Source organism: Phodopus roborovskii, unplaced genomic scaffold (genome assembly GCF_943737965.1).
Source record: "Phodopus roborovskii unplaced genomic scaffold, PHOROB, whole genome shotgun sequence".
Taxonomy (NCBI): Eukaryota; Metazoa; Chordata; class Mammalia; order Rodentia; family Cricetidae; genus Phodopus; species Phodopus roborovskii.
Window position 1 is genome coordinate 14,949,912 of NW_026126540.1, and position 144,179 is coordinate 15,094,090.

At 37.0% G+C, this 144,179-nt stretch overlaps 1 protein-coding gene across 1 annotated transcript; it reads right to left on the minus strand.

Annotated features, from left to right (window-relative positions):
• Positions 1-25,957: 25,957 nt before the first annotated feature.
• Glrb (glycine receptor beta) lies at positions 25,958-111,330 on the minus strand. Its single transcript, XM_051199203.1, has 10 exons — positions 111,169-111,330; positions 109,628-109,777; positions 75,040-75,146; positions 73,417-73,484; positions 52,195-52,424; positions 52,025-52,107; positions 50,283-50,423; positions 37,126-37,278; positions 33,583-33,875; positions 25,958-26,463 (listed from the first exon to the last, which is right to left on the minus strand). The coding sequence occupies exons 2-10, from the start codon at positions 109,747-109,749 to the stop codon at positions 26,167-26,169; spliced, it is 1,494 nt and encodes a 497-aa protein (XP_051055160.1). The 5' UTR covers positions 109,750-109,777; positions 111,169-111,330; the 3' UTR covers positions 25,958-26,166.
• Positions 111,331-144,179: the final 32,849 nt, after the last annotated feature.

Below are 144,179 nucleotides of genomic sequence, written 5' to 3' on the forward strand. Positions count from 1 at the left end.
TCTACCTTTGAACCAGGTTCTCTCATCTCACCAAGAACTGGCAGATTCATCTAGACTGGCTGGCCCAAGAAGTCTCCTGTCTCCACCACCTACACTTCAGGACTGCAGAGATACACAACCACATCCAGATTTGTACTCTACGAGATACATTTATTTAGTGTTATGTTCATTTTAACATTTCCTTTCTGGGAATCATATTTGTGTGACAAGCATTTCACTGGCTGAGCCATCTTCCTGGGCCTGGTTTTGTTGGTTTTTTGTTTGTTTGTTTAGTTTCAGGGTTTTTTGTTTGTTTGTTTTATGTAGTTCATTATATATTTAAAACAATAATATTTTTAGATGCCGGTAAAGATTTTCTTCCATTCTCTAGAATATATCTCCATTCAATTGTTTCCTTTTACTGTGCAGAATTTTTTATTTTACTCAATCCCATTGTCAATTCTTGATATTATGTCCTGTGCTATCAAATTCCCTTTCAGAAAATCTCTTCATATACTTGAATTTTAGAGTGTTTTCAGTATATGTCCATACAGTTTAGGAGTTTTGGTTTTAAAATTAAGGTATTTGATTAATTTTAAATCAGTCTTTATACAGAAAAAGGGTCAGATATCTAGATTCATTCTTCTTAGACTAGCCAGTTTTCTGAGCACCATTTGTTGAACAGGCTGTCATTTCTTTGGTATGTGTTTTTGGCATCTTTGTCATAAATCAGGTGGCTAACAAGTTTTTGTGTTACAGAATTCACAATGAGATCTAGCTGGAAGCCTCACCCCTGCTGAGCAGCTTGTTGTGAAGACAATTATTAAGTGTGTTGGGGTGTAGGAATCAACAGCGTCATTAGTCTTACCCTGCTATGAAACTTAGGAACTACAATACCAACCTTGAGGAAAGTATGTACACTTGTTAATAGTGGTATGACTGTTACAAAGATACCTAACTACCTTCTGATTGGATTTGAAGCTATTCCATATTGTGTTGGGGATGTAGTGATACTGCAAACCTGCTTAATAGTCCAGGATAGAGGAGTTTATAGGCCTGAGAGCAGAACTTAATTATATTTGTTACCCAAATAACTTAGTGGTAAACTACCTCTTCAAATACATGTGTGAATGTATCTCTCTCTCTCTCTCTCTCTCTCTATCTATCTATCTATCTATCTCTCTTTCTTTGTGTGTGTGTGTGTGTTTTGAATGTATATGTGTATATATGAGTTCTGTTGGCTAGCCAAATGGACATAGTGGTTAACAGCCACCTCAAAAAATATATGTTTATGTCTATACACAATTACCACTCTCAGCTATAATTAGAGAAGTCTCTCTTTCTAGTGAACTGCTATAAGTGCAGATGCTGACTGTAAAAAGTGCTGTGGATAAATAGTATTTGAGTGCTCAGCCTTGGCCTAAACATGACATCAAAAGCCTGCCTGCCAAGAGTCAGAGAACATTGTTAAATACAAGATGGAAAATATACAGGATCCCCCAAAATAGGGAGAAGGACAGTAGAGAAAGATAGCTGTGGGTGACAGAGCTGATTATGTATAACAACAGATCAATCATCATTGAGGCAGAACTAAAGGAAAGAGGTCAAGGATCCTATTTTTCCCTGCTGAACTATTTGCTACTGATAGATACATGGAAAGAAGGAATTATTACCTCCAGTTTTGTGATGACTCCCTCAGGTTCCTGTGGATAACCCCAATTCAACACTCATGCAAATAGCCCTGATTGAACTACATCATTACAGACCAATTCCAAACATAGAAATCTGGAGAGAGAATAGGTAGGCAGAAGAGTTTATAAAAGTAGGAGAGAGATAAGCAACAGTGGAAGATGCTAGTGGTTAAAATACATCATATTAATGTATGAAATTACCAGAGATTACCTAATTCAAATACCTATAGCCATGTGTGTTCACTTTTAGGTCATGTATTCTAGTCTATTGACTCGTAAGGTTTTTATGATACTACCTGACTTTCTATTTGTTTGGCTGATTATTTCTTACTTTGTTTTGGTTTGTCCTTATCATGGCTGTGTAGAATAACTGAAAACTATGTATTGTTACACCTCTCACATTTTGCCTTGGGTATCTAGAGTAATTTGTGCTTCCATATGAATTTTTGGATTCTTTGTGGAATGTCTATAAAAAGTTATTTATTAAAATTTTTATGAATATTATGCTGTATTGGTGTATTGCTTGTGATAGGATGACTATTTTTATAATATTAATCCTGCTGATCCATAATCATTATTGGTCTATCTGTTTTAATATTTTGAAATTTTCACTGTAGAGGTCTTTCACTAATTTGCTTACAATTACTCTGAGGTAATTTTTTAAAACTATTGTAAATGGGAATATTTTCCAATCTTTTACCTCTCATAATAAAGCCAAGATTTCATTATTCAGTTAACATTTTGTGCTCACATTAAGAAGTAAAATTAAAAATACCCATGGAGGTATCAAGTATTTGACTGCCTTTATCCTTATGATATATAAAATAAAACCAGAGTGTACAGCACATTCAAAAAGTAACTGTTTAGTTAAATGTTTACTGTGCTTCAAACAGTAGATACTTGAATATTTTACATAATTTTTAACTCAGAGTAGGTCTATTAAGCATAAAATTGTAGCTACTAACAAGGCTATATTATTTTCAACAATTCTAAACTAGTAAGTGTTAGACAAAAATATATGTAATTCATATCTAGCTCCTAAAATCACATGTAATCCAGTGTTCATCATGCTTTTAGCATAATAAATGTACAATAAAAATGTAGAGATAAAATACAAGTCGTGGTTCATATTCTCTAAAACACTTGTATATAATCTTGTAGGTCAACTTCTTCACTGTTATCCCTCCATACAAATTCATTCATCATTCATATTATAATTGCTTAATTCCTCTGCAGGCACAACAATGGACCATGGGAAATACAGCAATAAATAACTTAAACGTGGTCCCTGTTCTTATGACAATTTTGTTTAGTGTTTTCTTAAATTAGAAGATAACCAATAAGATATTAGTACAAAAGCGAAAGTTTTATGTCTTGCAATAAGGAACAAGAAAAAAAATAAACAGAGATACTGTCATAAGGAAAGAGAATTGCTATTTAGAATACTTAACATTTTTTAAATTCATTTTCTCCGATGACATTTTCCTTCTCTTTTGTTATATTATCTTTCTCATCCCCTCTTTTACTCTCTTAAAAGCTTTTTATTTTATCCAGACACATAAGTCCTTTCTAAGTTTCCTGACCTTTATTAATATTTACTCCCACCTAGATATGCATATTTAACTGTTAGAAGGTAGGGTCCACACAGAATATGAAAGAGAAAATGTAGTATTTGTCTTTCTGAGCCTAGGTTATTATTTTTATGTGCTTTCTATTTCTATATATCCTTATACAAATTTACAATTTCATTTTTTATTTACAGATAAATAAAATATTATATATATATATATGTATATATGCTTCGTGACCCAATCATCATGTCTTTTAGATTTGTTTTATTTTGTGTATATGAATGCTTTAACTGCATGTCAGTTTGTAAATTACATTTGGCCTAATGCCCATAGAGGTCAGAAGAGAGAGTTTTTTTTCCAGTTTAACTAATTACAATATTATAAACCATCATGTGGGTTCTGAGTGCTGAACTCAATTTCTCTGCAAGATAAACAAGTGCACTTAACTACTGACCCATCTCTCTAGCACTTATCAGGTGTTTAAAAAGGAAGTTATTGACTGTGGGTGTCTGCTTCTATTTCCAGCAGTTACTAGATGAGGGCTCTATGATGGTAGATAAGTTAGTCATCAATCTCCTTACCAGGAAAGGTCATATATGGTAGCCCTTCCACTGTTGCTCAAATTGTTAGTTGGGGTCAGTTTTGTAGGTCTCTGGACATTTCTCTAGAGTCAGTTTTCTCTTCAAACCTATAGTGGCTCCCTCTTTTATGGATCTCTCTATATATATATCTATATCTATATCTATCTATCTATCTATCTATCTATCTATCTATCTATCTATCTATCTATCTTTCTCTCTCTTTTTTCTCCAAATGCAGAGAGGTAGGACAAGACCAGGCTATAGAAATCCACAGAGACAGCTGACCTGAACAAGGAGGAGCTATCCCAGACTGATAGCTGGGAAACCAGCATTGGACCGACTTAGACCCCCTGAACATGGGTCTCAGTTAGAAGGCCTGGGAAGTTTAAGGGACCTCTGACAGTGCAACCAGGACATATCCCTGGTACACAAAAGGACTTTTGGGAGTACATTTCCCAGAGAGGGATACTCTTTTAACCTAGAGGCAAGAAGGAGGGCCTAGTCCCTACTCCAAATGACTTGACAGATTTTAGTTGAACCCTTTTGGAAGGCATCACACTCCCTGTGGAGTAGGGGAGGGAGTAGTATAGGAGGGTGGAAGGGCATGGGAGGGAGGGGGAGAAGGAAGGAGAGGGGAAGGAGAGGAAACTGGGATCAATATGTAAAATAAGAAAAAATAAATAATTTTTTAAAAAGTAGTTATTGAGAAGACAATTTGAAATTTTCTGAAAGTACAAGGGTCACATCCAATACTCTTACCTCCAATTCAACTACAATGATCATTAAATTGAGCAGGGAGAAATTCATACAAAATAGGTGCTAAACATACCAAGGCACCCTAGTGATAATCCATATGACAAAATAGTCTGTTCATTCACTTTGACCTAAGAGCTATAGGATCTCTTTATTCATCCTTAACTGAAACTGTGAAGCATCGTAAGCATCAGGGCTTTAATATCATTTATAATTCTCTAGCCTTGTTAGGATGAGAGGTTGTGGGCTGTAAATGACCAGTATCTGTTGTTACTGATTTTATATTGAATTTAAAATATTTCAGAATTATCAATATTCTTCTGGCACATGTAATAGAAAGTGACCATATCTGTGCCCTGTAGAAAAAGAATCAATTATTGTATAATGGGGTGATATGTCAGCACTGGAAATAGGAAGGATGGCCAGTAGCCAAGGCTATCCATTTATTATTCCTTCTCTAAAACAAGGAAGTTTCTAAAGATCAAGAGGAAAATTGCATATAATTCAGTGTTTTAGATCACCTTAGAAACAGAATCTGACCAAGAGTTTGAATTTCAAAGAACCTCCTGAAACAGGAAAACTATGGGAGAAGACTAATTGAAAAGAGGATGTAAGTTCAGGAGAAATCCTAGATTCTGAAAGTGTCATGAAAATATTAGTACTGAAGGATACTAACTACTGAAAGATAGTATCAAAATGCTGATAGAAAGATCTGTGAGAACCCAGGAACTGTACACAAAGCATGTGTAATACCTCCTATCAAATCATGCCATCAACATATGCAACCAAGGAAAATTGCTCATACTGTAATGTGGGGAAGAGTGTGACGATGCATAAATGCTTCTATATTGTTTCTCTCTCAAGTACATACCCTGAATTCAATGTGGCCACAGGACTGTGGAAAACTAAAGAAATGAGATTAGTCCTAGCAATAATATCCTCCATGGCAATACCAGATCACAACAACAAGGAAGTGCTTAAGTAGGAGCTTCCTTAAAGGGATCAAAGATGCTGTTTGCGTTGCTCAAGTCCTGTTTGTATTGCTATATATAAGCAATATTTGAAAAGATAAAAATTGTTTATTTCAAGAGTTTAAAAAAAATCAAAGATGTGTCTGCATTGTAAAAGGCATGCTGACAAGACTCAAATCTTTGAGAGTAAGTAGCAGCTCTGACACTCCCAATCTTGAAACAGGGTATGGGCAATGTTGAATACAGAAACCAGGGTAGAATGATATCACACTAGACATTATGACAGCTCTGTAGGTTAGTTCAAAACTTGATTGTCTTTACTAAAATACTTAATTGGAGTAGATGTTTTATGTGGATGAAATAAAAATAAAGTTTTAGAAGGGATAATACTGTTTTCTTTTAAAGTGCTATGCAGTGTGGGGACTTCAAAACTGCCAGGACACTTCCCAGTAGTAAACTTCAAAAACCACAAAATTCAAACTATATGGAGCCATTTCTTGTTAGGTGATTTCTTTCTGCCTGTCATCCTGACTACATCAGATATGCTCAATGAGAAGAAAAGATGCATCCATTAGGGACTGCAGAGGATATCCAAGAAAAATAAGCTGTTTAAGGCAGGTCTGTTAAGAGTTCAAGAGGTAGCAGAGTCCTCTCATCCTATGACTGCATTGGTCTTTGAGTGTATGGGTAATGGAGCATAGTGAAACAAATATTGAAGAAACAGCTTCCAAGATGGCTCCATGTGAGCAGCATACCTTGAAAGTGCTCTCAACTCTGTGGACAGCCTTCTACACGGTTTACTCTTCAGGAGCACTGATGTGTGGGCTTTGCAAATTCCTCAGACATCCTCAAGGTTTTTCCCCATTATCCCAGAAAGTACTTGACCATCTTTAAATGGCAAATATCCATTCCAAAAGTATCACTTCCTTAGTCCCAACTTTAAAATATTTCCTCTTCAAAGGATACACATTTCAAATCTTTCTGCTACATATTTGCTTCACGGTGTCCAGAATAAACATGTCATGCCCTGCATGATGAACTGGTTTAAATTTTTTTCCCACTAGATCAATTAGTTTGTCACTTTTAACCTAGTAATCATACAAGTCTCAGATTGCAGAAAAATTCAGACCAGTTTTTTGCCAGAATGTAACAAAAAAAAAATATCTTATACTCCATTTCTCAGTATAGCCCTTACTTCCATCTGACACCACATGCATATTCTGTTCTGAGCTCACACCAGAATTGTCAGTAAGAGGAGCATCCAGTACTCTAGGGTTTTCTGTAGCTCACATTTCAAAATTCTTCCAATTATCTCCCACAAATGACTTCCAAAGGTTACAGGGCCATGTGATCATGTTTATCATCAGTAACAAACCCATTACTCTGGTACCTATTTCCAATTGTTTGTATTATGTAACTTTCTATAGTTATGCTAAATATAAAGTACTAATTACAGGAAAGAATTGCTGATTTTGGCTCATAGTTTCAGAGGTATCAATCCATAGATTTCTGGTTTTATCACGCTGGTCCTGAGATAAGGGTGGAATCCCTGTTTTTGAGAACACATGTTAACAAAGTGTAGAGAGAGAAAGAGGCAAATAGACAGATACACACACACACACACACACACACACACACAGAACAAGAGACAGACAGACAGAGATACAGAGACAGAGACAAAGTGACAGAAAAAGAGATAGAGACCTACAGGTCAAAGTCTAGTCTCCAAGCACAAATTCAACCTATTTCCCACTTGAAACACCACCTTCTAAAGATTTCATTGCATCCTGCAACAGCAGTACCATCTACTTTCAATACCCAAACCTGAAATAAGTCAAACTTCATATTTGAAATGAGCCCTTATTTCCTTTGTTTTGTAGGCAAAAGCCAATTCTCCTTCAGTTAAAGAAAACTTAGTTCTCTGGTCACTGGTGAGAATTCTCAATACTAGTCGCTTAATGAAATTAGGGATCTGTCACAAAGTACCCTGAAGATGGCAAAATTACTGAAAATGGACAAGTACATTCAGGAGACAAAGCTGAGAGGTGTTTAATTTAAAATAAAACAGGAACTAGATTTCAGACCCTCTAAAGAGTTTTGGAATAGACTTGGGCTCTACCAAAGTCTTATGATATAGCCAGACAAATGAACTCTGGAGAAGCCCACAGAAAATGAGCCTGTATATTGAGTATTCAGATATGATATTCTTTATGAGAATTTAGAGGGAAAAATAAATATTATCCTTTGGGAGCTATTCTCACTCAAAGCATCAGAACTAACTTTACCAATAAATGTGACTATGATAACAATAGGCAATATTAATATTAGTAAATCTGAGAGTATGTATTTATAAAGATTCATCCATATGAGTCACAATTATCAGGAAAACTTAGTGTAGGTATGAATGTGTCACAAATTACCTAATTACCACATGGGATAGACAATTCTTGGATTTTTTTTTTATATGTTATAGCCTAACACATCTACTTGGCAGTAGTATGAAGAAGAAATCAGCAGACTTGCTGTTATTGCCAGCCCTCTCACTCGCTAGGAAAATTAAGATAGACAAGGCTATTATGATGGAACTAAATGGATAAGAGCAAGTAATTCCTAAACTGCTGGCATTTGTAGGGGGGGGAAATGCAATTATGCTCTCTGCAAGAGGTATTTCCCTAACAGGGTTTAAGAAGGAGAGAAGAGCACTGTTCCCAAGTTCTTTCATACCTGGTACTGAGTGCCTTGTGTTGGGAAAGAAACCTTGAGTTTCTGTTGATACACAAGCTCTCCTTGATTCTAGCATGATGTCAACAAAAGGTGGGATAAAGAGCTACTGTGGGACACTTTGTCAAGTTATAATATTTGTAGTCAAATCTAACTAGTATTCCATTTAAATTGCTCAGTAATTGCTCTTATGGAACTTTGTGCTCATCAACAGTGATAACAGGATACTGACATCCTCAAATACAAAAGATATTTTTGATTTATAATATTTATATAATGTGATATATTAAACATTATCTTCTGGAATACCAGATGGCAAAGGTAACAGGGACATTTATTGAAACATAGTGGTAAGTCTAAGTTAAATATTGTAAGATGTTATAGGTCTGTAATGGGCTAGTACCATGAATTAAAAAAAGAGATATTGCAATTTTAATAGTAACTATTATGTTTCTAATAGTATGGGTTATAAAAACAACATTGCAATATTACCGCAGGGAGAGATCAGCAAATTTACAGTGTGTTGCATTGACACAGCCTTGTAGGACACTCAATTATAATTTATAGGACATAGTTTTGTCACAGGGCAGATATAACCTATAACCCATAATTTACTGTGCAATAACATTGAGTCACTACCATAATTGTTCCAAATCTATGTGTATTATAGAACATGGTTTCTGCTAAGAAAGAATGGAAAATGGTACTGTCATTTTCTGGTATATAAAAGTGTGATATTCAAAAATATTTTTATGTGTTATAGCTCTACCTCTCTGCACTCTGACTGCTGATATAGTGATCGTGAAGGAATGCATTCTCAAGGTATGAACCAAAACAAACCCTTCCTTCCTTGAGTTGCTTTTTTATGACAGGTAACAAAAGATTCACAGACTAATAAGCAGGAAAAAAAATCACACTAATTATGGATAATGGTCTCCATTTGGGGAAAATATTTTGAGAGGTAAACAAAATACACAAATGATCTTCAACCACTTCCATAAGGAATTTTCCAGTTAAAAAAAAAAAAAAAAAAAAAAAAAAAGAACATTTCTCCCGGAACTACTAAAAATGCCTTAGTCAACACATGTTGTTTTTAAGAAGTTCAAATAGCTACACATGGTGGAGCTAATACAGCTAGTAAAAAAAAAAAATCAAAGAAAAGAAAGGGAATATGGACTCAGTCAACATGCTTTATAGAAAGAATTCTTTCGATACATGCAAGGGTTCATGTCCCAGAAGAGAAATGGTTTGGGAGCCATACTTTTACTGTAAAATAGAAAATGAAACACAAAAGTTAATTAGTAGTTTGAAACAAATATCCATCAAGGTGACTTTAGTTGAAGTGAAGGGGTGAACTACAAACCTGAACTTTAGCAGAAGATACAGGTAGATTCTCTCCCCTTGTGGGGAATGTGCAGACAAGCCTAGAAATGGTATTTTTTGGAAAAATGCTAACTCACAAGCTACCTGGCAAACACTTTGGAGTTCTTACCTTTGGAATGTTCTGCAGAGGGTAGTAAAACTAGTCTACCTAGGAAAACTTGAAGGTTTTTAGTATAAAAAGAAAATGTTTCATGGCTGTAATGGCCCACCCTTACTGTCAACTAGATGGGATTTAGGATTACACAGGAGACACTCATCTGGGAATGTCTATGAGTGTGTTTCCTGAGAGGCTAAACTGAAGATTCACCCTGAATCCAAGCAGTACCATTGCATGGGCTACGATTCCAGACTAATAAAAAGGATAAAGTGAATGGAGAACTAGTAATCACCTTTCTGTACTCTGACTGCTGGCATAGCCATCATGAAAAAAAAAATGTACCCTCAAAGTATGAATTGAAACCAGTGTTTCCCTTCTTAGTTGCTTTTCTATCATATTTTTCTAAGCAATGAGAAAAACAACTAACATGAATATTGAATAAACTTTCTTCAGCAGGTATTCATGTATTAAGATCAAATATGTCATCTGGAGAACATGTCTATAAAGATCTTCCTCAGTGTCTATCCTACTGTATCAAGAAAGGGTTGGTATTGGCATACCTGCTCCTCTGTGAATTCTAATCACTTGCAAAAAAATTAAATCAAAGACCAATATTCCACATGTACATAGATGCAAAAATCCTTAAAGAACTACTTGCTAAGTAAATCCAAGAACAAATAAAAACTTCTACCAAAATCAAGTAGGATTCATGAATGAGATTCAGGGATAATTAAATATACACAAATTGATAAATATAATTCAGCACATAAACAAACTAAAAGACAAAAGCCACACAATCATCTCAATTTATGAATAAAAGTCCTTGACAAAAATGACCCTTTCATGATAAAATTCTTGGGAGATTAGGGATACAAGGGACATACCTCAACATAATAAAGGTAAATTACAATAAGTCCATAGCCAACATCAACATAAATGGAGAGAAATTCAAACATTTCCACAAAATTCAGGAACAAGACAAGGTAGTCTCCTCCATAGGTATTTGATACATTACTTGAAGTTTTAGCTAGAACAATTAAAAAAAAAAACCCTAAAGGAAATCAAGGGGATACAGTAGGAAAGGAAGATGAAAGTATTTTTAAATGCAGATGATATGACCTTACAAATGAAAGGCATTAAAATCTCCCATAGAAAACTCCTATAACTGGCAGATACTTTCAGCAAAGGAGCTGGGTGTAGCATTAACACACACACATACAAAATGATAGCCTTCCTGTATACTAATGACAACAACTGAGAAACAAATCAGAGAAACATGACCTTCACAATAGATTAAGAAGAATAATATGTTGTGATAACTCTAGCCAAGCAAGTGGATGACTTGTATAATAAAAAAACTTCAAGGCTTTGAGGAGGAAACTGAAGAAGACTTCAGAAGATGAAAAGATTTCCCGGACTTATGAAAAAGCAATTTACAGATTCAGCACAATTCCAAGCACAAGTTTTCACAGAAATTAAAACAATCATCTGCTTCATACGGGAGCACACACACACACACACACACACACACACACACACACACACACACACACAAACTGCTGGAGTTGTCCCCATCCCAGAAATCAAGTTGTATTACAGAGCTATCATAATAAAAACATTATGTTTGCATCATAAAAGCAGGCACAAAATCCAGTCACTATTAGAGATAGATGACTAAATAAAAAATGTATTTAGTCAAAATTTAGAATATCAAGGAAAATAATATCATATTATAAAACAAAGCAATTGGCCTGTACAAACAAGAATTACATTGACATCCTACACCTACATTTCATCAGAAGCATGGTGCCACAAAACACAGTACTTCTTTAGAAAACACAGCTAAGACAAATTAAAAAGAAAAAACATCTGAGCCAGAGCAATTAGGCAAGAGAAATAACGTAAAGGAATGAAATATGAAAGAAGTTAAATTTACCTTATTTGATCATGAATTGTTCTAATATAGAGAAAAAAATCCCCCAAAAGATTGCTAGAATATAAAATAATCAATACAATTTCTGGGGAAAAATTAAATCAGCACATAAACGCTAACATTTTATTAACCATGAAGTAGCCACAAATAAAAGATATAAACATTCTCACTTGGTGTAGACACTACTTTTTGTCTTTTTAGTTATCGTTTGGAATTTTAGTACATTTTTTTGGTTTTGCAATTACATTCACTGCTCTCCTCTAACTACTCCCATATCAGTCCCTTTCTCTTCTCACCCAACAGTGTGTCCTTAAAAAAAAGCAAAAAAACAAAACAAAACAAACAAACAAACAAAAACGACACCCATTAAGTACAGTTGTACTGCCTATATACTCTTGGTGTTCTCCAAGAGCATAATTGAGCTACCAGGGACCACACAGTGAAGAATGACTCTCCTCTTCCCAGCAGCTATCAGTTGTCAATATTTCCTTAGCTAATGATAAGCATTTGTGCCCACCTCCCTTTTCCATGCTAGGATTTTTGTCTGGTCTGAGCCTACACAGGTCTTGTGCATCTATCACAACTGCTAGGCATTCAAATTGGCAACTGCTTGCTGTATCCATAAAAGACTGTATCCTTGTAGTCATATACCACCTGTTGCTCTTGTGCTTGTTCCATCCCATTTTATGGAATGATTCCTGAACTTTAAAAGAACAGAGATAATATAGATATTCAAATTATGGCTGAGTACATTGCAATCTTCATTCTCTGTACCTTCACCAGCTGTGGATTTCTGTGTTAGTCCTGAAAAACCAGCCTACCTCCATTTTAGGCTTAAAAGCCTTCTTATAGTGAAGACAAACTATATTCATTCCTGTTTATGTTTAAACATCTGTTTCTCAAGGATTTGGCTATATCTCACCTATAACATTAAATACAAATTGTTCTTTACTGTCTGTTCCAGGAATGGCAATCATGTCATTGTCTCAAAAAGTTATTAAGCATCTTGCAACCATACATTCCTTTCAAATGGGTAGTTATGGCTACGTTGTTCTGACTACCTATGGGTACAAGCACCTTGCAATCGTGTTTTTGTTTCAGGAGGTCATTGTGACTAATTGTTATGCTTATGTTTTGTTCTTGTAACCTTCAAATTTCCCATTTGGAAACTCCCTACCCCTGAGCTATAAAAACATTGTCTTACTCACATCCAGTTCTGACCTCTCAATCCATACATTAAGTGGAGGCAGGTAGGCTGTGTACTAAAATTAAAAAAAAAAAATGTTGAAATTAATTACATCCTTTAATTAATTAGATCATGATGATTTGAGTCAGTGACCTTTCTCATCCCCTTGTGGTATTAATAGTCCCTCATATAGTGCAGAGAGATGCTTCTCTGAGGAAGGTTGAGAGATGATTTCTCTATGTACATAACAATTCATTTGGAGTTGCTTTAATATTATGCCCATTTCACAAAAATAACAACAAAATGGTAGTTGATTCTTCCCTAGGTCCTGTGACTTGTCTATTCGTAGGTTCATACACCGAACAACACTTCCAAATACAAGTTTCAACTTGTAGAGCTGGTTTCAAGTCCAATCAGTTAGTAGCTAGCTATTCCCACTACATTTGTGTCATTATTGCACCTGTCGACATGTCTTGCCACAGTTGTTAGTGTAGCCCTCAAGATACACAAGACTGATGATCTCTTTATCTCCTCCTACAGCAGGTAAAGCACTTCCAGCACCCTGACAACTAGCCATTATGAATGAGGCATCCAGGAATTCAAATTGATTTCAATATGTTCTTTGACTCAAATATGTGATTTCATCAGTAATAGCATCTCAATGTCAAATTCTGGAGGATAACCAAGACCACAAGCAACAGCTAATAATGTTTGGAGGGTTAGTGGAAATTCCATCAACTCAAAGGAGGTCATCAGGAATGCCTGGCACTGAGTTTTTGTTGGTTGTCCTGTGGTGTCTGTATACATGCATATATATATGTGTGGTATGTATGATATATTTTATGGAGCTTCTATAGTAGTATGTTCCTACAGGACAGTTTTGGAGTATCTTTGATGTTAATTATCCTTCTTTGTATTTTCTCCTATACCTTTTCCTTCCATACTTTAACTACATGATAATTAAAATAAATAAATAAATAAATAAAACCTTACATAGTTGGAAAGTTGGCTTAGTAGTTAAGAATATATGACACTCTTGCGGAGGACTAGAGTTTGGTTCCCAGCACCTTCATTAGACAGTTTATAACAGTATGTAAGTCAAGTTCCAGGTGATCTGACATCCTCATCTTGTTTCTGTGGGCACCTTCATGCAGGTACACATACCCTCCCCACACATATGTAACTAAAAATAAAATAAATCTTTAAGAATTAATTAAGAAACAAATTAATTAATTAAAATCGTATAGAATGAAACATATGTACACTAAAATCTATGAGGCATGAACAAAGGGCAATTTAATATCATTTATAAAAAGAAACACATATTAAAGGAGACAAAAATAATGGAACTGTTTTGTGTGTGCATGAATTCCAATAATTTATATTATTAAATATTCACACTACCCTATTTTGATCATTCAGTAACATACCTATCACAGTACCAATGGTATTTTTATGAAAACAAAAATGAGGACAAGCCATAAAAACCTCTGAAGAGAAAATTCAATTTTAAGAATAAGAAATAGGCTATAAGAGCCATACTTCTTTATTTTCAAAACACACTAAAAAGATGCAATAACTATCTTCAAACCTATAATGGCTCCCTCTATTATGGTATCTCTTTACTGACGAGGCTACAGAAACCCACAGAGACAGCTGACCTGAACAAGGGGAAGCACATGGACCCCAGACTGATAGCTGGGAAACCAACATTAGACAGACCCAGATCCCCTGATGGTGGGCCTCAGTTAGAAGGCCTGGGCAGTCTACGGAACCCTTGACAGTGGAACCAGGATATATCCCTGGTGCACAAAAGGACTTTGGGAGCACATTCCCCATGGAGGGATACTCCCTTAGCCTAGAGACAGGAGAGAGGGCCTAGTCACTACTCCAAATGACTTGACAGATTTTGATGATCCCTCCTGGAAGGTATCACCCTCCTTGTGGAGTGGGTGGGAAATAGGATGGTAGGGGGGTTGGGGATCATGGAAGGATGGGAAGTAGAGGGAAATGAGATCAATATGAAAAATATTAAAAAAAAAAAAACAGAAAAAAGATGCAAAAAAAAAAAAAAAAAACAGATGCATCTACTGAAATGAATACAGACTAAAATGAACAGAAGAGGGAGCCCAAAATTGAATCCTTGAGTATATCACTGATTGGTTTCTGACAATGACACCAAGAAGGAAAACAAAACAAAACCCAAAACACAAAGAGGAAATGAAAGAGCAATCTCTTCACTAGATAGTACCATAAAATTTGAATATGTGCAGCAAAAAGTCTGAAATTAGGTCCTTATTTTATAGTATATATAAAAATTGACTACAAATGTTTTGAAATAAGAATGGGAACTGTGAAAGTCCTCAAAGCAAACATAAAGAAAATTCGTTAAGGCCTTTTTTTCAGGGTAATGAAATTTCAGATATGACCCCCCAAAGTATAGGAAACAAAAATGAAAATGGAAAAGTGGAGTTAAGTCAAACCAAAGTTTCTGGACAGCAAGAAAAACAATCATACAGGAAAAGAAAGCATACAGAAGAAAGCACCTATTTGCACTCAATACATATATGTAAGTGGTTGCCATTCCAAACCCATAAAAAATGAGTAGAAAGAAAACAAATAGCCTCATTTTAAAACTTGCAAAGAGTTTGATTATACATTTCTCAAAAGAAGGTATATAAATGACTAAGACACTTATGAAAAGTTTACTAAACATCTTCAGCCATCAAGCAAACACCAATGGAAACCAAGAATTTCAAAATGAACTCAGAATCATAAATGTCCTCCCTTCTACCTTCTGTGACATAAAAATTCTAGGAAATCAAAGAACTATTAATTCCAGGCTTTCTTCTCCAAATGGCTAAGACACAGGAAGTAGCACAAGCCATGAGTCTAGTGCGACTCCTGCATACATTCTGAACTAGGTGGCATAAAAAATACAGCTTGCTTATCACATTTCTAGGAAATAAAATAAATTTCTCTCTGTGGCTATACTAAATATAAAAGGATTATGCCAAGGTAAAACTTGAAAACATACCTCTTAGCATTAGCCCCCGTGTTGGCCACTCCTTCCTCATTTCTTCCCTTTTTCTCTCATACACACACTCAGTGTCTGGAGGCATAGCATAATGCCATCCTCAAAAGAAAACAGGTTTGTATAGGTGGAGAAGGAATCCAGGAACATTATTAGGAATCACAAAACAAAACAAAACAAAAAACAAAAAAAAACAAAACAAAAAAAAAAAAAAAAAAAAAAACCCTTCAAGTCCAACAGGCTAGTCCACAGTGAAAGAGGTAGAGCCAGTTTGAATTCAACACCTGTGATGTCTATCCCTTGGAAAGTTGTGACTATGCACAAATGAGGCAGAAGGGACACTGGAATACATTCGAGTTGGGCATGTAGAACCCAGTGCAGACACAGTATTTAAGAGGGTAGTAAGGAAAACAAATAGGAAGAGGGAGCTAAAACATTTGATTCCGGAAATTAGAAGGAATACACACTATAATAGGGCAACCTAGAAAATACCACCAGGTCCCCAAGACCCTGGAGGACAGGGGTGACATGGCCTATGTGGAAGGGGTTAAATTTATTGGAATTCTGTGCAAGTCTAAAAGAGCTAGACTAGGGGTCTGGAGAAGAAAATGAGCTGGATTCCTCCCAGAACCATGTGGTATATAGGAAATGGCAGTTGTTTTGGTGTATAGAAGAAGGTGAGGGTACACTTCATTTTATGAGGTGCAGAAGAATGAGCCTGGGGTACATTCAAGAATGGCAGCTTTTTAAAATGAATAAACATACAAATAAGTAAACGGAACAATCTGTTGAGACTAAGTCTTTTCTTTGTGGGCCATCTGGTTTGTATCAATTAGCACACACTTATTTTATTTGATCTTTTAATAGGCAAGCTGGCAAAAGGCTCCTAATGCAACTATAATGTGAAACTGTTATGGAACATACATAAAATGTATACCATGTAGAACTTTAAAAAGGAAGAATTATAGCACACACTTGTGAGTACAACACTAATTAATGTATTCATATATGTGTGTGTATACCTCTACAAAGGTATGCAGCACATCTAGCAAATCTATAAGTATCTGGAATGTATTACATACAAATGTATACTTCTATAAAAATATGTGTGTCTGTGTGTTGGAGGACAATATCCAAATGGTGTCATGGGTAAGTCAGGAGAATACAATGGATGACCTATCACTCAAAAAGTATATACCATAGTTTATGCTTACATGTTTTTAAGAGCTGAAAACACAGTGGTCAAATTTCAAGGGTACTTAGTACTAAAGAAAAATGATCTATGTTTTCTGTTTTTAAAAATCCCTCATTTGAAATGGTTAACTTCCATCTACCATGTATATACTTCATCCCATATTCTATTAATAATTCTTTCCTATTTAGAGCTTCACCAGTTTTTCTTAGTTGTTTTAGGCATTTAATCTCAAAACATTTTCACCTAACTTTAACTTTGGTATAAAAAAAATACTGTAGTCTTTGAAAGATTTTTTGTAAATGGAGTTTTGTAAATGGTCTAGATAATAAAAACCTGGAGTCAGAGATAGAGGAAAATGCTGAGAGATCAGGGAGAAGGAGCAAGCCATAGCCACACTTTACCTCCTTCGCATCTCGCCAGGCAAGACAGTGAGTTCCTATTTCTCCCTGCTTATATCCTGTTTTCTCTCAGCTACCTCACTCCCTATCTGTCTGTACAAAACAGACCTCCATGGTTTGCTAGTGGAAAGCTCCATTCTCTGATCTTCAGACAGGCTTTATTTGTACAAGCAAGTTATCACCACAATATCGTTTTCAGAACCAGTATGTAATGCATGGCCGGATTTTCAGACTACTCCTTTCCTTGGAGTGGTGACACCCTCTTCTAATGCTCATTCTGTGGGCATCCAGAGCTAACACTAAGTCAGGCACATTAATTGACTTCTGCTTGTACTCAGTCATATACTTCCATCTGCCAAGAATAAGTTCTTCAGGAAATGGATAGATATGGTTGTCATAATATAGCATATTGGGTTAAGAGGAGTCCAATGTGATTTTAGAAATTGGAAGTTTGCCTCATACACTTTTAAAGTCCAATTCAGAACATAAAACATTATCATTTGCTCAGAATTGTGTTAATTTCATGTATTGATTGATTGAGAATTACTGTTCTATTTGGTAGTATAATTATCTTAGTTCAAAGCACTGGAAATAATAAAATATATTAACATTACTATTCTATGGAACATAATTTAAAATTCTTTTTATGTTTCAGAAATTAATTCGGAATCACAGTATTCCAGGATAATCATTATAAGAACTAGTTATAGTTCTTATAATGTGTGTGTGTGTGTGTGTGTGTGTGTGTGTGTGTGTGTGATACAAGAAAGTGAGCTCCATTTGTACAGCTTGTTTAATAGATCTGGGAAATGTGTCACATTCTTTAATTCTTTGTAATGTTCAGAAGGTTTCTCATTTCCTCATATCTTCCATTTAATGGAGTGGAAAGTGTATACACTCTGAAGTCCTGGCATTAGGATATTGTTTTATCATACATGCAACCTGATTCATAATTGTGGTCTCTAGACTAAAACTCCAGTATTCAAGAAGATCTAATTGTGTAATTTATAGTTCCTTCTACTACACATATCCTTAAATTGTAATAGTATACTCTGATTTGGATGATTGTAATACTAACCTCCCTTAGGAGCAGAATTTACCTGAAAATTTTGTCAAAATGACCATGTAGGTTTTATTTAGCAAAACAATGAATTTTGAAAAGATTTTTTAAAGTAAGTTGTAGCCTTGGCTATTTCCAAATATTTGTTTTTAAGCACTAAAAAGGAGGAATGTACTTATTATTAGAGATTCATAGATAATTATTTATTCTTCTTTAAAAGTACAGTAACTATAGAAGAGGTTCTGTGACAAAAAATGACAAATTTGACAGCAAGCCCACTGCCAGCATTTCAGGTCAAAGCTTTGTTTTATCACTTTCTCCTCTTCTCTGGTATGTTATACTGGACACTGAAATTAATTCACCTAAAAATTTCAAAACTTCCAAGACTCCAGAACCCTGAGAGGAAACTCGTGATATTCGAATGAAAGAGCTTTTGAGCCTAGGAATGAATGAACAGGAAAAGTGCAGCTGTGTTTAGAAAGAGGCTTTATATTAGGCCAAAGCAGAATTTATTAGGTTATTCCCTCTTAATGAGTCCCATATAATATGGTTTCAGTTAATAAACTAAAGATATCTTTGCAGCTGTCAAGTTGGCTGATTCTGATTCGGACTGATGATAAACACTGGAGTACCTGAGTCAAGTTAGCAGATATGTTGTAGGAGGAAATTTCCATAAATTGTGCAGCAAGCAGTTGTAGTCTTCAAAGAGCAAGCATATTTGTCGAAGGATGTCAGTTTTCTCCTGCAAAGCGACATTTACAACTTTAACTTAGCAGAGGGTCTCTTCGGACCATAGTGGAGTATTTCAAAGCTAAAGCATTCGGCCTCTTCATCTTGCCATCCATTTAATGCAAGGTGTTTTGTGCCTGTGGTTTGGGTGAGGCAATAGTAATTAACCAATAACATTTCCATTTGGTGGTAATTAACAGAGAATCTGCAGATACACCTAGAGTCTTAGTAAGCCATTCCACTGGTGGATGCTCTACTACCATGCTCCTCCTTCCCCAAGGAGGACTGACTGAACTGTAATTGCCTCCCACTGAAAACTGAGAATTACTGAAAATCATTCCAAGTTATGGGATTAAGAGCATATGGTGGTTTTAGTTAAGAAATACACATTAGGTAGAGAGACTTGAGAGACTTACACCATTAACTAAAAAAAAAAAAAAAAAAAAAACTCACCTGCTGCTGCTGACCTCCCCACAGTTCTTGATGGGTTTTTTGTTTTGGTTTGGTTTGGTTTGGTTTTTGGTTTGGGGTTTTTTGTTTGTTTGTTTGATGGTTTTTGTTTTGTTTCGTTTTCAAGACAGGGTTTCTCTGTTGTCTTGGAAGCTGTCCTGGAACTAGCTCTTATAGACCAGGCTGGCCTCTAACACCTGCCTCTACCTCCTGAGTGCTGGGTTTAAAGGCATGCGCTGCCACCACCACCTGGCCTCTTGATGGCTTTTCTGACTGAACTGTTACTACATATTCCAATTTGTAATTATTCTTTGGGTTAGCTTCTAGCTTAAAAATTCTATAATACATTATTAAAAAATCTTTAGTTAGCCACATTAATTCTTTTTTCTTCTAATTATTTTTATTGGGGGTGTCTGCCATGATATGTGTGTGGAGATCAGAGAACAACGTGTGGTAGTCTGTTCTCTTTCTACTGTGTGGGTCTCAGAGAGCCAGCTAAGAACCCCTGGATGCACTAAATCAGCTGAGCCACTTTACTCAGTATCTTCTTTATTCCAAAAAGCTCCCTTTTTCTTGCAAAAATGACTTCAATCTTCCTAATGCTTTTTTGTTAATAGAATTTATATTTTAATGTATTACAATGATTAAGATATGGAGCATATAAAATTCACACACTGTTGCTTTATTCAACTCACCAGTTTTGGACTCACACAATCTCTTAGCAAAATAGAGTATCTACACATTTATTAATTTAAAACTTACTTGCAGTGTAGCATGTGAGATGTAAGAAACACAAAAATAATGACTTTAGAAAAATGAAAGTCAGACTGAATTTATGAACTTCTTCAATATTCTTGCTGGTGAAAGACACAATAAAATGGTAGATGTACATGTGGTATACACATAAATATCTGCAGAGAAAATGTAAAATGTATCAAAATATAAGGATCTAGTTTGTGTATGCATGAATAGGAGGAATATAACTAACCTTAAATGTGATTTGCATAGGGTTTTCATTATTGTTAATCCCACAGATGCCTTTAAAATGTTCTTATTCCTTTGGTGATGTGGCTGACATTTTTCAAGAGCTTGTTTTTATCCCCTAGAATGTTAAGACTAACTTTTATTGTAAAACAAAGTAAAGGAGTAAATGCTAAGTCATTGTTATACTGCATAAATAAATAATTTGATAAAGTGATTTGAATAACCCTTACTTTCTAAAGCAAGGTAGCACTCAACATGAACTTATTTATTAAAGGTTATAGAAAAGATGGCAAACTATTTTCCATTTTAAGTCTGGTTGTTTAAATTTCACATCCACTGTTCACATGAACAGAAATTATAAATAATGATGAATTGAGTGGATTTCAGAGACACTTAATTTGAGCACTGCACCTCCAGAGGAAAATATTTTAACTTCATTTATTACCAGAGAGGAAATTGTATGACTGGAAAACACTTATGTGTGAATGAAATACATATGACTTAAAAGGAGCATTTGCAGACAAGGCATCCAAAGCTGGTTTACTTAAAAGAAACAAGAAAACATTAAAGTAACCACTTACCTAAGAGTAGATTCCTGAATTTGGCACTTCAATTAGATATAAATATGATAATTTTATATGAGAATGTTTTGTTTACTGAGGTCTAACACAAGGCATTAAGTACATTTATATGGGGATTGGCATGATCACTTTTTTTTTTTTTTTTTTTTTTTTTGTTTTTTTTTTTGTTTTTTTTTTTTTTTTTTGCATATAGAGTATTTTTTATTTAATTTTATATAACAAAGTCCAATTAAATGAAAACAAACATTTATACACAATATTTGGGAATTTGGGCGTCTTTCTTTCCAAACTACTTCCTGCTGGTAAGGGGCGCTGTCTTGGGGGATTCGAAGAAGATTCAGATATCCTAGCTGTAGTCTGTAGGGCTGTTTTGTCCAGCTGTTTGGAATGTAGGATCAGCTTGTACTCTGTTTCAGGCGGTCTGGTGTGATCAAACCACATTAGTCTGGAAGGAATCCACATCTTTTCATTTTCTGTGGAAACAAAAATAGAAATACTTTTCCCCAGTAACTTGTTCTTCAACTTAAATTTTGGAGTCAAAGCGTTTTTTTTTTTTTTTTTTTTATTATTATTTTACATGTCGATCCCAGTTCCCTCTCCCTCCCTCCATCCCTCCCCCCAAGCCCTCCCTCCCTCCTTCCCTCCCTTTTGCCCTCTCTACCCTCTCCCATGCACTCTAAACACCCTCCCCTCCCAACCCCCCACCACAATACAATATGTAGGGGAATGCCATCCAGTTGGGGTCATGTAGATCTGACAGGTCCTGTGAAGTAGGGACTAGGGCTTCTCTCCTATCTCTAGAATAAGGCAGTTATCCCTCCATGGGGGATATGTTTGCAAAGTCCTTTTGTGCACCAGGGATACATCCTGGTTCCACTGTCTGAGGTCTCTTAGACTGCTCAGACCTTCTGGCTGAGACCCATATTCAGGGGAGTCCGAGTCAGACCCCTGTTGGCTTCCCAGCTATCAGTCTAGTGGCCCTTAGCTCCTCCTTGTTCAGGTAAGCTGTCTCTATGTACTTCTACCGCATGGTCTTGTCCTCTCCATCTGCTTCTGGGTTCTAGTTTGACTCAGTGTTTATGTATGGGTGTTTGCTCCTGTTTTCAACAGGCATTAGTTGAGGACTCCATGGAGAAGTTAGTTGTTGATCTCACTCTCCGGGAAGGGCATTTATGATAGCCTTTCCACGGAAGCTGAGATTGTTAGTTGGGAGCAGTCTTGTAGTTCCTTCGACCTTTCTTTGTGTTCAACTTTATCTTCAAACCAATATTGGCTCCCTCTTTTATGTTCTCTCTCTCTGTCTCTGTCTCTCTCTCTCTTTCCTATTTTCCATTCCTAACCAGGCTCAATCCTCCTAGTCGCACATGCCTTCCTCTCCTCCCTCTCATTTTCTCCTACTTCTCTCTCCATTAGCTGTCCTCCCCCACTATACCTGAGGTCTGGGGGACTTGTCCCTTCCCAGTTCTGTGAGGGACTTTATATGAATCTCTTAGAATACAACTTGTATCCTAGTTCCTCTGGTGATGTGAATTATAGGCTGGTGATCATTTGATCTAGGTCTAAAATCCATATATGAGTGAGTACATACTGTGTTCCTCTTTTTGTGACTGGGTTACCTCATTCAGGATGGTTTCTTCAAGTGCCATCCACTTGCCTGCGAATTTCAAGATACCATTATTTTTTTCTGCAGAGTAGTATTCCATTGTGTAGATGTGCCACATCTTCATTAACCATTCTTCAATTGAAGGGCATCTAGGTTGCTTCCAGGTTCTTGCTATTACAAATAGTGCTGCTATGAACATAGTTGAACAGATGTCTTTGTTGCATTGATGTGAATCCTTTGGGTATGGCATGATCACTTTTTAAAAATATTTTTATTTATGTGTATGTGAACATGAACTCCACAATGAGCAGTCACCAGAGGCCAGAAGAGGATGGCATTCTCTGGAAAGTGAGTTACAAGCAACTAGGAGCTGCTGCACATGGATGCAAGACCTGAGCTAGGGTCCTCTTGCAAAGACCAGAAACCATTCTTAAACACTAATCCTCTCTCCAGTCCCCAATAATGTTAAAGAAATTGATGTCACGGTAATAAAATGAAACACTTGATATTGGATTGGCTCATGAAAGAGAGTAACAGGAAATAGAGAGGCAGCTTTAAGGTTGAATTTTATCAGTGTTCATTTCCTGGTGTGGACTCATTTTTATCACTGTGGTCATGAAAGGAAAGTTCATTGCAATTTGAGAAACACAAGTTGCATAGGTAAAAGGATATCCTATCTGCCCTTTAAAATTTACAAAAGTGGTATCTTACACACACATAATGGTGGGAGGTTATTAAAGCATGTTTGAGAAAAGAGTTTGAGAAAAGATCATGGGTACACAGAAATTCTTGTAACTTTTCAAGTTCTTTGGAACATTCTGAGACAATGTCAAGTGAAAAAAGATTTAAAAGAAATAGGTCAATAGCATCAAATTGGGTAGCAACTGACTCTCTAAGAATGTGAGACTGTTAAGATGAAAATATCCATTATCATCTTTGAGCAGAAACAAAACAAAGTTTTACATATCTGTTTTCCAAGTCAGAAACTTCACTTTGGGCATCCATCTTTCATAAGCAGTCACCTCCATACACAAACAACTATTATAAAACTGTGTTGTATTAGAAAGGAACAACTTCATTTCCACATTGAAAAAAAAATTCATCCTGATAGTAAGAGGAGGCAGAATTTAGACTATAAGTACATCTTTACATGGAAAGAATAATTACTACTTATTTTGTATGCTCTTATGCAAAATTACTTTCTATATTCAAGTTAGAGCTTGGGAGCACTTAACATAAGGTCTGGGTTGGGATACCACCATATTAACCTCTGAGAAGAGCAAATAGAGGGGAAAAAAGCAAGGCAGCAATCCCATATGCCTATTTTAAACAAATGTGTATGATTTCTAAAAAAAAAATCAGCATATTTAGCTCAAAAAATAAGCAGTGGAGAGAGACTGTAGATTGAAAATATGATCTAACATTAGGAGGATATTAGATTGTATTACCTGAAGAAAAGCAATTCCCACTACTTTCACCAATACATTTCTATATAATGACACTGACTTCACTATAAGACATCATTTTCTAAAACCCTAAATCAAAGGCCCTAAGAAAACAAACATAAAAACAAATTTAAGAAAATATCTTTACAGATTTTTTAAAAATGATACATGTTCAAGATATTTTTTTCCCATTTCCATACCATTAAAATAATATTCCTCTAGGTCTTGGTAGAATCCCAAAGCTCATTAGCAATTTTACTTATGACATCTTAAAATTATTCACATGGTCATGCTTTTATAACTAGATTATACAAAAAAACTACAGAGGATAAGCCTATACACCATTAAAAGAAGTTTATAACTATAGAGGATATTTTAATTTAAAAATATTCAATGAATCAAATCAAAGTGAATTGCATATGGTAATTTCACAAATAACATTTTTAATGCATTACATTATGACTTGGCCATACAAACCACCAACAAGAACAAAAGTACTCCAAATAATGTAAAATACTTTCATGGTCATATGTTTACATTACATTAGTTATTAGTAGCTCCAATTTTAGCTGAGACAGAAATAACAGTTACACTGTGACACTGTTAGAGAACGGGATCTTAGAAGACAAGGAGTAGGGGTTGTTTTCAGGTGAACAAGGTAAAGTCAGTCAGCTCCCAATGCCTAGATATTTATTTATCAAGAAGAGAAGGTGAACTCTAAAATTTAAATAAAAGTCACTATTTACTAAATAATTGTTTTGTAACATATCCAAATACATTCAAATAAATTTTAAAAAAAAACAAGTCCCTAAAACAGTTGTCTATTACTTGAAATGTAGAAGCGTCTTAATAAAACAAACAAGCTAAGTCCTTCAATGACTACAATTTTTCCAGTTCAAGTTAATGTTAGCAGTTCCTCTTGAAGTGTGACAGTGATGTGGAACCACATGTCACCACTCCATTTAGGTTGAAAATATGTGAAACTCTTCTTAAGGCTTACGTTTAATGCTGTCCATGTCAACAAATAAAAGGCATGAAAATAGATTTAGATCTTAAGGTGGATTAAATAGTTTATTTTATTCAAAATATTTAATTAATACATCTATCATTTATTTGTTTGTATTTTGTCAGATGCCAGAATATAATATGTATTTATACTAACCCATATTTCTTTCTTCTTAAAAAAAAAGCTTACTGTTCTATTACCTGGCATTTTGACACCACAAACACTTAAAAATAAGCTGATTTTATAAATGTATTATTTTTATTTTATTTCTCAGTGAGCCTGTATGATTGTCACTGGTCTACCTCTCTTTAACACATTAAACAGGATGGATGACATACAATCTTGCTTAATCTGTGATAATACTATTGAAAATTATTTAAGAATAAAATGGCTTTCTTTGAAAGTTACCAGAAAGGGAATGCAAGATACTACATACATTAGAATGGGTCACCATAACAGGAGTCAGCGTGCACATCATGTTTTTATGAGGGTTATCTGAAGTATTTGCATTTACAGAATTACAGTAGCTGAAGAGCACATTATGTAGATTACATACTATGCTTTTTTAAATTGATTCCTAAACCACTATGCTCAATATACATACATCTATCTATTTATCTATCTCATATTGGAGCAGAGACATTACAGGATCATGCTGCCATTCAAAAGTAAGGTGCTGTATTTTATTATAATTAAGTGGCATCCAGAATGCAATATATTGCTATGAAAATGCAAATTTTTCACAGATCAGCAATTATGAATTGCATTGGTCACAATGAAATGGTATTCTATTTCATACAAATGGAAATGGTTTATCATAAATATATAGACCAATATATGACATTGAAGAACAAGAAACAGAAAGGAAATAGTGCTCTTGCATAGAGGTCAATGCGCTTGGCTGCTGTTGGAATGACAGGCTTGGCAGGCGGAGGCTTCTTGTTGTTCTTAGCCTGTGATTTCCCAAGTCCATTGTTGACTTCAATAGGTTTTCCATAACAGTCATAATTGGATAATTCAAAATCTCTTGGTAAGCTTCCAACAATGCTGAAGTCATTGGATCTCAGATCAGACTTGGAAGTACAAACTTTTTTGCATCTGGTCTCACCAACCTAAGCATAAAAGTGAAAGATGATGTAATAATTTTTTCCATTTAAAAATTTTTCATTCCACTTTATGTTCCAACCACAGTTATCCCACTCTGCAGCTCCAGACAAGCTAAGTAACAAGGAAGACCCTAAGAGGGTCATGTGGATCATCCAGGAAGGGAAAGTAGATGAGATCTAAGGGGCAAATTGGAGGTGGGGTGATGGCAAGGGGGATAGAAGGGCAGATGACAACAGGAGGGAATGAGATGGCCTAGACTGGGAATGATGCAATGAAGAGCAATGAAAGAGATATCTTAATAGAGAGAGCCACTATGGGCTTAGGGAGAAACCTGGTGTTAAGGTAACTACCAAGAATCCACAAGAAGGACAACAGTAGAGAGGATGCCCAAACTGGCCTACCCCTGTAATCAGATTGATGAATACCCCAAACTATCATCATAAAGCCCTCATCCAGTAATAAAATTTTTACAGTTATAAGTACCACATCTCTTCAAAAAGATATTTTACAATTAAAAAGAATAAAAGTCAACTGGGCGATGGTGCCTTATGCCTTTAGTCCTAGCACATGGGAGGCAGAGGCAGGTGGATCTCTGTGAGTCCAGCCTAGTCTAGTAAGTGAGTTCTAGGCCAACCTACAAAGCTACAGGAGACCCTGTCTCTACAAACAAACAAACAACAACAACAACAAAAAGTCAACTGATTAATCTACCAGATCAATTAAACATTAAACATTTCAGAAATCACTAAACAATTCAGAAAGCTCTGACAGTTTGCCCAAATAACAAGGCTCATACTATTGAATTAACTTTTTACATATATTATACTTAGAAATAAAGCATGAGTCAAGACTAATTCAGGTTACAATTAAGATTGTAAGACTTCCCACAATTTAAATACTAAAAAATAAAAAAATCTTTCTTTGGTCCAATATGGGGTGTTAATTCAGAACCTTTGTCTTTACTTTCCTGTTTCTAAACAGAATTGCTGATTAATCAATGGTGGAGGCTTTTGTCCTGAGTTATTGTCAGCCTCTGAATCATAGCCACAGTAAGTTCGGATGACTTTAATATCTAATCTCATCAGTAAAGAAAATAGAACTTCAATATCATAACAATTGCATAAAAAAAGGATTCCCAGAAGCTGCTGCTTTTCCCACACTTAATTCATTAAAAACTCTCTGCAACATTCTGCATGGCTCCCATGTTCATGACAAATGTGCTCTAGAAGAGGCATTCATGATGACACAATTGGAGAAGGAGTATGACTAGGTTCCCTCTTATGAAGACTCCTCAAATTTCCTTCAATAAGTCATGACTCATACACTAGTTGGGAGGGTGTCTTTTTGTTTCATTAATCAGATCTTTTACGAACATTGTTTGTTGCTTGAACACATAATTAACTAAAATACATATATAACAAGACAAAAACTTTTATAATAAAATGTCATCTGCGGCAGTTACAATTTCATAAGTAAGGAAATGAACCACCTAAGTAGGATTGCAATCCTACTTAACACATTCCTAATTCAGCTGTTTGAAACCAAAATTTATTTTTCTATTGTTTCTTTCCAAAATCCCTATTTACTCGCATTGCACATACTGTCACTTCTGCAAAGTGATGATAACAGAAATGAGGCAGTATAAAGATAAAGCTGACAGAAACAGCAATAAATCCTGTTGATAAAACTGCAGTGATTGGAGAGGGAGCTAGGAGAAAGAGAAGGGGAGGAGAGGAAAGCATGTGGAACTAGGAAGATTGAGTCAGGGGAGGAATACACAAGAGGAGAGAGAGAGAGAGAGAGAGAGAGAGAGAGAGAGAGAGAGAGAGAGGGAGAGAGGGAGAGAGGGAGAGAGGGAGAGAGGGAGAGAGAGAGATGCCATAAAAGAGGGAGCCATGATAGGTTTGAAGAGAAAACTGACTCTAGAGAAATGTCCAGAGAAATGGCTACAAACCTACAAGGATGACCCCAACTAACAATCTGATCAACAGTAAAAAAGCTACCTTAAATGCCTTTCCCTGATAATGAGACTGATGACTAACTTATTTACCATCATAGAGCCCTCATCTAGTAGCTAATGGAAACAGAAGCAGACACCCAGAGCTAAACATTGAGCCGAACTAGAATTAAAATGTAGAGAGGCAGGAGTGATAAGAAAATGGGGACAAGACCAGGCTATAGAAACCCACAAAGACAGCTGATATGAACAAGGAGAAGCTAATGGGCTCCCAGACTGATAGCTGGGAACCCGCATTAGGCCGACTCAAACTCCCTGAACATGGGTCTCAGAAGGCTGGGGAAGTCTAAGAGACCTCTGACAGTGGAACCAGGATGTATCCCTGGTGCACAAAAGGACATTGGGAGCACATTCCCCATGAAGGGAGACTCCCTTAACCTAGAGGCAGGAGGGAGTGCCTAGTCCCTACTCCAAATGATTTGACAGGTTTTGGTGATCCCTCCTAGAAGGCATCACCCTCCCTGTGGCGGGGTGGGGGGGCTGGCCGGTGGGCATGATAGGGAATGAGAGAGAGGGAGGCAGAAGGAACTGGGATTGATATGTAAAACAATAAAAATAAATAAATATAAATTAAAAATGTAGAAAAAGAAAGTATAAATTTAATTCCATTAAAAATACTGTAATATTTTAAAATTCACACTCTTAAGATTTTGTTTGTGCTTCATTGAAAGCAAATAATTTTGTATAAATTTCTAGAACCTATAATAAGATATCATCAACTAATGATAAAAAAAAGATATTTAGAGGAAACAATTTGGACAGATTTTATTAAATCAAAATCAATGCAATTTTTAAAGGTACAACTTTTCCATAAAGAAATGGCTCCCATGATCTGTCATCAGACTGTATTCATTAAATTATTGAAAATTGTGAGCATGAGGTTTGTTTTGTCCTTTATTCATAAAACCATTGTGTATGACAAGTGCTAAGTGTTAAGAAATCGATTGTAGCAATAGAGTATATGCAGCTGTTCAATGAGTGAAAAGAAAAACATATAAATGAACAGATACATTAGTTACCAAAATATTGAAACTTACAAAGACAGCACAATCTTTTTGTATTTATGGACAGGAGCCTAAAGCCAGATATGTAGATGAAAGCATAATTTTGCATAAATACTTTCATACAGAAATCTGGACTATAGTTTTTTTGTGATTTTAGTTATACTTTTCCTGCCAAGCACACTATTATTTTTGAAATTAACCTTTAGGTTATTATAATTCAAATTTTATAATGTTTCTATTGCTAGACTAAAAATTAGTGACATATCACCTGATTGAAATTACTTGGAAATTTGTTGTGCTTTGAAAAGCAAAATTCATTGAAACCAGTGGACTGTGAATCTACAGCCATGATTACACGAATATTTTTTCATAGATGTACTGAGCTCAAAAGGTAAGAGTTAATGTTTTTCTATTTTCATTTTATTCCATGTGTTAATATGTACCAAATTTCTGAACTTACCATGTTATAAATTATTGTAAACTTGATGAGAATATTAATAGTAACTTACATTGGACCACATTGAATTGACAAAGCAATGACAATGGAATGGCATAATGTTCAACATAGACAGAGGGATGACAATGGCAAGAGGTTTAACACTGACAGAAAGCTGACAACTGAAAGGCAGCTGCAGGTTCAGAATGCTATGTGACTATTTTCCCACATTGTAGGATGCCCAGTGCTCCTGTTTGTATTTCTGGAAGAGAGAAATAAATACATGCTGTAGGAGCAAAGGAGCTTTTAGTCTTCCTGATGAAAATCTCCTTATGGAAATCTCTGGGTGTGATAGCATATCCTACACTCTCCTAACTATGCTCAGTGCCAGGAGCTTTCCCAGACATTGATGGCCATGGCAGCAAAGACTAAGGTAAAATGCTGGGAAAAGGAACTGCAATTTCTCTGAAAAAAAGAAAAAAGTTTTCTTGGTGTATAACAAAAGTAAGGTATGGCATCCTAAACCTATAAAGACAGCTCTCAGCAGGCTAATGTCAGAGACACACTGGGAAATGTAGACCAAAGGGGAACAAATAAAAAGTGAAGAAAGAGAAGGAAAGTAAAACAGTAGTGCATTGATGTATATCTTTAATAATTTCAGTCAGGTGAGGTGCAGGAAAAGGAAAAGCAGAGACTCTGATGGTTTGAAAAACACAATGAATTTCTGCTTCCAGGAAGAGAGCAGACTTCTTTTTCTTTTCCTCCCACACAGTTCCATGAAAACCCTGGGTTTTATATTCACAAGACTTTAAGAGAATCAACATCAGGAGGCATAGAAAGGAATAGTACCTTCAATTATATTCTACAGTTGACCAGAACTAGAGAGTGCACATGGATTATGGACTGACAGCTCGAGAACCTGCAGGGAATGGAACTAGACCCTCTGAATGTGTATGACAGGTATATGACTTGATCTGTTGGTGGGAGGCTGGCAATGGCACCGGGACCTATCCCAGGGGTGTGATCTGGCTTTTCTCAGCCCACTTCCTATGGTGGGATGCTTTGATCAGCTTTGATACAGGAGGGAGGGGCTTGGTCTTGCCTCAACTTGGTATGCCATACTTTGTTGACTTGCCAAGGAAGGACTTACCAGCTATGAGGACTGAATAGGAGATGAGAAAGGAGGGAAGAGTTTGGCAAGAGATGGAGGGAGAACTGGGGTTGATATGTAAAATGAAAAATAATTTTTTTAATTAAAAAGTAGGAATTAGTAGTGGTCTGGAAAGGATCACTATTTAAAGAAGGAAGTGCTAATAGGGGAGGAGGAAGGACAAAGAAGGAAGAAGGGAGGAGCAGGAGGAGCAAAAGAGGAAAAGGAGGAACACTATCTTGATGAGGACCACTGCAAAGTTCCAGGGCAGGGGCTAGACCCTGAGCCTCTAAACCCAAGGAGTCACACTATAAGGAAATCTTTCATGTTCTTTTGCCTTACATTTTCTGATTTGGAGTTAAAGATGATGGTATCTATAAATACTAACAGAAAAATACAAAAAGCCTCCAAAGGAGCTTGCTCTTTCTAAACAAATGACAAAGAAGGGACAACCCAATAATGCATACATAATATGGCTTTTATAAATTGTATCTGGAAAGGAATCAAAAAATCATAATTCTGCTATCCAAGTGAATGTTGAAGAACTGTTTAGGACAAGTGTGGATTTGTGAATACAAGTAAATAGAGGGATGAAAAGGAACCTATTGTTTTCTTATATCACACAGCCAGTAAGATGATGTCACCTTTGGATCATAATAAGTTGTATCTTCATACTATAATATCTAAAGCAGCCATTAAAGTCATAATATAATACTTAGAGACATTATAAAAGGATACACATATAATATAGAAAGTTCAAGATGAAATTCTATAACATTTCAAGTATCCCATGTGAATATAAGAAGCAGAAAACACAACAAAAATCATAACATGAACTAAAAATAAAAGAATACATAGATCTACACAGGCATCAAAGCATCAACAATTATAAAAATATTACATCTTGGGCTGGACCGGTGGTGGCACATGCTTTTATTACCAATACTTGGAGGCAGACGTAGGCAGATCTCTGTGAGTTCAAGGCCAACCTGGGCTGCAGAGTGAGTTCCAGGATGGACTCCAAAACTATACAGAGAAACTCTGGAAACTATATATATATGTGTGTGTGTGTGTGTGTGTGTGTGTGTGTGTGTGTGTGTGTGTATGTATGTATGTATTGTGTGTGTATATGTGTGAATATATATAAACATATATATGTATATATATATATATTCTCAATATAACCAATTAAAACATGAGATTGGTGAAGTAAAATCTGTACAACAATTATGCCATCTATAAGAAACTTGCTTCATGTATGTAATAGACGTGATTGATAGAGAAGAGGAAGTTATAGCAAAGGATACTTAAGTCACAAAACTACATTAATGAAGCACTTCTTCAGGAGCAGTAATACAGTATAAAAAGGTCACGTGGCATAAATAAGCTTCTCTCAATGTGGAGGCTATAGATAGGCAGAAGGTTGGGGCTTCAAGCTTGAAAATTAATGTACTGATTGAAAAATACAAAAAAAAAGGCAAAACAAAAAGTCATATATTCAATTAGAAAAAATAGTTTACTTTTCTGCCCCCAAATTCCAAGTGTAGCATGTTTTCTAGAATTCAAGGGAGGGCAATGGGGGTGAACACATAGAGTACCATGGGGCCAGAATGTGAGCAGAGTAGGCACAGTGTTCACAGCTGTGAGATGGCAAGATTTATTGGTCTCCTGTAGAGTCTATAGCCTTTTGCTCCACATAAATGGTCTCCTGGCTGACTTCTAAAGAGTGAGCAGCAAGCAGAACTCCTTGGCCAAGTATACAGTTAATTCGTCAATCAGGCAGTTGCTCTGGGGATGAGTCTTCAGCCCATGATATATGACAAGGCAGGGCTAAGGGGAGAAAGCCTTACTAGCCATGATGACTAGGCTAGACAGACCCTTAACAGTGTATAGAGCCTGGCTGTGGTGACACTTAGGAGGCAGAGGCAGGTGGATATCTGTGAGTTTCAGACCAGGCTGGTCTACAAGAGCTAGTTCCAGGACAGCCTCCAAAGCCACAGAGAAACCCTGTCTGCAAAAACAAACAACAAGAACAACAACAAAACATTGTATAGAGATTCCCTGAGGGCCAGCCATCTAGCCTGTAGGAGAGTTGCTGACCAATTATGGGAAGCTGCCTAATTCAGTAGGAAAATGAGAGTGACAGCATTGCTCTTCAAGTCTCAGAGCTGGGCCCGTGTAACCCCTGTGTAATTCCATTAGCTTCTTACTAAAGATTAATAAATGAGAATCAACAGGGAACCATACATTCTGGATGAGGTGATAAGCATCAAAATAAAGCTGAGATTTTAAACTCATTGGAAAGTTTTCAAAATTTTAAGATAATAAAATTTTCCAGGTAGTCTTTGACATGTTTTATGTGTTTTCCCAAAAGTACTTCCAAAAAAATGCATGTCAAACTCAGTTCCTTTCCATCTACAGAAAATAAACGGCAGTCTCATCACTCCTTTCACCTAGTATCTCCTTCGTGGCACACGAGAATGGCCGACCCACTTCCATTGTCCACTCCAGTCTTACCTGCAGAGTGCTGATATGGACAGGAGTTCCCGTGCCATTCACAGTATTCTTCTTTACTGCATTTCCACCTTTCCCATCTGCTTGTTCAGCCTTGGCAATTCTGGCTTTTTCAGCTTCAACCCTTTTGGGATTGTTCAACATCACCTGAACAACAGCATACTCCACCAGAGAAGCAAACCCAAAGAGCAGACAGGCAATGAGCCACACATCCAGTGCCTTTACATAAGACACTTTGGGAAGCTCTGCAGCAAGGGTGGTACACTCTGAGGCCAAACTGAGCACCGAGAAGATGCCTAGCAACGGAAAGAGAATAAGATGGGTTTATATCTGTGACATACTTTACAACCACTGGCCTTTCACTAAAATTACTCTCTGATGACTGTCAACAGACAACAAACAATTCTTATGTGCCTTCCACAAGCAATCCTTAGGTGACTTTAATGATCGAAGACTGGAAGAAATATATGGTACTATGTGAAGTGTAATTGTGGTTGGAAAATATATGTAAATGAGCTTCATTTTTACGTAAATTTAAACCAAGGTCTGGAAGCACAAAGTAGATCTGATTTGAGGATCAATGATGTCAAGAAACATTCAACAGTGACTGAGGGAATGACAAAGCTTTATAATTAGACTAGTTGTTTATTTTCTCAACTTTTTTTAAAGAGATATTTTACTTGTAGGAGGAGTTTTCATCCATGAACATGACTAGAGCACATAAATTTTGATAAGCTTTTTGTTTGTTGTTTGGTTACTTTTGTTGTTATTGTTGTGTTAACAATATGATATCTAAAAGAGAATGTAAAGTACAGAACATTTCTATTCATTTCAGAAAGAAAAATCTCAGAAAAGTAATACTAAAGAAATTCTATAGGCAATACAAAATTTAGATGGAAAACCAGCATTATATATAAACTTACATGTAATCAGTATAAGGTAGTTAAGTTTATGTAACATATAACAACTTAAGTAATCATAGAACACAAAAGATGAATTGTTGCAATTATAGGTGTCTTTCTCATCTCCTCCTCCTTCCTCTTTTCCTACCTCTCTTTCTATCATCAGGAGGGACATGGTAAATATGATTTACTGGCATAGACACATTATACCCTATGACTAAAGAAACCATCAAAATGTCCACAGACAGATGCTGTCAGCCAAGACACTGAGCCTCAGCCTCATTGGACACGTGTGTCCTCTTATTGGTTGTATTTTGATTTACATTTTAATTTTTTTATTAGATCCTCACCACATTTTGAAATAATGATTTGATTGGTATCTAACTTACTATTAAAGGGAAAATATTTATCAGTTATACATTTTGCAGTCAGCATGTGTCTCAAGGTTCTTAATCTTTAAGTAGAATATTAACACAAAAGTCTAGAATACTATCAATCATTGGCCGAAATGACTGTCAGTTGTCCCCATCAGCTATCTCTTAACCGCTCTCCTTGCTTCTACCTTTCCCTCATCAGTCAGTCCCCAATAAATCAGGCAATGGTTAAAGTTATAACTAATCAAAATTGGAGTCTGATCATCAGAAGGTTTCAAGGTACTTCCTGTCTGACTTGTATAAAACCATTAATAACATAGTACACTAAGAGGTGTCCAGGGGTCCAGACCTCACTCTTACTAATGATCAAGACTCAAGTCTATGTTTTACTCTTTCCTAGATAAGACTAGGACTTGCTTTTATTTCTTTACTTTCTTTCTTTAGACATAATTTTCGCTTCTTAAAGCTATTTTCTGACAGGCATGTTGTTCTCCCTCATATCATTGTCCTATGTATTATAAGTCATACTTATTGGTGTCAGCTTCTTTGCAAAGAAATATAAATACATTAAAGCTAAGATGTCTTAATCTCTCATATTAACAATCTCTATTCATTTTTATGACTACCTTGCCATATTCTTGATTAGTACCCAAAACAGTTACTACAAAACAAAATATATGCTGAATGAACTTAAATACCCAAAAGTATCTTGTCAGCTATATAACAATATATAGACAGTATAGTTAGTAATTGTAGTGCATATATGTAATACTATACATAAAATGCAACACTAATATTGATACTAATATAACATTAAATGTAATAAATATATTATACACATTGTAATATTACATATATGCATGCATATATAACCTTTAGATTTTATGTACACATTTATATAGGTGTTTGAAAGAAAGAACATGCACAGGCATGCATATATGTGTGTGTGTGTATGTATATTTTATTCATTCCCTTCAACAATTTCAGAAAGAGATACACACAAAAGCTTTTTGAAGGAAAAACAGAACCCAAAAGTAGCAGGCTATCATTTGCTGGGAGGCCACATATACCACAATTTTTCCACTGGTGAGATTCAGAAAGCACAGAAAATGACAAATTCCCAAATATGCCTATTGAAACTCTGATGGCACAAATGTTTACACTTTGACATTTCCCTGCTTTCTCTACAGAAAGAGTTCTTGCTTATTTTCTCATGAAATACTGTCTCATGAAGGGGAGGCAGAGCTTATTGGGGATGGAACCCAGGACTTCATATGTACATGAGTGTTCTTTACCACTGAGCTTTATCGCTACCTGAAGCAAATACTTACGAATCATTAAACACATACATATTTAAAACGACTGGCTAATGGTGTTTCTTTGCACCAGTCTTAAAATTATTAAGTTACAGAATATGAGCAGTAAAAGGAAAGAGAATGGTACTATGTATTTTTTTAAGAATAGATCATATTATGACACTCACATGCCATTTAAAGATGAAATCATGTATCATTAAATGACCTTGTTATTATGTGAACATCAGAGTGTACCCACACAAATCTGTATGGGAACACCTCCAATACAGGTAGGTTGTGTGGTACCCACTATCATGCATGGAGCCATTACTGATGAAATATCAAGTAAGTAATGCAGATTTCATCTCCTCTGAGCCTGAGATGCATATTATTTACAATAATTTCCACCAAAGTGATTATTTGTTTTGAACTTTGGCATTACTGAAGATTTTATATTTTAGTGGTACATTAATACATCCTGCAAAATTCTCAGAATAGGAAAAGAAAAACTTAATTACCAACTGCATAAGCACTGAGAAAATACAGAACAGTGTGTGTCAAATACTGAAGAAAGCCTCCCTCAAAATAACAGCCATCTCTTCTAATTCCCTGCTTCAAAGAAGTTTGTAATGCACTTAGCACATAAGGGCATAGTTTAGTTTTCCTTTCTTGAAATGACCATAAGTGCTTCCAATTCAGAGTTTTACTTTGAAATATTTGTATATGTTTTATAGATGTCTTAAAAATAGGACCCAAGTCCAAAAAATATTCATTAATATTTCATATACACGTACACCATAAACACAAAGCCTTTACACATTTTTAATACACGGTGTCTTTATTGTGCTTGCCCAGGAAGTAAAAGTGTGTAATTTTCTATTTGTTGCACTTGGAATATTTGGAGCCTCACCTTTTCAGGATAGGATACTCAACCAGACCCCACTGTCATGGTGGCAGAGAAGCAGGGACACTTACCCAGGGGCACCCTGGCAGCACTAGCATCAGGGTTGATCCAGAAGGAGAGCCAGGAGAGGACCACAATCAGCAGGGTTGGTGCATAAACACCCATCATGTAGAACCCAACCTGTCTTCTCAGGGTGAAGATGACCTCCACACAAGTGTAGTAGCCTGCCAAAGCCAGAGAAGCGACAGGTGTAAGGAAGGGTCATACCCACACAAAATCAGAAGTCAGAAGGACCTGCAACGCACAGGGCACTTCTCCTCCTGGCAGTTTCACAAAGTCAACATTGCAAAGTGTTTTCCTTTAGTTGGTGACATTTTATAAAGAGTATGGGACATGCTTTCCCTGACCTCTACCACCACACCATGATACTAAAGAGCAGAGCTCATGTGTTGCTCTGTGGAAGGTCTAGGCATTAAATCTGTGTAAGAGTCTGAAACTCTTCAATTCCATGCCCTCCCCTCTGCAGTGGTGGTAGCATATAAGATTAAACAGCGAGACCATGAGCCCTGAATCAAAGCAGCAGGTTGATTCTAAGGAGAAATGCTCTTGGACTGAGTCTTGTCCTCCTAACTTTCATCCATGTGAAGGATATCTGCTGGAGATTGGATGCAAGTCTCCAAGAACTTACAAGCATAGTTAACCTGAAAACTTTAGGCAAGCATTCATGTAAGCAGCAGGAAGAGAAAGGACAAAAACTTGCAGTGACTGAAAAAGTACTGTGAAGTGGGAAGACAGGACATGATTCTTCACGCCCTTCCCTCCACAGCCCATGGTTCACAAACTTCCACCCAGGGAAAGGACTTTCAGTTCCTCCTGCTGGGACAAATGCAGAAACTGCTCTAGAATATCATTCTATAACTTCAAACACCAGCTAGTTCCAAAATTTACTAATGAGTACTGGCATCCTGGCATTATATCTTTTGTTGTCTTGAGAGGAAAAGAGAAGGGAAGATTGAGATAGACATATATATATAGATATAGATATACAGACAGACAGACACAGGCAAAAGGAATTTTCTGACAATACTCTATTTGAAAAGAAGACATACTTCCAAGTGGGGGATTGTTTTTGAAATAATTTGGTCCTTTTAGTTAATTTATATATAATGCTTATTTCTTAATAGGTTTAATTGTTTTCAGTTAGTCACTTTATATAACCCAGGCTAACCTCAAACTTGTGATCCTTTTGCTTGACTGTTCTGGAATTACAAGCAGGCATCTCCAATAAAAACACATTATTTAGATAAAAACTGGCATTTACCATTTAATAAATGTAAGATTATGTATAAATACCAAAGATTAAGGATCTTCAGTTATTTTTAGTTGGCACTGTGCATAATTATTTTAAAGTGTTGACATAAACACACAAACAAACAATCCATAAGTAAAATAATTATAGATAGAAGGATAAGGTTATGTCACTGCCTTATAGTTACAAAGTAATATTTAATTAGTTACCCTAACTGGGAAAAGCAAACATATTTTACACACTAGTGTAATCTTCCTATCTATTTGGCAGGATTTTCATACAGTAAAATGTCTTAAATTTTTATTTAAAAAGGATATTCACAATCATTTTAAGTTACATGAGAAAGATCTGCTCATATTATGAGTTATACCCAATGCTGTCTCAGGGACATTGGAAAGGTGATAACATCAATATGGAACAAGAGCAATTAGTGGTGAGGCATGGGAGCAAATGCTAACTAATGCATCAGAAACAAGATGTTCAGCTTGCTAATTTTAGTTTCATTAAATAAAAGCAATATAGTATATATTATTCACAGATTTTATAAGATGAGGGAAAAATAAAAAGCACCCATTTGAAGTCCCTCTCTGATAACAAAAACATATGCATGACATATACATGTAGCCAACAATCATTTTCAGTATTTCAAAAGTATAACCTTTCATAAACAGGCTCACAGTGCTTCCTAAAATACAGTTTGCAAAGTACCTTGCTTTGAAATAGTGTCACTTATGCAGGTAATTCATTCACCTACTGCATATGAAATGAAGAACAATGCATATGTTCCTCTAAGCAAATTATATACGTGAATCTTCTCCAGTCACTATGTAGGTACACATACTATATTAGTATCTATACTATATATAGTAGTGTATAGTTACTATAAAGTAGTATAATTTAATATGAAAATTTATAAGCATATTTCCACCATGTACTTTCATAAAGGCACTCACTAGGGGACTTCATGAGCTGTCTGTGCATCTAGCAATAAAATGCATATTGGATATTACATTGATTTGCTTCATAAACTTTTATAAGAAACATTTCTTCATCTTTTTTGATCTTCCTCTAGTCTGTTATGTTTATGAGAGGCAGGTGGGCAGTTAATTGATATTAATGTGCATTGAGAAATTTCAATTTACTCTCTATTTTCAGTGTCATTTTCCTTCATTATTCATTTAGGCACCCAACTTAACTGTTTTCATTTTGTGTTTCCCTATTCTTTACTTTCACTATCTGTTATTCATGGAACAATAGAGTTTCATTAAAGTTAATGCCAAGTCAGAATTTCTTTACACTACTGTGTGTGTGTGTGTGTGTGTGTGAAGTCTATATATTCTATATAAGTATGCATGTTTAGTATTACATACATTTTGAGCTAAATTTACAATTCACCAACATTATCTAAATACTAATGTTTTACTTCTGATTCATATAAATATTTATAAAGAATCAGAAACATAGTAAATGCCCAAAGTATGTTAGCTACAATCTCATGCTATCTTCTGTATCTAATAGGATTGTAAGGTTTCATTCATGATTAATCAAATAAAAAAAGAAATTCTCAAAGAACTCCACAGAACCTCTAGAGGAAACTTCTAAATCTCTAAATCAGTAATTCTCAACCTGTGGGCTGTGACCCCTTTGGTGGACAAACAACCCTTTTACAGAGATCACCTAAGACTGTCAACACACACACACACACACACACACACACACACACACACACATATATATATATATATATATATATATATATATATATATTATGATTGGGGGTAACTGAACCCAAGTCAAAGCATTAGGAAGGTTAAGAACAACTACTCTAAATTGTTTCTTTGCAGCACATTCTTTTATTTCCTTCTAAGAAAGAACTTTCAATTTTTTATATTTAATTTCAGCAACTATTTACTATCACATTTATGATGTATCTTATAATCTACTTTAAGTTCTGCCCATAACAATATATAATCTTACCAATGGGGGCAAGATCCTTGACCCCCAAATCCTGGCCTCTGCCAAAAAACGAGGTCTCAGCTGGAAAGCTCCAGTTTCCAGTGAGATCCGACTACCCTGCAAAACCTTCTCAAATTCCAGCTCAGCCCTCTTCCTCTTCCACTGGCTATTGGCCAGAAGTGAGTCTGGGCCCAATCAGGGCTGCCTGTCCCCTACAACCTCTTTTCCCCCCTCCCCGGCCTGAACTCCCTGGGTTGGCCCCTGATCCTGCTGCTCCTGTCTCCAGGCCCCATGGAGAGCACCCTTGGAGCTCTGATACACCCCCACCCATCCCCACCACCAGCCTACCCCCCATACCCTGTGCCCTACTCCACCCAGGGTCCTGCCGCTCTGGTTGTGCACTGGGACAGAGGGTGGAGCCAACAGTCCACCCTACTTCGGAGACTTCTCCGAGCAACTCTGAACAAAGGAGACCTGACTATCCACGCGGGACCACCCATAATTTCCAACGGCTTGGTCTCTGACCCCACCTCCAGTCCTCTGCTGGAGTCCTGGGCACATCCCAGAGATCCGCCTATCTCTGAGGGTCCACTCAGAGTTCCTGTGGGCAAGATCCTTGACCCCCAAATCCTGGCCTCTGCCAAAGAACAAGGTCTTAGCTGGAGAGCGCCAGTTTCCAGTGAGATCCAACTACCCTGAAAAACCTTCTCAAGTTCCAGCTCAGCCCTCATCCTCTTCAGCCAGCTATTGGCCAGAGCTATTGGCCAGAGCTATTGGCCAGAGGTCCACTGTGAATACCTGCTGGCATCTTCTTCTGGATCCTCATCCTTGACACCATCCCTGGATCCCTGTCTGCAGAGAAACCTCCTAGAGAGCTTGGACCACACAGAGCTACAGATATTGAATCTCAGACCCACATAAACCCATCGGGGAAGTACCATAGAGAGAGGGGGGAGACACTACCAACACCTACTGGAAGAAGCTATGGGAAGAAGGCAGTACAAGCTAACACCTAACAACAGAAAGACAAACATGACACCAACAGAATCTAGGGAATCTACACCAACTAGAATGGAACACAACAACAAAGCAGAGGAAGCAGAAGGGTACGACTTAAAAATTACCATCATAAAATTGATAGAGGCCCTCAAAGAAGATGTGAGAAAATCCCTTAAAGAAATGGAGGAAAAAACAAACAAAAAAGTGGAAGAAATGAACAAATTCCTTAAGGAAAGTACAGAAAGCCAAGAAAAAACAATTAACCAGGTGAAAGAAACGGTTCAAGACTTGAAAACTGAAATTGAGAAAATAAAGGCAACACAAACGGAAGGAATGCTGGAAATTGAAAAGCTGGGCAAAAAATCGAAAACGATGGACACAAGCATAACCAATAGAATTCAAGACATGGAAGAGAGAATCTCAGGCACAGAAGATAAACTAGAAGAAATAGATTCATCGACCAAAGAAAATCATAAATCCAACAAATCCTTAACACAAAACATCCAGGAAATGTGGGACACCATGAAAAGGCCACACCTAAGAATAATAGGCATAGACGAAGGTGAGGAAGCCCAGCTCAAAGGTGCCGAAAACATATTCAACAAAATCATCGAGGAAAACTTTCCAAATCTGAAGAAGGACATGCCCATGAAAGTAAAAGAAGCATACCAAACACCAAATAGGTTGAACCAAAGAAAAAGGACCCCTCAACATATAATAATCAAAACACCTAGCATACAGAATAAAGAAAGAATATTAAGAGCAGCACAGGAAAAAGGACAGGTAACATATAAAGGCAGACCCATCAAAATTACACCTGACTTCTCCATGGAAACCCTCAAGGCCAGAAGGTCCTGGATAGATGTTCTAAAAGTATTAAGAGAACACGGATGCCAGCCCAGGTTACTATATCCAGCAAAACTCTCAATCAATATAGACGGAGAGAATAAGATATTTAATGACAAAACCAGATTTTCCCAATATGTATCTACAAATCCAGCCCTACAGAAAGTATTAGAAGGAAAACTCCAACCCAAGGAAGGTAACTATGGCCACAAAAATGTAGGCAATAGATAATCCAACTACACCAGAAACCAAGGGTGAAGCAGAACTAATATATTCACAATACCACTGCCAACAACAATCCTAAATCAAACAAGCATCAACAATCAATGGTCCTTACTCACCCTCAACATTAATGGTCTTAACTCACCTATAAACAGACACAGGCAAACAGAATGGATACGAAGACAGAATCCATCCTTCTGCTGCATACAAGAAACACATCTTAGCTTCAAAGATAGACATTACCTCAGGGTAAAGGGTTGGGAAAAGATTTTCCAATCAAATGGAAATAAGAAGCAAGCAGGCGTAGCTATCCTAATATCTAACAAGTTAGACTTCAAACAAAAATTAGTCAAAAGAGATGAAGACAGTCATTTCATATTCATATCAGGAGAAATCCATCAACACAAAGTCTCAGTTCTGAACATCTAAGCCCCTAATACAAAGTCACCCACAGTCATAAAAGAAACACTACTAAAACTCAAAGCTGATATAAACCTAACACACTTATAGTGGGAGACTTCAATACACCACTCTCAACACTAGACAGGACCACAAATCAGAAACTCAACAAAGAAACAAAAGAATTAACAGAAGTTATGTCTCAACTGGGGTTAACAGACATCTATAGAACATTCCATCCAAAGACAAAAGAATATACCTTCTTCTCTGCTCCACATGGAACCTTCTCTAAAATCGACCACATACTAGGTGACATAACAAACCTCAACAGATACAAGAGAATAGGAATAGTCCCCTGTATCTTATCGGACCACCATGCTTTAAAATTGGAATTCAACAACAACACAAATAGCAGAAAACCTGCAAACTCATGAAAACTGAACAATGTGCAATTACAGCACTCCTGGGACAAAGAAGAAATAAAGAAAGAAATTAAAGACTTTCTAATATTCAACGAGAATGAGGATACAACATACCCGAACTTATGGGACACCTTGAAAGCAGTGCTACGAGGGAAGTTCATTGCACTAAGTGCCCATATGAAGAAAACAAAGGATAGTCACATAAAAGAATTAACAGCCCAACTGAAAATCTTAGAACTGAGAGAAGCGAATTCACCCCGCAGGAGCAGACGCCAGGAAATAATCAACTTGAGGGCTGAAATCAACAAAATAGAAACCAGGAAAACAATACATAAAATCAATACAACAAAGAGTTGGTTTTTTGAGAAAATCAACAAGATAGACAAACCTTTATCCAAATTAACGAAAAAGCAGAGACAGAACTTGCAAATTAACAAAATCAGAAACGAAATGGGGAACATCACAACAGACACAGAGGAAATCCAGACAATTTTCAGGTCATACTTTGAAAATCTGTATTCCACAAAAATTGGAAATTCAAAGGAAATGGACAAATTTCTGCATAACTATCACTTACCAAAATTAAATCAAGAACAGACAAACAACTTAAATAGACCTATAACCTGAAATGAAATAGAAGCAGTCATTGAAAGCCTTCCAACCAAAAAAAGTCCAGGGCCAGATGGATTCAGTGCAGAATTCTACCAGACATTCAAGGAAGAACTAATGCCACTACTCATCAAACTGTTCCACAAGATAGAAACAGAAGGTTCATTGCCAAACTCTTTTTATGAGGCCACAATAACTTTGGTACCCAAACCTTACAAAGACACAACTAAGAAAGAAAACTACAGACCAATATCCCTGATGAACATCGATGCAAAAATACTCACTAAAATACTGGCAAACCGAATTCAAGAATACATCAGAGAAATCATCCACCATGACCAAGTAGGCTTCATATCTGGAATGCAGGGATGGTTTAACACACGAAAATCTATCAACGTGATCCACAATATAAACAAACAGAAAAAGAAAAACCATATGATTATCTCCCTAGATGCAGAAAAAGCCTTCGACAATATTCAACACCCTTTCATGATAAAGGTCTTGGAGAGGTCAGGGATAACAGGAAGATACCTAAACATAATAAGGGCAACATACAGCAAACCAACTGCCAACATCAAACTGAATGGAGAGAAACTTAAGCCAATTCCTCTAAATTCAGGAACAAGACAAGGCTGTCCTCTCTCTCCATATCTCTTCAATATCATACTAGAAGTTCTAGCTAATGCTATAAGACAACAAAAGGAGATCAAGGGCATCCAAATTGGAAAGGAAGAAGTCAAACTGTCTCTATTTGCAGATGATATGATAGTTTACATAAGCGACCCAATAAACTCTACCAGGGAACTTCTACAGCTGATAAACACCTTCAGCAATCTAGCAGGATACAAGATAAACTCAAAAAAATCAGTAGCCCTAATTTTTTCAGATGACAAAGAGGCAGCAAAAGAAATTAGAGAAACATCACCCTTTACAATAGCCACAAGCAACATAAAGTATCTTGGTATAACACTTACCAAACAAGTAAAAGACCTATATAATAAGAATTTTGTGACTCTAAGGAAAGAAATTAAAGAAGATACCAGAAAATGGAAAGATCTCCCATGCTCTTGGTTAGGATTAACATAGTAAAAATGGCAATCTTACCAAAAGCAATCTACAGACTCAATGCAATCCCCATTAAAATCTCACCACAATTCTTCACCGACCTTGAAAGGATAATAATCAACTTTGTATGGAAAAACAAAAGACCCAGGATAGCCAAAACAACCCTATACAATAAAAGAACTTCAGGAGGCATCACCATTCCTGACTTTAAGCTCTACTACAGAGATATAGTTCTGAAAACAGCCTGGTATTGGCATAAAAATAGACAGGTAGACCAATGGAATCAAATTGAAAATCCTGATATTAATCCACGCACCTATGAACACCTGATTTTCAACAAAACAGCTAAAATTATACAATGGGGCAAGGACAGCATCTTCAATGAACGGTGCTGGCACAATTGGATGAGGGTGTGTAGAAGACTGCAGATAGAACCATGTCTGTCGCCATGCACAAAACTCAAGTCCAAATGGATCAAAGACCTCAACATCAATCCAGCCACATTGAACCTCTTAGAAGAGAAAGTAGGAGGTGCCCTTGAACAAATTGGTATAGGAGACCACTTCTTGAATATAACTCCAGGGGAACTGACACTGAAAGAAACCATTAATAAATGGGATCTCTTCAAACTTAGAAGCTTCTGTAAGGCAAAGGACACAGTCGACAAGACCAAACAGCAGCCCACAGACTGGGAAAAGACTTTCACCAATCCTATATCCGACAAAGGGCTGATCTCCAAAATATACAAAGAACTCAACAAACTAGTCAACAAAACATCAAATAACCCTATTTAAAAATGGGGTACAGAACTGAAGAAAGAATTCTCAATGGAGGAAATCAAAAAGACTGAAAGACACTTAAGAAAATGCTCCACATCCTTAGCTATCAGGGAAATGCAAATCAAAACAACTTTGAGATACCATCTTACTCCTGCCAGAATGGCTAAAATTAGAAACACCAGTGATGACTTATGATGTGGAGAAAGTGGAACACTCCTCCACTGCTGGTGGGAGTGCAAACTCATACAGCCATTTTGGAGATCAGTATGGCGGTTCCTCAGGAAAATGGGAATTAGTTTACCACAGGACCCAGCAATCCCCCTCTTAGGCATATACCCAAAGAATTCACATCCATGCAACAAAGACATCTGTTCAACTATGTTCATAGCAGCACTATTTGTAATAGCAAGAACCTGGAAGCAACCTAGATGCCCCTCAATTGAAGAATGGATAAAGAAGATGTAGCACATCTACACAATGGAATACTACTCTGCAGAAAAAAATAATGGTATCTTGAAATTCGCAGGCAAGTGGATGGCACTTGAAGAAACCATCCTGAATGAGGTAACCCAGTCACAAAAAGAGGAACACAGTATGTACTCACTCATATATGGATTTTAGACCTAGATCAAATGATCACCAGCCTATAATTCACATTACCAGATGAACTAGGATACAAGGTGTATTCTAAGAGATTCATATAAAGTCATACCACAGAACTGGGAAGGGACAAGTCCCCCAGAGATCAGGTGAAGTGGGGGAGGACAGCGAATGGAGAGAGAAGTAGAAGAAAATGAGGGGGAGGAAAGGAAAACATGTGCGACCAGGAATATTGAGCCTGGTTAGGAATAGAAGACAGGAAAGAGGGAGAGAGAGAGACAGAGACAGAGAGAGAGAACATAAAAGAGGGAGCCAATATTGTTTTGAAGATAAAATTGAACACAAAGAAAGGTCGAGAAAACTATAAGACTGCTCTCAACTAACAAGTTGAGCTTACGTGGAAAGGCTATCATAAATGCCCTTCCCGGAGAGTGAGATCAACAACTAACTTCTCCATGGAGCCCTCAACTAATGCCTGTTGAAAACAGGATCAAACACCCATACATAAACACTGAGTCGAACTAGAACCCAGATGCAGATGGAGAGGACAAGACCATGCTGCAGAAACACATAGAGACAGCTTACCTAAACAAGGAGGAGCTAACGGCCACTAGACTGATAGCTGGGAAGCCAGCATGGGACTGACTCAGGCCCCCCTTATTATGGGTGTCAGCCAGAAGGACTGAGCAGTCAAAGAGACCTCAGACAGTGGAGCCAGGATGTATCCCTGGTTCACAAAAGAACTTTGCGAAAATATTCCCACATGGAGGGATAACTGCCTTATTCTAGAGATAGGAGAGAAGCCCTAGTCCCTACTTCACAGGACCTGTCAGATCTACATGACCCCAACTGGATGGCACTCCCATACATATGGAATTGTGGTGGGGGGATGGGAGGGGAGGGTGGTTAGGGTGCATGTGAGAGGGCAGAGAGGGTAAAAGGGAGGAAGGGAGAGAGGGAGGGTGAGGGAACTGGGATCGACATGTAAAATAATATATTAAACTAAAAAAAAAAAAAAATGCTTTGACTCCAAAATTTAAGTTGAAGGACAAGTTACTGGGGAAAAGGATTTCTATTTTTGTTTCCACAGAAAATGAAAAGATGTGGATTCCTTCCAGACTAATGTGGTTTGATCACGCCAGACCTCCTGAAACAGAGTACAAGCTTATCCTACATTCAAAACAGCTGGACAAAACAGCCCTACAGACTACAGCCAGGATATCTGAATCTTCTTCGAATCCCCCAAGACAGCGCCCCTTACCAGCAGGAAGTAGTTTGGAAAGAAAGACGCCCAAATTCCCAAATATTGTGTATAAATGTTTGTTTTCATTTAATTGAACTGTTATATAAAATTAAATAAAATTAAAAAATAAATGTAATGTATAATTTAGTACAGATTTTAGATAGCTACCTATAATAGTCAAAACTTATAGTTAAGTTAGTTAGGATTTCTAGATATACAGACATGTATTTAAGATGAATAGGCATTCTTCAAACCTTTCAAAGACCTACAGAATATGGCTTTTAAAATGGTTTAGGGTTTTACTTGACAATGAGGCACAATTGCTCCTGGCAACACCACCTGCGTCAGAAAGGAAGATAGACATCGAACAAACACATTATGAAGTTTACTTCTAATATGGCAAGACTAGCCGTTTGGGCAAGATACTGTTTGACTTTATGCTGTATAAACTGGACATGCAGGACCCAGAGAAAAGTGACTGCTGATTCAAGATGGACATTGCTACAGAGTTCCTGCTTCATGGAAGAGTCTGCCAGACAGTCTGCAGGACACAAAGAAAAGTGATTGACAAACTGCCAATACAGGCGGACAGTTTAAAGTTTCCTGCTTTGCTGAAGACTCTGCCAGACACACTATGGCCTATGGACTGAAGATGGAAGATTACAGAACTACAGGTGACTGACAAGGCAAGATGCCTCTGTCATTTGTAGAGTTTATATACTATCCTTCTGTGGTCTTTGAAGGAGTTGAAGACAGTTATGGTTATAGTTTTCCTCAGTTAGGCTTAATGATAATTTACATATAGGACTTCAGACTCACAAAGATAGGGTAGATGATGGAATATTGTCTTTAAATCTTGATAAATGTTAATGGACTAAATAGTGTTAACTGTGATTCTTATTTGATAACTGTTATGTGATATATTTTGCTATGTTAAGGTTAAAACCCTTCTTTTTATTTAGACAGAAAAGAGGAGATGATGGGAGATGCCATTATGTATATATGTTTCTCATACTGGTTAATGAATAAAGCACTGGTGGCCAATAGAAAAGGAAGATAGGAGGGCATAGGAGACAAGGAGGAAAGAAGAAGTAGGAAGGAGAGCCAAGATGGAGAGTCAGAAGAAAGCAGAATGCCGGCAGGCTCCTTGGTAAGAGAAATACATAGATCAGCAGAAATGGGTTAATACTTAAGACAGAGCTAGCCGATAAGAAACTACTACCGGGCCAACAGAATTATATCTTAAAAAAAAAAATAATCTTACCAATGTATTTGATAGTCAACAACAGACGTAGTAAATACCAACAAAAATTAATTATTACCACCAAATTTCCCAGTCTTGTATGTATATATTTATTTTAGGACTGTATAAATGCAACTTGTTATATTTAGTCTCATTTTAATGTATTTTGCCATGATGATCTCATAACAGTTGGCTTTTACATAGTATGAATGCTTCCAAAAATGTAAACTTAGCTCCTATCTGCTTCTGAATACCTTTTTCATCACTTGCTTTCTAAAACAGAATTGTAGGCAACTTACAAGTTGAACTGATCATTGCAATTATGTCACAATTAAGTTTCTTTATTGTTTAATTTTGTATTATTAAATGACATGTATTAATACTACCAAACCTCTTTAGTGACTAAAGCTGACAATGCAGACACCCAGGCTGACTACTATACATTATGAGAGTGGAGTGGATTTTTGTACTTTGTCAGGGTCCATAGAGGTGGCTCTGTTCCATATTGACTTAAGATCAGAGAGTTCAAAACCATCCTTGCTCTTTCATGGTTAAAGACCTAAGACCTAAAGGTCTAAGGTGTGGTTACTAGATGTCTTAATCATCAAGGTCAGATAACAAAAGGTTTGATCTAAGGTGTGGTTACTAAATGTTTAAAGAATTAAGGAAGTAATTAAGTCTTTTCCTTGTATCATGGTAAAGAAGTTTTTTGCCTTTTCCACCATTTTTGCTTAGGGTGCATAAGAAATTTGAGGAATAAACTTAAAGTGGATCCCAGTATTCTCTGGGATGTCTTCCAGACACTGTATTCTGTCCCTATCTGTTTCATTTTTCAATCTACACTCCCCCTCTCTGGTACAGACTGAACAAGTCTGCAATACCCAACAGATGCCCACTCAACATGGGGCACTGACAGGACTTTCTTCAAATGTTCAATGTAATTTAGTGGCTGTGGTTAATTTGTTCTGCTTTTCAAAACTGGTTATTGTATGACCTAGACAAACAACACTATATAGAAAATAGTCAGAGAAGTTCAATTATCTCACATTTTTTATTGTTCTCATGTACACAAAGTTCAGTGATTTCAAAGTTAACAAGACAGGCAAACTGCCATATAAATAAAACTGCTCACAAAACAAAAGATTAACACACAGAGATTATATTGAGCTATATTAAATGCTTAATGCTAAAGATAATCTTGTCAAAACATGGCAACATCTAAGGAAGCCATTACCTGGAGGGGATTGTTTTACTAATATATTCATCCCAATATTGTATTACTATAATGAAATACTGACAACTTCTTACTATGGAATTACATGGAGAAAAACTGATCTATTCCATAATTATAAGGTCAAACATCTGAAGTGAATGTGGTTGTGGAAAAGGATTTAACACATGGTTATAAGGATACATTTCTCACAATTATCTTATTTTAAAGCACCTCTCCTCTATTTGTTCCTTAGTCTATCTACATTAAAGCTAAAACAAAACTTTGAAACTTTGGTTAGTTTTATTTTCTAAAATATCACTTACCAGTGCCTTTATAGTATTTTGTACAGTTGCCATATTCGATATCTTCCTTTTTAATATCAAATTGAGGTAAAGCAATTTTTTCCAACTGAACAGGATCTCCTGACTGCCAGATGAATCTCAAATCATCGGTTGTATAACCAACTATAATAAATACATGAACATGTTAGACTGAAATATATTTTTCAATGCTCTCTTATTATTCTAGTAATCCATACTAAACATAGTAAAGGTTTTAAAGGGCATGGCATAATGTTATAGAATTGTATTTCAAAATTCACAGCTATTGAATCTATGGCCAAGCACAAAAATAACACATCATCATTATGGAGAAGAAATAGGGTTAAATAATCATCAAAATCAGATATTATCCTAGGTCATCATGTATAGAAAATCTCCTGTCTGTGTTAGCATTCATAACCACTATCAATTAAAAGGTAACAAAATAAGATAGAAGTTCTCTGCATATGTCCACTTATAATCATTCACTATGTATCTAACTTTTTTACTTTAAACTTTGCTTTTAACTTTTATTGATTCCTTGTATTCCATGAATTCAAATCCCTCTTTTCTCCCACTTGCCTCACATCCACCCTCTGCCCTTGTAACCTCCCACTAAAACAAAATAAAAATTTAAAGAAAAAGCCCAAACAAAACAAAGCAAAACAAACAAACTAAAATTAAAAATAGAATGATTTTAAATAAATCACTGAGATGTTCCTTGAAGAAATTGCACCATGACAAAAAAAAAAAAAAAAAAAAAAAAAAAAAAGCAGTAAGACTACTCCAAGTGAACATCATTATAGCTTCAGTAAAGTAACCAAGAGTTCATGGCCTGCATTTAGTATGTGGCTACAATTCAGGACTACATCCTAGAATAACCTACCACTGGATCTCAAAGACCATCAGTCTCTAAAATCCTATACAGTGTATCAAAGGAGTACATTGAGAATATGGACTTACTTAAATTTGTATTAAATATTTTCTGATATGTATGCATATGTATGGTACTGAAACACTGCATAGACTTAAAAAAAAATCTCGTTGGTAGGAAGAAAGAAATACAATTAAAAGTTAGGATTCATTTTAGTGCATTAAAAAAACAACAAATAACCACTAAATAAATAACATGTAATCTAACATACACAGTATATTTTACAAAGCTATGATTATTCATAGAAATAGCTTGATCTTTAAGCAATTATGCTGAATATTACTTTTGACATCAGTATTCATTTTTCAAGTATTTTCTAGATACAATTATCATAGGAAATTAATGTTTCATAGAAAATCAGTTTATAACATTTAATATATCTTTTATAAACTGAAAAATACAATCATAGGAACAGCAAACAAACAATTTGTAAAAATTAACTGATCTGTACTTTCATAAGAAATGCAGTTAGTTGGGCTTACATGTATTTCTATTTTCTCATATTTTTACTATGATAGTACTAAATTCAGAGAAATTATTTTGTCAGAAGACCATAATTTTGTATATATATTTTCTGTAATACTAATCCAAATAAACCTAATCTTCAGAATAAGAAACACACCAATGTCAACTCTCTAAAAGGCCAACTACAACAGAAAGATTTCTCTTCTCCAAGATTATCTTAATTGGTATGGTATTCGTATCACCAAAAGCATTATGGTTTCCCCAGTTATATAACACAATAATAGAATATATTGTGTAGATATAAGCATTGTATTTTCCCAAATCATTTATGGCCTCATTTACATACAGCTCTCAAGTTGCATCTTGCAGCGTTGTGTATCCATGGGAAACAGAGTTAAGTCCAAAGGGCATGAAAGAGTAATAGACAACCTGAAGTCAGAAGCAGAGAGATTGGAATCATTGAATATATGTTTCTGTGGTACCCTGATTACACATGAATTAAATACAAAAGTATACCTCATGCTCACAAGGACGTCTCCATCACGAAAAATAAATAATAAGATGTTTTCTTGGGTTACATCATGAAAATTGGCACTTTTTTCATTTGCAAAGAATAAGTCAGGCTTCCACAAGCACTTGTACATTGTGGGATCTACTGTCAGTGCATCTGAACCTCTGAAGTCACTAGGGAGCTTGAGCCTGGGGTCGTTCCATTTCTGTCTCAAGAAAATGTTAACTCTATAGTCCTGGGGGGAGAAAAGTACATTTCATGTTGATATATTTAGTTGCTTAAAAATAAAACAAATGCATGCATGACATGTGTGTGTATATAGCTCTTTTTTTAACAACAAACATGTTTTTACTTTCACTAGCAAACAAATATTTTCCACTTGGCTGGGTGATAGTATTATCTCAACATGAGACCTTCTAAAGGTTCCAACCAAACTCCCTGCTCCCAAAGTATGGTAAAATTAGGAATAGATAAGAAATGGGAGAAAAAAGTTTCTATTTGTCTTTTGTTAAATAGAGAAGCAAACAATAAATTGGTGAATGTATGTGAGTACATGTATATACACAATAACTCTACATATACCATTGGGCCTTGATACAAGTAATTGGTTCCAGTACTTCATATGTGTGTCAAAATCTGTATATGAAATGGCTTAGAATTTGCATAGACACTATACAATCCTATATACATTTAAACCATTAGTTCTAACAGTTAACTCCATGTAAATGTCACATGAATAGTTGTTATAAAGTATAGTTTATGGAGTAGTAAAAAGAAACAAAAGGCTGTATATGTCCAGATCTGAACATGTCCAGTGTAATGTGCATTTATGGTCAAAAATCCATTTGCACAGGAATGAACATATATACAGAACTCAGATTCAAATGTCTGATATGTGTTCTGGTGATGGTTCAAGGAAATCTATTCATAACTACTCATACATGTGAGTTATAATAGAGACTAGGGAATACAGTGAAATGAGATTTGGATTGTGTGAAACATATCAAAATGGATACAAAATTCATAATGTCATACTTCATTTATGCAAATATTAAAATATTTTAGTCAGTTATTAGTTCATGTTCAGAAACTGTAATTCCACAAAATTGTAAGAACAAAATTTTGTTGGCATTTGGTACTAAAATACATGAAGAAACCATGTTTGATTGCCTAAAGTATTTTATATTTGCCAATGAGTAGGGATCTCTGATCAGACATGGCGGTATGTACTTGGGAGGCAGAGGCAAGATGACATTTACATAATGAGTTCCAGGTTCACCAGTGCTATTTCAAAGATGAGAGAGAGAAAGAGGTGGGGGAGATAAAGTTCTGACACAAACTGGATCATCAGTGCACACTAAAATTCATTATTAGTGACTTTTACTTCATCCACTATACTCAGAATGTGTAAGAAAGTATTCAAGGCATAAATTACATTGGGTTTCAAGACCTTCTTCACAGTCTATAATCTAAAGTTCATATTTTATCCCTCCAAGGCCTTTTGGACAATAAATTGAATAGTAAACATAAATTCTAGATCCAACTAAATAAATATAAAGAAGTGGCAGATCACTTTTACTAAAGAGTAAAGACAATACTTCTCTATGAGGCATAAATATATATATTTTAAAGCATAGGCTGTAAGCATAGACTCCAGAAAAAAAAAGAAAGAAAATTTCCTCTTCTAATCAGTTTGTTTTTGTGTTCAGCTTCTGTTTACTATTTGAAGAAGGGCAAGACATCCACTAACTGCACTTACCTAGCTGAAGCTCAGAAATCTCTATCACCAACTTGCACTGGATGTTTGTAAAAACTGCAACACATTAGGTATGTCAACTTCACATAAGTGGCCACTGTGTATTCTACAAACATACTATAATGTCCCACTGTTCATGTCAATATGAATGTCAATTAAAAATATAAAGTGATTTTAAAATTCAACATATGAATTAAGTCTCAAAAATCACATGCTGTTTGTCTAGAAGTTCCATGTCAAGCCAGCTAAGATTATATCAACATGTCTGCATGTGTCTGAACACCTGACCTTACTGGGGCTGCACTGAAAAGAGAAGACTCTTTTAACCAAATGAACTTGGACCCAAATGGAGTAAAAGAGCCCTGTCATTCAGAATACAAAGACTGGCAGTACAATGTGCAACATTACTACATTAGCACACAGGCTCACATGCACATGTGAGCACATACATACACTTGCTTAGGCTCTCTCTCTCTCACACACACACATACACACACACACATGCACACCCTGCACCTACACAAATTTATAATTCTAATGAAGATAAACGATTATTTATCAAAACAACTATGACAATTCCAAGCTTCCAAGAGACACAATGATGCTCCTGACAAACCTCTGTGTCTGCTCCACACAACCATTTATGACTCCCGCTTCAGGACTAATATACATCATGCTAAGTCAATTTCTTATAAAGTTTTGATCATTGTATTTTACCTAAGCCCAGGAGGGGATTCAACTTGAGATCATATTCATTCAAAGATATTTCATTTCAAATTGTTTACTGTCTCTGACATGATCTGCACACCACATCAGTATATATTTAAACACATAAACTTAAATATGTATTAACTGTATTATTATAGACAATGCATTTTTTATTGTTTTTTTTTTTCTTTTATTGTATATCAATCCCAGGTCCCTCTTCCTCCCATCCTCCCATGCCCCCGGACCCCCTCCCATCCCATTCCCCACCCACTCCACAGGGAGAGTGAGGCCTTTCAGGAGGGATCATCAAAATCTGTCAAATCATTTGGAGCATGTCTGTCTCTAGGTTAAGGGAGTATTGCTCTATGGACAATGTGCTCCCAAAGTTCTTTCATGCACCAGGGATACCTCCTGCTCCCAATGTCAAAGAGGTCCCATAGACTGCCCAGGCCTTCTAACTGAGACCCATGTTCAGGGGGTCTGAGTCTGTCTAATGCTGGTTTCCCAGCTATCAGTCTGGGCTTCATAAGCTCCCCCTTATTCAGATCAGCTAGATAATTCAATCTTAACCAGGATTAATATAGAAAATACTATAGGACTCTGAGTTCCCACCAGCAAGATCCCTGACCCCCAAAGCAGGGCCTCTGCTAAAGAAAAGAGGCCTCAGCTGGAGAGTGCCAGTTTCCAGTGAGATCTTACTATCCTGCAAAAACTTCCCAAGTTTCAGCTCAGCCTTTGTCCTCTTCCCCCAGCCATTGGCTAGAGGTGAGTCTGGGCTCAATTGGGGTGGCCTCTCCCCTACAACCTCTCCCCCTCTCCCCAGAACTCTCTGGGTTGGCCCCTGATCCCACTGCTCCTGTGTCCTGTCCCCATCGAGAGCACCCTTGGAGCTCTGATACACGCCCAACCATCCCCACCATGAGCCTGCCCCCCCTTATGCTGTGCCCTACCCCACCCACTGTCCTGCCTCTCTGGTTGAGCACTGGGACAGAGGGTGGAGCCAACAGTTCACCCTATTTCTGAGACTTCTCAGAGCAACTCTGAACAAAGAACACCTGCCTATCAATGCAGGACCACTCAAAATTTCCACCTGCTTGGTCTCTGAACCCACCTCCAGTCCTCTGCTGGAGTCCCAGGCCCCTCCCAGAGATCCACCTTTTTCTGCGGGTCCACTCTGAGTTCTTGCCAGCAAGATCCTTGACCCCCAAAGCAGGGCCTCTGCTAAAGAAAGAGGCATCAGCTTGAGAGTGCCAGTTTCCAGTGAGATCCGATTAACGTGCAGAAACTTCCCAAGTTTCAGCTCAGACTTCGTCTACTTCCACCAGCTGTTGGATAGAGACATTGTCTAGAGGCATCTTCTAATGGATCCTCATCCTGACCCCATCCCTGGGTCCCTGTTTGCAGAGAAACATCCTATAGAGCTTGGACCACCCAGAACTACAGATACTGAATCTCTGACCTACATAAGCCCACCAGGGAAGTACCATAGAGAGAGGGGGAGACCCCACCAACACCTACTGGAAGAAGCTATGGGAAGATGGCAATAGAAGAAAACACCTAACAACAGAAAGACAAGCATGACACCACCATAATCTAGGGAATCTACACCAACTAGAATGGAACACAACAACAAAGCAGAGGAAGAAGAAGGGAATGACTTAAAAATTACCATCATAAAAAGGATAGAGGCCCTCAAAGAAGATGTGAGAAAATTCCTTAAAGAAATGGAGGAAAAAACAAACAAAAAGTGGAAGAAATGAACAATTTCCTTAAGGAAAGTAAAGAAAGTACAGAAAGCCAAGGGGGAAAAAAAAAAAAAACCATTAAGCAGGTGAAGGAAACAGTTCAAGACTTGAAAACACAAATAGACAAAATAAAGGCAACACAAACCGAAGGATGCTGGAAATAGAAAAATTGGGCAAACAATTGGGAACTGTAGAAGCAAGCATAACCAACAGAAATCAACAGATGGAAGAGAGAATCTCAGGTGTAGAAGATAAACTAGAAGAAATAGATTCATCGACCAAAGAAAATCATAAATCCAACAAATCCTTAACACAAAACATCCAGGAAATGTGGGACACCATGAAAAGGCCACACCTAAAAATAATAGGCATAGATGAAGGTGAGGAAGCCCAGCTCGAAGGTGCCGAAAACATATTCAACAAAATCATCAAGGAAAACTTTCCCAATCTGAAGAAGGACATGCCCATGAAAGTAAAAGAAGCATACCAAACACCAAATAGGTTGAACCAAAGAAAGAGGACCCCTCGACATATAATAATCAAAACACCTAGCATACAGAATAAAGAAAGAATATTAAGAGCAGCGAAGGAAAAAGGACAGGTAACATATAAAGGCAGACCTATCAAAATTACACCTGACTTCTCCATGGAAACCCTCAAGGCCAGAAGGTCCTGGACAGATGCCAGCCCAGGTTACTATATCCAGCAAAACTCTCACTCACTAGAGATGGAGAAAACAAGATATTTAATGACAAAATCAGATTTTCCCAATACATATCTACAATTCCCGCCCTACAGAAAGTATTGGAAGGAAAACTCCAACCCAAGGAAGGTAACTACACCCACCAAAATGTAGGCAACATATAATCCAACTACTCCAGAAACCAAGGGTAAAACAGAAAAAAATATATTCACAATACCACTGCCAACAACAAACCTAAAACAAACAAGAATTAACAATCAATGGTCCTTACTCACCCTCAACATTAATGGTCTTAACTCACCTATAAACAGACACAGGCAAACAGAATGGATACGAAGACAGAATCCATCCTTCTGCTGCATACAAGAAACACATCTAAGCTTCAAAGATAGACATTACCTCAGGGTAAAGGGTTGGGTAAAAGATTGGTGCTGGCACAATTGGATGAGGGTGTGTAGAAGACTGCAGATAGAACCATGTCTGTCGCCATGCACAAAACTCAAGTCCAAATGGATCAAAGACCTCAACATTAATCCAGCCATATTGAACCTCTTAGAAGAGAAAGTAAGAGGTACCCTTGAACAAATTGGTATAGGAGACCGCTTCCTGAACATAACTCCAGGGGCACAGACACTGAGAGCAACAATTAATAATTGGGACCTCTTCAAACTTAGAAGCTTCTGTAAGGCAAAGGACACAGTCGACAAGACCAAACAGCAGCCCACAGACTGGGAAAAGACTTTCACCAATCCTATATCCAACAAAGGGCTGTTCTCCAAAATATACAAAGAACTCAACAAACTAGTCAACAAAACACCAAATAACCCTATTAAAAGATGGGGTACAGAACTGAAGAAAGAATTCTCAACAGAGGAAATCAAAAAGGCTGAAAGACACTTAAGGAAGTGCTCCACATCCTTAGCTATCAGGGAAATGCAAATCAAAACAACTTTGAGATACCATCTTACTCCTGCCAGAATGGCTAAAATTAGAAACACCAGTGATGACTTATGATGTGGAGAAAGTGGAACACTCCTCCACTGCTGGTGGGAGTGCAAACTCATACAGCCATTTTGGAGATCAGTATGGCGGTTCCTCAGGAAAATGGGAATTAGTTTACCACAGGACCCGGCAATCCCCCTCTTAGGCATATACCGAAATGATCCACATCCATGCAACAAAGACATCTGTTCAACTATGTTCATAGCAGCACTATTTGTAATAGCAAGAAGCTGGAAGCAACCTAGATGCCCCTCAACTGAAGAATGGTTAATGAAGATGTGGCACATCTACACAATGGAATACTACTCTGCAGAAAAAAAAACATCCTGAATGAGGTAACCCAGTCACAAAAAGAGGAACATAGTATCTACTCACTCATATATGGGTTTTAGACCTAGATCAAAGTATCACCAGCCTATAATTCACACCACCAGAGGAACTAGGATACAAGGTGTATTCTAAGAGATTCATATAAAGTCCCTCACAGAAGGGGGAAGAGACAAGTACCCCAGAGCACAGGGGAAGTAGGGCAGGGTAGCGAATGGAGAGAGAAGTAGAGGAAAACGAGGGGGAGGAAAGGAAAGCATGTGCGGCCAGGAAGATTTAGCCAGGTTAGGAATAGAAGACAGGAGAGATAGAGAGAAAGAGAGAGAGAGAGAGAGAGAGAGAGAGAGAGAGAGAGAACATAAAAGAGGGAGCCAATATTGGTTTGAAGAGAAAATTGAACACAAAGAAAGGTCTAGAGATCTACAAGTCTGCTGCCAACTAACAATTTGAGCTTCCGTGGAAAGGCTACCATAAATGCCCTTCCCGAATAGTGAGATCAACTAGTAACTTATCCATGGAGCCCTTATCTAATGCCTGTTGGAAACAGGAGCAAACATCCTTACATAAACACTGAGTCGAACTAGAACACAGATGCAGATGGAGAGGACAAGACCATGTGGCAGAAACACATACAGACAGCTTACCTGAACAAGGAGGAGCTAATGGGCCACCAGACTGATAGTTGGGAAGACAGCGTGGGACTGACTCAGGACCCCCTGAATATGGGTCTCAGTCTAAGGGACCTCAGACAGTGGAGCCAGGATGTATCCCTGGTGCACAAAAGGACCTTGCTATCACATCCCCCATGGAGGGATAACTGCCTTAACCTAGAGACAGGAGAGAAGCCCTAGTCCCTACTTCACATGACCTGTCAGATCCACATGACCCCAAATGGATGGCATTCCCCTACATATGGAATCGGGGTGGAGGGGATGGGAGGGTGGTTAGTGTGCAAGTGAGAGGGCAGAGAGGGTAAAAGGGAGGGAGTGAGGGAAGGAGAGAGGGATGGAGGGAGAAGGAACTGGGATTGACATGTAAAATAATAAATTAAATTAAATTTAAAAAAATGCTTTGACTCCAAAATTTAAGTCAAGGACAAATTACTGGGGAAAAGGATTTCTATTTTTGTTTCCACAGAAAATGAAAAGCTGTGGATTCCTTCCAGACTAATGTGGTTTGATTAAGCCAGACCTCCTGAAACAGAGTACCAGGTGATCCTACATTCCAAACAGCTGGACAAAGCAGCCTTAGAGACTACAGCCAGGATTTCTGCATCTTCTTAGAATTCCCCATGACAGCGCCTTTAGCAGCAGGAAGTAGTTTGGAAACAAGGACGCCCAAATTCCCAAATATTGTCTATAAATGTTTGTTTTCATTTAAATGGACTTGGTTATATAAAATAAATAAAATAAATCTAAAAAAAGAAAAAAGAAAAAGAAAAACAGACAGACAGACAGATAGATGGTATGATTTGTATGGCAGATATCAGTTTCTATCTATATGTTTATATACATCTTTATAAATAAAATCTTCAACATCTGCAAAAAAAATACAGCATTTATTGAAGTTCTCTCAAAAAAAAAAAAAAAAAAAGAAAATACTATAGTCCCATGTTAATTAGATGACACTTTGAAACTACCCCAGATTGAGTCTTCTCTTTGTGATTTAGGGATTTATTTTTCTATTGGTATACTACTGTCACATCATTTTATAGTTTATAGTTTTTTCATGAGCAGGATGCATATGTAGTGAAGGCACATTACAAAAAAAAAACTACACCTAACCATGAGAGATCTTAAAAGTTTCCTTTTACTGGAAAGGAATGCTTAAGTGTCTCATTTTGTTTTGCCTTTGTCTGCAGGAAAGGAACTGAGAGTTAACCATGTAACCACCAGCATTCACATCTCCTCTCTCATATTCCTCATAACTCAGTACAATTACCATGTTGTGACATATGCATACTCAATCTGAAATCAATTATTCTCCTCTATTTTTATTACTATTTTACACCTCAAATCAAATAGAGAGTCTTCTATCATCTTTTGTATATAGTTTCATGAACTTCCACAGCACATTTCTAGAGTAAGTAAGCTATAGTTTATTTTAATATTAGATTTTCCTTTTTTTAGGAGGCCAGCACATACAGATAAAGAGATGGCAATTCTAAAAACTCATTAGCATTCTTTACACAAAAATAATTACCTTGTGGAATGTGTCTGCCAATTTGCTTACTGTTAATTAATTTTATGGATACTCTATCAATATTTCATGATAACATGCAAGATAATATCTGGGAGTGATTAAAGCAATGCTAACCTTTAATTAACTTCAGCATACTTTGCATAATTACAGAATAAGCTGTCTCTAATATTTTGGGTTGAAGTTCAGGAATTTATTATGTATTATACTGAAATTTCCACACACTACAACTGGTACTTCTGGAAGCATAGTTTTATTTTGTACCATTTTCCAAAATTGTAGGGATAACTTACACAAAATTAACCTTTTAAGGAATGATTGCAAGTTTTAAAAGTGTTTCTCCTTCTTTTTTCTTTAATTCTTTTCAAAAGTCTAATCAACAATTCTATTCAATTCAAGCATTTTCATCAGCTGACACTGCCAGAGTACATCCCGACAAAACATCAGGAACCTTGAAAAAACACAATCCTTTTGTAGAAAAAATGAGGTATCATGTAATGCTTGTTTTCCACAAATGACTTCTCAAAAAAATTACACTAATCTTGAAGCAGAAAGTGGCAAGTGACACCAGACACTGACTGATAGTATCTCTGTGGAATAAGCTGGGGACAGTTGGAGAGCAACGGGCATGTGAGGTGAATGATGGGGACAAAGGATCTTTTCCATATTAAAGAAAGACAGGAATCTTTGAACAGTAGGAAAGCAAGAGCCTTAAGGCTCTATAGCCTGCAACACGGAAATAGACAAAGTTCAAATGCAGAGGGTTGCAAGCACAACTTAAAACAGAGAAGAGCCTCAGAAAATTTAATCCTGACAATTCATAGAGAAGAGTGTTGGAGGCTAGTGCAAGGACAAACTCCCATGGCAGCCACAAGGAGAGGAGGAGAGACCAAAGGAAATTGAAGAGTCTTCCAGGTTCGGTCGATACCCCAAGAACTCAATGTCCAGTCCAGTTGCTACAAAAGGCAAGAGGCTTTAATGAACAGGAAACGTTTGTGCAAACGGGCTCCTCCAGCATGCAGGCTAGAGAGAAGCCCCCTCCCCTGGGCCCAGGTGTTTTTAAAGGCAAACCCACAAGCTTAGGGAGGGGGTGGGACCCTCTGTCCATTGAGTATGTGACCCTTGGAGGCCGGATGGTCTCGCTATTAGGGTCAGCAGACTTTAGGGCTTCAGGTGTGCTAATTAATCTTATCTGGGCAAACCAGAGTTACAGCTATCTCTTGACCCTATTTACCACCTGTTGACTCACAGGAAAGGAGGGGCAATGTGAATTCTTATCTCAGGGCCTTGTGAGAGGAAGCTAGCAAATTCCAAGGAACAGATATTGGTTTCTAGGTTAGTCCATCATTAACATTACTTTTTAGGTCTTTCAAAATAAAGACTCAGAAGAATCACCAACACCTTCACTAAGCAGTGCTGTGCTCAGGCAGGAATCTTGAGGACTACACCCAACGTGTCAGAAAAATCTCTCTTCTCAATATTTGATCAGAGGAAAGGAAAGAAGAAGTTTTATAAAGACCCTCCCTAAGTCTGCAGCTGGGTGGCTGTAGGAGAAAAGGTCCCTTTCTTCCCTGCTGGGCCCACTGTGGGACTACTCTGAGGGTGACCTACAGAATCCATTTATCATAAATAGAAATAAAATTGATTCAGTACTGTTCAGAATTCCACACAGTGGAAATCTCATCTTAACCACAGACTGGAGGGTGACTAACCATCTTTCTTTAAGAAAAATGAACAATGGAAAAATGCTTAAATGTAAAAGCATCAATGACATACAAATGAAAAGCTTGGCACAGGCCTTTCTATTATCTACAGACTGAAAGATATAGCATCCACTGCCCATCCCAAGACCTGAACTGTCCAGGTGCAACACAAACAACACAAAGACAGGAAGGGTAACACCAAAAAGCTGTTGATCTTATTGGAAGACACCATCCCAAATTCACTCATAACTAAAACAAAGGTGACATAGAAATAGAATGCACATCTGCCTTGGGTAGTCACCAAGTAGAAAAGAGTCCCTGCTTGCTAGCTAAGTGAATTTATAGAGACATTGTACATCTATGACTATGCCTGAACCATAAAATCAGCACCATTGATCAGACAGGTAACCACAAAGATTCTACACCAACCAATAACCAATAAAGTTACTTCATAAGAAACATTCTACACCTGTGTTCAGCAAGGACCCACATATAGACAGTAGTATTTGTAAGATGAAGAATAACAACAGAGACTGACTGTAACATCAGAACTCTAGTCCAAGTGGATCAAATATCTCAGCATAAAACCAGATAAACTGAACTTGATAGAAGAGAAAGTAGGTAATAGCTTTGAACTCATTGGACCAGGAGACAACTTTCTGAACTGAGCACCTTATAGCACAGGCACTAAGAGTAACAATTGATTAATGGGGCCTCATGAGACTGAAAAGCTCTTGTAAGTCAAAGGACACCATCAATAGGACAAAGTGAAAACCTATGGAATGGGTTACCAATTCCACATCTAATAGAGGACCAATATCCAAAACATGCAAAAACAAACAAACAAACAAAAAAACTAGATATCAAGAAAATAATAGAGCTAAACAGTGAATTCTTAATAGAGGAAACTATTACATTGAGAAACTCTCAAATAGCTGAGAAACACTTAAAGAAATGTTTAACATCCTTAGCCATAAGGGAAAGGCAAATCAAAGCTACTTTCAGATTCCATCTTACGACCATTACAGCAGCTAATTTTGACACAAGTGATGGCTCATGCTAACAAGTATGAGGAGCAAGAGGGGGTGCTCCTCCATTGCTCCTGAAAGTGCAAACTTGTATAGTCCATTACAGCAGCTAATTTTGACACAAGTGATGGCTCATGCTGACAAGTATGAGGAGCAAGAGGGGGTGCTCCTCCATTGCTCCTGAAAGTGCAAACTTCTATAGTCACTCTAGAAATCAATATGATAGTTCCTCAGGAAGTTGGGATTTGATCTACCTCAAGATCCATTTATATCATTCTTAGGCACATACCAAAAGGACAACCCACTCTACCACAAAGACACTTTTTCAACCATGTTCATTGCAGCTTCTTTACTAATAGCCAGAAACTGGAAACAATCTAGATGTCTTTCAATAGAAGAGCAGATAAACAAAATGTGGTACATTTACACATCAGAAAATTACTCAGTTGTTAAAGAAAACCAGACGTCATGAAATGTGCAGGAAAAATGAATGAAACTTAAAAAAAATAAAAAAATAAAAAAGACCCAAACTTTCCAAGGCAGGTAACCCAGACTCAGAAAGATAAATTATAATTTCACTTACAAGTGGATATTAGCCATTAAGCACATGATAATCAAGCTACAATTCATAGACCCAGAGAGGTTAGATGAAGAGAAGGGGTCTAAGGAGGTTGCATGGATCTCCCTAAAAACAACAAATAGAATAGATTTTACAGGTAGAGTGAGGGCAGGTAGCGATGGAAGGGGAGATCAGGAATGGGGGAGATGAAGTTGAGGAAGAGAGTGTGGGGAGAGACAAGTAGAATTGGGGGTCCTTTGGGGAGGGGTTGGAAAACTAGTGCAGTGAAAATTTCCTGGAATATATGAAGGTAATCCTAATGAAGATTCCTAGTAATGGGGAGTAATGGGGATACAAGTCTCATCTGACCATCTCTTATCTCCAGACAAAGGTTCTAATGCAGGACTGGGTTTTATTCAATTGAGTTGTTGGCCAAGGGAGTACAATAAAAATTCCCCCAAAATCCAGCTAAGACAAAAGGTTATGTTCTCTAAACTGAACAGGGGCCCCATTGCTGAGGACAACATCCACACAACTCATTGAACATGGAAAAGTCAAGTTGGTACCTACATTGGGCCTCCCCCCCACCCCCATGTTCTAGCTTCTTTGGTGCTGAAAGTTACTCTACAGTCTTCCAAAAGAAAAACATGGACACAAGCCCAGCCACAAAACCTTTGACATATAACCTATCCTGTCATAAAAATATTCTGGGCAATTGTTACAAACACTTTCCTATCAGCCTGGTCCCACAGCTTCATCAGAGCCCCCAAATAACACATGAGACACTGTAGTAACTATAACGCTACTAGCCAATGTCTAGAGCTTCTTATTGTCTAGCTCTGTCTTAATTATTTACCCATAATTACTACATGGTCTTATCTTACCAAGAACTCCAGACACATATGTCCTTTCCTCCTGAGATCACATCACCAATCCCCCACCTCTCCTAATTCCACCTATCTTGTCCCTATTGGCCAACAGGGCTTGCTTTATTCACTGACTAATAAGAGAAACATTTACAGAATGCCATCTCCCATCAGGCAGTTGTGGCACAGACTTGTAGGAGTAGCCAACCAATATCTGATTTGACTTTAATTCCACTCCATGAGATATAACCCATACCTGACATTGTTTATGTAACCAAGAACCAGACACTAGCTAGCCCAGAGACCTAGGGTAAAACCACAAAGACTACTGGTCAAAAAATCTGTATTAATAAAATGATCCCTAATGATATTATGCTATAATCATGTATCAGTGCCTTATTCAGCCATCATAAGACAGTCTTCCTCTAGTAGCAGATGGAAACAGATGAAGAGACCCACAGGGAGACATTATATTCAGGGAGACATTATATTCAGAGAGAGTCTAAATTGGAAGTCTCTGTTAAATCCTTTCCCTCAGGGCACAGGAAAACCCAAAGAAGAAGAAGAGGTGAGGAGGTTTTAAGAGTCAGAGGGGAGGGAGGACACCAGGAGAACACGGCCCTGTGAATCAAGTAAGCAAGATATATATATATATATATATATATATATATATATATATATACACACACACACACACACACACACACACACACACACACATAAGCTCACAGAGACTGAAGCAGCAGGGCTTACATGTGTCTGTACCAGGTCCTCAGTGTATTATTAGCTTAGTATTCTTATGGAACTCCAGGTGTGAGAATGAGTGTGTCTCTCATTCTTGTGTCTTCTCTTGGGATTCTTTTCCTCCTGTTGGGTTGCCTTGCCCAGACTGCATACGATGATTTTGCTTAATCTTACTTTATTTTGTCATGTTTGGTTATCTCTTATTGAAAGACTTAAACTAGCAAAGAAATGAAATGAAGCCCAAATAATTGGAATGCCTGGCAGTCTGACCCAGAAAGCTGCCCAAGGCCACTGTGACTTAGTTCCTGGAATTTGCTAACCACCTGCAACCTCTGCCTTACAAGGCCCTAAGATAGCCAGATACCAAGAAGGTCACTCTCCCCCAGGGAACTCAAGGGGGAACTGCCCCTCCAGTCAATGTGTCAGCAGGGTCCTAGAGAAACAAAGAGATAGCTGCAACACCTGTTTGCTTAGGCAAGACTGATTAGCACATCCTAAATAGTGAGACCATCTAAAACAATAAAGAACATGCTAGAACCCATGACTCTGGTCATGTATTCAATGGTCAGAGGGTCATGACCCCTCCTTAAGCTTGTGGGTTTTGCCTTTAAAAACACCTGTGCCCGGAGAAATACACTTCTCTCTAGCCTTCATGCTAAGGGGGCCCGTTTGTGTAAACATTGTTGCATCAACTGGACTGGACATTGAGTTCTTGGGGGAACTGACCAAAACGGGGAGACTCCTCATTCTGAGGGTCTTACATTAGAAGCTTGTTATTTTCTAATGAAAGACATAAAGGGATGCTCTCTTGAGAGCATAGGGGAACTGGTGAGAAACTGGGAGGTAAAACTATATTCAGGATATATTGTATGAGAAAAGAATCTATTTTCAATTTTTAAAAAGAATTTAATTTAATTTTATAGATGGCTTTTCTGGTCATGCTTTGTCTCCTACTTTTTATTAATAAGCTTTTCAACTGAGAGCAAAAGAATAGAAATAAGAATGTTGGGAGAAGAAAGAAGCTAAAAGGAGGGATGATATGGGTAGAAATGGAGGTGAATATAGTCAAACACATGATACATTTGAATGAAAACACCTTTATGAAACTTCCATCAAAACAATGAAGATGCACCAATAAATATGTTACTCTAATTAATAAGCCCAGGGACTACGGAATCATAAATTTGTAAATGGTGAGGTCCTGATTCAAATCACCATCCTGTCCCTTAAATACTGTTACCATGAGCTAGTTTCTTAGCCTTCTAAGCTTGGTCCCTTTGCTTCAGAAAACCTTCTGTGTCCAGTGTAACTAGCTCATTTTGTGCTAGAGTATTTTCACTGATCTAAATTTCTTAATGATACCTTACTTCTAAGTGACAAATGTAACATGTTGCTCACACATTTTCTTAGCACTTCCTGTATCCTTATTTCCTAAAGATCAACTATCATAAGTTCAATATACTACATAAACTTTAGATTTCTTTGGTAATCTTTTTTTTTTTTTTTTTGTATGTGTATATGTATGTAGTTGTGAGTGTGGGTACATGTGTATCTGTGTGCATGAAGTAATCAAAGGTTAGCCACAAGTATTAATCCTCAGAGCCATTGCCCTCTTAGAATTTATCTTTTTGTTTTTTGTTTTGGACTGCTTTGTTTAGGTCTGAAGCTTATAAAGTGGCTGTCTAGCAAGTCCCAGGGATTCTTCTGTCTCCACCTCCCAAAACTGAGATGTTGGGACCCATAAACTGGCTCCACATCATCTTGCCTCAAAGTCAGAGAGTTCAAAACTGTCCTTATAAGTCAAAAAACTTAAAGGTCTAATGTTTGTTTTGGCCTTGGTAGTAGATTTCGTATCTAAATAACAACGGACTTGGGCTCAGGTGTGTTTACTCTTGACCCTGAAGATCAGATAACAGGTGTGGTTACAAGATGCTTGGAGGATTAAGGAAGAAAGCTTGTTTGCTCCTTACATATGATAATAGAAGTCTTCTGCCACATCTGCCTTTTGGATTGGTACTTAAGAATGATGAAGAATAAACTTAGGAGGTTCATTATTCACCAGATTGCTCTCCTGACTCTATTCTGTGTTGGAATCTTTTTCTCAGCATCTTTACCTGCCCTTTTTCAATCCACACTCCCCCTCACAGGTACTAACTGGGCAAGTCAACTGGATCTGACTGAAGATCCACAAAGACAGGTTCCCACACTGGGATTACAAATAAATGCAATTATGTCCATCTGTTTTAATTCTGGGTTTTGCAGACAAAAATCAGGTTCTCACGCTTCTCTGGAAAGCATTTCACCAACTAAAACTGTCCTGGCTACTTTATTGTATTTAACAGATATCCAATAAACAATATCCCAATGAACAAATCCTCAAACTGTCTCACCAATTTATCATTTGTTATTATTATGTTTTATTGTATTATTGTGAAAGAACTTCAAAGATACTTCCTATTAATTATGTAACTATATATTATTTGGTTTCAGTTTAAGCTACAGCAAGATCATATATCTTAAGAACTTTTAAATTTCATTACTCAATAGTTTGGTTCAACACTCATTAAAAGGTAAGAATTCATTAATTGGTAGCGTTTGGTTAATGTTTAATGCAAACTAAATAATTACTAGTTATTGACATTTCAAATGCTCTATATTAAAACAACTATCTTTGAAATCTATTATTTTTCCTTTTGAGATGTTCAACCACAATAATCATAGTGCTATCACTTATTTTTGTAATAAACAAATTTCCATCAGAAATAGACCACTTGATCAGTGAGGAATGACTTAATTGTTTAGAAAATACTTGGTGACAAATAATACTCATTGTTCATTCTAAATAACTCACGATTATTCATTATTTGGAGGATGGATGCTCTCCAAATTTTCAGTACCAATTAACATTCAAATTAAACTGTTTCTCTAAGGCAATACATTTCACAATGAGACACTAAAACAAATTATGTTTCATTAATTTTACTTTAGTAGTAAGAACTATTTATCTTTATTTCATAAAATTATTAAGCAAATTCTTCTGTGATTCACTTTACCTGGTTCCTATATAAGTAATTAACTCATTTTCTTTCTTTACATTCTGATAAAAAAATTAAAATTAGTATGTAAGGGAATAAAAAGACCAACTCTTGTAGCATCTGGCAGCACTATAATTAAGGTTCTGTCAATAATTGCTTAGAAACATGGCCCACAAAAATGCCAAATATAGATTTTTGTGAGGCTAGAAATTTCCCATGAGAGTTATTGGGTTATGAAAATACTAATTAAAAGCTCTTAATTCATATTTCAGTGATTTTTAAGTTTTTAATAAGTTATATTGAACACTATTTTATTGGCATTTATAATTTTCCAGACCTACACCAATTGCCTATTTGTATTTGTAATTCTTCACTAAAACTAAGTGACATCAGACTATTAATCCAATGAGATTAGCATCTTCATCCATTCCTACTGTAAGAACATGACACTTTATGCGATTTCTAAACAATAGAAGCTCACAGTTCTGAGCTTGGAAGTCAGATGCAGGTCTGTTCCTCAAAGGAACTTCTTGATTTGTCCAATTCATAAACTGGAATGGGAAAACAAGCTCCCTCTGGTACTCTTCACTGGGCATGAATTCCATTATTGAGCTCTCCACTTTATGTTCCTTTCAACTCCCAAAAGCCCCACCTCGTGATGCTATTACACTGGTGTTTAGTTTATACCTATGAGTTTTGGATGGAACCAAAGAGCAGGAAGATGGCAAGCAGAAATCTGGTGGGACTGTGTGAAGCCTGTGATTGTCTGACAGGTTCTACATTTAACATGTTCTAAGTGTCAAACTTTAATTTCCATCCTATGCATTGACAATGATGAGTTACTAGAAAGAGAAAACCAAACTTAAATGTTCTCCTTCTTCCTAAACCATTCAGTGCCATGGCCTATGGAGTTTAATCAGTAATGATAAATGGTATAGTTGTGAAGAAAAGGCAAAGAAGAAAGTACCCATAAAAACCAAATTTATTCTTTCAACCTTTTTATACTAAAAGAGTAACTTTGCCAAAGAGATACTATAATTTCAAAGATTTATCTTTAAATAGATCCCCTTTCAACTTCTTAGTAGGATTTACTTTAAAGAGATATTTTAGAAATTACTCAGTATAAATCAAGTGAGATACTTGGCACATAGAAAGTCAGACATCATTGGACATCTAGCAGGACAAGGAATAAGTTTCATTTAAACACGTATTCCTCCAGAGAATTTGGGCCTATGAAAGTATTATTTACAAACATACAGAAACATACATGTAAGTGTCCTATTTGCTGTCATAACAAAATGATCAAATATAGTGGAACAAAATATTATAAGTTCAATATCTTAGAAGACCAAAATAACCAGAGGGAAACTCTAGTTTTTGTCTACAGAGCTTGTTCATTCAGAGGAGCTGGGGTCATAATTCCTTCCCCCTTCATTAACCTTCTTGTAGTTCCCTGTATTTCTTAAGTCATGGCTCTCCTATATGGCATTCTAATCCATGTTTCCTCTATTACACTTCTGATTAATATCTCTGATCTTCCTGTCTCTCATTAGGTCTCTCATGGGTTCCAGTGGACCACAACAATGAACCTGCCCACTCATTTTAAGATCATGAATTTAACATTATCTGCAATAACTCCTTTTCCATGATCAGCATCATATTCTCTTTTTTGTGAATAGGATATGGGCAGCATTAGTTTGCCAAGGGAAAACTTTGAAGATTCAGAATATGAAAAGAAACAAGGGGCTGGAGATATAGTTCAGCAGACAAAGTCACTTGCTGCTTGCTAAGTCTGTTGACCTAAGTTTGATCCCCAGAAACCACAAGGTCAAAGAAAAAAGCCAATTGCCTCACAATTTCCTCTGGCCTCCAAAGACATTCTGTAGTATACACACACTTACACACACACACACACACACACACACACACACACACACATACACATGAACATACAGAGAGAGAGAGAGAGAGAGAGAAAATGAGAGGAGGGGAGAGACAGCTTTGCTTTAAAAAGAAAGAAATAGGAAAACTATTTTTATCACTTCTGACTTTATACCTAAGGTGAAACATAGAATTGATCAAGATGAACATTAAAGAAAAATCGAAACAACTGTGTCTAATAATTTTAAAAAATAAAACTATGCTGGAAAAGCAATAGCAAAATGAATAGTAGAGTGAAATGGATTTTAAAGAATGGACTTAAAATAGATTTAAAATCTATATATACAAGAAAAGATAAAATCAAATAACAAAGATGAGCAGTTGGAAGGAATTAGAAATAAGCTCTTTAAGCCGATCCCAAACATGATTTTCCCTTTCTTGACAAGCACAGCTGTGTTGCCCAGGATGATTTGAAGTCTATTATTAAAGCAACGGAAAGTCATGCAGCAGAATGGCATAGAAAGCTTGACAGGATCATGATTTGTAGCAGCATAGCAATAATTCAATATAATTACAAAGAAGGCCCAAAGAAAGAAAATGGATTGCATAAACAGACTTTTATTTCCATGTTGGAGCTCTTGTATGTTTCCGATGAGACAAGAGTGCTCATGTGTAGACTATTACAATCAACTGTGATACTCAATTTTCCACAGTAAGCAATGGTTCACTTTTCATTTAAGAAAACCCACTGTTTTAAGCAAACAGTAGGGAACAAACAGAAAAATCAATAACTATTAGGAGTGTAACTATAGAGCCGATGTTCCCTAGACAATCTTCTCATTGCTTTGAGTGCTCTTACTTTTTTTTCCCACAAAAAGTACTACAGAAATTAGTCAGAGCAGAACCGTTCCTTCTTGACATAATAGAAAAAAGCCACTTGATAAATGTGGCTCAGAGTCAAACATTTGGGTTATGTCATTTATTGAGTGATGGCACATAAAAAAATGAATGATGAAGAAAAAAATCATTTAATTATCTCCTCCCAGACATTATAGACCTGTTTTTGGAGACAAGATAAGCAACATGAAGAGTCAGGATATTTCCAAGAGAAGGTAAACTCTTGAGAGCAGTATTTTAGAATTAGCTCCAGAGGCCAAGAACACTAAAGTACAGCAGTGGAGTGCAGAGACTAAATAGATTAAAAGGAATCCTCAAATTTTCATTTCCAAAAACCATCTCTTACTCTTACAAAATGAAGAGCTTGTGTAGGTGAAACATCTTTTAAATGAAGGAGCATTTCACCTTTCACCTAAATGACAAATGACAGTATATTTCAGAGCAGGATAAAACATTGCTTTAGTGATCTACAATGTGTATCTATGCCATTTAAGTGTGAGACATGGATTGAATCCTGAATTTTTTAAGTAGTTCTCTCTCTCTCTCATTGTAGATAGTCATGACCACGACTACCAACTTCTCAGGAGCTTATATATGCTAAAATATACACTTAATACGACAACAAAAATCCATCACAATTGTTACTATAACTGACAGAAAGTATGCACAGCACACGGTTTTTCTACTATACAAAAATAAAATAGCTCTGCAGCTAAAAATAGGAGTGACTACTTTATATCATTCTTTTTGTAGCCTGAGATATTCTGGAAGATGATACAATATTGTAGTAGTTCTAATACTATTACAATCAAACCTGGTAGCATCACTTAAAGAAATGGATATATCAAAAAATAAAACAATAATACAAAACAAAGGAAAATGTTTATTTTCTCCCATTTATATTTCAGTAGTTTGGTTTTCAAGAAGGGAAGATGCCACTTGATTATCTGCTCATCTAAAACTATAAACACATAGCAGATTTTTTTGAAGGACTTTTGAAGACATGTACATGGGTCATCAATTATAATGTTCATAGTTCAAATAATCTACAAATTTCTGTTTTCTTGAAGATCACAGGCACTGTTCCCTCTTTATCCTTCTCTACACTTGTTACTCTGCCAGGAATTTCAGGTATGTTTTGTGAAAATCAATTCTGCCCTATTATCATTCTAATACCCTCAAAATTATCATAAAGAGAAAACAAGTATCCCAGAAACTTAAAACATTATCTGAAAATTCATACATCTAAAAACTAAAAGGGAAGAATGTTTCCTAAGAGTTTTCATTACTTCATATAGACTTGAGAATGGCTCAATGTGGTCTTTTTTGAATAGCTTCTTGGGGATTAGGGAGATGGCTATGAAGTGTTTGCCATGAAAGCAAGAGCTTGAATTCAGATCCTGGAAAACCCACATAAAAAGCCAGACACAGTGGTCCATATCTGTAATCACAGTGCTGGGAGGTGGACATAGAAGGATGAGTGGGGCTTGCTGGGCAGCCAATAGAGCTGAATCAGTGGGCTTCAGGTTCAGTAGAAAGCCTGTCTCAAAAAATAAGGGGAAGAATAACTGAGAAGTCCACAGGCAAATGCATGTGCACACCCAGAGAGGGACAGGAGAAGTGAAAGGAACGGGGGGGGGGGGGGGGGGGGGGGAGGAAGGAAAAAGTAGAGAAGAGGGAGGAAGAAGAGAAGAGGGAGGAAGAGGGAGGGAAGAGGCAGAGGGAGCAATAGGGGGAGAGGAGAGGGAAAGAAAGGGGGAGGGGAAAGAAAAGGAAGGGATAAAGGGAGTGGGAGGGGAGAGGAGTGTTTAGGTACAAAATCCTTTCCCCAGAGAGCATACAATCTTTAGAATGATTACATATTCCCTAGGCCTGAAAGTTTCAAGGCTGAATTTGAATTGCAAAATCACATAGGTGTTGAAAGCTCTTGCTTAGCACAACTTGGGAATTTGTAATTTTCCATGCTACATGGCATGCAGTTTTCTTCACAGTCCCTTCTTATTTTCCAATTTTAATGGTTTACACTGTCCTGTGTCTGGGTTTTGGAATTATAAATGTGAAATTATCATCTTACCATGGTTGTTTCTTGAATGGATCCAAAACTATTAATAAAAATGTTGACTACTACATCAACAGGAATGCCTATGAATAAAAATTAAAGAAAAATTTAGCAGCTGCAAAAGCCTTGATGGGAGATGTTATAATATGGTATACATATTTAATGTTCATATTTTGAACTGCACATTCACATGCAAAGATCTTTATTCTTAATGTATGTTACAATGTTCACAATTGCTATTGATTTCATTTTCTGAATATAAATTATTATAAAAAACAATTTCAGTTATATTTATTGCTATGCATTATTCAAAATATTTTTCTTTTAAGTTGCATAAACTATGGAATATACATTCTAACTGTGAACTGCATAATTTAATTGGTCTACTTACTAAACTGTTCTGTAAAATTCACTTTTAAAGTAGATATTTTACATTTTCTAATCATTTCAAATCTTTAATTACTGTAACAGTATTCAAGAATTTTACTAATAATTACTATATTTCAATTTTATTTCACAAAAGCACAAAGCTAATCAGACTTATAATGGAGTCATTATAAAGATTTCTGTGTGACCTGTTAGAAAATAATTTGAAAGTTCATGGAGTGAGAACCAAGGTATAATGTTGCAATTTTCTTTCTTTTTCTACCTCATTGTACCTATCAAAGGGAACATGTGAATTTAGCCTTTAGCCTCATAAGCACTGCTGATGAGAAACAGGTGTGAATCAATTCATGGTAGGCATGTGACAACCCAGACTGTGGCTGCTATGGAGAATGACTGAATAGGCCCCGGTAATGAACAAAATCCCTGTTTTTACAACATAACTGTAGAATGCTAGTTGACTAGAAGCAGCTGCAGACATTTTTTTTTCCTGCAAAGGGGGAAAAATATCAAGCCTTATAATGCTAATCTGATGTGCATTAATGTCTAGCCTTTCCCAGTAAGGATTACCGTCTTCCAGAGGACATGTTTCACGCAGAGTTTCTGAATTTATCAAGATGATATATATATTTTTTTTGAAAAAAGCTTTTTAACAAAATGCAATAGGATCATGAAGCTTTTTCATTTTAAGCACATTTTTTTCCCTTACAAACTGTGAGAAGTTGTAATATCTTGCTGAAATAATAAATTTTGTTCTAGAAAACTTTACTCATAAAGTTAATATTTTTATAAAAACAAGTTGTCCATCTTACAGCAAAATAAGTCCTTTTAATAAATATGATATACTGGTAAAGATCTTACAATCAGAACTGTTCATTTTCCCTGAGTAAGTGGTTGTTGTACGAATTATTAACTGTTATGTCTATTAACGAACACCACATCAATGTCCAGAACCTAAACTCTAAATCACTAAGATTAGGGACACACAGTACTTAAGAAATCCATCTCAGGGATCAGGCTATTAATTCACAGAATATGCTTTTTCACTTTTTTAACTGGTAACTATATAAAACTATTAGAATGAATATTTTTCTTAATAACAAAGATTATTTTAAGCATTAAATATCTCTGAACAGCTAAATGTTAACTTGAAATCCTATTCTTCTGTACATTAGAAACCCAGTATTACATAGGTAGAATTAAGTTTTAAACTATAAAGACTGAAGGGGGTAGGGGGGTGCAGAGATAACAAACCTTTGAAGTTTGGTCTTATCCTGGGATCATAGCTGACCAGCAGCCTGTTCAAGATGTTGCTGGTGGAGTTGGGGGGCACACGTGCAAGGTCCTCTGGTGACTGCTGACTAAATGAAGGAAGACAGAGAAGAGGCTGGTAAGTATTAATAAGTAGCAACAGAAAGAGGCATTTTTCCTCAGGAGAACTGGCTTGGCTTCCTTGAGACAAATATGCAATTCCACCAAGACTTTTCCAAGGAGAAATAAATAAAAAGTTACAAACACTGTCCAAGCCCCAGCTTTCTATATAATAACAATAATAATAAAACAAAACAAAACAAAACCAAAACAAATATTTTAGAATTAATTTTACTAACTGCATGAAGCAGTAGCATAAGATTACTATACAAGTTATCTCATAGTCAGAAGATTTCTCACTTGTCCTTAAGCAACACAGTCTTCAAGCAAATGTGCACAAGTCAGTGAAAAAGCAAAGAACAGTTTTTTGAACAGTGTATACCATTAGCTTGTACAGAAGCAAAGGGGGTGTAAATGTTGTGAGCTAATGTGGCCAGAGAAACAGTTAAGAATCCCCAAGAATAATACTGTTATTTAGAAAATGTTATTCCCAAGAAACAATAACATTTCTCCTTTCAAAATGAAATGATGGTTGCCCAGGGTAGAAATGGGTTAAAAATAGTCTCTCTACTATTCAATCAATGAAACAAAGAAGTCACCGACACAAAAATCTGACATATTTTTTATATGTATTAGTCATCTGCTCTTTATTTAGAAGAGAATAGGCAGCCGTATTTTTCTATTTTACTGTTAACTAATTACTAACTATATGACATTTTGCTATTATTTCTAAATAATGAATCATGACTAAATTGACAGTTTAAGGGACTTCTTTGGTAGCCAAGGGGAAATACATTGTTTCTGTTTGTTTTGTTGTGCTGCCCATGAAGTTTTATCATACAATCACTTAAACCCAATAACAAAAACAAAACAAAGCTCCATAATGATCACAAGATAGATTAAAAGGAGACAACATCTGGTATTGTCTAATGTGTACTGATGTGGTAATAAATGACTAAATTATGTGAAGCAAACTTTGATGCAATTTGTTTGACTTTTTATCATAACTTAAACACTTACTAGTCATTTCTGCTCTGACACAAGGAGGCCACCAGAGATTAACTATAAGACAACACAAATTTATGAAAGAGCTAAAATGGCTATGACATACTATAGAAAATTCTTTCAGTTAGAAATCATCCTCAGTGAAACATATTAAGCAACAGATGAAAACCAATTAGTTAAATTTCCCAAAGTGCAAGAGATTGCATAGATTTTTTTAAAAATTGTTTCTCATGGCCTTATCAACTCCAGTATCATACCTCCAGGGATCTGAGCCTTGGTAATGAGATTTTCTATTTCACTGCAACTAAAATTGTTACCTGCTTAGAGCCAATTGTCATCTCTTATCAAAAGATCAGACCCTCTAAGGAGAATGAGGGCATGAAGAGAAATTGAATATTAGAATGCAAATTAGTGTTCAATCCTATCTATGGATTTTCTCATTCAAAGAAGGAAATGGAATTAATTATGAAATATACCTTTATTGGATCAATTAAGGACTGCTATTATTGTGTCTCTTGATATAAAATCCTTTACAATTACATTCCTTCAGTGCAAACAAAAGGTATAAAGACAATTAACTCTAATTGTATAGTTTGGAACTTTCAGGACATTTTGTTTTTCCTTTCTCATAAACTGGGTCAATCAAACCCAAATTCCAGCCCTTTCACTATCAGGCAGTACCCTTTCTCTATCCACACAAACAGACTCAATCCCATCATTCCACACTGTAACTCCTCTTTCTAATTGTACCAATTTAAACCTACATTGTCTTTAAAACTGCCTGACACTTCCTCCCTTTTTTCATAAATTGTTTCAACTATGCAGTCATATTCCAGGTAATACAAACTGATAAATGCTTCATTTTGTAGCATTCCTCCATATCTACTTTTAGAGCACCAACTAGATACAAAACAGAAACCATGATTAATAAGACACTAGCAGCTTGTTCCCTGTACTCACAGTAAACAAACAGGACTTAACACTTTCCACCTGCCCTGACTGGCTGAGTTCAGTGTTCCAATATGGAATGGGTAGTGGAGAACTGACATGTGTGTTCATTTCAATCTATCAAATGACTAACATATTATTGCTTAATTAAACAGAAAAAAATATTTATCCAAGCAGAGGGGTATTTTTCAGTTGAGAGAGGGGGAAAAAAGATTTGTGATGAGTAGGTATATTTGACAGGTTAAACAAATTTGATGACAGTTTATCAACAGCTCCAGAAAATAATAATGAAAACAGTAGTATAATATATAAAGCAATACTTAAAAATATAAAGCTTGGTCACATCTACTAGCTGACTTCTCATCCCTTGGAAAGCCTGACTTGATGTAGGCAGACTATCACCTACCTTCTCATTACCATTCTGCAAGCCAAATGGCAACATTTGACTTTACTAATTGTAAACACTCTCACTTTCAATTTGCAACCAGTTCATACAAGAAGTTAGTTAGTTAGTTAGGTTGTTTGTTTCTCTCTCTTTATTTTATTTATTTATTTATTTTTATTTTTGCTTAAGACAGGGTTTCTTTCTGTAATAGTTCTGGATGTCCTGGAACTCAGTCTGTAAGGCAGGCTTGTCTCCAATGCAGTGAAGGAGGTTGGCAATGACTTCTCTAATCTTGGTTTCTTCGAAGGCAAAACATGCCTCAGACCTTTGGCTTTGCAGTATGGGCTTAGTTCCTATGGCATTACTCTGATATTGGCACTGTTGCAAAGAAACCCCCTGCTACAGTTTCTGTGAGCACCAGCTATACTTCAGGGTACATATGCTACATCTATGGTTCTATTGCTCTTAGGAAACATTGTTTTAAATCCTTACTAAAAATAATACTTAGCCTCTTCTGAACTTCATTAATGTCACACTGTAGCTATTCCCAAGTGCTTTCATTTCTCCTTACAATTAAAGTAAATTATTGTATTTTAACACATGAAATCAATATCAGTGGAAAAAATCCAGTAAACACATACTGAGGGATACGAGGAGGGATATACCAAATCTTTTTCAGCCCTGTTTTTTTCCTTATATGTGTAAATATAACTTGACCTGAATATTTAATAAGGAGTTCAACTTTCCTATTTTAAACATTCAAAAACCTTTTAAAATGTAAAGAAATCACAAGTAGTTTATATTTGCAGACATGAATTCAAGGGATTTCCCCCACATGTAAAATACTAATCATATGTTTCAGCTTACCAATATTAATACTCTATACAGGAGGGGGTCAACAAAATCTGTCAAGTCATTTGGAGTATGAACTAGGCCCTCCCTCCTGCCCCTAGATTAAGGGAGTATCCCTCCATGGAGAATGTGCTCCCAGAGTCCTATTGTGGAGGGAGGGAGCTGGGTTGACTGTACCCTAGATCCAAACAGCATCTCACACCACTAAGGCTTTAGTGAGAGAAGGTAAGTCAACAACTTGGCCCAGAAATGTGCTGTTTCAACAGAGTTCACACAATAAGATATTGTAACAGAGTTCGTTAAAATGACCAGATGACACCAAGAGAGGTTAAGATGAGCAAGTAAGGGTCCACACAGGAGTTAATGAGACCTGTGTTTCAGCTGAGAGACTTGGGCAAGATGTGGATAGACAGACAGCACAATGAGAGGAGGGAATAAAGCAGTTCATCTAACTCCTGAGAAGTCTTAGTGATGCTAGGATGGTGAAATAGGAGTCATGTGGCTGTAAGAGGAAAAGTGGACTCAAGATGTGTCTCCTTGGAGCTATGGTTTACTCAGGGGTTTTCCTCACAGGATGTACTGGAGCTTGAGATGCTAGGTGGCCTCTTGGATGGAAAGGAGAAAGCTGGGGTGAGAAAGCCATTGGAGAGTGGTCCTCCCTGCCATGCTGTGTTCCTTTTGTCTTCCCAGATCACCCTAGAGAGCATCTCTTATCTTCACACTTCACAGTGACTAGCACACCTAGAGAATGGATAGCTTTTCCCTATTAGGATGGAGAGCTAGAGTAATAGGAAACATGTGAGCAGTGTACGTGCATCTTCCTCTTCATGGCCCAAAGGTGAGATGGACCAGGTTTCCAAATGGAGTCCAGAGCAATTCAAATTTTCAGGGGATAATGACCTAGTCACCCACTTGGCACAGCCTGAGATGTCACCTCAACACAGAGACAAGATAACATGGTGTCAATACAAAGCTCTTCATCCAGAGTACACTTGGATCTCCTATTAATTTCTATCCTGTGAGTCTGACAAAACACCATGACTCAGTGAGCTTATAAGAGTTTATTTTGGCTTACAGTTCCAGAGACAGCAAAGCAGCTATAGGCAGGCATGGTGGCAGGAACAGGAAGCTGAGAGATTACAACAGGCAGAACAGACTGTTCTAGAAGTGACTTTAAACTTTTAAACTGCACCTCCAGTGACAACACTTTCCCGAAAACTCCTCCAGTGGTACCAACTGGGGTTTAAGTGTCCAAATGCCTGGCACATTTCCTATTAAAACCACCACATACCACATACCACATAATCAACTATAGAAATGACCTCAAGCTCAAAATTAAAAAGCAAATCTTTAGGTATTTAAGAGCATGTTTAGTATTTACTTAGAACTCTGAAGCTAGGAACCTTGGGGGTTAAGAAATTTACAAGTGCCAGCCATGTAAATGAAAAGCACCAGCAGCTGGTATTTGTTAATGGAAAAAGCTTGACCCTTACAGAGAGATGCCTCATCTGGTTACTGAAAGGTTGGAAATCTTTCATCCAGTTGTCGAAAGACTTACTGGAAAAAAATCTCTGTGTACCTAGAAACCAAATCCTGCAACTTCACAGTGATGACCTTTCTACAGGAACTGTGTCAGGTCAGGACAAAAATAAATTGATAAATCTCTTGACATCACATTCATCAGATTTAGTCAGAGAAAGTAGGGGCCATCTATAATTAGTTGGGTTCACTGATGTCAACGGAGCAGCTTTTGATAAACTATCATTAATATTAATTTCTGGCATCTTTAGTCCAAACCAACAATCACAAATTGTCAACATCACATTGATAATCTGAACCACATTAAGAAAATAACTGGTGTCTAGAAAACTAATACAAGTCTTGAAGTATCAGAACAAATAGCATTTGTAATCACCAAATATTTTCTCCAGAATACTTAAAAATTATTCACTAAAAGTCAAAGATTTTCAGAGAGGAACATACCTGGTAACCCTTTGAATAGTATGCCAAGGTAGACAGGAACCCACACAATAAGTCTGTGACCAGTCAGTGTTCATCTCCAAAGCACTGTCACTGGTCAGTTGTCATTATCCTTTTCTATAGGGTAATTCAGAAATCTGGATTTGGGAGTTGTGATGTGTTGAGCCCAGTGGTTATTACACTAATGAATGGTCATCAAAAGATAGTGAGTGTGAAGGTGCCATTGAACCTTGCTCTTCTGTGGGCTTCTGCTACATCAAAGCACTAAGATCTGCTGAGGAAGTGCCTATTGACCATCATTCCACACTACCCTTACCAACTTCACACCCTATAATTCCACTGTAAAGTCACACACAAACACACACACACACACACACACACACACACACACAGAGAGAGAGAGAGAGAGAGAGAGAGAGAGAGAGAGAGAGAGAGAGAGAGAGAGAGAGACCTGGAAGATCTCTCCAAGAAAAAGAAACAAATGCAGATAGTTCGCCAGGTATAAGAACTAAAACCACAAGAACAAGGACTAGTTTGCTAGGTTTGAGAACAACTAAAAGTATAAGAACAAGGAAAGGTTGGGTGAGCTGGAGCAGAGAACAGAGGCACTCACTTTTCAATCCTGGTTGACATAAATTCAAATCCTAAAATCCACACAGAGGTGGAAGGAGATTACTGATTCCATAAAATTGTCCTCTGACTTTTACACTTGATGTAGCATGCATGTCTGCACACACAATTTGAGCACACACAATAATAAAAAGTAAATTTTTAAATTAAGAAAGACTGGAGAGTCTTCACAGGAAACTTCACTTTTCCTTTTTGTTTGTTTGTTTGTTTGTTTTTGTTTTTATTTTTTGAGACAGGGTTTCTCTGTGGCTTTGAAGAATGTGCTGGAACTCACAGCAATCTGCCTGCCTCTGCCTCCTGAGTGCTGGGATTAAAGGCATGTGCCACTACCACCTGGCTGACTTCACTTTTCTTAAAGCAAAGGATAATAAGCTATCCCCCAAGCAATCTATTGCCTAAGGATGGTGACCAAGAAATTCAGGATAAAAAATGTGGTCTAAAAGCATATAAGAAATGTTTCAATGGCAAGAAAGGGTGAGTTAACATGGCAGCTCTCAGATACTAACCTTCTCTTCAGAACAAATGTAAGACACCCCTTTAAATTCAGGAGCTAACTTAGCCACTGGTAGGGGGTCTATATGTCTCCCTGTGAATATCAGGCTTAAATGTCAGTAGCTCTTACTATCCAGCCACCCAAAATCATTACTCATACTATGTGATCATCACCTGAAAATCAAAGGAACCCTGCTGATGAGAAAATAATGTTTCAATATAGTTTGTTTGTTTGTTTTTATGAACTACTTGAAGAGACCTCAAAAAAAACCTTGGCCCTTGGCTTAGTAAAAAGAACTGGGTTAGATTTTGTGGGGGGGGGAGAGAAGGGGAGTATTGTATGTAAGTGTGTGCAAATGTACATACCCATGCATGCAAACATGTATGGATATAAGATGCTGACATTGGATATGTCCTGCTTTCACTTTCCAACTACACACACACACACACACACACACACACACACACACACACACACACAGGAGATGGGGGAGAAGGACACAGAGAAAGATAGTGAGAGAGACATTGAATCCTAACTGAATCTAAAGATAAGCAATAGATTAGGGTGCCTGGCAGTAAAGCCTCACAATACTCCTGCCTTTGTCTCCAACCTGTTACCGGCTCATGTTACCACATCCACATGTATTTATTTCTTAAGTGGGTTTTTGAGGTTTAAAATCAGGTGGCCATTCTTGCATATTTCTACATTATGAATAATCACGTTCAGAAAATGGCCCTAAAATGAGACAGCATTATCACTGTTATCAGATTAGCAGTTTCTTTAACTCTCTGCAATAAGTACTGATATGCAATAATAACTTAGAAATACAGTGTACACCGTCTCATATAAGTGAAATGGTTACAGGCAGCACATTTTCACCTAAAACACAAAACTATTTATAACAATTGCTCCTGCAAAATGTAATTTATTTTTGTTATTTTTAGCTATTGTTTATATCTTTCCAGTAAATAGAGTTCTACTTTTTTTGTTTGCTTGTTTTTTAAAGCACAAAATAATTTTGGGTTTTATTCTACTGTTTTTGAGGTGAGGATCTCACTCTGTTGCTTGGGTTAGTCTAAAACTCATAATCCTTCTACCTTAACCACCTACCTAGCCACCCTTATACTAGGATGATAGTCATACACCACTGTGTTCACATAAAAATGACAAAGAAAGCCTTGAAAAATTGTGCAACTAGTGGAGGTTCTCCTGAATCTCAGACAACTGAGAAACCATCCACAATGTGTCTAGTAGGAAAATGAAAGACTTTCATACCATAATCCTCATCCTAGGACAGACACAGTACCAATAAGAGATTCCCAAGTCAGTATCTCTCTGTGAATCAAAGGAACTAGACCAGGTATCCACTGTCCTGATTTGTTCATGTGCTGAGAGCCTGACACTTTATCTTGGGAAACTGATAGGTCCCTGCATAGGGTTGTTTCTTCTCAGATACAGGAGGTAAAGTATTACTCTGAACTTGCATGCAAACAGTCTGTATAACCCAGAAAAGTATAAGCAATAAAGCCTAGACTTGGCCTTAATCTCAGCAGGGAACAGCTGAACCACATATCTAACATAATAATTCTGGAGCTCCCAAGGGGACTACATTTTAAGTCACCTGCCTCAGAGCACTGACATGAACCAGCATTCTTAAATCACCGAAAGTTACAAAGGGACAAATTGGTCATTGAACAAGAGTAAGGACTAAATACCAGTCTTCTTTTAATTCAACATAGAGCAAGCAAACAAAACTATGAGCTCAATTCTCCTGAGGTGAAAAGTACACAAATTCAGAGTTCCAACTTTTATAAGAGCTGGTCTGAATATCACAAAAGGTAAAGAGGGCATAACATAGTTGGGAACCATGGAGAGCAACACCATGCTTTTGTACTACTGCAGGTTTTTACATCTGCAGAACAGTGGACAGGTTGACTGAACAAGGTCTCCTTTTGCATGAGGTCCACACACAAAGCAGGGAAGGAGCTGTTTCTTACAACACAAATACCAACACAGATGCATGTGACCCATTAAAAAGAACAATAAAACTCCTTAAATAAATGCTATCAAATTGTACATGTCAATTATCTGATAGAGAAAGGGAACAAAATAAACCAAGAGTGAACATGAAATGAAATAAAGAATAAGAAAACGGTGCTTTGAAAATATAACCAAAGCTGATATATCTTTAGAATAACAAGAAAATAAAAAAACAAAACAATGAATAAATAAAGTCAGACATGAAAGAAGAGGCATTGCAACTGATGCCCAGACAGAGGGGAGGTTGATAAAAGATGTTGATGAATCACTAGATGTCCACAGATGGGTTAATTCAGAACAAGTGTTAAAATTCTAGATACAGCCAACATTCTATGACCTTCTCATAAAGAAATAAAATTAGTTAAATAAAAATATTTAACTAATAAAAATAATGGTTAAGAAAAATAAGGCCCAGGAAGAAATAACTTCACTGGCAAATTCTGCTGAACAACTAAAAACAAATTAAAGCCAGTACTTGTCAAAATCTGCTGAAATACTCAAAGGGGGGAACACTTCCAAGGACTTTATGAGGACAGTGTGACCCTGATTTTAAAGCCAGACAACACACATAAGAAACTACAAGTCAAAGTCCCACATAAGCAAGCATCCTTAACAAAGACTAGGAAAACAACTTCAACAGCCCTGAAGATGAGTGCATGCCTTGACCCAGTGGAGCTTATGTATGAGGTGTGAGGACAGATCAACATTGAAAAGTTGTTGTTATACACCACTCATCATCAACATAAATATAGGTAAAACCCATAGGGTTATAGCAATAGGTGCAAAAGTAATCTGAAATAATTTAACATTTCTTCTGAATTAAAAAAAAAATCAAGAAACTAGAAATAGAAAGGAAATCATCTGTCTATAACAGAGGCCACAAAGGAAAAGTTCATATCTACCATCACATTTTATGGTGAAAAACTGGAAGCTGCTACACTAAGATCAAGAACAAAGCAAGATGTCCTCTTTTACTACATCTACTCAATATTTGCCAGCATTCTTAGATAGTCATTTGATGGCAAAAATGGATCCCGATTGCAGAAGTGCATGCCTCTGCAGTTAACACAGTCCTAGCTATAGAATTCCTTAGCATCTGTGTACTGGCAGACACTGCATAGACAGACACTGCATAGACATCCTATTAGAACTAACAAAGTAACACTGCAGAAATATATATATATTTGATTTGTCCAGTTAATACTGAATATATATATATATGCATGTGTGAATAATAAACTATAAAACAGAAATTTAGATAGTTACCATAGTTACAACAGTATTAAAAAGAGTAATATATTCAGGAATAACCTTAGCCCTGACTAAGGAAATGAAATATTTGTACATTAACAACTATAAAAATTCAACATTCAAAGACACCAACAAATAGAAAGATAGCCTTTTTATGGATGAGAAGACAATACTGTTAAAATGTCCACCCCACCCATAGGGATGTAAGATGAAAAGCAATCACCTACTGAAATCTTCATGAGGAGCAAGGCTTGGGTAATAGCTTACTCTGGGTTCAATTTCCAGTCCTGCATAAACAGAGCACAGTGGCATAACCCCCATACTCCTCAAATTTGGAAGGCAGATAGGATGATCTAAAACTCTTGCTTATTCTTGACTACATAGCAAGTTTAAGGACAGCAAATAATACATGATATCCTATTTCAAAAATAAAACAACTATTGTTGCTAAAAACCTGATGAAAATTATTATAGGAATAAATGCCAAACAATTCAAGAATTCCTGAGGAATCAATAAAGACTGTTGTTGAGGCAAGGAAAGAAAGATTACTTTGACCTCATGGCTTCGTAAGTTTCAGAATACCATGACACGGAGAGTGTGCAGATCTATCTAGAAAGCCAAGAAAGAGAGGACATCATGCATTGTCCCCTTTCCTTCTTCTGCCTTGAAAGTTATTGCCTCAATCTCCTGACCTATGCTAGTCTTGACCACATACAGAGAGTAGCATCCTCATTTAGTGACTCTTCTCTGAAAACACCTTAAAGACATACCTTGAGGTGGGCTTTATGAATCTAAATCACTCTCAATCCAATGTCATTAGTAGTTAAGACAGTACCATAGACACAAAACAAATGAACATTTTATAGAATGATCATGTTTAAGCAATTTCTTAATTTAAAAATACTTTAGAAAGCAAAAGGTATATTAATGGAATAGATTATGTACAACTGCATGGAGGTAGCCTATAACAGCTGGCTGATTTCCACTGTCATTAGCTATAATATGAAAATTTGCATGGTGATTATTGGCTGATTTCTTATTTTTCTAAGGTCTGGCTCTCCTCTAAGAGTATTTCACATCAATTTTACCAGAGGCTTCTAGTTTTGAAATTCTTCAATAATTTGATATATATCAATCAGTACCTTCTATTTTTAATATTCTCATTGCTTTTGCTAGTGAGTGGGTCTGTGTGTGTGTGTGTGTGTGTGTGTGTGTGTGTGTGTCTATGTGTTTCTCCTAAAATAGATAACAAAATGTCTTCAGTGAAAACAGTATAGACCAATGCAACTGAAGAAGACCAGAAATAAATACAGCATAAATGACCAACTAATCTTCAGTAAATCAGCCAGGAAGAACACACAATAAGCAGAAAACACTGTGTTTAACAAATCATGCCAGAAAAGCCAGACAACTACAAGGAAAAAAAAGAGATGGGATGTTTTTCTACTGGCTCACACAAAAGTCAACTCAAAGTTCATTAAAGGCTGAAACATATGTTCTCAAAACTTCAAAAGGAAACACAGGACAATGTCCTCATGACATTGCTCTTGGTAACGACTTTCATGGACAAACACCAAAAGTACAGGCTGCATGACTCCAACAGGGTAGGAGGATCACAGAGCAAATGTGTGCCATGAAACAACAAAGCTTCTACAAAACTAAACCAAAACAGACGGATCCCCCTGATCCGAGAGTAGAGGAAAACACTGTGCAGAATGCAGAGGCATCACCAGTGAAAGAAAGAGTAATAAATCAGCCTTTGTTAAAAAATTTCTTCTTTGAATAGTATCAAAAAGACAATACACTGAAATGCTTAAAAAAACAAGGTTAGCAGGGGACTCAGAAAGTGCTGACAAATATGTTGAGAACAGACATTATGGGAAAAAAGTTTACTGATTTATCGTATGATCAAGTAGGTACAGCATACATACTCAAAGGAAATAAATCACTTTATCAAAGAGATACTGGCAGCCCCACCTATCCTACTATACTCCATACAGCAGTCAAGGTCCAGAATACATTCAAGTAACTTTCAATGGAAGAATAAAAAAGAATTATGTGTACAATAGGTACATGTACATAATATCTATATTATATACATGTGATAGAATATTATTCACCTATAAGGAAAGAATTAACTCCTATCCCCTGCAGCAGTTTGGTATTGCGGTAAATAAGGATCAGGATAAACAAATAGGCTGAATAGATGTTTATTCAGGGAGAAATAACTTACAACCTAGACAGATGAACACCAGGAAATTCAACCCGATCCTCTCCTGTCCGAGTCACGCCAGAAAGAGAGCTCCTTCCTGGCCCCCTCCGACCTCCTTCCTCAGGTCACCTCCGCCCATCGCTCCACCCCCCAATGGGCGTGGTCAGTGCTACAGAAGGACTACCTCACTACAATTCCCCTTTTAGTCTAAAGAAAAGATTTAGGCTTAATACAAAACTATATACAAAACAGTGAATAACAAGTGTGCTCTAAGAAAAGGAAAATCGAGAACAAAATGACCTACATATCTAGTCCTAGGGTGAGGGCATAATGGAGTTTACAATAGAGTTGTCCTAAGCTGGAAAACGTAAGTCTAGTACCTAATATATCTAACTAGGAAGAGAGAATAATAGTTGTGATAGTTTAATCTTCAACCTCATCAAGACCTGAGAAGGAAAATAACAATACTAGAGTAGACAGGAAATGCGGATGGACAACTTCCAATAGGTGCAGCAAGGACAGAAACAGCAAGCCACCTGAACAGTCACCCTAGGTCTCACAGCGACGTTGGTACACCCAGATTTGGATAAGGCCAAGAGAACTTGACAGACCACAACAACAGCAGGGAAATAGAATGGCTGTCTTACCCTGACTTGGCAAGGTCAAGCAGTCTTTTATATTTGTCTCCTGCAAGCACATAGGACTGCATGTCCAAATCAGTGGTCAAGGTGGGGGCAATTCTATGCCCAACAGGCCATTAGCTGAGGCGAGATTGAACTCCAGCAGGAGCAACAACAGTGTCCAACATATTTTCGGGAAAGTGCACGGTGCTGTCAGGAGCAACAGTGTCTCATGTCAATGGAGTACTAATATTAAAACATTTAAATGTCATGTTTTGCATGTCTATGAAGTGATTGAAGATTAAGCATCTATATCTGACTAATCTCATAGGTACAGGAAATGTGAGTGAAGATAATCTGTAATACTCGGGAACTTAGCTAAAAAGACTGATTAAAACTTTCCTGAGTAAAGCAGGAACAAATACTTAAACAATATAACTATTTACATATACCTACATGTAAATCCCTAAAATAGAGGTAGAGTATAAGTGTCAAGACAAGAGGTAGAACTATAAAGGGCAGCAAGATAAATATCCCAAATTGTATCAATATACAAAATGTCTTGAATACAGGAAAAGTATACATACATAGAATACGGTAAAAAATAATGTGCATAAAATATTATAAGTGGAAACATTTAACACAGTATAACAAAATATAAACTTAATTTTACATAGCTTACCACATAGGAATACATAACAATGTAAGCTGTAAAATACTATCTCATTCATACTCAAATTCTCAAGGAAATAGGCTAATCTACTTATATCCCATCTAAACCATACCTTTACCCACCATTCCCTATTCCTGTCTAAAAGATAAACCCGAGTGTAAGCATCATCCAATCCCAAATAACTAAAACCAACCCAAAGACGATGACTATTATCCCAAAATTTTAAGGGTAGGGAAAGGGGGCGTAGTGATATTAAGATTACTTCCTGCTGAAATGGGACGATGATTGCTCCAATGGATCCTGTAGGAAGAAAATTTTTAGCAACCAAATTTCTCAACAGAACTGGCTGTGACATATTTAGTTAGTCACTGTATGGCAGAAAATTCTTGACTGTAGTTCTATTTGAAACTGGCCAGGGTGTAATAAAAAGGTGCACCATTACAGCTAGCTAGTCATGAGTTGTCTCGAGCAAAACAGTCTCAAACCGGATTTAGGGTGATGTTTGTAGTTCCGATGCATCAGGTTGAGTCAAGTGGAAATGATGATGTGGGGCCCCATCTTCTTTCCGGAAAGTTCAAAGACTGTTGTTAGGAATCGTTATTATTTCTTGTGGAAAAGTTACATATCAATATTAAAGTAAAATTTTTAAGTTTTAAGGTATGCATTAGGGAAAGACAACAATAAGCATTAAAAGTATGTGAGAAAATTAGGATTTCAGAGAGAAAATTGCATAAGATATGAGTCCCCAGATTTTGTTTTCTTCTGCCTTACACCAATTGGCTTCTTGATTTAAGGCAGAAACCATAAATTTAATCTTAACAACATGCTTGAATTTAGAGAAGGAAAGCCAAATCCAACTCCAAAGCCAGCATTGGTTTACAAAATTTGGGACTTCAGGAATACTAGATAGTAGAGAGAAATAGATTTTTATATAGAAATAGTTTACTACAATTAAATATATTTTTTTTTTTTACCATATAGCAGATTCTGCTTCCTTAAGTGATTGTTTTTGAAGAGCTGTCTTCTCTTTTGTAGGCACTTACATGTTCATTGTCTTTTGGCTGTTTGATGATAGGTTTTCTTTGTTTTCCTGTAAAAACAAGAACAGAACACTTCCCCTACCTTTGAGAGGCCTCTGCACACCTCATAGGACCTAGTTTGTTGGATGACTTGTCATTTCTCTTCATTAAGATGTTTCTCTTGTTCAACTCGGATCTTGATTAACTTAGATGGTATCCATAGTTTTTCTTCTCCTGTAGATACAAATGCAAAACCCCTACCCCAACGTAACACATATCCTGCTTTCCATTCTGAGGTCAGTACATCCTTGAAATACATTGGCTGATTTAGTTCAGAAGTTTTTTCTATTGTCCAGTGTCTTTCTGCAGCTGTTTTTCTTTTTTCATCAGCATTAAGAAAGTTTAATGTTAATAAAGCATTATATAATTTGTGTTTGGGTGTTTTGGTTCCTCCTGCCTGTTTATGGAGCATTTCTTTTAAAGTACGATTGGATCTCTCAACCACTGCTTGTCCTGTAGGATTGTGTGGTATACCAGTTATGTGTTTTATCTTGTAATACTCAAAAAACTCTTTCAATTTGCTGGAGACATATGCTGGAGCATTGTCAGTTTTTATTTGTGCAGGTATGCCCATAATGGCCATTACCTCTAAAAGGTGCGTTATAACAGAATCAGCCTTTTCAGAGCTCAGAGCAGTAGCCCATTGAAACCCTGAAAATGTATCTATAGTGTGATGTACATATTTTAATTTTTCAAATTCTGTAAAATGAAACACATCCATTTGCCACATTTCATTCTTATTTATACCTTTAGGGTTACTGCCTGGTGGTAAAGGAGTTTGGTTATAGAATGAGCAAGTAGGACATTTCTTTACTATTTTCTTGGCTTGTTCCCAAGTGATAGAAAAATCCTTTTTTAAACCTTTACTGTTCATGTGGTGTTTTTTATGAAACTCTGAGGCTTTTAGCACACTTCCTATCAATAAACGATCAATTTCATCATTGCCTTGTGCTAGAGGACCTGGCAGACCCGTATGGGATCTGATGTGTGTTATATATATAGGATGAGTCCTCTTTTTGATAGTATCTTGTAACTGTATAAACAATGAAGTTAATTCTGTATTGTCAGGAATAAATTCTGCAGTCTCAATGTGTAAAACGACTCTCTCTGCGTATTGAGAGTCAGTAACTATAATGAGGGGTTCTTTAAAATCCATAAGTACCATGAGAATGGCATACAATTTTGCCTTTTGTACAGAATTGTAAGGGCTTTGAACCACTTTGCTAATATTTCCTGATTTATATCCTGCCTTACCTGATTTATTTGCATCAGTGTAGAATGTATGAACTCCAGAAATAGGTGTTTTTGAGTAGAGGAAAACACTGTGCAGAATGCAGAGGCATCACCAGTGAAAGAAAGAGTAATAAATCAGCCTTTGTTAAAAAATTTCTTCTTTGAATAGTATCAAAAAGACAATACACTGAAATGCTTAAGAAAACAAGGTTAGCAGGGGACTCAGAAAGTGCTGACAAATATGTTGAGAACAGACATTATGGGAAAAAAGTTTACTGATTTATCGTATGATCAAGTAGGTACAGCATACATACTCAAAGGAAATAAATCACTTTATCAAAGAGATACTGGCAGCCCCACCTATCCTACTATACTCCATACAGCAGTCAAGGTCCAGAATACATTCAAGTAACTTTCAATGGAAGAATAAAAAAGAATTATGTGTACAATAGGTACATGTACATAATATCTATATTATATACATGTGATAGAATATTATTCACCTATAAGGAAAGAATTAACTCCTATCCCCTGCAGCAGTTTGGCACCATGTATCGAATGTTTACATATACATAGTATCTACAATATGTATATATGATAGAATATTATTCACCTATAAGGAAAGAATGAATTGTTATCCCCTGTAGCAGTTTGGACTAAATTGGAGATCACTGTGTTAAATGAAATATGCCAGTTATGTAAATACCAGTAACCCATAATCTCATTCATAAACTCTGAACAGAAGCTCTTATAGAATTAAGGAATGGGGTAATGGGCACTAAACCTGAGAAGGGTTCAAGGTGGTCAATGGAAAGAATCTGGCTAAGGGGAACCAAAACTCAGCTAGAGAAGCTTGGTCCTACTCTACAGTACAGCAGGGCACTCACTTCTTACAGTAATTTATACTCCATTTCAGCATAACCAGAAGAGAAGTTCCCAGGACAGAGACACGATGCAGTGCTTCTATGTTTTCTGACTGTCTACTCTTTGCACACATGCATAACATTGCTCTGAATCCTAGAAAGCTATAAAACACTATCTCAGAAGATTAGCCCCAGAAAACTATTTATCAAAATGAGTCCTTCTGCCCATCAAATGACAGTGTTAAGAAAGTAAAAAAAAAAAAAAGGAGGTCTGGAGAGGTAGCTCAGAGTAGGATGCATGAAGACCTGAAATCACCAGAAGCCCCATACAGCTAGGCACAAAAGCACGCATCTGAAACGTCAATGCTCTCATGGTGAGATGAAGACAGGAGAATTCCCAGGTAATGGGACTTTTTACATGTCTAAATATCACAGAACTGTACCATAATATCTGAATGTCTTGCTGTATACCATAGCTAGACTCTAAAACAGTGAAAAGATTAATTCGACAAATTATGGCACCAAACTGTACAGTGCATCACAATCTGAAATTGCAGAGATGGCACCGGCTGCTCTTCCAGAGGACTTAGATTCTGTTCCCAGTATTCACATGGTGGCTCACAATCATTTGTAACTCCAGTTCCAGGGGATCGGATAACCTCTGTAGGCTCCTGTGTTTACACAGTGTACACACACACACACACACACACACACACACACACAGAGAGAGAGAGAGAGAGAGAGAGAGAGAGAGAGAGAGAGAGAGAATGCCATACACACAAAAATATAAATTAATCTCTAAAAGTAGAGTTACTAATTATACAATTTGCAAGCTAGTGTTTGTAACATGCATGCCATGTTAAAAAAAAATCACAAGAATGTTACTGTTCAATTCAATGTGAGGTAATATGTTGTTTATTGTTTCTTTTTAAATTGCATGTGCTTTATGGTGTTATAAAACATATTATTCTGAGATTTCCTAACTGTATATCAAAGGCAAGATTGTCCTCTTCTGACAGAAGAAAAAGGAAAGTAAATAAGCCAACTAAGGTGACAGGCTTGTAATCCCAGCACTTGAGTGTAAGAGGTAAGATAATGGTGAGTGCAGTACAGCCTAGGGGCTTAACAGCACTTGTCTCAAGACCAAGGAGATAAAGAAAGGACTGAGTGCTTCAAAGACTCTCACTCAGCACTTTGTTCATCTCTGTTTGGGAGAGGGGAGGGTAAGGGAGAAGAGGAAAGGATGGAAGAGGAAACAGGAGGAAGGGAGGGATAGCGAGGAGAGGGGAGGGCATGGAAGGACAAATAATATAGAAAGTCTATATATAGCTGCACTCCCTAGTGGGTCAAGCAGATCTGGCTGGCTGGAATGGAGGTCTGACTTACAGCTGACATGCACTGTAGGTCCAGACACTTGGTATCTGCCTCTGTTGAGTATGTAAACAGAGAAGATAATTGCAGAAAACCCATTCACATCTCTGGAATGAACTGTGGCAACATAAATAAAGAGCCCAGATCGGTAACGGTGCTGTGAGGTGAATAATTCCCAGGAGGCTATTACATGTGGAAAAGATAAAGAAAACAACTGTTTGGAAAATGATGGACATTCACAATTTACTCTCAACTACAAGAAAGCCACGGACATGTGATTTATTTGAGCAAATATGCTCAGCATTTCCTTTATTATATAAATACATGATAAATATTCACATATCTTCTTTGCTCCAGATCCTCACTCTAATTCCACTATTCTCTAAAAATTGATGGGACTGCGTTTTGAAAGAAAATATTTTCTTTATCACTACAAGCCAAATTTTAAAAGAACTAAAGCAGGGAAATTGAGAAATAAATAATTTAAACTTCAAAGCTCTTTGAGGAAGTCACTCCAGGGACACCACAAATCATTTAGATAAAGGGGCTTTTGTTCCTGTTCAGAAACCCAGTAGAGAAGCCCAAGGCTACTTCTAACACCTAACCTGGTTCTGTTACCATGACTTTGTCACTTTCCCTTATGTAAGATCCTGTGTACAAATAACTTACTACCAGAGACAAGAAAACTATTTCTTTTGACTTACTATCTTCATTATACCCCTGCAGGCTTATGGTAACAATGATGTACAATCACATTACAGGACAGGGAAGCAAATACAGATATTATTCTGAATACTGAATTACCTCTCTCTTTTCAATATAGAAAAAGAAAGCCTTTTCTGTCTCTATGAATTATTACTTAGAAATCAATGTTATGGGCTTCAGAGATGGCTCAGTGGTTAAGAGCACTGGCTGCTTTTCCAGATAACCCAGCATCAATTTCCAGCACCCCACATGTCAGCTCACAACTGCCTATAACTCAAGTTCCCGTAATTCAACATCCTCACAAAGACATGAAGGCAAAACAACAATATACATAAAAATAAAATTTTAGAAATTAAAAAATTAAACAATGTCACTTAGATTGAATAAGTCAAAAGCATGAGGACTCATTGAAAAGAAACTCTGCCTCCCCACACCTACCATAACTGATTTTTGTCTAAAGTATTTCCAAGCACATTTTTCAAATATTTTCATTTACCTTCCAAGGATGAAACCTGCCTTCTGGCACTGTCTAACCACTCAAAACTGTCATTGTATATGTAACATGTCTAGTAGTAACAAAACTAGATACTTGGTGAAAAACTCCAAACCTTCTGCTTCCCCAGCCCAGCCAGGTCCTGAGACATAGACAATGTGGAGAGCATTAGCTCTGTCATGGTTAGGTTTGCTGGCTTCTGACTTTGTTACGAGTAGTTTTTTTTCCATTGGTCTGGTCCCACCGCCATGCCAGCCCCAAATACCACACAGAGATGCTGTATTAGATATAATTCTGTTGACCAGTTACTAGTTTCTTATTGGCTAGCTCTGCCTTAAACATTAACCCATTTCTATTAATCTAAGAATTTCCACATGGTCTCATTTTACCGGAGAGAGGGGCTGGCGTTCTGCTCTCTCCAGTCTTTCCATGCTGACTCCTCCTAACTACTTCCTCTCTCCTCCTTGTCTCCTAGCCCTGCCTATCTTGCTTTCCTATTGGCCAACAGTGCTTTATTCATTAACCAATAAGATAAACATATTTACAGAATGACATCTCCCATCATGACTTACTATACTTTCTTGTGGACTTCTCAGATCCTGGCTTTGAAAGTTCTATTTATTTGTTTGTTTGTTTTCTAGTGGATACCACTGTACAGATACCACTGTACAGCCCAAGATGACCCTACATCAGAGCAACTCTTCTGCACCATCTTCCAAGAAAGGGCTTTCACTATACTTCAGGCTCGGCTATTGCTCTTGTTTCCTTCTCTAAAGTTGCCCTCTGTATGCTTCCCAGATCTCTCTGCTCTCTTCTCTGTCATATAATCCACATCTGAGCAAGCATAAATTTCAGTATTTTCTTTCCCAGCAGAAATCCTTCCCGGTCCTCACACCACACCCCAATTCCCAGAGCCCCCAATCCTCAGCCACAGCTGCTCCTTAGTCCCAGCAAGGATTGATATCAATTTACCAGGAGCCACCAAAACACCAGGAGCAGGTGCAGTTCTTCCTCTATGTCCCTCTCATAGTGACATACAAAGGGAATGCACTTTCCTGACAATTCCATGGTCATAGTGCAGAGAAGCAAAAAATGACACCCAGGGCTAACATGAACAATGTCTCCCTGGTCTCTTCAGCCCTAACAAAGCCCAGAAAGGAGATTATGAGTGAAAACCACCAAGCCAGGCTTCCTTTCCTTGTCCTCACTGCTTACAGAAGAGGCCTGATTTTTACCATTGCTCTGCAGGGTCTGAGAGCTATTGTTTTGTTCCTGGTCCTTAGGGCTTTAGCCACAACTAACAATCCCATTTTATTTTATTTTTTTTTGATACAATTTTCAAAAACATTTTTGTATAACTTTTCACTGTCCTTCATGGCATTTCTAACAAAAAATACAAAAGTTCCTTTATGTTAAATACATAATTTATGTTAATATAAATACTAATGTTTAATTAAAATAAAACATAAGTAATTGCATTAATGCAGTTTCTTACTATGAACATAGCTGAATCTGAGTACTCTGTAAAGAAAAGAAGATCATTTGTCTCTTAGGTTTTGTGGTTCAAGAGCAGAATGCCAAACATGTCAAGAAGCAGGACTCATCACAAGGGAAGCCAAGCACGGCAGTCTTGCTTCTAGCAACTTGCTGTCCTGAAAGCTAACTCACCCTACAAAACTTGTCTGACTTACTTCCTAGAGGACACCAGGACCCAATCACCTTCCATCAGTCAACAGCTCTTAAAATATCATCATCTCAAATCACCACACTGGATATCAAGCCTCTAGAAACTAACTTCTGGGAAGGCATGTCCTAGCAGCAGTCACAACTAAAGTGTTCTATAATATCAAATAACTAGCAAACATTCTTGCATGCTGGATCCTAGCAGGACATTACATGAGGACATGAAGTTCAAGATTAATAAACACAGTTGGCAGAAATTTTAAATCAAGAATTTAAGAATGTTCAAATGAACCAACATTTAGATAAACAATACATATTAAAATTTAATGACCTTTTAATAAAGTTTTTTTTGTTGTTGTTCGGACCAGTATTTTATACAAAAATTTCTCATTCTATAGGAAGCTCCAAAAAACCCCACCATGTCTATACATAAATCTATTCATCACAGCTATGAGTTAATATGGGTACCCATTGATGCAAAGCCCACTAAAGAAAATGCATATATGAGTGTGTCTTTGTGTGGGAGTGTGAGGCACATGGTCCAAATGCCTACAGAAACCAAAATAAAATACTTGATACCCTAGAATCAGAGTAACAGGTGGTGATAGGATACCCAATGTGGAGGCTGAGAAACAAACCTGGATCCTCTGAAAGATCAGCAAATGCTCTGAAGTGTGGAGCCACCCCTCCAGCCTATTGTACCTGGTTCTCACATAAAAGAACATATATCTGGGGGAAGGAAATTTGTAAAATTGTGTACTCTGTAGCACAAATTAATAAATGACCCAGAGACAGATATTGGGGTTCAAGCTGATGATCAGGGAACTTTGAAGTTCGTTGAAGACTTTCAAAGGAAACCAGTAATTAAAACAAACAATACCTGCACAGCAATGATGAAGAATCCTGTTCCCATCTCTGGAGGAGATGCTAATTTATTTCATATAAAAAATTGTGGGAAATGTTTTACTCCAATAACCCTTGGAAAATCATTAAGCCCTATTTTATAAATCTGGCCAGTAAGAGTACATAAACCAAAATGGAAATGGACTTTTATCACTTGAGTTCCATGTTATCTGTTCTCTTCAGAACTAACTCAACCAGTTTTACTTAGGAACTGAAATTGTTTGCACTGTATCTTTAGTATTGACTTTTGTGTAGGTTATAAGCTAGAGACTCTGAAGAAGATCTGACTTTTGGTTGAAAGTAGTAAGATGAGAAGGGGTGGGACACACAAAGGGAAGCAGGGCAAATTTTAAGAAGGAGCAGAATCTACCACAGTAGAGTGGAGCTGAGTAGTATACCCCAGCACAAAATGCTGGCATTGCAGAGCAAAGCTAGAGGAGGGAAAGGCTGACCACAGCAGAAGTGAACAGCTGTATCTATTCCAAACATCACAGACGCCTGCCCACTAGAATAACAGTTCTCAAAGCCTGGCTTATCTATTTTCAAATTGGCCACACCACAATCAAAACTATTTTCATAAATCCAGTAATACATTATTTACTTTGTTGAATATTGACAATGGTGCTCACAGTGCTGAAGCAATGGTGGATAAAACTGCTTGTGTATTAGAACAAATCAAGAAACATTTACATGTAATGTCAATGCATTCTTCACCACCACACCCTAGCAAAACCTAAGGCCACACATTAGCAATATACTGGACCACACACTATCAAAACATAACATTACATATCACCAAATCATAGCACTACACTACATCAATACATAAACCCCCATTACACCAACAAACAACACTGTACACCACCAATATATAACACCACATACCACCACAACATGACACACATTACCAATACATAACACTACACGTCACCAATAGGTACCACCAATACATAAATCCACACAACTAATACATAATACCGCATATCATCAAAACATACCATACACCATGAAAATAGACTACACACTACCAACATATAATCATATACCAAAAGATAATACCACACACCACCAATCCCCATGAAATCAAAACATATCACACACCATCAATATATAAACCTACACAAATTACAAATAACACCACAAACCTTCAGAACATAGCAAACATCACCAACATGACAGTAACTGAGGCAAATTTTTAAAAGTTAGCGTTCCTAAGAAATGTTTCTAAAAATAAACTAAGAGAAACATAACTGTTTCAGGAATAAAAACACTTGGATGCTTTGACTTAATGACTAAATTAGATTCCTATTCTTCTTGGAAGACCATTCATTAACACAACAAAAAAAGCTGTGGCACTCCAGATGTGAATATTTGGGATTTATTTTAAGAAAAGTAAATAGAAAGATCATATAACTTTGACCAAAAATGGCTGTATTTGTTGCTAATGACAAAAATAAAATTTCAAATATGAATCATAATCTCAGAAAAGCACTAGGTCCAACAAATGATTCCCAATATTTATATACTTGTTCCAGTAACACAGAGAGTGACACTAAATGATAGTACCTTCTGATGCTATGTAATGACATAATCAACCTCTGGAAGACTTCCAAAGTTGGGAACTGAGAATCTTCTAGCTGTTCTGTGTGTTGTTATAAAATCATTTATGAACAAAAGAGTCTATTCAGTGTGCATGCCCGACCAATGAAATGTAATGAAACAGAACAAAATGTTCACCAATCTGATCTGAGGTTTCACATAAAAACTTAAGGAACCATCATTTATTAACTTTGGCACAACATTAAAGAACACCCACACTTGGGAAAAGTTCTTTAAGCACTCTTCCCTTTCCCAATGTCATGTCTGCATGTGGTCAACCCTTCTGCACATACTTCAGCCAAATTAATCTATCATTGTGAACCCAATGCAAATATGCATGGCAGATAACAAATAAGATGTCTTCCATGATATCAGTCACATAATAACTAACACATAAAAATGTAAACCAAAATGCTCCTTTTCACTGATACTACAACTATCCTTATTATAAAATTTTCAAGAAGTTATTTTGTTAATATTTAATGCTTGCATTTATACAAAATTTAATTTTTTGTTTGGTGGTTGTACTAGGGATTAAAACCAGGCCTTCATATAAATACTGTATGAGCTTTGCTCAATGCATCTATAGTACAGTGCCAAATGGAAAATGAATACTTAGATATCACAAAATAAATACACTTAGATATAAAGATACAATAATTCTGATTGTGCATGCATGCACGCACACGCATGCACACACACACAATCAGAAATTGCCATGGATAAAATATTGATGAGTAAGAAGGATGACTATCAGGAAAAAGCCAATGGTTAAGGAGTCATAAAAGTGACTTAGGAGTTCTAGTCAAAAGGGTAGGGGGGAAAGACTTGGAAGGTGGAAGTTCTAGAAGCTAACCATGAAGCAGGTAGACACAGGGCTATGCTGGGGTGCAGAGAATAGCGCATGGTGCTTACCAAGCAGTAATGGTGTAAAGGAAATGACTAGAATTATTTAAGAGGAAAAATATAATATCTGTGTCAAAAAGTAGAGTTAGGAATGCAAATTAATGAATGACCAAGGGTGTTTTGCCTATTGAGATAATATGTGGATTTGGTAACTAAAGGGAGCCTAACAAAGGAGGAAAGAACAAAGTGAAGCTCAGAAGTCAGGTTATTTTAGTTCCAGAAATATAGCAATTAGTAGGTGGAAATGTTAATGAAAGTTGAAATTATTCCTTTTTTTTTTTCCCCCAGGCAGGAGCCCCTTCTGCATGTTTTTAAACTGTTAAGATAAAAGAAATAAGAGATAAATAACATGAAGGTAGAGCGGGGAAAGTGGATTCCAGGGTGCCCTCACCAAGGAGGACCTTTTTCTTCAAAGCCAGGAGCTGAAGAGAAAAAAAATGAATGGCATGAGACAAAGCCTCAGGGTGAAGATGGCAGAGACACTGGGAGCATCTACCAAAGAGCTTGATTCCTTTCTTTTTTAACAAAAACTAAAATGTCATGCTGGAACTGAACCAGGTGGGAGGAAAGACTGAATGCTGGAGAAAGCAAGAAACAGAGTGAGAAGGCTGAAAGAGGACACTGGAGGACCTGTGAACCACACAGCACATCCCCAAACACACCACCAGCAGATGAGATGAGTCAGCACAGGACAAGACAACAAAGAGGCTTCAACAAACAGCTGATGACTTGTTATCCAATGTGTTCTAATAGCAATTCATTTTATAGTTCACTGTTATCCAAATGAAAGCCATATAAAATTTCATTTCACATGTACATTATTTCTCAGAAGGACCATGTATATGTACAAACACTTAGATTACTTGCTCCCTGAATTCTGAGTGTAAATTTCCATAAAATATAGCAGAGGGACAGAATGCTTCTTCAGGAACCAGCATAACAACAAAAGAGACTCATGTAAATAAATATACCCGATTCCTTGCCACATTAAAGAAATCCTGTACCTGCAAAGAAAGAAAAGACACATTTCTGAAAGTCAGTTCCCTTAATTTGTGAAAATATAACCTTAAAAATTCAACTCCCACGTGCATATTCTACTTTGAAACACCTACATTTTGATAAGTCAAATCTAAAATTGGAGCCAGTTAAAACTAACTTGATTAAGAAACTGAATTTTGGGTAGGATTTATTTATTTATTTAGGTTTTATTATATCAAAGCTGATAAACAAAAAATGAAAAAAAAAAACTCATTAACCCTGAGTAAGAAGTTTACAAATGAATCATAAAGAATAATATAAGAGACCAAGTTGCGTCAAGTGAACAGGTGTGTGCGTGACTGAATAAGATTAAAATTTTCCTCTATAAACATGAGAAAACTGAAAAAGTCAAATCTATTGACTTAGTGTTCTTCAGTGTGTGCCATGGTCTTTTTGTTATGACCCAATGTCTTGCCCATTGTCTTTGAGGGGATGTGCAAAGTGAATTCATCTTACCAATATAACTTCAAAAAGCATTAAACCATGGATGTGTAAAGAGATTAACTCTGGTTTATCAACGTAATTGCTTACTCTTTGAGTCTACTGTACTATCAAGCAAAAAAAAAAAAGAGCTCTTAGGCATAAAGCTCTAAAATATTCATATTCTGAAACTATAGATGGCTATTTCCTCTCAATTGTTTGCAACACACATTGTTAACACAGTATGATTGTACTAAAAAGTAAAAGACATCATAATATTTAATTAACTGTCAAAATATAAAATGTGAAAGGCAAAAGATTCTGAGAGGAAAAGAGTTCAATATCAGCCCTAAACATAGGCTTATGAAAATTAATTTAAATATTGTCAGTGTCCAAGTGATGCTTGATTTTGTTTGTACCTTTTCCAGTTTAAAATCACTGTGGTGACAAAAAGAAATTCTAATAAAATGTCCCATTGGTTTTTTTTTTTCCTTTGGACCCATCTAAAGTATCCTTTAATTTACATATGTCTTCTGCATTTCTCTGCTTAGTCTTTGTAATTTGACTTACACAAGAGACATATAATTTATTTGATAAAGCAAAGACCTCACTTAGAAGTTACTTATTCTTCTATTCATCAAAGAAAACAAACTGCAATAAAACTAATCTAACAATACACAACAGACATTTATAACCAAGCAAGTACCCCAGTTGGAACTGTCTTAACAACCTTCCATATAATTTTAATTATTAAAAATGATGACAACAGGCATTTAGCACAATATTACAGGTAACATAAAATCAGAAGATGAACACTTTTTACCCCTTCTAAATGTTGAATTTCAATCATTTTCCAAGATATTACCTAGTCACATTTCTACAGAATGCTGCTAGTTTACAGAACTCACACTCTCAACTGAAACTGCCAACTATTTAAAAATTATAACTGTTACGACAAGGCAATATTTCATCAGCTAAATGAAGAACTGGCAAAATTAAGGTATGTAAAGTTATGTTTGTAATTATAAAATAATAATAACAACAACAATAATAATAGCAAGGAAAAGTTAGGGAAAGGGGGTAGATCAAGCTTTCTAAAACAAGATGGTAGCTGCAACCAAAGCCTGGAATATAAATCCAAGAGCCCCTTGAAATCTAGTGTTAAAGGAAATATGCTGGATTATTTGACAAGAACAAAATCTTGTGTGTTACTGAATGTAAGAGTAACAAGAAGAAGTTGAAAACAGTATGCTTAGATGTCTAACAGTAATGTGACTAACTTGGAAAAGACCACAAGATACCTATTGGCAATGAAAAGGAAGAGGAGAGGCATTGAAAAGAAACCTGAACATGATGATAGAGGAGATTATTCCAAAGGAAAGATGTAGGCTTCATTTCATTTTCATGCCTGACTAACTGGAATAATGGGGATGCCAATTTTAAAAACAGGAGAATTATTTGGAAAGACAAGACCATTAATTCAAGTGATTGCAAAATAACAGTATGCCGTCAAAGAGAAATTGCAAAGTAGATAGTATGAAAATACATAACCAAACACTAGGAAAAAAAAAAAACTGGTCCAGGTATATGATGACAACACAGGCAATTTCCATTTGTATCCACTTTGTAAATTACTGTTTTCCATCAGCCTCTCCTCTTTGGCCAACATTTTCATCTTGAAAATTCTAAAAGGAAGCAAGAAACTGGAACCAAGTAAAGATTCATCCAGTCTGATAACGAAAACTAGATAAAAGAAACTAGTGACTCATGATGACCATGCTAATTTCCCTAAACAGAACAACAGAACTCATTGTGATTTTACTCTCATATATATATATATATATACACATTAGCATTACACATTGAAAGAGACAAAAGTTCTCAAAAATATATCAAGTGTCTTTATATTTATATATAATAATTTAGCTTATGAACAAGTTTATAGAAATAACTCTCATTCCTTTCCAGTGTGTACACATAACCAGAAGAAAACCTGAATTACTTAGGTCATAATTTTACCACAAGAGTTTCAAGTGTTTGAGAAAACTTATTGGATGATAGGGTAAACATAGGCTGACATGATTGTATGCTCATACAAGGAGAGCTAACTGAGTCCCAAAAGGCTTCCTGTGAATCTCCTCAGAAAGGAGACATAGTATGAGCTAAATGAAAGGAAGAAAAGAAAGATTTTGTAGTGAACATTAGATCTAAAATCTGAAAACAAAATGGTGTTTCACAGTATGCTGGAATTCCTGCTCAGTATCCTGATTCCAGATAGCAGAAGTGAGCACCAAAGTATACCCAGCAATGTCTTGGAAGTGAGTAGCCTTTACCAATCATGTGCAGAGGTTTGAGAAGAAAAGGTGACACTCAGAAGCTCCACAAAAAACCCAGGCTCCAAGCATCTCAGTGGATTCTGGGATCAAAAACAAAATGAAACAAAACACAGAAACTCAGTACAACTGAGCCAGCCATGTACTCCAGCAATGAGGGTCTTCCAGTGATCATGTCTCCCACCAGGATCTCCTGGTGACCACTAAATGCCCAGCACCTTGCCTGGACAACTGAGGCCTTGACCAGGTAGCACCCAGTGCTCTTAAGGAACACAGTTCTCATGAAGCATCAGCTAGAGACAACATCCACCCACTGTCCTCCCCCAATCAGTGGACTTGTGTGTATGGTAGCTTGCTGTGCACTGACTTTCAGCTCAATTCCTGCTGCCTCTCCCTACTGTCTGTGAGTAAACTCTGCTCAAGATATTGGTTAGGTCACTTAGAGCTAGGTTGTTAGATTTGTTTGCTGTGAGTTGTTCCCTACTTTTTATGTATGATAACAAATGATGCATTTGAAAAACCCACCAGATTGCCTCTTTGTGACACACACATCATGTCCAAGACAGTTCTCTAATGCACTTCACAGACACATTAGTTACACTTACTATTTCTACCAGATGCTTGAAATTCAGAGGCCTCAGCATAAGAATGAGCACTAGTAGAACAGCTATGGTAAAACCAGCGATGCAAGCCAGGACAGTGCCCAGGCAAGCTCAGGGAAAAGGAATTACCATGTCTCCTATGAGCAAAATTGAGACAGACAACAATGCCCTCCTGTGTTTTTAAATTGCTTTCTTGTTATTCTTGGGATTATTAAGTATATTTCAGCTTGTTCTAGTCATGAGCATCTTACTATGGAAGTTTCAATCATTTCTATTTGTTATCCAGTAGTATTTGCCTGAGAGGTATGGTGGATTGACTTATCTTTTCCAACTGGATTATGTCACAAAAGAGACTTTTTGATGTTTAAAGGAGATTTTAAAACAACAACCAAAAACTGATTATGAAATTTCAGAGGGAAATGATAGTGTTTTTGTTTTTGTTTCATTTGGTTTGTTGAGTTTGTGTTTTTGAGACAGTACCTGTCTGTATTTCTGACTGAACTGGAATTCCCTATGTAGATTTGGCTGGCCTTGAACTCACAGAGAACCTCCTACCTCCTCCTCTGAGTACTGCCATTAAAGGCACGCACCACCAAGCCTGGTTTAAAGAGAAATTATGTTAATTGAGGTCTTCAAATTCTCATTACCAAATATATGAATTTCCCAAGTCAATACACCAAAATTAAAGGCAGATCTACCTAACTGTCCCAAGACAACATTTAATTATGTAGAATGAAGACCACATTCCCTATTGCTATTAAATAATCAAATATAATGTTAGGGTTACAGTTATAAAATCTCACAAGTTGAAACAGCTTTAAACAACAACATATGGTCTATCTAGATATCCAATTTCAAATCCTGTAACATAGGCCGGCCAAACAAGTTATTCCATGCCAGAATGGCTCCAATGACAACTTGTCCACCCCTTCACCAGTCAATTATATATCGTTTGATCTCTAATAGAAAATTCTTACCTGGGAGCCAAAAATCTCACTCCCTATAGCTTCTATTCATTAGGCTGGCTTTTAGCTGATACCAAATCAAAAAAGTCTTGTTTCTTATTTACCTCACAGTTTTTCAAACATTTGGAAACAACCTTCAATTATCTCAGTTCCTCTAACACTTCCTAGTATGGAAAGATCTTAATTGCTTCTACCTCCTTTCTCTGTCCTGGAAACTATTAAGTAGAACAGTGTAGAAATGACTGTAAACATTGCTTTAAATATCTGTTAAGTATAACACTATCTACATTTGTATCATGATGATGATATCATCAAACATTTTCAAAATATTCTAACCCATACAAGCACAAATAATAGGAGGACCAGAGGGCAACACATTTCCTTATCTTATTAGGCTTTGTCCATTGCTTTATTTTTATTTTGATGTTGTTATCATTAAAAATAAATGGGTTTCATTATGACAGGTTTTATATGTTTAACACTGTGCTTTATTCATATTCACCTCAGTACATGTTCTTATCAACCCTCCCACTGCTGGTTCCTATCCCCCTCCAACATAGGCCCTCTTCACTTACCCTGCCATTCATGATTGTGTATGTAGTATTCAATATGCAATTCTCTTCTTTCTGAGTCTTTGTCCCTTAATTCAGGGTTATACTTGATACCAATTCCATATCATATTAAATTTTCCAGTGTTACAAACCTTAGTTTGTATATCTTTTTTTCTTTAAGTCTCTTTTTAATGACTGGGAAAATGTTGAGTATCATGAAGTCAAAATTGTACCATATTCAAACATAACCTAGGGTGAATGTGTTCTACTCACTAACATAATTGTGAATACATGCAGTTGTCCATATGTTGAAACCATATCAAATGATGTAAAATCCAGTCATAACAGAGCTAATATGAACCAGACAAAGATATTTGGGTCTCACTACACTTAATAAAGGAATTTCCACTTTACCTATATTTTGCACCAGGCATTCTGTTGTTCAAGTGAGGCATTGTTTTCTCCTAAGTTTACAAAGAACTGAAGAAGCATACAGATATAATGGATAAGCTCCAGGAAGAATCATGGACATGGGAGTCAAGTAGTGGGCTGTGGAGATGGAGAAGGTGATTACCGAAATTGTCCAAATGAGCAAAGATGATGGGATACCTATCAACAGCACAGTGTCAGCCTAGCATACATGAGTCCCTTAGCTTACTTCACAACATCATGAGCATGCGCACAAACACACCCTCCTCCATAGAGGTTATAGTTTTAGGTTTGGGTTGAGTTTGATGTCATTATGGAACTGTCAGTTTAAAATGACTGAAGAGGATATATGAAGTAGTATTTGTAAGCATTTAGACAGACGGACTGAGGATCAATAGTGAATAAGTGATGCTTACTGCCATGAATCTGAAGCAGCAGCAGCAAGGTAGAATTTAACTACCACAGGGAGAGCTCTGGTGCTTTAACTATTGAGAACCACACCGGTAGCAATGGGAAAGAACAGGTGTGAATTACAGGTGATCCATGTACACTGTTTGGTTCAGGGAGAGGAAGGATAGTGATGAAGATGTCAGACTCTAGTCAATAATGGTCTTCTGTGTAAATACCAGCCATATCCAGAAAGCCATGAGGATCCTGCAAGACTTCTCAGTATTGGGATGACCTAATTAGACATAAGATCTGGGGAAGAAAAAAACAAAACAAAACAAACAAACAAAAAACTCTAGAGTCAGTGTGGAGCAGCAATGGCCGGGGGGGGGGAGAACATACACATTGTAGGGAAAATTACTCAAACCATGTCTATAAAGGAGTGAAAGTGAAGATTCTCCATGCATAGACAAGTGGAGCTGCTGAGTCTTCATGACTGCTGACTTTGAGAAGCTGAGATAGAAACAGTAGGTCAAGAGATACCCTAGAATGAAAAAAGAGGTGTTGAAGTCATCTGCTGGCAAAGGGACACTATATTGGGAGTGATGGTGTGGAGGAGTTGTGAGTGCAAGTTTTAGACTCTTGAGCTGAGCTTTGTAAAATGATGTAGAGGGTATTCACAGCTCTGAACTAGAAATAAAGACCTGAGAAGTAACAGTGAGTGACTTCAGCTCGTTGGGTTTAGATGAAATCTCACAGGCAGAAGAGAAAAATCACATTGAGACATCTCTCCAGCACCTCTCCTGTATTATAACATGTGTATTCTCCTAATGGGATTCTCACTGGGAAAAACTATTGTTCAAATGGAAAAGCAGAAATATTTAACACTTGTTCACTACAAACATGCTAGCTATGAATATATGTTCCTATTGCTGATCAATGCCACTCTTAAACGTTTTTAAATAAACCAAAGTTCACCAGGCAAGAATCTCAAGATATTCATTTTCTATCTTCAACTTCTAAGATTTCTTACTCTAACTCTGCTAAGCAAGACACCTAACAAATTTACACAAAATAAATAAACAGCTTAGATTTCTAAACTACAAATAACTGAATACTGTTATTTTATGGTGCTGAGATTCTAGCCCAAGATTTTAGAAAACTTTCATATTATGGAACAATTTCTAGACAGGGAAATGACATTTGACTTTCTTTTTTTAAAAAAGCTTTTTAAAAAAATTTAAATTAGAAACAATCATATTTTATATATTAATCTCAATTCCCTCTCCCTCCCATTTTCCCATGCTCCCCACTGATCCCCCCTATCCCCCCTCTTCTGCTCCATAGAAAGGGTGAGGTCTTCTATGTGGGATCATCAAAGTCTGTCACATCATTTGGGGCAGGGCGTAGACCTTCTCCCTTGTGTCTAGGCTGAGGGAGTATACCTCTATGGGGAGTGTGCTCCCAATGTCCATTCATACATTAGGTATAAATGCTTTTCCATTACCAGGGACTCCATAGACTGTCCAAGCCCCCTAACTGTCACCCATGTTCAGGGGGCCTGGTTCCATCCTGTGCTGTTTTAAGTTCTTGTTTTTAAGTCAGATTTTCTATTTATTTTACTTTAGTTTTGTTTTTATAAGCTAGGTCTCATTGTGTAAAAAAGGATGGCTTTGAACTATCAACTCTCCTGTCAATTTCTGGGATTATAGAATTGTATTCTTTTACCAGAAGATACTTATTTATAAGAAAAATATTCAACTCCAAAAATATACAACTGTAATTCACCAGGGCACATTTACTTGTAACAAATTATTTATTTATTTATTTATTTTAATGACCATGTGTGTATGTGTGTGTGTCACAGCATACATGTGTATGTCAAGGTACACCTTTGGAAATTGGTTCTCTCCCTTCCACCACATGGGTTTCAGAGAGCAAACTCGGGTCCTTATGAACACACCTTTGCCTGCTGAGTCATCATCTCTGCCCTACTTACACACTGAGGAGCTAGATGTTTCACTGGATTAGTACAACCATCAGAAAAGTGTTACTTAGTCTCAAAATTATAAAAATAAAATAAATTTAAGGCTATGGTAGAAATTAACTAAGATCAACTTTCCACTGGCACATGAAGTATTGTGACAAGGACTCAACAGGCATAGATAGCACCTTCTGAAGCCTGATAATATCCACATTCTTCAAGAGAAACTTTACTGTCTTGCCTAACTAAAACAATTTGTCTTAAATAACTATAGACACCTTATATATTGACTACGTATGTTGGGCAATTTAATATTGTAGTTGTGAAAAAAAAAAGAACATGTGTCCTCTAAATACTACCGAAGGTAAATGGTGGCAACAGAACTTACTGTTGTGAACTTTAAACAGTTTGACTTTTGCAGGAAATATGGCAGGATCTTGATGTGGAGGTAGGTACCTAAAGCACATCACTTCCTCAGAAAAAAACATGAATGGTCCACGATAGCCTGACCTCCCACCCCCACTACACACAGCTACCATGACTTCAGGCATATACCAGCTTATATCTACATAGAATATTTAGAATTTGGAAATTAGTCTTTCACATAGGAAGAACAAGTCCCAACATGATCTAGCTCCCTCCAAGGCTAATTTCCTGATTAAGATACAACTGAGGAATCCTGATTTCACCAAGTGGTCCATAGGCCTAAGCTTGCCCCTTTATCATTCAGCAGATTCCCAAAGATACAGAGGCCAAAGAGAAGCATGTATATAATTCAAGGTTACCCTATAGGACACCCCATAATTTGACCCTGACATAATACTGTTAAATAGGTAAGATGTCAATGGTAAAATTAGGAGATGCCTCTTGTTATGACATGAAACTTAATGTTAGACATTTTCTCCATGACATTGACTTCAGACTTTCAGTCTTTCACATCTGTACAAGTATCAGCTGCAATATATCAAATCTAAAATCCTTGATTTACGAAATTTTTCTTCCTAAAAGACACTCTGAGTTTCTTACAGACATCTATAAAACATGGTTCACATGCAAGTCATGGCGCTGGAATGAAATGCTGTCTGTGGTCAGCATGACATCTCAACAATCAACTGAAAGTGACCCATAACAGCAAAACAACCACATGTGTTGCATTAATACCTAGAAATGCATTCTAATATATGAAAATCATTATATAGTGTTCACCTGTTGGATATTTCCATCTTTTACTGACCAGTAATATTAATACTTCCCAGAAAAGATCCTAACCTGATAAACCTTGACTTTGGAGAGAATGTAGCTGGATTTTGTTTTTACAAGTAATTCTCTATTTTATCACACACTTTGGAAGGATATGCTACATTCCTTTTAAGTCCTTTATAAACAAATACTGAAAAGAAATGTTATCTACCATGAAAATTTACTTCCATTGTGGTGTAACCGTACAAATGTAACAGACCTCAAGATCATAGTGTATCTGGTGCTTAATGAGTTTTCATTTCAGAATATTTTTAAATCTACATTTTGAACTAGTGTTTTCTTAAAACATGGACTCTTCACATGCAATTAAAGTTTCATATCTGGCCTCAGAAAGCTATAACAACTTGTTTCACTTTTGTAAACAGTATGTAATAGTATATAAACAAAGCCTCCTTCCCTACCAGGAAGAAATTGCCATAACATTCCAAACCTCTGTCTACCCTGCCATTTTGCTAGCAGGACACAATGCTGTGTGACTAGGTGTAAAAAGATGGGCACTTTAGTAGCCAGTCTAGCTTTCTAATGAAAAGCAGCCTGGCTCTGCAGAAGGATATAAGATGAAGATGTGAAGAACGTACGATGGGCACAGATACTGCTTCTTTTTTCCCTTCCCTTTCTTGGAAGATTTTTCTTTAGAACAAGCCTCTTCAACCCACAAGGACATGAAAATAAAAAAGGAGATTGCCAATGAAAACTTCATCTTGAAAATGGAGTTCCAGCAGCTTGGTCTACAAGAGAAGACAGAAAAATGATCACACTTAAGCATGTGACAGGACTGCGGCTTCTCTTTAAGGGGCTTCCCCATCACTAGTCAACAGGCAAATGCATTTGTATTTCAAATCTTACACCATTGGCCATTTAAGTTTCCTTGACATAGAAGTAAAATCTTTTGAATATCACAGTAAAACTCAATTCAAAGAAACATATGGGAAAAACAAGATTTCAATTACATACATAAAACTGTAGATTGTATACTTTCTAACTCCGGGGTTATATGAAATTAAAATTTGGCATTAAATTGGAGAATATTCAAAAATAGGTTCAGACAGGTACCTGTAAGGGTATTTAACACACTGTTTAAATAATTTTCTTTGACTAGACATTTTATGTATTTTTAAAAAAATGTACATTGTGTGGACTTTCGAATGCATGTTTCTTTTCAAAAGCAACCACAGTATTTAATTCAAAGTATTAAACAACTGACAGAGCTAAAGGAAGATTAGTATAAAGAGTTTCACATTCTAAGTCCATTGCTTTTACTTGTACTATTAAATCTGCATGTTGCATTTTACCCTCAAAATTCCATGCATTAATATAAGTTGACTTGTTAGTTTTCCCATTCATGTAAGAACTCGTGTAGCACTCTTCATCAAAAAGATTATTCTGGGTGTTAGTAATGAAACAAACCTGGAAGTGTGCTCATACTCTTCAAACAATCTTCCCCCACTAGATTTTAATATCTCTGCCTATGGGCGGAAGAGAATATTCTTCCAAACCATCAAGCATTTACTGACAGCAGAATAGTTAAAAACCACTTCTGTGTGCTTCATTTTCAGACCATAAATTTTTTTCTGCAACCTGAGACCCAAACACCCAATTCCTATCCCTCTCTACCTGCACTGACAATGCCCCCCCACCTTTTTTTTTTTTTTTTTTTTTTTTTTTTTTTTTTGGTGTTTAACCCTTCCCCCAGATTTATCCCTTATGTATCCTCTACATTCCATGTCAGGCCCAAAGGGCATGTTACTAGGTTCTTCACCAGCATTCACCAGGACCCCCAAGGAAGAGTCCCAGTACCGCAGAAGAGCTGTCCCCTTGGCTCACAGCCCCCTGCCCTCTGGTAGCAGTGCTGGCCGCCACAGCCAGGCTCCCCGAGCCCCTGTCCCCAACCCTCGGTGGCTTTTCAGAGTGGCCGATGCAGGGCCAGGTGATGCCTCCCCGCAGTTCCCCGGGGCCCTGGCCGCCGCGTGTCCCCATCGTGGGCCCTCGCCTGGTCCCCCCCCCCCAACATCAGACTGCGTCCGTATCTTTTTCGAGCCCGCCCCGGGGCCCCACTCGACCCCTCCGCAGTGCGCAAATCGGGAGCCCGCGGCACCGGGACCTCGCCTCCAGGCCTTACCGTAGGCGCCCCGCAGCCCTCCGCCGAAGTGACGGCGGCGCTGGTCGCGGGCGCAGAGGCAGCTGCGTCCCGCGAGTCCCCGCCGCCGCCCGCGCCGCTGCCGCCGAGCCTGACGCGCCTGCTCCGCCCCCGAGCGTGCGCCGTGGCGCGCCGCGGACATCTGCGGGGACCGCGGGCGGTGGAGCGGGTCGCTGCCACGAGGGAACAGACTCCGCACCAAGGGGTGGGTGGCGGGGAAGGATGTCGAGGCCCTTATCCGGGCACCTTAGCAGGGAGCCTGTCGGACTTGTCCCCTTTTATGGAACCACAGGGGCCCCAGGGGAGAAAAAGAGGTAAAACAGGGTGACAGGGCTCAAGGGTTGGCTTGTGAAACTAGCTACTTAGGTAGGACAGCAATTGGCCTTCCTGATCCAAACTGGACTAGATTCTAGTGTTTTCATCCTCTGCTTGTTGTGCTGGCTTCTAAGTGTCAGAACATTTCTAATATCTGAAGCCTGACCTTTCTATGCAGACTTCATCTAGTTTAAAGAATCAGTATAGCACTCAAGGAACACTGCCCTTAACACGGGTTACATAGTTAACATTGTGTATAACAGGGTCCCTTCTGGGCTCACATTGTCTCAGCGAGCCCTCAGTGTGCCTGGACAATTGCTCATCCTTCCCAGTTTTATAAAGGGTAAAATTGAAGCTCAGGTGGCTACGGGATTTACTTGGGGGTTACAGCTCTTAGAGTGGATTTATCAGAAATGCACAGTGATTTTTGCATGACTGTGCCAATTAGGGTCTACCTTTTGGTACTAAACTACTCTAGCTTTCATTTCCACAGACAAGAGGCCGCTTTGTGTGTGGGATGTAGGCTCTTGGAGAAAAGATATGGTTTGTTTTTTTGGGGGGAAGGGTGTGTGTGTGTGTGTGTGTGTGTGTGTGTGTGAAAACAAGAGTCTCCCTATGTGGCTCAGGCTGACATCAAATCCCTATGTGGCTCAGGCTGACATCAAATCCCTATATGGCTCAGGCTGGCTTCAAAACCTGTGCCACCATGCCCACTTGTTAGTAATTCTTAAGAAAAACCTTATTGATTTGAACACAAGTGAGCATAGCCTAGCATTGTGTGTGGGGAAGTCCAGCTAAGTCCACTACTACATGTGTTGGCCCACAGTACATGTGGAGATAGGAACACTCCCTCCATACAGTCATCTTCCTTCGGCCTCACAAAGCACTCTGCTTCTCAAGAGCAGTGATCATTATTTACTTTGCTAAGTCAGGGTGGCCCTGTGTAAATGCTGCAGTAAATGAAACAGCACATCTTAAATTGTATCAAAATGTGGCCAAGCATCATACAGACTGATTTTATATCATGTGACATTTGGAGGATAGGCCATATGAGGAATAAGAACTTTGTGTTCATGTAACCACATGAGTTGGAAATGGAGTAAAAGCTGTTATTCCTATAGCAGAGTGTCAGAAGTAATGAATTGGACTTAGCTCTTACATATGAGCATCCGTGCTCAAAATTCTCCACAACTTGTTCAGTTTTCCTATCATTGACTCTGATATATGTGCACATACACAACCTCTCTCTCTCTCTCTCTCTCTCTCTCTCTCTCTCTCACACACACACACACACACACACACACACACACACACACAGTGTTATAGATAGTATAAGCCAGCTGCAGAAAACCACAGGTCCTGCCGCTTAGTTGGCCTTACTGCCATTCCTCAACTGTTATGGGTCAGTCACATGCGTATCTCAGGAAAAAACTGTTGAGACAGGGAGACAGGTAGTCCTCAGTCCTCAAGATACACTGCTTTGCCTAAGCAAGCAGGCCCTCCCCATACCAAAAAAGAAAAGGAAATCACAAATTTCTCAAGACTGTCTTGCCCTCCACATGTATCCTACACAGCTTTATCAACTTATTTTTTACGCCCAATCACCTGTAAGAGCCCACAGCAGTTACCTCCCCTTCACACTTCCTTTCTTGTGCTGAAAGCTGATGCCCCTTTGCTACTGTGCTCATAAATGCAGTCTGATCTGTTGGGGTCAGATTTTGGTCTCTTTCCTGCCTTTTGTCCCTTTATTCTGCACTCCAAAATCTAACAATTATTAAGGTGAATGAGTTATTTATTAAAATGTGTCTGGGAGTAATGATGGATTTGTGGGGATTCTTTTTGCTCAATGCTTAGTGAACAGAGTTAATGGTCTAAATGGGCCTCTATTAAGCAGGAGCAAAGTCACATTAACAATTTTGAATATTTTTCTATGAATGTTATCAACTTACAGTAATTTTATTGTTGAGTGTCATATTGTGAAAGAAGAAGCGTCTAAAAGCATGTCACGAAGTAGTGTATTTTTTGTCATCTGTCAAGTGTTGACTTACATTTCTAGGTTTTTCTTTTTCCCATTCCTGCTCTACTTATTCATCTACATGTTTCAAAATACCATGTAGATTACTAAATTTACCTCATCAGACTAAACTTCTTATGGAAATTCAGTAAATGTTATTTAAAATTCAATCTGTTCATTTCCCTTTCTAAAGATTTCTGACCACTTTAGACCTCCTTTTTTTTTTCTTTCTGGTAGTATTCATTACATTCTGACATACTGTAGGATGCAGAATTGTTCATGTGTTCTCTCCTCTGGTTGAGTTGTAAGCTCAATAAAACCAGAAGCATCTGTCATTTTTTATCTACAGATTTGAAAAATGCAAATAACAATACATTTGGAGAATCGCTCCAAGAATCAAGCGAGTTAATTGGGGTTAAATATTTGAAAAAGAGAAGCTGAGCCTCAAATAATATCCTCCCCCATTTATGTTTGTTTCTGTTTGCTTCGTAGAATGGTAGATTTGTGAAATGTGGAATCCAATTAGATATTATTTTCTGCCCTTATTTTGTTCTTTTCTGTACAACTAGCTGGAGACATATTGTAACCCTATCTCTGAACAATCATTGGGAAACATACTCTCGGTCTATGCAGACCTGTCCAAAAATATGTTAAACTTACATTTCCTGAACATGTAATATAAATAAAGTCATAAGCATATTAAAGTATTGGAAGAAGAGAGGTAATTGTTATAATACCATTCAGTCTTTTCATAAAGGTACTTTTTATTCTTATTTTCTCAATATAAATAAAATGTTAAGTATAATTTTTTTCCTTTATTTCTTTCTCCCACCTGACTCATTCTATAATGATAACCTGGATTATAATCATCATTCTCATCAGTATTCCAGTCCATTTGGCATTATAATCATCAAATATCAACAAAAAAGCATACCCAGCTGCTTAAGATGCATTTTTCACAAATCATCATTTTCTAAAATTTCTCAGAGGAGAAAAGTATAAATACAAAAGAGAAGACTACAACAGAATATGATGAGTGCAATGGGCTTGGTAGCCTCTATTAAGCTCTATTCATGAATTGTAAAGAAAATCAAGATTTGTATCAAGAGATAATGAGTAGTCAGACTTAGTGAAATAATAACAAAAATAGTTGATAATCCAAGATTGTTTCCACATGTTTTCCTGACACCACAGATTATCCTTAAATTAATCTCCAATCATATAATTAGTTTTGAATCTCAATTTTAAGCAAGAGATGAATTTTCTCAATCTCATAATTACTGGAAGTATCTTTAGTGTTGTACAGTAAGAACTTCAAGGTTTACTATGAAGTTATTTGTGACTATATTTGTGACAAAACAGGGGCCACAAAGGGAAATTTAATTACCAAAAGTAATAAAGCCAGAAAGGAAGTCAGAGGTCTACTTCAGCTTTAATTCTGTTTGCAGTATCAAGACACTGGTTCCAGGGGCCACAGGTGACACTCAGTGCTGGTCCTTGTGCTTTACTGTATCAGGTCCCCCAGCATCACTCTGAAATCTGTTTGGTTCCAGTTGCATATGGATGAAGCAAGGAAGACAGCTTAGTGTCTAGACATAAACAAGTTTGAACTGATCAGAGAATTGAAGCCAAGAAGACTCTTACCTCAAGCTCAAGGTTGCTCTTAAACATTATCTACTATGCCAGAAATGTTTTTAATGAAATATTCTGTGTTTTATATTGATTGAGGTTGCATATAACCTACTACTCTTCAATATTATGCAGCACTTTCAATTTATTATATCCTCAACAAGCTCATGAGATCAACAATAATCCTGTGGTGATTTATTGAGGAAGATCAGAGGATATCATGCAATTTCTAATGTCATTTTGCTAATAATTTCTTTAGATTTTATACCTGACTCTTGAAACTGGGTTCTTAAAATATTTTATATTTGATACCATCACATAATACTAAGAAGAACAACCACAGTCAATGTAAACTCCATATTAATTGTGATGATATAAAAATAAGATGAAAGAGATTTAAATGAATTAGACTTACTTTCCAATATGTTTAGTGAACTTTGTCTCACTACATTGTGGGTACTGTTTAGAACTGTCATATTGCCCACTGGGGGGGGGGAGATGTGACCTTTCCCACAGTTACATTTTAGTGTATAAACATCAATGATGTCTTTCCATTGTCTTCAGGAGGATACAAGTTTCTGGATTCAAATATTTATGGCAGTCTAGGATTCTCTTACAGTTCCAGAATAGTATAACAAGTGTATTCTTGCCATCTCTACTTGTAAAATCAGCAAGGATCATAAATGAGAAATAGTTTTCTCCCAGCTTCTTTCCGAATTCTTCATACTCCACATGTTGTTGTTTCTATTTCCCAAAGCATTATGTGCCACTTGGTACTTCACAGATTGTACTTTGGTCCACTGACTTCACTCCCTTTCAACAAGCCAAACTTATCCTCCCCAGCATACCCTTGAAATCATGAGTATTATGAAGAATATACATTGCTATTTCTTCAGACAGCAAAAAATGTAATCCTGAAATTTCACCTAGAATATTTTCTCTGAGTCTCAGCCTCCTCATCCACATTAACTTTGCTGGTGCTTCTCATTTCAGGATACTGTGTCTCTTCACAATCATTTCACTGTCAGCAGCTGTCTTGTTTATTCTTTTACTTCTTTATCTCTGTTACATAGGGTTCCTGGAAGATAATTAGTCCTACTCATTAACATACTTCCTCTACTTGTGAAATTAACACACACACACACACACAGAGAGAGAGAGAGAGAGGGTGGAGAGAGAACAAACAAGCAAATGAAACTTCTTGAATATTTCTCTTCTCCACTGAGTTAAAGAAGGCTGGGTCAGGGAAGAATAATGAAAACAGCGAAAAGAACAATGTCTATTATTAACCGGTAGGGAATATTCCACAGAAATATTACATTCTGCAAAGAATGCAAAGAATGGGGTGACATTTGTCACTGTATAGATTCCTTTTTTGCAATACGTCAAAAATAAATTTGGCTTTTAATTTTATTATTCCCACCCATGGAGATGATCCAACAAGTCAAGAGAAGGACACATTTTTATACTCAGTTCATTTTACAAAATTCATGTTTTATAGTTTTTGTTGAAAACTGGCAATAAATCAGTAGGTTAGTTTCTATTAACATAAAGAGGAAAGGTATAGATTAAAAAACTTTTGACTTTCAAGCTCTGTCTGTCTGATTCAGCTCCCTTAGCTAGTATTGCCTTCTCCCTCTCCACAGGACTAACTGGCACTTAAAGGGCAAACAATACCAGCTACCAAGGGGTTGGAACATTTTGATACGAAATTAGTTTCCTATTGCTGCTGTAACAAAATCCTACAGTATAAGTCATTTAAACAATGTGACATATGAAATTAAAGACAGTAGGGCACTGAGGATGAGCTCCTCTGAGATCTCCTCTAGTTTGCAGAAAATCCCCTTCTTATCCTCCTCCCCCACTTCTTGATTTATCCTAGCCTGGGAACCCACAGACCTCTCTTGCCAGGGAAGCAGGGATGCAAACTGCCTATCTGTACCCTTTCCTTCCTTCTTCCAAGCTCAATCCCCAGTATCATTCTAAACTCTGTAGCAGACTTCCTGCTGAGGCCTCCCTTCCCCCTTCCCTGATCTAGAGTGAATTACAGAGGTCTTATTCTCCTAACCTTCCTCTCCATACTCCTTGCACTACCCTTGCCCCTCCCCCCCCACACCTCCAACAGGAACTCCCTGGGAGCCTACAGGCAACTTTTAATAGGGAATCAAGTAGGCTAAAGGCTAACTGAAGATCTTCTTCGCCTCTCCTTCCATCCCTTCATGTCAAATCTCATAATCTCATCCCCAGCACTACAGCAGACCTGCTGTGGCCTTTCCTCACTTTTTGTCCCATAAAAAGGACCAATTAAACCTAATCTATCTGGTGGAATACCCTGATTTCCATCCTCTTGTGAAGCTACTTCACTTTCCCAAGCCCATCCCCATTCCTAAGTCTCATATTTCAACACTCACATACTGGATTTTGTGTGGATTTGATATCAGCTGGAGTCATCAGAGAGAAATGGGCTTCATTTCATGGAATGCCTGCATGAGATCCTGCTGTAAGTAATTTTCTTAATTAGTGATTAATGGAACAAGACCCAGCCCATTGTGGGTAGTGCCATCCCTGAGCTGGTGGTACTAGGTTCTATAAGAAAACAGGTTGGACAAGCTAGGGGAAGCAAGCCAGTACATGCCTCCATGGCCTCTACATCTGCTTCTGCCTCCAGGATCCTGCCATGTTTGCATTCCCAAATTCCCGAATTCCTTCAATACTTAACAATAATAAGAAAGTGTAAGTCAAATAAAACTTTTTTTTTTTTCTCCAACTTCCTTTTTGGTAGTGGTGTTTGTCACAGCAATAGAAACCCTAACTTTGACAATCCAGAAACACATTTTACCTGGAACACACCACAGAAGATCTTCTTAGTAGGTAGCACACAGCCTCCACACCTGTTGTGGATTACTGCTTTAGCTAGGCAAAGATGTGTTATATTTGTTCATGCTGCAGAATATTATTTTAACTGTATAAAGGTGTTCTAAATTTGTTTAGGCTGCATTTGTTTAATTATGTAAAGATGTGTTACTTTTTCACCTTGCCTGCCTAAGGCACCTGATCTAATAAAAACCTAAATGGCCAATATCTAGGCATGAGAGGGATAGGTGGGACTGGCAGACAAAGAGAATAAATAGGAGGAGAGAAGACAGAAAGGAGAGTCATCCAGACAGAGGAGAACATACAGAAGGAAAGGCCTGAGGTAAAAACATAGATAAAGACAAACAGATTCAGTTATAATAGCTATCAAGAAATGAGTATAATATAAGGCAGATCATTCTTTTTTTTTTTTTTTTTTTTTTTTTTTTTTTTGATATTATGCTGTTGGCCCGTTACTAGTTTCTTATCGGCTAGCTCTGTCTTAATTATTAACCCATTTCTATGTATTTCCATGTGGTCTTACCAGCGAGAGGTGGCTAGCGATTCTATTCTCTCCAGATTCTCCATCTTGACCCTTCATTACTACTTCCTATTTCCTCCTTGTCTCCTAGCCCCTCCTATCTTCCTTTCCTATTGGTCAACAGTGCTTTATTCATTAACCAGTATGAGAAGTATATATACATAATGACATCTCCCATCATCTCCTCTTTTCTGTCTAAATAAAAAGAAGGTTTTTAATCTTAACATAGCAAAATATATCACATAACAGTTATCAAATAAGAATCACAGATAACACTATTTAGTCCATTAACATTTAGCAAGATTTGAAGAAAATATTCCATCATCTATCCTATCTTTGTGTGTCTAAAGTCTAAGTAACTTATCTTTAATACTAAGGAAAACTGTAACCATAACTCTCTTTCTTCAAGTCCCTCAAAGACCACAGAAGGATAGTATATAAACTCTAGAAATGACAGAGACAACTCACTACCTGGTCACCCAAAGTTCTTTTGTAATCTTCCATCTTCAGCCCATAGGCCATAGTGTGTCTGGCAGACTCTTCAGCAAAGCAGGAAACTTTAAAATGTCTTCTTGTGTTGGCAATTTGTCAGTCACCTTTCTCTGTCCTGCAGAATGTCTGGCAGACTCTTCCAGGAAGCAGGAACTCTGTAGCAATGTTCATCTTGAATGAGCAGTCACTTTTCTGTGGGTCCTGTATGTCCAGTTTATATAACATAAAGTCAAACAGTCCAGACAAGAGCAGTATCTTGTCCAAATGGCTAGTCTTGCCATATTGGAGGCAAACTCCATCACGAGTTTCTTCAATGACCATCTTCCTTTCTGACACAGGTGGTGTTGCCAGGAGCAGTTATGTCTCACTATAAAGAAAAACCCTAAACCATTTTAAATGCCATATTCTGTAGGTCTTTGAAAGGTTCGAAGAATTCCTATCTATCTCAAATACATCTCTATATATCTAGAAAACCTAACTCACCTAGCTATAAGTTTTTACTGTTATAGGTAACTATCTTAAATCTGTACTAAATTATACATTATATTTAAATGAGCTATATAAACACAATGCCTAAACAAGAGGAGAAATATACATATCACAAAATTGACCTTAAATTGTATTAATAAATGAAAATCCATTCCAATATAAAGTATTCATATCTATTCCATAATCCCCTTTTTACCTTTAAAAAGAATTGGCTGTGATCATTAACCATTTATAACCAAGCCCATTTAAATGAAAACAAACATTTATAAACAATATTTGGGAATTTGGGCATCATTCTTTCCAAACTACTTCCTGCTGATAGGGGGCGCTGTCATGGGGGAATCCTAAAAGGATGAAGAAATCCTGGCTGTAGTCTGCAAGGCTGCCTTGTTCAAGCTGTTTTGAATGTTGGATCACCAGGAACACTGTTTCAGGGGCTCAAACCACATTAGTCTGGGGGGAATCCACATCTTTTTATTTTCTGTGGAAACAAAAATAGAAATCCTTTTCCCCAGTAACTTGTCCTTAGACTTAAATTTTGGAGTCAAAGCATTTTTAAAATATATAAATTACATTGATCCAGCAGCATTTGTTTTAACAGTTGTTGTACTAGAAGTTCTAGCTAATGCTATAAGACAGCAAAAGGAGATCAAGGGGATCCAAATTGGAAAGGAAGAAGTCAAACTGTCTCTATTTGCAGATGATATGATAGTTTACATAAGCGACCCAATAAACTCTACCAGGGAACTCCTATAGCTGATAAACACCTTCAGCAAACTAGCAGGATACAAGATAAACTCAAGAAAACCAGTAGCCCTACTTTTTTCAGACGACAGAGACAGAGAAAGAAATCAGAGAAACATCACCCTTTACAATAGCCACAAGCAACATAAAGTATCTTGGTGTAATACCAAACAAGTAAAAGACCTATATAATAAGAACTTTGTAGCTCTAAAGAAAGAAATTAAAGAAGATACCAGAAAATGGAAAGATCTCTCATGCTCTTGGATAGGTAGGAAAAACATAGTAAAAATGGCAATTTTGCCAAAAGCACTCTATAGATTCAATGCAATCCCCATTAAAATCCCACCATAATAATACTTCACTGACCTTTAAAGGATAATAATCAACTTTATATGGAAAAACAAAAGACCCAGGATAGCCAAAACAACCCTATAAAATAAAAGAACTTCAAGAGGCATAACCATTCCTGAATTTAAGCTCTACTACAGAGCTATAGTTCTGAAAACAGCCTGGTATTGGCACAAAAATAGACAGGTAGACGAATGGAATCAAATTGAAAATCCTGATATTAACCCACATACCTATGAACACCTGATTTTCAACAAAACAGCTAAAATTATACAATGGGGTGAAGACAGTATCTTCAACAAATGGTTCTGGCACAATTGGATGAGGGTATGTAGAAGACTACAGATAGACCCATGTCTGTCGCCATGCACAAAACTCAAGTCCAAATGGATCAAAGACCTCAACATCAATCCAGACACATTGAACTTAGAAGAAAAAGTAGGAGGTACCCTTGAACAAATTGGTATAGGAGACTGCTTCCTGAACATAATTCCACGGGCACAGACACTGATAGCAACAATTAATAAATGGGACCTCTTCAAACCTAGAAGCTTCTGTAAGGCAAAGGACACAGTAGACAAGACCAAACGGCAGCCCACAGACTGGGAAAAGACTTTCACCAATCCTATATCCGACAAAGGGCTGATCTCCAAAATATACAAAGAACTCAAGAAACTAGTCAACAAAACACCAAATAACCCTATTAAAAGATGGGGTACAGAACTGAAGAAAGAATTCTCAATAGAGGAAAACAAAGATGCTGAAAGACACTTAAGAAAATGTTCCACATCTATGGGCAAAATGCAAATCAAAACAACTTTGAGATACCATCATTCTCCTGCCAGAATGGCTAAAATTAGAAACACCAATGATGACTCATTTTGGAGAGGATGTGGAGAAAGAGGAACACTCCTCCACTGCTGGTGGGAGTGCAAACTCGTATAGCCATTTTGGAAATCAGTATGGCGGTTCCTCAGGAAAATGGGAATTAGTTTACCACAGAACCCGGCAATCCCCCTCTTAGGCATATACCCAAAGAATCCACATCCATGCAACAAAGACATCTGTTAAATTATGTTCATAATAGCATTATTTGTAATAGCAAGAACCTGGAAGCAACCTAGATGCCCCTCAATTGAATGATGGATAATGAAGCTGTGGCACATCTACACAATGGAATACTACTCTGCAGAAAAAAATAATGGTATCTTGAAATTAACAGGCAAGTGGATGGCACTTGAAGAAACCATCCTGAATGAGGTAACCCAGTCACAAAAAGAGGAACATAGTATGTATTCACTCATATATGGATTTTAGACCCAGATCAAAGGATCACCAGCCTATAATTCACACCACCAGAGGAACTAGGATACAAGGTATATTCTAAGAGATTCATATAAAGTCTCTCACAGAACCGGGAAGGGACAAGTTCCCCAGAGCATAGGGGAAGTGGGGGGGGGGAGCACCAAATGGAGAGAAAATAGGAGAAAATGAGGGGGAGGAAAGGAAAACCTGTGCGACCAGGAAGATTGAGCCTGGTTAGGAATAGAAGACAGGAGAGAGAGCATAAAAGAGGGAGCCAATATTGGTTTGAAGAGAAAACTGAACACAAAAAAAGGTCTAGAGAACTACAAGATTGCCGCCAACTAACAATTTGAGCTTCCATGGAAAGGCTACCATAAATGCCCTTCCTGGATAGTGTTATCAACAACTAACTTCTCCATGGAACCCTCATCTAATGCCTGTTGGAAACAGGAGCAAACACCCATATATAAACATCGAGTCTAACTAGAACCCAGATGCAGATGGAGAGGACAAGACCAGGCAGCAGAAATACATAGAGACAGCTTACCTGAGCAAGGAGGAGCTAATGGGCCCCCAGACTGATAGCTGGAAAGCCAGCATGGGACTGACTCAGGCCCTCCTGAATATGAGTCTCAGCCAGAAGGACTGAGCAGTCTGAGGGACCTCAGACAGTGGAGCCAGGATGTATCCCTGTTGCACAAAAGGACCTTGCTAACACATCCCCCATGGAGGGATAACTGCCCTAACCTAGAGACAGGAGAGAAGCCCTAGTCCGTATTTCACATGACCTGTCAGACCTACATGGCCCCAGCTGGATGGCATTCCCCTACATATGGAATTGGGGTGGGGGATGGGAGGGGAGTGTGGTTAGGGTGCATGTAGGAGGGCAGAGAAGGTAAAAGGGAGGGAGGGAGGGAAGGACGGAGGGAGGGAAAGAGAGGGAAGTGGGATCGACATGTAAAACAATAAATTCAAAAAAAATTCTCTGATTCAAAAATTTAAGTTCAAGGACAAGTTACTGGGGAAAAGGATTTCTATTTTTGTTTCCACAGAATATGAAATGCTGTGGTTTCCTTCCAGACTAATGTGGTTTGATCAAGCCAGACCGCCTGAAAGAGAGTACCAAGTGACCCTACATTCAAAACATGTGGACAAAGCAGCCTTGCAGACTACAGCCAGGATTTCTGCATCTTCTTAGAATCCCCCATGACAGTGCCCCTTAGCAGCAGGAAGTAGTTTGGAAAGAATGACGCCCAAATTCCCAAATATTGTCTATAAATGTTTGTTTTCATTTAAATGGACTTTGTTATAAAAAAAATAAATAAAAAGAGAAAATACAGGATATAAGTAATCTCAGATCATCAAAGTTAAAAGAAGGGGGGGGGGATGTACACACCACTACCACCCCCACCACCTCAAACAACAAAAGAATGGTAATCAACAGTCTTGATCATTGCTATCTCTCAACATCAACAGACACAATTCCCAAATAAAAAGACACAGACTGATAGAACTGATGCAAAGACAGGATCTAACCTTCTTCTGCATACAAGAAACATATCTGTTACAAGTATTTCCTGCTGCCTGGTCCAATAGCTGCATCAGTCCCAAAATAACACACAGAGACTCTATTAGTTATAAGCTTTTGGCCAATGGCTAGAGCTTCTTATTGGCTAGCTCTGTCTTAAATATTAACCCATTTCTATCAATCTAAGTGTTTTCACATGGTCTTATCTTACTGGACAGAGGGTCCAGACCTCTTCTTTCATGTTCTACATCTTGACTCCCCTCTACTACATCTCCCAGAATCGGCCTTTTCTCCTAGTCCCACCTATCGTGCTTTCCTATTGGCCAACAGGGCTTTTTTCATTAACCAATAAGAGAAACATATTTTCAGAGTGACATCTTCTGTCTTTATATATAGTTTTGTATCAAGCCTAAATCTTTTCTTTAGACTAAAAGGGGAAATGTAGTGAGATATCCAAACTGCCTTCTCCTGTGATCTGGGAGTACGAGGTCTGGGGTCCCAGACCCCAGCTGGCTCTCTTACTTCCTGGTCAGCAACAGAGAGCATCTGGATGCATCCTTGGGACAGGAACCTATAGCGGTCATCTGTTTTTGGTGTAAGTGATTTCTCCCCAAATAAACATCCATCCGCCTATCCTTTCCTATATTCTTATTTACCACACTTTATACATCTCAATATCATGGATAGATATTACCTTAGGAAAAGTGTTGAAAACAGATATCCCAAGTAAATGAACCTAAAAAACAATTTGATGTAGTCATTTTAATATCTGACAAACTAGACTTCAAACCAAAACTAATGAGAAGATATAGGGAAGAATACTGCATACTCATCAAAAGAAAAATACAGCAAGAAATCATTTCCATTGTTAACATCTATACCCTAAACACAAGGGTACCCAAGTCTGCAAAAGAAACACTGCAACCTAAATCATATATTGACCATCACACACTGATAGTGGGAAATTTCAGTACCTCACTCTTGTCAATAGACAGATTCCCCAGTCAAAAACTAAACAGAGTATTACTGGAGCTAACTGAAGTTACAAACCAAGTAAACCTAACAGATAGAGAACATTACACACACACACACACACACACACACACACACACACACACACACACCTTCTTCTCTGCACCTCATGGAAATGTCTTCAAAATTGAGTACATACTTGGACATAAACTAAGTCTCAACAGATACAAGAAAATCAAAATAACAGCCTATATCCTGTCTGACCACTATGAATTAAAATTGGATGTAAACAACATCAGAAAGCTTACAAACTCATGGAAACTGAATATCTTTATACTAAGTTAAAGACTTTCTAAAACGGAGTGAAAATGAATACATAGTATGTCCAAACTTATGGAAACAGTGAAGATACTTCTAAGAGGCAAGTTCATAGCACTAAGTCCCTGTATAAAACAAAAATAGAGAGACCTTATACTAGCAACATAATTCCTCTTCTGAAAGCTCTATAACAAAAATGAAGAAATTTTAATCAAAATGTGTAAAAGTCAAGAAATAATTAAACTCAGGTCTAAAAATCAATTATAAAGGATAAACAGTACAAGGAATCAATGAAACAAAGAATTAATTACTTGAGAAAATCAATAAGATTTGACAAACTCGTATCCACATTAGCTAAAATATGGGAAGACAAGACCCAACTTAATAAAATTAGGGTTGAAAAGCAAGGGGAGCATAACAACACAGTCTCAACAAATTCAGAGAACCCTAAGGACATACTTTCTAAGAAAAATGTGGTCTTGCAAATTAGAAAATTTGAAAGAAATGGAACATTTTCTTGATACATGCCATGAAACAAAGTTAAATCAAGATCATATAAGCAATTTAAATATACCTATAACCCCTTATGAAATAAGTCATTAAAAAGCTGCAAACCAAAAGATGCCCAAGACAGTACCTTGCTCAGCCATCACCAGAGAAGCTTCCTCCTGAGACAGATGGAAACAATTATAGAGTCTAACAGTCAGAGAGTGAGTGACCTTGAAACACCCATCCTTGAATGTGAAATCTCAATCAAAACTCTCCCCTCAGAGCTTAGGGAACCCTACATAAGAGGAAGTAGAAAGAATGAAAGAGCCAGAGGATCTAGAGGACACTGAGAAAACAAGACCCATCAAGTCAATATGCACAAAGCTGATATGAACTCAGAGACTGAAGCAGCAATCCCAAGGCCTGCATGGGTCTGCACCAGGTCTTATACTACATATTATGGCTTCCAGTTCGTGTTTTTATGGGATTCTTGAATGTGCAAACAACTGGGTCTCTGATTCTTATGCCTTCTCCTGGACTATTTTCCTTCTGTTAGTTTGTCCTGTCCAATTTCAATGTGACAGGTTTTGTTTGCTTGGTTTTTTTTCATCTTATTATATTTTATTTTGTTGTATTTCAAAAGTGAATGAGCTGGGCGGTGGTCGTGCATCCCTTTAATCCCTGGTCTACAGAGTGAGTTCCAGGACAGCCGAGGCTACACAGAGAAGCCCAGTGTTGGGGGTGAGAGAGTGAATGAATTGAAGAATGAATGATTTAATGAATGCATGCATGAATGAGTGAGTGAGTGAATGAATGAATGAATGAATGAATGATGAATGAATGAAAACCTAGCCACTGAGGTAAAGATTAACCACCAATAATCATGTATAGCTTCTGGAAGAGGAAAAATCAGTTTTTTCCAATTGAGTAACACTGGGTATATCAGCATAATCCCAAGACAAAAATAATTTATTTTATTTTTGATATAGATCAATCTCTTGTTCTACTCCCTGATTTGGATGCCAGCTTCTTCCAGATCCTGCTCCAACATGATGTACTATACTCTTAAACTGTGAAACAGAATAAACCCTTTGTCCCATTCAGGGTACTTTTTCACAGCAACATAAAAGTAACTAATGCAAATATTAAACCTGAGAGATACTGTGGTAGTTTGAATGAGAATGATCCCCATAGGCTCCTGTTTTTGAATGTTTGGTTCCTAGTTAAGGAAACTGCTTGGTAATGATTAGGAGGTATGGCCTCATTGGAATAGATGTGGCTTTATGGGAGAAGGTGCATCACTGGTTTAAAAGGCCCATGATAAGCTTAGTCTTTGTCTGTCTGTCTGTCTGTCTGTCTGGCTGGCTGGCTGGCTGGCTGTCGGTCTGTCATCTATCTCTGCATGCTGTCTGCAGATGAGATGTGAGTTTTCAACTTTGGTTCCACCAGTAGTCTGGCGTGCCTGCTGCCAGGTTCCCTACCCTCAGAAACTGTAGGCAAGACCCAAATTAAATGCTTTCTTTTATAAGTTGCCTTAATCATGGTGTCTCTTCACAACAATATAACAGTAACTAAAACATCCACTATTAAGCTTATTACAAGAACATGGTAATTTTGACTTTTTTTCCAAATATTAAGGAATTTCAATAATAGAATAAGCAGACAATATAAGCATTTTCTTTGAGAGTAAATCCCACAAGAATTGTGATTCTGAAACAACTGCCATTTTAGTTTGCTTCTTCTTTAATAATCCTCCTTTTGTTATTTTAAAAAATTGCTCCAAATTGAATTAAAATAATTACATGATTTGTCAAAATTGTAAACTTTCCAATTAATGAATTCAGTGTAAACCCTAAGCTATGATTTATCTCCAGCTCCTCAAATGATAACAGCCATATCGCAGTGTTGTTCATTTGACAATTTTTTTCTCTCCCCAATATAAAAGAGAAAAAGAAAAAGAGTAATGGTAACAACAAAAAGGTTGTGTGGATGAATTAAGTATTATTCTAGTAACTTCTGCTTCTTCTTGTGTAAGCAGTTTCCCCATCCCAGGAGCAGCTTCCAAATTACCACACAGAGATTTATATTAATTGTAAATGCTCAGTCAATAGCTCAGGCTTGTTACTAACTAGCTCTTACATTTTAAGTGAACCCATGTTCCTTATTTACACCCGGCCATATGGCAGTACCTTTATTTGTATGGCATGTTCATTCCCTGCTCCCTCTGGGTCTGCTGGCATCTCTCCTGATTCTGTCCTTCCTCATCCCAGCATTCTCAGTTTGGCTTTCCCACTTAACTGTATCCTAGTCAGGTGCTGACCACTCAGCTTGTTTATTAAACTAATCTCTGCAACATATATTCACACAGTATAATGGAATATTCCACAGTATGCTAGTGTGACTACACATTAATGGGCTCTCTGTTACTGTAACAAAACTTCAGTGTTGAACAAGAAAGGGGTGGAGATTGACTTTGGTTCTTGGTTGCAGAGAGTTCAGCTCTATTCTTGTTGGAGTTCATTTTTGTTATTGTTATTTGTTTTATTCTGTTCTGTTGTTCAGTTATATTATTTCTCTTGATGATATTGATCTCTTCCCTAGTCCTCCCCTTTATTTATAGCCATCTTCAAGCTTTCCTCTAAAATTAACCTCAGTGGTCTTCTAACTCGGGAATTACTCCATTTGCCTCTTCTTAGAATAACCTCCTGATTCTCTGTGGATGCAAGTGGGACCATCCATATGGGACTGCAGAGAATTTTCCACCTTAGCTTCTGAGACAGTGTCAACTTGAAGCTCTCCTGTTTCAGCTAGGCTGGCTGGCTCTGAGATCAGTGTGCCTCTGTCTCACACACTGGGGTTATGGGTAGACAGCCAGGCCTGGCTTTCATGCACAAGTACTAAGGATTTGAACTCAGGTCCTCTTGCTTTCAGAGCTGAGCCATTTCTACACCCCACTTGATTCTGTTGTAGTAGACCTACAGTAACACCATCATGGGAGTATGTGGTAAGGAGATCTAGTCACTTTAGGGTTGCCAGGAAGCAAAGACAGGAGGGCCAGGATTCCAATAACCACAATAACCTAACTTCTCTACATACTCCACCCCATAATGTTCTTCCCATGTCTCCTTAGTCCACAAACTGGCAACCTTAACACAGGGACCTGAGGGAGTATTTTAAATCCAAACTGTGGCACTATGAAATGGAAACCCTAATAAGCTGATTAATTAATCAGTCAAAACTGACTCTGTCTCTATGATTCTATGTATTCTACAAGAAATCTATAACACAGTAAATCAAAACATCCTCATTATTCAATGTCTGAATTTTATACTTAAATATCATAAAGACAATAGAGTTACTTACTATTTCTTTTCAAATGTATAATTTAAGATGCATTTAGAAATAAATGTATCAAAATAATCTTGAGTATATACATCATAGAAAGTTTATTTTGTATGGACATGTTTTACTTGAATTTTCTAAGAAAAAACAAAAATTCTCCATTCATCTCCATTTTGTTTTTGTTAAGTGTAATTTCTAACAAAATAATATATGTAATTGATTGAGTTAATTGCTTTAATTTGAAAACCAAATCAGGATGTTCAACACAGATGCCAGTTGAGGTACAATTTGCTTAAAAAACATCTGAAAGCAACACAGGCACCATTAGGCTAGTGAAAGAAGATTTACAATTCATAGTGTACAACAGTGCATTGTTACTCACTTCCTCGTGTGCACCAAAGTATTGCCTGTAACAAATTCCAATTCCAAATGGGGAGTGATCTAGAAGAAAGTCAGAAAAGGTCAAATTCTAAAATGGTTAAAACAAACTGGGATGTGAGTGCAGGAGATTTAATATTTCCATGTTTGGGGAGTAGTATATTTAGTTCTCTTGATAGTGGCAAATAGAAATAGTCAGGAAGTAGATGTCTTTACTTTCCCAATTTATCAGACATCATTTTCTAAATAAATATGACATTATTAATTGGTGTGTTTTAGCTTAGCCATATAAAAATAAAAATTGAGAGTTCTTTTGATACATAAACATGATAATATTTCTTTGTTTCAGCTAGTTCAAAAGTGAGGATCTCATTTCCTTATAAAATCATAATATAAAAACCCTTCTAGATGCTGTGAATTTTTTTCTGAGGTAGAGAAGAATAAATCTTCCCTGCCCAGATAAAGTGAGCAATGACACAGGATACAAAGGGAGCCTGAGTAAAAAGGGTAACAGTTAAAAATTATTCTGAAAAGGATAGATTATTAAATAAATGTGTTTCATCTAAACATACTAAATGTATTTTCAATTACATTATTTTTAGTGCTGCCTCCAAATAAAAATTCACAGAATTTAGAACTGAATTACTGAAAAGCAGAAGCTTGAACCCCCAAATCTACTGGTGATAGAAGGCCTGTGAAGATGATGATGCCCCTAAGAGGGTCATTGTAGATTAGATTCTATATGATTAGAAGTAATCTCACAGTAGACACAGTGAGTACTGCCCTGTGGGAAGGCCCAGTAGACACTATGAAATGAGGTAAACATGAGAATCTGCCCTGTGAATATTTCATCTAGGAGTTTTGTCTCAACAAATCAGGAAAGACCATTGTCATGTGGCCACTAGGATTTAGTATTGCTTTGAAGAGTATTTGTTTTAGATCTCTAATTTTCTTTTTGTTTCATGTGATGGTATGTTGTCATATACTGTGGACTTGTGCAACTAGAAGTAGCAGCTAGATTTCCTGGACACATGCATTTAGAAATTGATAGAATGTACTTCTGTTTATAAAATCTTAATATTGTGAAAATTCCTATCTTGTAAGATATCAAGTTAGTCTAGGCAAGAAGATTCATTTTGTTTAGGACTGCAGAGCAATAGAAGCAACGGTCTCTTTCTATAGCTGCTCTGAAGGTCTACACTGACTCTCTTACATTGTGGCAGCTCATCCAAATAACTGACATGTTAGTTGACTTTGTTGGCCTGATATATCCTCAGTCAGTAGGATCTTCAGCTCCTAGCATATCTCCTTTTTCTTTCCAAATTATTTGCTTTGCTAACTTCAGATCCAAATGAGACATCAAAATAATTACTATGCATGTAAGTACTTACAATAAATCCCATCTTTTACAGCAGTTCCTACAATCCTTTCTTTGACTAAACTCCAATATGAAGGTCAGTGTTTTCCAATCACAAAAATAATAGGCTATCTTTGTAAACAGACAGGAAGATTTTCAGACCTCAGATAAATGTCCATCAGATCAATTCCATTTCCCTGGGCACACAGCTACCTGCACAACTGAGTTCGGTGTTTCCAATTCCCAGATGAACAGAGATGAGAAGGAAGTGGAGGAAGACAACATGAGGAGGAGGTTCGGGTTAAGCATCAGACATTTAGCACTACAGAAAGATGAATGGCTTGTTTGTGTCTACAAGTTGACTTAAGATATAAACATTCATTTAGATTCTTGAAGCATAGAAATAGTTACTTCCTGAGTTAGAAAAAAATGGTAGAAAAAAAGGTAGAATTTGGGGATATCTGAAATCATGAAATATCTGAAATAGTCTTTGTAGATTAACTGACTAGAGTGAGAAAATAATGCTAATACAAACTGCTAGGGTTTTGATAAATAACACCCCTCAAAGCCCCAATGTCGAAGACTTGATCATCAGTCTATGACACTATAAGTAGATAGAGTAACCTTTGGGAGTTTGTGCCTAGCTGGTAAAGTTGCATCACTGTGGAAGTACTCCTTAAGGTGATAATGGGTCTTTGCATCTTCATTTCTCTTTGTTTCCTAGTTGTTATAAATTGTTTAATATATCCTCCCCACCATGGGTGAAAAATCAATGGAGTTAGACTATGAATGCAAACTGTTAGGTAACTACATGGGCAGGAACAGGCTTGAAACTTGTTTTACAGAACTTTCATGAGAGACTGAAACATTCCATTGTCAAAGGAAGTTTCTAAATCATAAGAAAACAACTCAAAATTTCTTCAGGAAGACCCTGAAGCTGATCAAATTCACTGGGCCCCTTTTGTTCAGAGCAAGCAATATGAGATACCTGAGAGTCTCTCTCAGACAAGTCAACAAGTCAAGTGGTAAAGAAGACTCTGAGACCAAATCAGCTGACTAAAAGAAAGAGAAACAAACTTAGATGCTTAGAAGTGATTTACACCAACTAAATCCCTTGAAAAGACACTCTACAGCCTGTTGAGCTACAATCAGGCTGTGCAGTGTACTCCAGGGTGAGCTGTACACCCACATTGGGATGGACTTTGGTGATGCAGCTATCCAATATATATATTGGATATATATATATATATATCCAATATCAATTGGATGGAGAGGGGGGGGGTATTGCAATTCAGCACCAATGAGAGAATCAGTAAACCATATTGGAACTAAGATCTGAAGCTGAGGTCTCTAACAACCTCTTGAGTTGTTCAATCATTAGATACAGACATAAAACAAAGGCAGAGTCTTGTGCCTATAATCTGCCTAAGTTTAGCTAAGAATATCAATTTCAAGGATAACTGACAACTAGAGGCCATTTTCTAGCAGATGACAGAGGATCAGTTCTTAGTTTCTGAAACAGGAGCCATGATCTTGAGGAAAACTCTTATATGACACAGATCTATTTCCCCTAGGATTGTAATGAACCTTTCCTTCTAGGGGAATTTAGAAGAGGCATGTTAAAGAGACTCACTACTGTCCTGGATTTTGAAGATGACTGATATTCATAATTTCTTCCTGTACAAATTATACAACATCCTTCATGTTTGAAAAAGGTTCCTTGATCATAGTATGGGCTGACACCATCTCTGTGGTAGATTGAGTTGCATGATCTTCAGTAATGAGTGTTACAAAGTGTCCTATACTGCTAGACTAAATATTTAGTAAATTTAAGATAATGGTGTTCATTGATGCCCTACATACAGAAAAATAAAACTATTATTATTCTATGTAGTTTTCCTGTTAAATTTATCATGTTCCTTTCCTCTTGACAGGTTCTCTATGCAGCCAACAGTGCAGTGACTGCTAGAATTCCTCAAGGAAAAGGCTCTAAAGATGATGGGTTTGGGTTATGGTTTTTGTTTTTTGCTTTTCCATAGTAATTTGATAGAAAGAGTAATTCCAACCTGGTGAATGGAGCCTAAACCTCTGGGCAGAGTTATAGTGCATCCCATCCACCATGATTGTTTCTTTCATGAATATATTTTTCAGCCCTGATATACCATGATGACAGAAACTGGCTAAAGTTGATTGGGTGAAAAGTCATGTCCATTTTTTTTTTTTTGGTTTCTTCTTTATTTATGGGTGTTCTCTAATGGACAATCACATGTGATACAGGGATATTATTTCACACACGGTGGTTTCATTTCAAATGCTTCTACAGAATGACCCTCTCAAAATTCCAGTTCTTTCTAAACTACAAACTAGCTGAACAAGTCATTTTCTGCTATTAGTTTATACATTTCTCAATTTAACTAATTTCCCCTTTTATACAGTTAATAAGCATGCTCTTAAAGCTATGCTGTTTAGAATGATTTTACTTCACATCCCAGGCTAACCCACTCCAGAATAAACCTTGAAACTTTTATTCCTCCGGACCATCAGTTTAGCAATGAGTGTGAGCATAGAGAAGTGTACAAAGGTGATAGATAACAAAGAGTTTTGAGCTTTATAATTCTTCTAGTTTTATGACAAACACCATCACCAAAAGCAAGAAGAGAAGAAAGTTGTTTGATTTTTTTCTGGTTTTTCTTATACTTCCACATCACAGTCCATCACCAAATGAAGTCATGGAAGAATCCTGGAGCAGAAACCTGAAGGAATTCTGCTTTCTGGCTCACTTTCAGACCCATACTTTTTAAGCATTTTTATGTCATTTTGGACCAACTTACTGGGGAATGATACCACCTATAGTGGTCTGGTCTATCCGAAATAAATTAGTATTAAGACAATCTCCAACATCTGTATCACAGACTAGTCTGACCAGGGTAATCACTCAGTTGAGACTCCCTTCTCAGACAACTCTAGGCTGTTTCAAGTTGACAGTTCAAGCTAACCAGTGTAATGCTTAAGTACAAGCTTGGACTTTTAGAAATGCTCATACTTGGCCTGTAAGATGTACCAACTCGAGAGGACTGTTGGTAGACTTAGAAAACTTCATCTCATGGTCAATTTGGAGGAATCTGGTTTATCATGCACAGTTTTTATCACATAACCATTTACAATGCTCTGGTGTTTGCCTAAAATGCTAACACAAATTAATAATGCACCAGACTAGGAACTGCTCTTCAAAGGGCAACAATTAATTCAGTGAAAGTGAACCTTAAAGCTTCTCATAAATTCCTTCTCAAAACGTTTTAAACTACTGGTCCATTAACTAACTTAATGGTAAAAATTACAGATTACATCTAAACAACATAGAATTTTCTGAAGAACCCTGTAAGTCCTATTCATTAGGTAGAAGATTGTGTTACCAAGTAACACAATGATAAAAAATGATCATCACTATTTCCAGGTTTAACATCTAGTGTCTCCTTTATGCTAATGGATTTGTCTAGGATTGTCCTTCCATATAATAAAAGATAATGAAAACAGTAGTCTCTCTCTCATTTCTAATCATAAAGGATCTCATAACCCTTAAAAATGTCATTGTTTGTCAGTTTTATTGGAATATATGGATGGTACCAAGGCCTCCAATCATTAGTCACTTCTAGTATTCATCCCAATTAAGATAATAACATCAAAGAAATTAAACTTGACAGTTCTGTTCTATAGGATATCTATGGGGACAGATCGTCTTGAACTCTATCATAGAATGGTGTGAGAGACTTAACTAGGTCCAACGACAAGACTATAAATGTTAGTGATATTCTAATTATTGTAATTGCAGGTTGTTTATGACTCTTCTGTAGGTAAGACTCAGAAAGGATGCACAGATGAAACCAATGGCCACACATCATTCATCTGCTACTTTGTTCTACTGAAGAGCATCACATCTGGCCCTGCAGGTGGAAGTGGAACTATTACACGGTGGACTTTGCAGTAGCCTGCTGTCCTCCATAGGGTAACAGATGACTTGGCTCCAGAGACATATTCTAACATCTGCTTTTTGCAGATTCCTGGCACTAACTGCTGCAATTTTGCTTTTATGTGGAGCAGACTCTAGACAAAGATGAAATTGCCAGACATGTATAAAGTACTTGGGATTCCACACATGTAGACGAGACTGACAAGTGATGCTAGGCAAAGAAGAGAACGATCATTTCCTCAGAAGCTGCTGTGGGTTCCATGGATAGATTTGGAGCCTTGCAGAGTTATCCAGAGTTCATGAATGATTGTGTCTTTGTATTCTTGAGATGGGTGAAGGCTAACTTAGAAGTGAGGTGAACACGTAATTTTGACTGAAATGATGCTCAAAGGAGAGTTTTGGATCAGATTCAAGCAGCATTTTTAGAAGGCAGAATATGCTTTTTCTTTGATTCCACGTTCCTTAGAACATTTACTACAATCCAACAAGGGAGGAAGGGTGTTTCTAGATATGTTCTGTTCTGAGGTCCTGACTAGGTTGCCTTTGTATTGGTATTACACTGATTTCTTTACTCTATCTTTAGAATGGGTCTTGGTATTTAGTAGGGTCTAGTTTCTAGTTTTATTTATCATTATCAGAATTGTTTTATGATTATTGAATTCATCTGTATATGCTTTAAAATGGTTCATCTTTTTTTTTTTTTTTTTTTGAGACAGGATCTCTGTACATGGCCCCACGACTCACTATGTAGACCTGCTTGACCTCAAAATCACAGGGATTTACCTGTTCTCCTGCCTAAGCCTCTCAGATGCTGAGATTAAAGATGTACACCACTACACTCTGCACCATATTTTATTTAGGATGGAAAATAGAATCTCTGGAATTTTTGTTTGTGGTTGCACAGGATCTAGGCAAACAGGAGAAAAATGACTTTTTTAGTATTGTGCCTTCAAGTACTGTACCATACAATAAATATACATCATGCTGTACTTACTTAGTGTAAGGCTTTAATAGAGTGTATCGTAGATATTTAATATTTTTTGATGATGTTGTAATATTATCATCTATTATTTTTCCATTTCACTTTTTTTGTTTTGTTTCTGGAATGCAAATGGTTTGGGAATATCCAAAATACTTGAGAAATTTGCCTTTTGATTGTAATAGTAAGTTCTTGGTGTTTTCTGGCTATATGATTATTATATTTACGAATAATGATTTTATTTATTTTCATTCTTTCTGATTACTGTGTCATTTTTCTTGCTTTATTTTAGTAACTATAGCTTCAGTATTTTCAAGCAAAATATAGAATGGTACATTGAAAGAGAACTTTAAAATTTTAATTTATTGTTTCTTGTTTTAAGAGAAAGTTTTTCAGTTTTCTTAACTTTATATTTTTAATGGTCTTATAACATGTCTATAAGTCTTACAGGATATTTTTACATCACTATGTGATTGTAGATGGATACATTTTTTTATTCCCAATATCTGGAATTTTTATCAGAAATAAATTATGCATTTGCTCTAACAATTTTTCTAAGTCTCATCAAGGTAACCAGGTCATTTTCCTTACCTCTTTTTCCCTTTTCAGGTAGTAAATTGCAGTGATAAATTATTTTTATAAATGTTAAACTAACTTTGCATATGGAAAGACCTCATCTGGTATTGGAATTTATATAACTGTAAAAACATACTGAATTGCATTTATGCCCGAGTGGTTTGTAACTTCCTTTGTAATTTCCTTACTAGAATTTTGAATCAAGATTTGAATATTAATCTAATAAAAACAGGAACCATGTCTGCTATTATGGCTATTCTTGGTTGTGAACTTTACTACATCTGGAATTAACTAAAATCCAAAATATTGGGTACACTGGTGAGTGATTTTTTTTCTTAGTTAAATCTGTTTAAATGGTAAGACCCACTTTGAATTGGGGTCTTTTGAAGTGGGAAGATATGCCTTTAATCCAGATCTTGTGAGGTGGGAAGATTAGACTTTAATCTATGCCACACCTTCTGCTGGCAGCCTATATAAAGGACATGGAAGAAAGAAGCTTGCTCTGGTTGCTGTCTTGTCACTCATTCTGGCAAGTTTCATTTCTTCACTGGCATAAAAGCCTTCTTCTATGGAATTCCAACATGTATTTAAAACCATCTGAGATATCCAGTCTCATGGACCTCCCACTAGTAGACAGGCATTGTTAGGCTAACAGGATCACAACTATTTTACCATTTCTGTTCCTGTAGAGAACCCTGACTCGGAGACCCCTTTTTCTTTTCCTGACAGAATTTTATCTAACTGGTACTATTCTTATTTTTATTAATTCTCTAAATGTTTGTAAATACATACTAGTAATAATATCTTGGGATAGGATTTTCATTGTGAGAAAGCATTTGAACACTGTGTTTATTTTTTTCTGTTAAATGGGATAAAGGTTGGCTTTTGTTCCCTGGATAATTATTGAATATGTCTATGAAACACATGATGGATCCACTGTGTGTGAGGACCTCCTTTAATCTGAGTTTATATTGAAGGAACTGGGTAACAATTGTGTGTTCTTGTTTAATTCACATTTTGGAAGGGAGTCAGAGTTTCCAGTAATACAGCAATAAATCCCAAATTTCAGTTCTGATTAATTTTAAGTAGAGGTTTCTAGGACCGTAGAAATTGAAAAGAGGGCGCTTTGATCTAATCCAGACGAATTAGGAATGCTTTTTATGAGTAATTTGTAGATTGCTATGTTTTCAACTTGAAGTCAGTCTTTAAAACATACGTTTAATTCAGTGACTCCTCTCCAGGGATACTGTTCTACATTGGGCTATAAATGTAATCATATCTATAGTTTAGTACAAAATACCCTGATTACAAGAAAAAAACAATTTTCTGAGCCCCCCCCCCCCCATGTGTCTTATAGGCAGGCCAGCTGGTTTCACTGTCTTGGTTGTCATTGCTTCTCCTTACCACATGGTGTCTCTGTTGACAACTGGACACCATAGCCATGGAAGTGCCTGAGCCTTCCACCTCCCAAGAAGGATGGCTTTTTGAAATCTCCATTGCAAGGATTACACAACCCAGCTACTTGTCATTATGTGCCTTAGCTGTTGGCAGCCATGGCCCAGACTCTGTGAGTACTCTTTCAAAATATTTCTAGCAGACAAGAACCACAGACCTATGTAGAGATTCAGCTAGATAGATCTTGCATTTCTCAAGGCTCTGTGGGTCCTAGGTATCTTTTCTTTACAGTTCATTGCTCACCCTTGTAAGAGATGATTAACTAAGGATCTGCTTTCCGATGTTAGCAAAACACAGAAGATATCTGTGCAGTTCATTCCTGCTAAGGAGAATAAACACTCTCTACACAAAGACCTGGGGACCTGCTCTCCATTTTCTAAAGCTATTTATCCTCCCAAGGATTACATACACTCTAGTATTTCCATCACAAAGCAAAGAAAGGCAGACTCAAAAGCAAATAAAATGTTATTAAACTTTTATTTTTAATTTTAGGTACTATTGCCAATGGGGAAAGTATTAATTGGTTCTAATATTAGAAAAATGTTTCATGTATCCAATCTAGCAAGCCGACGGTTCCACGGGGATTTTCTGAGTCCAGGATTCTTTAAACTTTCTCCAGGCCTCAATGAAACTAACCTCTCACACATTGTTCTCATCCTTTCCTGATCAATTTCAGTTTGTCTACATCTTTTTAAAAGTGCAGTGACCAAAAGTAGCCACAATATCCAAATAACTAGTTCACGAATGCATAATCGAGCACACAGATTGCTTCCAAATGCTCCACGCATTGTTCTGTTTAATAAATTCCAGAATCACAGTGTTGGAGTTTAGTGTCAGCCTCCAGGTCTTTCTGATCTGTGTTCACCAGTCACAACTTCCAATACTTTTATTCCTTTACTACATTTTGTTTTGTCTCAGAAATCACTATTTGTGTTAATATCCCTTTGATTCATATTTGAAGATTCCAGAATAACACCAAGATTTCCAGATGCAAATATACCCGACACTCAAACCCCTATGTACGTGCTAGAGTAATTATTCAGTAATTTCAATACTGAGTGTTATAATGACTACTGTTTATTTTTCCATCTATATCATAACTCTCATGAAAGAAAGCACTGTGGAAACAATTTCTTCCAATGTTCTTCTGATTCTGGGAAAAAGTAATTACATTTTTCCCACTTCAGTAAAAATTCAATAATTTTACACAAGACAAAGAACAATTTTGTTTCTTCTTACAATGTGCCATAAGAACGACTCCACTGAAAACACTCATCAAACAATGTGCTATTACCAAAGAAAACTTTTCTTCTTAGTTTACATGTCTTGAAGTAAACAGATAGATCCAACATTGCTTAATACCCTTGACAGTTTCCTAAGTTTCTGCATATAAATCTTAAAGGATATTACATGGTTCTAAAACCAAAATGTGTTTAATTGCTCATCTAAAATTCATGGAATCAAATAAACCCATAAAGCTTAATTTATATTGTCAGTCATGGAATAAAACAACACAATGAGTAATGTGAAGTTTAGGAAAATTTTAAGTTATTTGTCCAAAATCAATTATCAAAACTAAATGAAAAACTAAGTGGTCACAAGATGCAAGGTTCTTTTTTCCATATAACACTATCCCTACATTTCTCACCTCAATTTGGCATGTATTTCGAATAGTACAATTAATACATGTTTCCAGTTGCTGCTTGTGAGTGTGTTAGATTTGTATCCTTCAGTGAGCACCAAATTAGCTCTTCAACAATGGGTCTTGTGGAGCTGAACTGAAATTCTGAGCTTTATTTAGTTAAGACTCGATGGCTTTTCATTAGGTTCAACTGAGGGAAGAATCTAGAGGGAGTCTAGAAAGTAGGAGGAACTTCTGCCCTCCTGTTTACTCTCTGCCATCAATACTCAGCGCTATAGCTGGCTTCATCACTCAGCCTTTACCACTTCCTATTGCTTCTCAATGAACCAGTGTTCAGTCAGGCAGTGTCCCACCTGTGGTGTGCTCCTGTGTGAGTATCTGTTATCCTAATCTCTTCCCCTTTTTTGTAGCACTGGGGATTGTAGCTAATTCTGGATACTTCTTTATATATATTGTCTCCATATTCCTTTAGGGCCTGGGTATTGATGTTTAATAAGGATCAGGAGAAACAAATAGGCTGAATAGATGTTTATTCAGGGAGAAATAATTTACAACATAGACAGATGAACACCAGCAGGTTCCTGGTCCAAAGGATGCCTCCACATCTTCTTCTGTCCCCATGCTACAAGCAAAAGGGCTTTCAGAGACTGCTTCTCAGACTTAGTTTTCCCAGGTAACATCCCCCTATCTCCATCCCTCAATGAGCATGGTCTGTGCCACAGGTGAGGACAAAGTGAATATCTCACTACATCTAGCTCTTGTTCACTCATTCCAAGAGGAAAACTGGACATCTTGTTTCTCTCTTTTGAATTCTGTACAATGAAATTCAAAATCCCTTCATTGGAAAGACAGAGAAATCTATAAGACACAATCTGTTTTCCTTGCTATCAAAATCTCTAAAAATGGTCAATACTCAGAGCTGAGGAGTTAGCCCAGTGCAGAAGACTTATGTAACACTCAGTGGCACAGGGCTCCATTTCCAGCAATAGAAATAATAATAATAATAATAATAATAATAATAATAGTAGTAGTAGTAGTAGTAGTAAAATAGTCAGTCATGAGAAAACACATCATTTACCAGAAGAGAATTCTAGAATCAGTGTGTGTAAACTAACAGGTGACAGAGGCAAGGAAGAGGAGAGAACAGGAAGTCAAATTCATTATACAAAAGAGAAATCCATCCTGTGACAAATGAATAAATACCTTACTCCTTACATAAAGTCATTATGCAGTGGACAACTTAATCAGATTATCTTCAAAAATCTGTTACTTACTTAATATAATACATGAAATTTGGAGTCAAATACCATACTTAAAATATTTATCAGCAAATGGAGAAAAGGTGGAGGTTGATCATGGGGTACTAAGTTGATAGATAAGATTAGGAAGTTGCATACCTGGGAAACCAACATAAGACTGACCCAGACCCCCTGAATGTGGGTCTCAGTTAAGAGGCCTGGGAAGTCTATGGTACCTCTGACAAAAGAACCAGGATGTATCCCTAGTGCAGGAACAGACTTCGGGAGTCCATCCCCCATGGAGGGATACCTCCTTAGCCTAGAGACACAGGGGAGGGCCTAGCCCCTACCCCAAATAACTTGACAGACTTTGATGATCCCTCATAGAAGGCCTCACCCTCACAGGGGAATGGATGGGGGGTGGGATGGGGGCATTTCTGGGGGGCATGGAAGCAAGAGAGGGAGAAGGAACTGGGGTTGATATGTAAAATAAGAAAAAATATTAAATAATAAAAAAAATAATCTCCCAAGATTAGGAAGTTGTAATGTATTAGTGCAAGTAGGGATGACCAGTATATAGTCATATATTACACACTTTTTTGTTTATTTATTTATTTGTTCATACAATATATTTGATCATATTCTTGTCCCTCCCCAGCTCCTCCCTGATTCCCCATGTCCCTATCAACCCTACTTTACAATCTTTCTCCCTCTCTGTCCTTCAATATTTGGTTTTGTTTTGATTTTGACTTTGATTTGGGACATTGCATACTTTAAATAGTAAAGAGTTTTGAGAGTTTTGACCTTGTATTCAAATATCACATGGGAGTCCCAAATAGTTGAAGTTTCAGTTTCTGTATGTCAACTGACACAAATTTAAAAAGGAAAAACATTTACAAATATGTCTATATACAAAATTAGCCATGTATTTTAGTAGAACCATCCAAATACAATTATTTGAAATATTTAATAGCCCTACTGCAATAATTCTTCATTTTTTATTTTGAACATTTATGGATAAATTTAAAAGTAAATTCACACCACATGATACTTTACCAAATCAGGTCTTTATAAATTTGTGAGGAGTTATAGACACTAAAATGACATTTTCTTCATTATAACATAGATTTGCAATCTAAGAAACATAATGTGATGTAGCCATGTCTTAGTTTTCTAGAAATATAAGATCCTTAAAGTGTTAATATAAGCCCAGAAGAACTGAGTTAGTTAGATATGATTTAATATGCTTTCTATAGCAATTCTAATTCTTAAGGGCTCTGGAAGAATTTAATAAGTAGAGAGAACTTGAACACAAAATAAATACTAACCATTTCTTATTCATTGGCAAACAATGAATAATTTTCTTTTCAAAGTACTCAAATACTCAAATAATTATTATGGCATGAACATGATGAAATCATAAAGATATAGAAAAATGGTTTATTTTGAAACACAAGCTTATACAATCAAGAATTTTTTCTTTTAATCTTGAATTAATCTTTTTTGTTGTTGTTTTTTTCTAGGTCAGTGGCTCTCAACCTTCCTAGTGCTGCAACCCTTTAACACAGTTCCTCATGTCATAGTGCTCCCCCCAACATTAAATTATTTTTGTCACTACTTCATAACAAATGTTGCTGCTGTTATGAATTATAATGTAAAACCTTTGGAAATCGAGATTTGTCAAATGAGTTTCAACCATAGGTTGAGAATCACTGATCTAGGTGGATTCTTGTGACTTCTGTGAACACCCTACTATGAAGTTTTTTTCAGGAACAAATTTGGATTAGAACTTAAATCACCATCAGTTTTATGAATTCATTTTCTGTAAGTAAAACATCCTGTCAAAGAATCATGTGTTTATTTTTATGTGATAATTCAAACAATTAACATCACATGCAATTATAAAAACACAAACTATAATGTGACTATAATTCTGTCCATAAACTGTGAGCCTACAGTGGTTATCAAGAAAATCCCAATAGATATTTCATACTGAAATTATTTTCTCATCAGTATCGAAACTAGAAAAAATAGTCATTATTTGGATTATCTTTATTATTTTATGGGAACTTAGTGGTATATATTTTATTTGGTACAACTTATAATTCAATGTATTTTCTGATTAATGACATCTATTACCCTTAAAATACCCTAATCTCCAGACTTTTCATGCAGGGTTCTCAGACAGAGTGGAAAGTCCTACTGCTGGGGTTGAAGAAATGTTTAGATGTGGAATGCTTGCTAGCCTGGAGATAAGCAGGTTTAGATTTTACCCTGAGAATCCCCCCCCCACAAATAAAATATAGAAACTCCAGTGCAACTAATAGTCTCTCAATACTTCATTTAGGCTTGGGAACTTTGTGTAACAAGTTAATTGAGTTTTTGCCTCTCCTTTTGTCTCTAATACCTACCTTTTGCTTGGGCATGTCAGAGCTCCAGCAAACTCAGAATGTCCTCTTGCACTGTGGTAAAGCCTGTCATCCATATGCAGGCCCTAGGGTTCATCCTTTTCCTATCCCTCTCATTCCTAATCACAATTCTTAAAAGCCCTACATTCTTCCATAGCTGGAGGGAAGCAATTGAGAAAAGAATAACAATAGTAAAATGTTGGGAAAAAAAGAAAGAATGGAATAACAAGTTATCCCAGTAGGCATTTACCACCAAGCCTGATGACTGTGTTCAATCCTTGGAGTCCAAAGGGTAGGAGGAGAGAACCAACTCCTGCAAACTGTTCTCTGACCTCATGAATAAATGTGAAAGATAAGAAAATATGGGGAAAACCCCAATTAATATTATATCTGTTACTTTTGCTGTCTCTGTAACAAAAATGCTTAAGACAAAAAACTTAAAGGAAAGAATATTTATTTGGGTTCCTGATTTAGGAGGTTATTTGTCCATCATGTCTATTGTGAAAGGAGCATGTAGCAAAGGAATGACAAGGTGCACAGTGCCAAGTTTCACAAGCACTGGCTCTTCCCTAGTAACCTATATCTACCAGGGAGGTCCCACCCACCTTTGGAAGGTTTCACTGCCTCCTAAAATGGTATCACCAGCTGAAGTCCAAACACTTGAGCCTGTGGAGATGTTTCATATTCAAACCGTAGCAAAGATATACTTGGAAAAGCACCTCAGGGCTTTATAGCTTAAGCACTGATGTTTGAAAGGGACATGCTTTAGATAAAGTATTAAATTGTCAGTGGTGAAATTAATGTAGATGACCAATTGAGCCAATGGGGCAATTGAGGTTTTTCCATTATGCTTATGCCAACATAGGTTGGGCCCTGAGAATATTATCAGGTAAAGCAAGTGGGGAAGGCCTCCATGAGGACAAATGAGTGGGGGGCCTGTGAATGTAGAACACTCAAAAATCTTTTACTTTGAACAAGCTCTTCATTATTTAGGTTTGCATATTGTAATTCTTGAAAGGGAGCTGAGCCAGAAGAAAAATAAAACTAATCTCACTTCAGAGAAAGACATGCACCACCGTCCTCGTCAGAAAATAATGTGATTGTTTTTCTCTTTGGCCACTAAAAAGTATATATTTTTTTAAACAGTTAAAGATGGAACTTTGGCATGATGTTATAAAGCTTGAGCCAGATTATCTTATTTTATTTGGATCCCTGTTTCATCTCAAGAGTTGGAATTCAGGGACAGCCCATGTATGGAACTTTCTAACTATTTTCAGTGTCTACACTAAACCCTCTACATCTTTAAAATAACTGTTTATCTTATAATCATGGCTTTTAGTATTAAAAAAAACTTAGCAACTCCCCTCTCAAGGAAATAAATATGTAGAATATAATTGAGTCCTAATGACTTCCTCTACCTAAGATCACTTCGTATTAATTTTGTTATTTGACATGTTAATAACTTTAACTGTCTTGAAATCAATTTGCTATTCATGAAACAAGTTGTGACATAAATAATAGTGAAGTGAGGTATCTTTTTATTTCAAATATTTCCACAATAAGTGGCTTTACAACTTAAAAATCTAAATTGTTATTTTAAGATTTCACTGTAGT

Excerpts from the sequence above, each read along its gene's own strand:
- Glrb (XM_051199203.1), bottom strand. The coding sequence starts at position 109,749 with ATGAAGTTTTCATTGGCAATCTCCTTTTTTATTTTCATGTCCTTGTGG. Across the intron at positions 37,279-50,282 it reads AAAATACTATAAAGGCACTG|GCTACTACACTTGTGTGGAG; the intron begins GTAAGTGATATT and ends TGGCTTTGGCAG. Across the intron at positions 26,464-33,582 it reads TCCATATCAGCACTCTGCAG|GTTGGTGAGACCAGATGCAA; the intron begins GTAAGACTGGAG and ends TTTTATGCTTAG.